Source organism: Pinus tabuliformis, chromosome 1_2, assembly GCF_031772625.1.
Source record: "Pinus tabuliformis cultivar Carrire ecotype Pingquan chromosome 1_2, CPIR1, whole genome shotgun sequence".
NCBI classification, from domain to species: Eukaryota; Viridiplantae; Streptophyta; class Pinopsida; order Pinales; family Pinaceae; genus Pinus; species Pinus tabuliformis.
Genome location: NC_142298.1, coordinates 871,695,002 through 871,839,180, shown reverse-complemented (window position 1 = coordinate 871,839,180; position 144,179 = coordinate 871,695,002). Strand labels below are relative to the sequence as shown.

The 144,179-nt window shown below is 39.8% G+C and overlaps 1 protein-coding gene, 1 long non-coding RNA gene and 2 pseudogenes across 3 annotated transcripts; 2 read left to right on the top strand and 2 right to left on the bottom strand.

The window, feature by feature from the left end:
- Positions 1-91,294: 91,294 nt before the first annotated feature.
- LOC149208717 (polcalcin Cup a 4 pseudogene) lies at positions 91,295-92,047 on the bottom strand (annotated as a pseudogene).
- Positions 92,048-110,463: 18,416 nt separating this feature from the next.
- Positions 110,464-115,960, top strand: LOC149208716 (uncharacterized). Its single transcript, XM_089398406.1, has 5 exons — positions 110,464-110,601; positions 113,819-113,860; positions 114,380-114,501; positions 114,660-114,907; positions 114,996-115,960. Exons 1-5 carry the CDS (start codon positions 110,464-110,466, stop codon positions 115,958-115,960), a joined length of 1,515 nt encoding a protein of 504 aa, XP_089254532.1.
- A 9,242-nt stretch (positions 115,961-125,202) lies between these two features.
- On the top strand, positions 125,203-126,089 carry LOC149208715 (uncharacterized). Its single transcript, XR_016252149.1, has 3 exons — positions 125,203-125,302; positions 125,390-125,476; positions 125,657-126,089. It is a non-coding gene; the product is annotated as an uncharacterized LOC149208715 (long non-coding RNA).
- A 13,560-nt stretch (positions 126,090-139,649) lies between these two features.
- On the bottom strand, positions 139,650-140,920 carry LOC149208714 (NDR1/HIN1-like protein 6 pseudogene; annotated as a pseudogene). Its single transcript, XR_016252789.1, has one exon. The product of XR_016252789.1 is annotated as an NDR1/HIN1-like protein 6 pseudogene (transcript).
- Between the last annotated feature and the right edge of the window lie 3,259 nt (positions 140,921-144,179).

Sequence of the window (144,179 nt, the reverse complement as noted above, 5' to 3'; positions counted from 1 at the left end):
CTGCAACTTGGTCAGGCCTGACTTTGATACCACCTGATCTGAAAATGGGAGAAAAACTTGATCGTCCTTTGACACTTTGAAAGTTAAACAAAATGGGTCTTTATAGGTCAAATTAGTTTCACAACCTCTTCAAAGATGATGAGTTTAGTTTTCAAATCAAATTAAATGAGAAACAAATTCATATGCAAATCAATATAATAAACATGAAGAGAAGAAACCAGCAATTAATAACAGAGTTCACCCCTCCTAGGTTATGTCTCTGGGCTCTGATCCAATGGCCAGACATGCTATATTGATTTCAGCAGTAAATGAGCACATTACAAATTGTTGACTCTAGAGTGGCTTGTTTCTCCTACAAATAATTCTCACTCAAAAATATGACTCATGATGGTCAACATAAAAAAGGATTCTCTCACAATAGATCCTTGTACTTCACCTAAAATCAAAATACAATAACATACAACTACTCGACAATGAAGTGTTGGAAAGGGCTTCTCTCATAGGAACATTGAGAAAAGACTAAAAATAACTACTCTACTGATGTAACAACTATTGTAGATGAAACTGGAAGGTTGGAAAACCTCTAACTAGGCTCTTTCCATGCTCAAATATTCCTTCATATTGTTGCAAAACTATCTCTGCCTCTAGCACTAAAGGACTTGACTATGCAAGAATTCCATAATATAGTGCTCAAATTAGAAATTTGGGGCTGCCATTGAGTCCAGGACACTAAAAAACCCCTATCTAGGCTCTTCATGAGCTCAAAAAGGTTAAAAATTGAGCAATATATGCTTCTTGGAACCAAGCTCTGTTATATGTCCTACAAATTGAAAAACCTGCTAGCTACGTGATGATTTCACCCTTTACATAGACCGTCAAGTGAAATTTTCACCTGGGACCAACATGATTCACATAGAAAAAGGTTCATTTTTTCGCCTCTTTAAATTCGTGATTAACCCCTAAGGCGCTAAAATAGGGCCACGTGGCGCCCATGTGGTCAGGGGCCAAAGCTAACCACTCCCCCCTGCTAGCTTAGCCCTCCGCTCAGTCAAGATAAGGTCAATTGGTGTCGATATGGATGGAGGTTAGGGATAACTACCCACCCTCATTGCCTTTAGCTCTGCTAGTGGTTACATGGGCTCTGATGGAACTGATAGCAAGGGCTTATCCGCCTGGCTCATCTGTCTAATCTTCTGCCTACAGTCCTATAAGTGTCGATAACTCTGGGGGCTACGACCAAGTGCCCCGCCCAACTCCCTTCCATCATGGGAATGTGGGTCGTAATATGACCAGGGCCTAGGGCTTAGTCCCCTCCCTATCTACTATGTTTGTGTCGTGGTCGATGTAGCAAAAAAAACCAGGGGTTGGAGCCAAGTGCTCCGTCCCTCCCCCAAAATGTTGAAACCATATTATTTCAAATATATTCAGTTACTTATATGGGTTAAGAGCCAGAGTCATGGCTTGGTGATAGTGGTTGTGTTGTGCTACAGGAGGTGTAGGGGTTGAACCCCGCTAAGGCAATTCGGCCCTTATACAAAAAAATTATCCAATCACGTAGGGCCATGTGGTGCCCTCTGATTGGGCCACGTGGCACCCTCTTATTGGGCCATGTGTTGAGATAGGAATGGTCCACCGTCATCTGTACCCTCTACAATTAGCTGATGATGTCAGTTGTATGGATTTCCCCATCAGCAGCCAAGTCAACCTTGTTGTTTACTTTTTAACTGTTGGTCAAAATCTTCTTAATGCCATAACTTATTCATACGACATCAAATTGACATGATTCAAACAGTAATGGAATCAAGATGATGAACACTACAATTCGACACTAGTTTCAGGATATTTTGATCACTTTAATTTTTGAGCCTATTTTTTATCTATGGATCATTCGTCTCCTTCATTAATGGGTATATGATTTAGTCCCATCTTGGTCGGAGAATGCAAAATCAGATGAAACTGATCACTTTCATTAGTTTCATCTTTAGATCTTAGGTCTTTACTTTCTTCTCTTATGTTAATAATTTGATATAAGGATTCATCGATTTGACATTCCCTGCCTAATATTCCGTGAATCGACTTGTTTGCAGTCACGACTCTCCATCGACTCATTCTGAGTTTCAGTTTTCTACAATAGATACGAGCTATGGCAAGGGGGTATGATCATGAGGTTAGATAGTTGGTGAATTATTCAATCTAATTCATTATTATTATTTAATTGGTTTTGAGTATAATTTTCATTTTCTTGAGGGTTTCTTTGTTGGTTGTCGGTATACCAGATTGAAGGTATTTCAGAATAATTCCTTGACTGAAGAAATTCTCTTATACTCGGACTTGAAAAGGATATCCTTGGATAAATTCTTATTGTTGGACCAGAATCATATATTCCATATCACCTACTTATTCTATTGGAGTTATCAATAGACCTTCATTCTTTATCGGGGCGAGTGGTGCTACGCCTCTCAACTCTTATGAGGAGTCCAGTGTATCTTTTCTCTCCCACTCCCAGATCTGCATTCTTTTCTTTGGTATTCTTGTTCTCTAATTTTTTCTCGTTGATTTTGTCTAAGATCCCTTTCTAATTTTTGTATTTCATTCAATTTCTTGTATTGTCGATCGTTATTTGGTCGGTTCTTTTCTTATTGATTTTTCTTGTTAGAAAAACTCTTTTTTTCCATTTTCATCGGCTCTAATACTTCTCCAAACTTTTTATTTTATTCTTTTATTTTTCTTTTTATTCCTCATGGTCTGCTACCCCCCATGCCAACTCGACTAGTGTCAGTTCACGAGGGAGTATCTGTTTGCCGTATTGATCTGATATTCACCCTATGAATGACATCAGTTAAAGATTTATTAAACTAAGGTATTACAGACTCATGTGTTGGTGTGTGTACTGTGTTATTGAAGCAACAAATCAATCAGATTTCCAATACATAGACAATAAAATGGAAAGACAGCAGAGAAATACACTAAGAAAACACAAAGACACAATAAATTTTAATAAGGAGTTCACCCTATGCTCCAGGGCTACGTCTCTGGTCCAGCTTTTAGTGGTGGCCTTGTTTTATTATGCCTTTGGGCAGAGAATTTACAATGCATGGACTCAATGTGAGTTCACCTAAAGCAAGTTTTGCTTGGCAAGGTGGTCCTTGGATTTCCCAAGCTACTGGAGTACACAGACTCTTCTTCCCCCTACTTGCTTTGTGACCTTTTGGTCTATAGTGGAAAGAGCCAAATACGATGCTCAGTCTGGACAGATTCCTCTATATGAAAGCCTAAATCTTCAAGCTCTGTGGTGCTCAATGCTGCTGCTGATCAGCTCGGCCCTCTATCTCCTCTACTCTGCTTTACTGTTCTCTGTGTTTAGTCCTCCTCTCAGGATTCTGGTTCCTTGCTCTGTCTCTCTTCGTCTCTTCCTCTCTTCGTCTGATTCAACTATCTCTATAGATGGCTTTAACCATTTGATCCCTATGCTTGTTCGGTTCCTCTTCCACCTCTGTCGATTCACCTTCTACAGCTGCGCTTGGAGTTCCCTGTTCGGCATCATCATGAATGCTCAGGGAGTTGCCACTTGTCCTCCTCTAAACAACGCCAGCATGCTTCATCGGTTCGTTTCTTTAGTTACGTCGTGGATGCGTTCTTCCTCCACCGTGGTGGTCAAACGAATTTCAAATCCCCTCTAAAACGCAACTTAATTCCCTGTCGATTCCACTTCTTCCATCGAGCGCGATCTCAGACATCTGATCTGGGCCCTCCAGATTCGCGCCATACGCACGTTTCACACGGTTGACTTGCTCTACCGATAGCACGCGATCAACGGTGATTTTCTCTCACCTCCGCCTACCACACCTTGATCGTTGTATGAAATCGCTCCACTTCTGTCCAAAGCCTCTTACCGTTTAAGGGCGCCCCGATCAAAACCGCAGGTTTCCAGAGCGCGGGTCCCGCCTTGTACGATTAGCGTTTTTTTTCCCTTTTCTCCCCGCGGTCCTCCAGTTCCCCCATGTGGCCGAGTGCTCGAGCTTTTCCATTTTGGCCCTATTCACTTAGCGATGCGTGATAGTCACTAATCACGCATCAAAAATCACCTCTGTTTCCCGATCTGGGGCTCCCAGTGGCTGATTCGGCCTCCCGTGCAGTCTCCATGGGCCCCGGTCAGTGCACTTTGACTGAGGTCCTCGTCGTTCCATGTTGGATGCCATTGTCACTAGTTCACAGTGTTCTTAATCACTATTCTAGAATTATTTAGAGATTTGTTCGACCTGATACAGTCATGGTTCTTTGACAGTCTTCTATGGATCCAATTCGGATCACGGCCTTCCCACTGAAAAATCTTTTGGACCACCAAAAGTTGGTTTTCAAGCATCGACTAAGTGAGGATATTGTTTCTTCACTCGTCCAATCTCAATCCACTTTGTGTTGCTTGGCTTTGAACCTTTGAGCCCAATCCTGAGGTACTCAACATCTCCCCTGCACATTGTCCTCACCTTCCTGTCTAGCACTGTGTCTTCGTGCAATTCATTAAGATACTCAGTTAGCAGGTCATCAATAGAAGGCAATTGACTTTGCTCTTCAGGGTCCTCAATCATTCAAGTTTCAAAAAATCTCAAGCAATCTACCTTTACGATTGAGTAGATGTGCATGTAAGCTGGTAAATCAAGGCCGAAATCATTTTCACCAATCTTCTCAAGTATCCTAAAGGGTTTGTACCTGATGGACTTTAGCTTTTTACCTTCACCTTGCATCCTTTCCATGCTGATATATAGCCAGACTTGGTCTCCAACTTGAAAACTATGCTCCATCCGATGCTTATCATGCCTAGCCTTGTACTTGGCCTGACTCTTTTGTACTTGTTCCTGTACTGCCTGGTGGATCTCCTGGATCTATTCAATGAACCTAGTTGCCTTGTCCACATCACTGTGTCCTTCAACCATGGTGTCTTTACCAAAGACAAAATCCAAAGGAGACCTTGGTATCAAACCAAAATAGGTCTCAAAAGGAGATCTTTGTGTAGAAGAGTGTTTGTCTCTGTTGTAAGCATGTTGCACATAACACAAGTGTTCATCCCAAAGCTTAGGATGTTTACTGCAATATCCTCTCAGTAACTGGATCACTGTCATGTTTACTACTTCTGTTTGGCCATCTGTTTGTGGATGAAAAGCTGTGCTTTTCTTCTGTTTGGTGTCCATCAGTTCCAACAGACTCGACCAAAACTTACCCACAAATCGGGTGTCTCGATCAGATATAATGGAAGTGGGCAATCCAAAATGGACCCATACATGTTCAAAGAACAATTTTGCAGTCTGTTAGTTTCAGTCTTTCCAGCCTTCCTCCAGTGATCAAATATGCTCTTACAAAGTGGTCTCAGAGTTTCCAAGTCAAATTTTGTCATTTCAAAGAGTTTTCAAGCAAAATTTGGTCACTAGGCATTCTAGGGTTTGCTTTAACTCCTTCTAAAGTTGTCCAAATGTCGATCCATGTTACTATTCAGCTGAGTCTATCATCATTCATAGGGTTGTCACTATCATGTCAATGTCTAATGAGTCATTTTACATATTGTTCATGCTTCAGTTGCGCCTAGGTAAGGTCATTTCCCTCTCCTAGGGTTTTGAAAGCTAATTTGTCTTGGATGGTCAAATCATCGGCAAAACTTGTTTCCTGATGTTCATACACCTTCCCCTATCCTTCATATACCTTATCAAATGCTTCCCATCACTGAGATCCCCCAAATTCCTCATTTTTGCACAAACCCTAGTTTCTAGCTACAACCTGGCAATTTTCTAGGTTGGGCCTGTGTTTTGCCCTTTTGGACCCCTTGCCCTCACTCAATCTCTGAGATTCCACTTTCCCCTGCTTCCTAACATCCCTCCCCACTCCCAAAAATTTCCCCAAGAATTTAGAAGCCCCCTATCCCCTTCATTTCACTCCATTTCGACAAAATTCCTTGTTTCACAAATCGGGACAAGTCGCACTCAAATGATGTTCCAGAGCAATAAAAGATGAATTTTGAAAAACTGAGAGAGGTTTTTGTCCAAAACATGCCAAGGAAGAAAAACCTCCTTCACGTTTTGCACAGGTGTCATGGTTTTAGAGAAATGTCAAAATTACAATCGCCGGATCCAAGGAGGTTGGCCAAGGCACTAAAACGACGAAAAAGGCCCGATCCCTTCCATATCTTGGCCGAGGCTTCACTGAAGGACCAAGGCACTAAATAGCCCAGAAACAGCACAAATCCCAAGAAATTTTGAGTATTTTGGGTAAATTTTGGTTTTTTCAGGCAATTACAGGTTTTCTCCAATAATGGGTCTCACCCCCCGCGCGACCCTTCATCCTGGCAACTCCATTTTGAAAAAACTCAGCATTTCCAGATTTTTCATGAGAAGTTACATATTCTCATCAATGGAATTGAGATTTTATGAAGTTTTGGGCCTCCAGAAAGTCAAAAAAGGAGCAAAAAATGACTTTCCGCCACATTTTTGAGACACAGAAAGCAGTCTTGGGAGATTGCCATTTTGGAGGGGCAAATGACCACCAATTTAGAAATTCCAGTTGGGTTGGAAAGTAGACTCATAGACCTTTCCAACAAGCCTACTCTTGCTCAATTTGGACACCTGGAAGTGCCCCAAAAGTGGTCCCAAAGGCGCACGACCCGTCAGGCAGAGGCGTGCGACCCATCAGGCAAACTTCTCCAAATTTCAGTGTACAGCTCAGAAAAACGCAGTTTGACCCTGTTTGACTTTTTGGGGTGGATTATTATCCTCTTTGATGTAATTAATGTACTTTTATGACACTTTTACTCTTATGTACCTCTTCTAGAAGATTCATTCATGAAAAAGGTGAAAATTAAATGAATGAATTGGTTTCCTAGCTTATAGAGGTAAGTTGTTTTGACTGCCTAGTTTTTAGTGCTTAGTTTAGAAGTGCTTGAAACAGCTCCTAGGATAGTGAGCTCGACCGATGGAGGCAGGGAAAGAGGTTAGATGACCTATATTATGTACTTTCTTGCTCATTTTCATGGTTGGACTCTTGAGGGAGAAGTTATCATTGTATTATTCACTGTATCTCTGCAATTTTTGGCTAAGGAAGACCAGGGTTTTGCAGTCTTTTTTGGGATTCTTGTGGTTACATGTATTGATGGTGTGTTTCTCTATGTACCTATAAGTGTGTTATGTGAATCATTTCCTTTCTTTTCCTTCTGCACATTAATCAAACGAAGTGTTAAAGTAAGAATTCATGACTGTCATGCTCTGCTTTTAAGTTTGTTTAATTTCAATGTTTTCTACTGTTTAAGGAGAATTCAAAGTTATTGTTTGCTCTCCTTAGCTCCTCACCTGTCATTCCTGACCATCCACCTCAATCAAAGGCATCAATATTGTCTCCTACCTCGCCCCAAAGAACCCCCTGCAGAAACTGTGTCCAATCCCCGCACCCAAAATTGCCATCCCCTCAATTTGCCACCAAAAACCCTAAAAACCCAAAATCAACCTTTTTGATCAGTTTACTAGCCTAAAATCAGTGTTACCCTATTGGTCATCTCATCCATTGAATATTTCACCGAGATGGACCGGAGAGAGCCCTCTCCAGCCCCGTAGGGCTAGCTACGACACTAAGTGGTTTGATGTTGCCTTGAGGTTTACCTTTCTCAGCCTGAGGTGAAATTTCAAGCGCTAACATATTGGCGACCATACTAGGGAGAACAAACTTGTTTGTGGATTGATGTGTTTGTCTCATAAGTCTTAGACGGAGCCTGAAGTGATGCCAGGTAGCCTTCGAAACGCTTTTGCTTTGCATTAGCGGAAGTAGATAAACGCTGCTTCAGTCCATCTCCGTGAGCTTGTGAATACATCACTTCAATTGCATTTCACCCCAGTACATGTATCAAGTTCAGATCTGATTGTTCATGGTGAACAACGATCAGACACTTGAAAGGCTGAAATCATTCCCCTGGCGACTTCATTCACTAAAAGATCCAGAGATCAATGCTTCATGGTGACTTCACTGCAGAGAGATCAGTAGCTTTGAGCTTTTCAAGATGGATCGGATTGCAAGAAGATATGCCCCCTTGAGCCGAGATCACATCCCTGGTTTTCCGAATAAAATTCCGAAGGTAGATTGGTCAAGGAATCTGCCTATATTTAATGATGATGGTAAGAAGGATGCTGCTTTACATCTAGTTAGATTTCATATGCATATTCGCAAGTTGAAGGTGGATTTTCCTGAAGATTGCTTGATGAAGATATTCTTGGCCACTCTGGAAGGTACAGCTCAATCATGGTATGAAAGTTTGCCGCCTGCTTGTATTTACTGTTTAAAGGATTTTCATGCTATGTTCATTGAACGATATAAGGACTCTTATCCATCATTAAATCTAGTTCAAGACTGTTGCCAGCATGCATATAGTTTTATTGAAAGCCTTGAGAAGTTTTATGAAGATGATAATTTCATGGATGTTGAGATCATGGAGGCTTTGTATGAGAATCCATTTCAGCAACATGATGAGAACCTAGTGGATACCCATCAAGATGATCAGGATATTTTGCAGCAGAATCAAGATCAGCAGGCTGAAGATGGTCATATAGTGGAAGATGATGAAAGAGAAGAGCTTGTTTCAGATCTACCCACAGAAGAAGACCATATTGCAGAATGTGATAATGTTAGGGCAACTACTTCAGAACAACATTTAGATTATGATGACCAAGAATATCTTGTGCTGAAGCCCATCAAAGAGAGCTCTATTGTTGAGATCATAGACAGAGTTTTGGATTCAGATGTTCATGAACAGCAAGGTGAGACCTTTGTGAAAGTAAGTGATGAATCTCCTTTCAATAGCTCAGTAATAAATGATAGTTTGAGTGCCCTATCATATGAAGATAATTACTATTTAAGTAGAAGAGAACAAAAGGAATTGTCTCCTTTGTCTGAAGAGGAGATAGATCAGCTTTTGAAAGGTCTTGTTACAGCCCAAGCTACAGCAGAGTTGCAGTGTACACATATTCAGGAAAGTGTTGGGAAAAATTCTTCCTCTGTTGAAGAAGATGATTGTCTTGTAGATCAGCAAACAGATAATGTTTTCCTTCACAAAGATGATAATCCGGCTGTCATATCATTTGAACATGACCCACCATATTTTCAAACTACAGAAGATCATAGCATACAGGATTACCTTTCAGATTCTTCATATGTCTCATGTTTTGAAAAGTTTTTTCAAGAGGAGATCTGCTCATCTACTTGTTCAGAATTTTTTGAGGACCAGGAACACACTCTTTCTGAAGCACATGATGAAGGCAGATCAGCTTTTAAAACAAAGGATACCTTGTTCTTTCAGCAGGAGGTGACAATGTCAAGTCTTCATGTTATCCAGGATCCAATGGCAGATTTGTTACAGTCAGCAGTGAAGGTGTTTATTGCAGTGTTCAGTGATGAAGGAGATCATGGTCAGCTATGTTTTTGGATGCTCATTTATAGGTTTGTACTGTTGACAAGAAGATCTGATAAGAAGAATCAATCAAGAAGGCATCTGCTTGATTGGTTGCATTGGCATTTTGATATATTTTGATGTATATTGTCTTGTAAGAAACACAGGTGGTTGTCATCATGATTTCAAATCTTGATGGACTGTTGCCCTTCAATAAGCTTTGTAAGTTCTTGTTTTCATTAAGTCAATCATGAGTCATTTGTGAGTCAGTTTTCAGTCATGTAGGTTTCATAATTGTGTCGGCTTGAGTCAGGTTTCAGTCAATAAGTGAGTCAAAGTCTTGTGTCGTTTGCCGAAATAATGACTCCATCGCCCAATGGTTGAATGCACTGGTCTGCTCTCCCAGAGGTCTGAGGTTCTTGGCACCTCCAAGGAGCTACCATCCCCATTGGAGCCAATGTTAGTGTCAGTCTTTCCAGCCTTCCTCCAGTGATCAAATATGCTCTTACAAAGTGGTCTCAGAGTTTCCAAGTCAAATTTTGTCATTTCAAAGAGTTTTCAAGCAAAATTTGGTCACTAGGCATTCTAGGGTTTGCTTTAACTCCTTCTAAAGCTGTCCAAATGTCGATCCATGTTACTATTCAGCTGATTCTATCATAATTCATAGGGTTGTCACTATCATGTCAATGTCTAATGAGTCATTTTACATATTGTTCATGCTTCAGTTGCGCCTAGGTAAGGTCATTTCCCTCTCCTAGGGTTTTGAAAGCTAATTTGTCTTGGACGGTCAAATCATCGTCAAAACTTGTTTCCTGATGTTCATACACCTTCCCCTATCCTTCGTATACCTTATCAAATGCTTCCCATCACTGAGATCCCCCAAATTCCTCATTTTTGCACAAACCCTAGTTTCTAGCTACAACCTGGCAATTTTCTAGGTTGGGCCTGTGTTTTTCCCTTTTGGACCCCTTCCCCTCACTCAATCTCTGATATTCCACTTTCCCCTGCTTCCTAACATCCCTCCCCACTCCCAAAAATTTCCCCAAGAATTTAGAAGCCCCCTATCCCCTTCATTTCGCTCCATTTCGACAAAATTCCTTGTTTCACACATCGGGACAAGTCGCACTAAAATGATGTTCCAGAGAAATAAAAGATGAATTTTGGAAAAATTAGAGAGGTTTTTGTCCACAACATGCCAAATAAGAAAAACCTCCTTCACTTTTTTCACAGGTGTCATGGTTTTAGAGAAATGTCAAAATTACAATCGCCGGATCCAAGGAGGTTGGCCAAGGCACTAAAATGACGGAAAAGGCCCGATCCCCTCCATATCTTGGCCAAGGCTTCACTGAAGGACCAAGGCACTAAATATCCCAGCCACAACATAGATCCCAAGAAATTTTGAGTATTTTGGGTAAATTTTGGTTTTTTCAGGCAATTACAGGTTTTCTCCATTAACGGGTCTCACCCCCCGCGCGACCCTTCATCCTGGCAACTCCATTTTGCAAAAACTCAGCATTTCCAGATTTTTCATGAGAAGTTACATATGCTCATCAATGGAATTGAGATTTTATGAAGTTTTGGGCCTCCAGAAAGTCAAAAAAGGAGCAAAAAATGACTTTCTGCCACATTTTTGAGACACAGAAAGCAGTCTTGGGAGATTGCAATTTTGGAGGGGCAAATGACCACAAAATTCAGAAATTCCAGTTGGGTTGGAAAGTAGACTCACAGACCTTTCCAACAAGCCTACGCTTGCTCAATTTGGACACCTGGAAGTGCTCCAAAAGTGGTCCCAAAGGCGCGCGACCCGTCAGGCAGAGGCGCGCGACCCGTCAGGCAAACTTCTCCAAATTTCAGTGTACAGCTCAGAAAAACGCAGTTTGACCCTGTTTGACTTTTTGGGGTGGATTATTATCCTCTTTGATGTAATTAATGTACTTTTATGACACTTTTACACTTATGTACCTCTTCTAGAAGATTCATTCATGAAAAAGGTGAAAATTAAATGAATGAATTGGTTTCCTAGCTTATAGAGGTAAGTTGTTTTGACTGCCTAGTTTTCAGTGCTTAGTTTAGAAGTGGTTGAAACAGCTCCTAGGATAGTGAGCTCGACCGATGGAGGTAGGGAAAGAGGTTAGATGACCTATATTATGTACTTTCTTGCTCATTTTCATGGTTGGACTCTTGAGGGAGAAGTTATCATTGTATTATTCACTATATCTCTGCAATTTTTGGCTAAGGAAGACCAGGGTTTTGCAGTCTTTTTTGGGATTCTTGCGGTTACATGTATTGATGGTGTGTTTCTCTATGTACCTGTAAGTGTGTTATGTGAATCATTTCCTTTCTTTTCCTTCTGCACATTAAGCAAACGAAGTGTTAAAGTAAGAATTCATGACTGTCATGCTCTGCTTTTAAGTTTGTTTAATTTCAATGTTTTCTACTGTTTAAGGAGAATTCAAAGTTATTGTTTACTCTCCTTAGCTCCTCACCTATCATTCCTGACCATCCACCTCAATCAAAGGCATCAATATTGTCTCCTACCTTGCCCCAAAGAACCCCCTGCAGAAACTGTGTCCAATCCCCGCACCCAAAATTGCCATCCCCTCAATTTGACACCAAAAACCTTAAAAACCCAAAATCAACCTTTTTGATCAGTTTACTAGCCTAAAATCAGTGTTACCCTATTGTTCATCTCATCCATTGAAGATTTCACCAAGATGGACCGGAGAGAGCACTCTCCAGCCCCGTAGGGCTAGCTACGAGGCTAAGTGGTTTGATGTTGCCTTGAGGTTTACCTTTCTCAGCCTGAGGTGAAATTTCAAGCGCTAACACAGTCTATCCAGTTGTAATCTGTTTACTATAAGGTGTCAAAATACACATTTTGCTGAACCTATCCACAACAACATATAGATAATCATGACCTTTCCTAGATTTAGGCAGTCCTCCAACAAAATCCATGGAAACACTTTCCCAAGGGTGAGAAGGAACTGTCAATGGAGTGTGCAAGCCTAGTTTTCTATTGTTGGGCTTGCTTTTAGCACACATGGCACACCCTCTTACATACCTAGAAACTGTCTCATTCATTTTCGGCCAATAGCAGAATCTTTGCAGCTGTGCAATTGTTTTACTTACCCCAAAGTGACCTGATATCAGAGAAGTGTGTGCTTCCCTAATTATCTTTACTCTTTCGGTTTGTGGAATGTAGAGTTTCCCACAATGGTATGAGAGTCGGTCCTTTATCTGATAGTCCAATTCTTCTACTCTTTTGCTCTGACTCAAAGTTGCATATACATCTTTAAAGTCCATATCCTGAGCATATTGTTCTATGTAGCTTTCATGTAGCACTGAATTATGCTTAAGTATGGTAGATGCATTTATAATGGGTCTAGATAACATGTTTGCAACCTTGTTATGTATGCCCCTTTTATATCTAATGACTAAATGAAATTGTTGTAGAAAACCCATCCATCTGTACTGTCTCTTTTCCCATTAAGTAATGTTTCCACTTTTTCACACTCTAAACTAATGCATACAATTCTTTATCATATGTAGGATAGTTAACTACTGCAGGATTAAAAGTCTCATAATGATAACATATGGGTTTACCGTGTTGTGTCAACACTGCTCCCATGGCATAGTCACTGGCATCAGTTTGGATCTCAAATGGTCTTTGTAAATATGGCAGTGCTAGTACAGGTGTTGTACTAATTTTCTCTTTCAAGGTGTCGAAGGCTTTTTGATGTTTGCCTCCCCACTGAAACACCTTGTTCAATCTTGTTAAAGCATGTAAGGGAGTTGCAATTGAGGAGAAATTAGAAATAAACTTCCTCCAATATTGTGTTGCTCCTAAGAAGCTTCTCACTTTTGTAGCAGACATGGGTTTAGGCTAGTTCAAAATGACTGCCACTTTAGAGGGATCTATTTTCAATTCACCTCCCCCTACTATATGACCCAAGTAGTTTAGAGATGTTTTGCCAAATTCACATTTTGAGAGCTTAACATAAAGTTTTTCTCTTTTCAAAACATCCGATGTCTGCTTAAAATGCTTTAAATTTTCTTCCCACATTTTACTAAAAATTAGAATGTCATCCAGATACACAATAACAAAATCATCAAGAAAAGGTCTGAGTATCTCATTCATTAATCGCATGAAAGTAGCAGGAGCATTAGTTAAGCCAAAAGGCATAACCAGCCATTCATACAATCCCTGCTTTGTCTTGAAAGCAGTCTTCCATGCATCTTGCTCTGCAACTCTGACCTGATGGTATCCACTATGAAAATCCAGCTTGGTGAAGTAAACAGCTTCCTTTAATTGATCTAAAAGATCATCTATGCGAGGAAGGGGATAACGATTTTTGATTGTTATCTTATCAAGTGCTCGGTAATCTATGCACATTCTCCGAGAGCCATCTTTCATTCTCACCAAAACGATTGGTGACCCACATGGTGATGTGCTAGGCCTGATGAAGCCCTTCTTGAGCAACTATCTCACCTGCTTCTTGATTTCAGCATTCTCTAAAGTAGACAACCTTTTATACCTGTGGCTGCTATAGTTGTTTCATCTCTCGAGTCTGACCCCAAGTCCAACAATGCTCATCATCATGCCCCTCCTTTTTACAGTGAGTGCCTGAAGCTTTAGCTTTCTATGCAGTGTTAGCCTTCCTTGCCTTCCACTTCTATTTTCTTTTCTCCTTGCTCTTGCTTACAGTAGGTTGGGATAGTCCCCCAACTTCTGGATTTCCATTCTTTCCTCTAGCTTCTAGATGAGTAGCTTGTGCAGATACCTCATCTATACTAGTGGTATTAAACATGAGGATGGTATGCCTCATGTAGTTGTGTAGACCACCAGTGTACTTCAAAAGAGTCTCTGGTGAGTCTAATGAGATACCCAATATCAATGCTCTCTTTCTGAACTCTTGAGTATACCCTTGCACACTTTGCCCTTTCAACTGCCGAAGAGTTTTCCAACTCATCATGGCTTGTTGCATGTAGGCCAATGGATAGAAATGCTTTTTGATTGCAGAAACAAAGTCACTCCAGACAGAGATGGTCTTACCATGTCTTTTCATATTATCTTGGGTTCTGCCTTCCCACCAAACCAAGGCAGTGCCTCCTAGGCATAGGCTTGCCACCTAAATCTTACTCTTGTCTGAGTTTATGTTATGTACCTTGCAATACACATCAATTTGTCTAATCCATTTGTCCAACTTTTTAGCATTTAGCTCTCCATCATATATAGGCAAATCAAATTTAACATCTAACTTAATCAAAGATGCTTTCTTATTATGCACAGGGCTATTAGGAGGTGTGAGAAAGCTTTCCTCTTTCCCCTTTCCTTTGGAATTGTCATGGAAGTGACACTCATCTTCTTCTTTATCTTGTTTAGAGCCTGATGCATCTTCCACCTTTTGCTTTCTAAAGTCTCTTTACATTTCTTCAACCATAGACTTTATAGCTAGGAAACTCTCTATGAATTGAGGGTCTGGCCCTACAAAACTTTCTTCTGACATTGTCTTTCACGAATAGACTCTCCCAATTTCAGGATTAGTTTCCACCAACTCTCCTTCTCCTAATTTGAGCTTTGATCTTGTGAGCATTCACAGCTAAAACCAACACAAGCTTTTCTAACCTTACAACAACCTGCTTTGATACCACTTGATCTGATATTCACCCTATGAATGACATCAGTTAAAGATTTATTAAACTAAGGTATTACAGACTCATATGCTGGTGTGTGTTCTGTGTTATTGAAGCAATGGATTGATCAGATTGCCAATACACAGACAATAAAATGGAAATACAGTAAGCAAACACAAAGACACAAGCAATTTTAATAAGGAGTTCACCCTATGCTCAAGGGCTACGTCTTCGGTCCAGCTTTCAGTGGTGGCCTTGTTTTATTGTGCCTTTGGGTAGAGAATTTACAATTCAGGGACTCAATGTGAGTTCACCTGAAGCAAGTTTTTCTTGGCAGGGTGGTCCTTGGATTTCCCAAGCCACTAGAGTACACAGACTCTTCTTCCCCCTACCTACTCTGTGACCTTCTGGTCTACAGTGGAAAGAGCCAAACATGATGCTCAATCTGGAGAGATTCCTCTATGGGAAGGCTTGAATCTTCAAGCTCTCTGGTGCTCGATGCTGCTGCTGATTAACTTAGCCCTCTGTCTCCTCTGCTCCACTTTACTGTTCTCTGTGTTCAGTCCTCCTCTCAGGATTCTGGTTCCTTGCTCTGTCTCTCTTCGTCTCTTCCTATCTTCGTCTCTTCCTCTCTTCATCTCTTCCTCTCTTCATCTGATTCGACTGTCTCTATACATGGATTTAGCCATTTGATCCCTATGCATGTTCGGTTCCTCTTCCGCCTTTGTCAATTCACCTTCTACAGCTGCGCTTGGAGTTCCCTGTTCGGCATCATCATGAATGCTTAGGGAGTGGCCACTTGTCCTCCTCTAAACGACACCACCTTGCTTCGTCGGTTCGTTTCTTCAGTTACGTCGTGGATGCATTCTTCCTCCACCGTGGCGGTCAAATAGATTTCAAATCCCCTCTAAAACGTGACTTAATTCCCTGTCGATTCCGCTTCTTCCATCAGGCACGATCTCAGCCGTCCGATCTGGGCCCTCCAGATCCGACGCCATACGCACATTTCGCGCGGTTGACTTGCTCGACCGATAGCGCGTGATCAATGGTGGTTTTCTCTCACCTCCGCCTGCCACGCGTCAATCGTTGTATGGAATTGCTCCACTTTCATCCAAAACCTCTTACCATTTAAGGGTGCCCCGATCAAAACCATCGGTTTCCAGAGCGCGGGTCCTGCCTTGTAAAATTAGCGCTTTTTTTCCCTTTTTCACCCATGGTCCTCTGGTTCCCCCACGCAACTGAGTGATTGGGCTTTTCCATTTTGACCCTGTTTTCCCAACGAGGCACGATAATCGCGCATCAAAAATCACCTCTGTTTCCCGATCCGGGGCTCCCAGGGGTTAATTTGGCCTCCCGCGCAGTCTCCATGGGCCTCGGTCAACGCGCTTTGATCAAGGTGCTCATTGTTCCACGTTGGATGCCATTGCTGTAGAAATTTTGAATAATTTAACACATATTCAATGGAGATTATCCTGATCATGTACTAATGCGGAAAACATACACAATACATAAGCTCCTCTACGTTGATCAAGAATATAGCAGCATCAATAACAATAAAACATCAAGAGCATTCACACATTAACACAGTATGTATCACGGGGAAAGCATCTCGCTAAAAACCCCACACTATCTGTATATTAATGATTGAGTCATGTAACATTACACAGCATAATACTTCTCACAAGTATCTCCACCTCTGTTACACACAATACAACTCAGATCTGATCTCCAAATCTCTTCCACTGCTTGCCTGCCTCCACTGCTCAATACCTGCTCAAGAACTGATGAGAATTGCTTCCCAAACTCGATTTTCACCTGCAAAATAGTCACTCACTCTTTGTGGACGTGAGCAAAGGCTAAAATGCGGGCCAAATACGTGAGCAAACTCATTGGCATACTCAATCCTTTGATTGTGCAAGATCTGGTGCACAACTATAGTCACAACTGATAGCAATCTGATTCTCTACCACCTGTCCCTGTTGAACTGAACATGCACTGACATGCAACTGAGTTAACTGATGTATTCTTTAGTTGTATTATGAGTTAATAATTAGTTTAACAACTCATCATTAGTCTATCTGCAGTTAGACTAACTACAACCAGTTTAACTAAGTTAAACTGAACACAACTCCATCAACTGTACCTCCAGTCCACTAAACTCAACTCACTTGAGTTCTAACTGAAGTCATGCATGCAACAACTCAACTGACTCATAAGAAAAACGAATTTCCTTCTGACAGCTGCATGTGCCACTTCCGTAGCTCAAACTGAAGTGCTCCAAGAGAATAATATTAAGTTTATAGTCCAAATATTATTGTGAGATAATAATATTTGACTTTTCTATTTTTGACAGCCAGTCTAAAAATAGACTTGATCACTCACACTGTGATCACTCACACTTTCATCAAAAATAGAAGTCCATCTATTTTCCCAACTTGATCAATCATCCATAAACATAGACATGATCCATATGTCTAAAAATAGACATAGTCTAAAAATAGACTTGCGCCAAAAATAGCCTGCGGGCCCACTTAGTGAAGGCGACTCTTTTCACTAAGCTCCATCATCTTGTTGCAATCTCAACACTCCCTCTCGACAAGATATGGATTATCATCAACCCCTATCCTGCCTCGGTGGTACTCGAATTTGCTCCTGGTGAGAGCCTTCGTCAGAATATCAGCATCCTGATCCTCCGTTGGAATGTACGAAAGTAACATGATCCTCCGCTGCACACAATCTCTGATATGATGGTACCTGATGTCAATATGTTTAGATCTATCATGAAATACAGGATTAGCCGAGAGTTTAATGCAACTCTGGTTATCACAGTAAATCACAGTAGGATCCAAATGAGAACCGAACAAACCAACCAGGATCTTCCTCATCCATATAGCCTCGCATGCAGCCAAACTTGCTGCCATATACTCGGCCTCCGCTGAACTGAGTGCCACGGATCTCTGCTTCCTGCTGTACCAAGAAACTGCTGTCGATCCGATACTGAAGACCCCTCCTAATGTGCTCTTTCTGTCTGTTGGGCTCCCTGCCAAATCTGCATCCGTGAAGCCACATAGCTTCACCTCATCCTCCTGTCTGTACCACAAACCATATCCCGATGTGCCTCTCAAGTAGCGCAATACATGCTTGCCCGCCTTCCAGAAGAGCTTGGTAGGCTTAACCATAGCTTGTGAAAGCTGGTTAACTGCATAGCATATATTAGGTCGTGTATTGACCAAATACATCAGCGACCCCACCAACTGTCGATAAACAGTGGCATCCACTTCTTCTCCCGAAGTGGCATCCTCCTTCCTCCAACCTCCAGGAAGAGGAGTATCAACAGGCTTGCAGCCATGCATGTTGAACTTCTCCAGTATCTCCCGAGCATACTTTCCCTGAGAAACAAACAGTCCACCACTGCGCTGCCATATTTCCAATCCTAGGAAATAGTGAAGGAGGCCCAAATCCTTCATCTCAAACTCTGTAGCAAGATCCTTCTTGCATGACAGTATCAACAGCTCATCACCCGTTAGAATCAAATCATCAACATACAGTACAATGATAAGCAACTTACCCTCCACCACAATCTGGTATAGGTTCGGATCCGCCTCGCTCTTGGAGAATCCAAGTCCTGTGAAATAGCTGTCTATCCGTGTGTACCAAGCACGTGGTGCTTGCTTCAACCCATACAGCGCTCTCTTGAGCCTGCACACATGCGACTCGCTGCTGAAGACTTCAAAGCCTTCGGGTTGCCCAATGTACACCTCCTCCTCAATGACTCCGTTGAGGAACGCAGTCTTCACATCCATCTGATGAATGTGCCATCCCATCTGCGCTGAGAGAGCAAGAATCGTCCGTATGGAAGAATACCTTGCGACAGGTGCAAAGGTCTCCTCATAATCGATCCCCTCAATCTGTGAAAAGCCTCGGGCAACAAATCTTGCCTTGTACTTCTCCACACTCCCGTCAGCTGCCTGCTTAACTTTGTAGATCCATCTCGAACCCACCACTGATTTCCCTTCCGGTCTAGGAACAATCTCCCATGCACTGTTTCTGACAATAGAATCATACTCTTCCACCATGGCGTCTACCCATGCGGGATCCTCCACAGCTTCCTCGAAAGAGGATGGCTCAGTCACAACACACTTGCTCATAAGAGCCATGTATCCAGTGTACCGATCAGGTGACTGTCTCTGCCTGCGTTGGGCTGTAGGTGGTCCTACAACTTTCTCTGCATCTTGAGCCAGTCGCTCAGCTTCTGTCAAGCGCTTTCGCCCTCTGATGGTTGGCGCTGCATGAGTGGTCTCTTCCACTCCATGAACCTCGTCCTGTGGCTGATCCACGTCCTGAAGCTCATCCTTAGGAACTAATAGCTCCTCATCTGCATGCAAGTGTAGCTCCCTCTCAAGCGAACACTTCATGGCTTTCTCCTCCTGAAATTTTATATCCCGTCGCACAACAGTTTTACCACTGTCTGGCAAATACACACGATAGTTGTGGGGCGTATCAGTGTACCCCACAAATATCCCAACCTCTGCAGTTGGCTTCAACTTCTTTCTGGCATCCTTCGTCACATGCATGTAAACGTTAGCACCAAAAATCCTCAAATGAGAAAGATCAGGCTTCTTACCAGAATAAGCCTCCTCGGGTGTACTCATGCCAAGTATCCTATGAGGACAACGGTTCTGCACATAAACTGCTGTATTGCATGCTTCCGCCCACAAGTGAAGGGGTAGGCCCTGATCATGCAACATTGCCCGTGCAGCACCCACAATCGTTCTGTTCTTCCGCTCAGCTACCCCGTTCTGCTGTGGGTTATGGGGAGCTATGAGCTCTCTACGAATCCCTTCTGCCTTGCAGAAATCCTTGAACTCGTCCGAGATGTATTCACCACCATTATCGCTCCTAAGAGCCTTCACCTTCTTCCCCGACTCCTTCTCGACCAGTGCTTTGAATTCACAGAACTTTGAATATGTCTCGCTCTTCTTCTGCATGAAGAAGATCCAGCACTTACGAGAGAAATCATCAACAAAAATCACATAATACCTGTGTTTTGCTGTCGAAGCAACTGAGAAAGGTCCACACACGTCTATGTGAATTCTCTCAAGGATCGTCGTGGCGCGACTATCCTTCTCGTGAAAGGTGGCTTTCACAAACTTCCCCAAAGTACACCCCTTGCATTGATCTAACTGCGCAAGTGTGCCTTTAGGAAGCCCTGTAGTGATCTGCTGCAGTATCTTCAAGGCTCCATGGTGAAGGTGACCCAATCTCCTGTGCCACAACTCGCCATCATCCCGGCTCACCAATCCTTCTGCCTTGCCTGCCATTGCTGCGCATCCATCTACATGCAACTGATAAAGGTTCCTCACTCGAACCCCTATCTTCCGGGTCTCACCAGTTGTCTTGCTGCGCAGGAAGGCCTTTCCCTCGCTGAAAACAACATCATACCCCTTGTCTTCTAACATCGCCACTGAGATGAGATTCTTCTTCAATCCTGGAACATGCATGACTTCCTTCAATACAAAGGGTTTACCAGACTCCCTCTCAAAGGAAATGGTACCGATACCGGTCGCACTGTATCTACCATCAACGCCCATCTCGATGTGCACTCCAAGATCTTTGTCCTCCAGATCAGAGAACAAATCTCTATCTCCTGTCATGTGAAAAGACGCACCACTGTCCAGAAACCACACTGATCCCATCACACTTGAAACCAAGCATGCGATCAATGAAAAATCAAGCTCAAACTGAGAAGCTAAAGCCTCTCCCCCTGCAGATCCAGCAGCTTGCTTGTTCTTCTTCTTCTGCGAACAATTTGTGGCATAGTGTCCATGCTGGTGACAGTGAAAACACTTCACCTTGGACATATCCTGCTTCTTGCCTTTCGCACCAGACTGAGAAGCTTTCTTGCTCTTCCCTTTCTTTGCTTTGGCAGCCAAAGCACAATTCTCTTCATCAGCTCCCTTTGACGAAGATCCGTCCCTGGTACTCCTCCTGATCTCCTCCTGCACAAGATCTGACCATAGTCTTTCCCATCCTGGCAACTTCTCCCGACCATTGACAGAGTCCTGATAGGAATGCCAACTCTTCGGAAGACCAAGGAGAGCCAAGCTCACCAAGTCCTCATCATCGACAGTAACCCCCACACTTCCCAGCTCATCTCGACACTGAGTGAACTTCGTGAGATACTTGGGAATACTGTCTCCCTTCTCGCATTTGATGTTTCTGAGTTTATCTTTGAGCGCCAGCTTCCTCTGATCGCTCTTGCTTTGGAATAATTCTGTTAATGATTTCCACATCAAATATGGAGTAGCCTTTCCATGGAGGCTGGACACAATGTGATCCTTCACGCCCTCCAACAGAATTCTTCGACATTTTGCGATCTTCTTTTGCCAAGCATCAGCTTGAGTAGCATCAGTAGGCTTTGGGATATCCGTATCTATGAATTCCTTCAGCCCGTTATCATCCAATACTGCCTCCATCATGTCCTTCCATGCAATATAGTTTGAGCTGCCCTCAAGAGCATACTCCAATCGCAATCCGTTGAAAGACATTGCTGCGTTGTCACCAAGAAAACACTGCTGCAAATTCGAATTCCACCAGCAACCAACTCAACTGCTTCCGATCAACCCTCGCTTGATATCCTGTAAAAATCTCTTCTACAAATCAAGCTGCTCCGATACCATGTAGAAACTTTTTCTACAATTATCTAGCTCCGATACCATGTAGAAATTTTGAATAATTTAACACATATTCAATGGAGATTATCCTGATCATGTACTAATGCGGAAAACATACACAATACATAAGCTCCTCTACGTTGATCAAGAATATAGCAACATCAATAACAATAAAACATCAAGAGCATTCACACATTAACACAGTATGTATCATGGGGAAAGCATCTCGCTAAAAACCCCACACTATCTGTATATTAATGATTGAGTCATGTAACATTACACAGCATAATACTTCTCACAAGTATCTCCACCTCTGTTACACACAATACAGCTCAGATCTGATCTCCAAATCTCTTCCACTGCGTGCCTGCCTCCACTGCTCAATACCTGCTCAAGAACTGATGAGAATTGCTTCCCAAACTCGATTTTCACCTACAAAATAGTCACTCACTCTTTGTGGACGTGAGCAAAGGCTAAAATGCGGGCCAAATACGTGAGCAAACTCATTGGCATACTCAATCCTTTGATTGTGCAAGATCTGGTGCACAACTATAGTCACAACTGATAGCAATCTGATTCTCTACCACCTGTCCCTGTTGAACTGAACATGCACTGACATGCAACTGAGTTAACTGATGTATTCTTTAGTTGTATTATGAGTTAATAATTAGTTTAACAACTCATCATTAGTCTATCTGCAGTTAGACTAACTACAACCAGTTTAACTAAGTTAAACTGAACACAACTCCATCAACTGTACCTCCAGTCCACTAAACTCAACTCACTTGAGTTCTAACTGAAGTCATGCATGCAACAACTCAACTGACTCATAAGAAAAACGAATTTCCTTCTAACAGCTGCATGTGCCACTTCCGTAGCTCAAACTGAAGTGCTCCAAGAGAATAATATTAAGTTTATAGTCCAAATATTATTGTGAGATAATAATATTTGACTTTTCTATTTTTGACAGCCAGTCTAAAAATAGACTTGATCACTCACACTGTGATCACTCACACTTTCATCAAAAATAGAAGTCCATCTATTTTCCCAACTTGATCAATCATCCATAAACATAGACATGATCCATATGTCTAAAAATAGACATAGTCTAAAAAAAGACTTGCGCCAAAAATAGCTTGCGGGCCCACTTAGTGAAGGCGACTCTTTTCACTAAGCTCCATCATCTTGTTGCAATCTCAACAATTGCCACTGGTTCAGGGTGTTCTTGGTCCCTGTTCTGGAATTCTTTAGAGATTTGTTCAACCTGATACAGTCATGGTTCTTTGACAGTCTTCTATGGATCCAATTCGGATCACATACTTATTTACTTATTTTCTTAGAAAATAATCTCACGCTTCTTTCGTGTCTTTACACCACGTGTCCAAAACTTACGCTACTTTGTCTGGTCCTTTTCCAATCGATACTGGCTAGAATTGATAGTGGTGGGTGATATCTGAAAATGTGCCCTACACCTTTTTTCTAGAAAGAATTTATGTAGTAGATTTGGTATCGTACAGAAGAACCTGTCGTGTAGATCATCGTAGAATCTAGTTTTTATATGTTCGATAGACATTCGGTATTCTAGAGCTTTCTCTTTGCAGTAGTCTTCCAAGATTGACTCGAGCCACTTATGTAGATTCATTTGATTATTGTTTGATAATTTCAATAGCAACTGGGCATCAATTTGATTTTGAGGTTTTTTCATGAGTAACGTTGTCAAGGTACTTTTTGATCTCTATAGGAGCTCCTTTGATAAAACGCTCATGTGCTTCTGTGAAGAAGTTGGCCTTGGATTCTGTGATTGACAAGTGATTCCTTCGTGTGTAATTTTTTAGATAGTTATTGATCTTTTCTTCCCACCATAATTATATCTCGTCTAGAGTTAACATCTATATTTCATATTATATTGGACTCGAGTTATTTCTACTGGAAACGGAACCAATGTTGTAATCTAGCGAATATCATGCATTTCTACTAGTAGATGGACTCAATTAAACATACAAAAAACATATAAAGGGACAAGACATAGTAATGGGGAGATAACCAAGTAGCATATATGTATCTTGTATTATATCAAGGATCTTGGTTATATTGTTGTATCAGCAGGTATATATAAAAGTCTAATAGATAGTTACGAGAGTCTAAATGGCAGATTAACCACATTGTCTAATATATCATTAGTTATCGTTTGTCGTATGAAAATTTGTTTACATTGAGGCTAGTCTACTAGGTCAAATAGCCTTTTCCATATTCGACTAGTCGGTTAACCTGGCTAGCTCCTTCAACAGAGCTAAATTAGTAGAAATAGTAGAAAATGATACCTCTAAAGAGGATAGAACACTTGATGGGGAAATAGGAGAGCGATCCTATGAGTGTTCTCATGTGGAAGATAAAAAGAGCATCCTTGGGAGTGATGAAAATTGGAAACTTCTCATACCCGTGGAAGATCCCATTGACACATAGATGGATTTAGATCTCTGTGGTGGCTCATCTATCACCTCTAATAGTGAAGAAAAGGATCTAGATGAAAGGATCTATTTTAGGAAGAATTTAATCTTTGCTATAAAAGAGATGAAGGAGTTATCAGAATCAAATCTCAAGCAGAAGGAGAATTTCGTAATTATGATCTTGAGAATGAAAAGTTGAGAAAAAAATATCTGATCTTAATTATCAACAAGAAGAATATAACAAACTAAATGGGATGTTAACCAATCAGCTGAGTGAGAAGGAAGATTACTATGAGAGACTACAAACAGAATTAGTCTCATTGAGACATGACTTAGAAAAGTCTAGTAAAGAGTTGTCTCAATATAAAAATCTTGAGGGGAGAAATAATGCCTTGGATGAAATTATTGCTAGTCAAAGATCCCCTCTCATCAAGGCTAATTTGGATTTCAAAGAAGAACCAAGATCTAAGAAGGCAAAGTCTGAAGGGTTATATATCCATGTAAGGGAATATGGAGGTTCCAACAACAACAAGGGAAAAGAGGTTGTTGGATAGTAATAACATCTAGGAGAGAATAAAAAGAGAGCTAGCCATCGACAAGGAAGAATGAAAGGCAGTAATTCAAATAACCATGGAAGGCATATGAAGAACCAAAAAAAGTCCTTTCTCCCCCAAGGACAATGTCTTGAAAGAAAAGGTATATTCAACTATCATAAACCTTTTCATGGTTATTTTTTTTCTTGCAATATTTATGGGCATAAAACCATGGATTGTAAATGGAATGCAAGAAAACAAAGTATGATGGGTGGAAGTGACCCAAGAAGGCATAAGTGTGTTGGTAATAATAGTAGATTTAATAAGAGTGTTATCAGATATGGAAGCCCTTTTTCTCCATTCTTGAGCCATATCAAATGCTACAACTATGGAAATTTTGGGCATGAGGCAACACACTGCAGATATAACATAACAAAGCCCACTTCTTAGAGTATGCAAACAAATGGAGAAACTCAGTCAGTAAAGATGAGAAGAAATAGTAGAGCAGAGGAATACAAGTTTCTCTTCAGCGGTCTATGTCAAAAGAACAAGCTAGAAAAAGGTAAAAGAAATGAAATGAGATACAAGAAGAATGATCCTCTTACCCTTGTGGTAGACCCCTCTGTGAGTATTCATTGCAATAAGTGCATGCTTTAGTTAAGAAAAGGGAGCAACAACCCAATTAATCCTTCTTTGAAGACAAAGAGGAAAATCAATGAAAAGAAGAAAGAGAATTCAAAGGAGAAGTATGTTTCAGACCTATGCATCCAAGATGAGAACCAAAATATGTTGAAAAGGAAATTAAAAGGTAATTCTCTTGTCATGACTCAACTATTGAAGGCCTAAAAGAAGAAGGAGGATAATCTACTCAAGGGGAGTAGATCCTCAATTTATCTTCGTTAAAAGAAGAGAATGGCCTCAAGAGAGGTCAAATAAATCATATGCAGTTGAAAAATAATAATCAAAGAGATTCATTTGAAATTTGGAGGTATGGTCGAGTCCACTTGCTTTACAAGAATAAATAATTTTATCTTCAAGTATATCAACATTGCAAGAAATAGGAAAGAGAAACTAACATGGTTGTAGGGGGAGTACACAACAATATTCTACGTTGTGAGAAGAAGATGAGTTGCAACATAAGTTTAGAATGAAGAGCCCCAAAGCTAAGACAGGTCCATAGGATCAATCCCCACATAGAAGCAAAGAAGTGGATGTAGGAGATTAGAGAGGATTGGCTCAGGGGGAGAAGCCATAAAAAGATAACTATTATGGTTGGGAGTCCCAGGATTTGGAGGAGATTATACCTCAAGATATAAGCTTAGATACTCTTGGAGATGACACAATTGAATAGAGCTTGGAAAGAGTTTTCCAACGGTATACTGAAATCAACAAATGGCCTCCTAGTTCAAAAGATAGATCTAGTCGAAGTTATGGACCCCAAAAGTCAAAATGTGCAGAGATAAAAGGGTTGGAGATGTTTTTTGGTGCATAGGCAAGTTTAGCACAGTCGCCAAACCCAGTGGCAAAATTAGTGAAGCAGCGAAAGGAGGACCAGGCTAACGTGGCCAACAGTACAACATCGGGAGCATTTTTTTATTAGCTCAGGTAGAGCCCACCCAGCAGATGTACCCTGGCAGTTTGTAAAGGGTGCACAAGTTAAAGCGCCAGGATGCAATTAGGATGGCTGACTTGGAGTGCCAATAGTTTAGCAAAGAGCTTTCTTATTAGTGCAAGTGGATCCCACCTGGTGGAGACAAGCCCGACGATATCACCCTGGCGTAACCTTTTGGCACACAAAAGGAATTATCTAGGAGATAGTCGTCGGGACATAGCAGCAGAGCACAGGCCAATGAAACTGAGTGGGAGGTCCCCACTCCAACAACTCAACCCGTTGAAGGCTAGCCTAGAGGTGCATTCCAAAGGGATATCAAAGAGGCAGTGTAAAGGACAGTCATCCCGGCATAAAAACGAAGACAATTTTATAAAGGAGAATGGAAAAAAAATAAGGCCTTGGGGACCCTTTCTCTCTCCTTTGACAAAGGACATGTGGCAACATATCGATGGTCTGAGGATGATGTCAGCATGAAATGGTGTGTGACACATGGCAGGCAGTGTTGGAATTTTTGGATACCCAAAAGGATCATTTCTGGTGGACATGTGGACCACTTACAGGTCAACAAATGGCATAGGTGACATTAGTATGACATCATCTCGCTACTTAGATCTCGGTGAAGTTTTATTTTAGTGCACAAAGTGGAAGCACCAAGTAGTGGGAGCCAAGACACGTCGACATTTACAACCAACAACCAATGAGAAGATACCAAGCGGACCCCATGGGATAACTAAGCCTGCAAGAATGAGCCTAGAGGAATATTAAGGCTTGTAAAGGTAATGTGCTAGGAGGAAAGGCATCGAGTGGACCCCAAAGGACAACTAATCCCGCAGGAATGAGCTTGGAGGAATTTTAAGGCTTACAAATGGAATGCGCTGGGAGAAAAAGCGTCAGAACAAGAATGAAAAATAGGTTGGTAGCGACAACATATCAGAGGGAAACAAGTGGGATCACCCGAAGGCACGAGCCCAAAGGTTTATTAACAAAACACAAACAAAAGCGTTAGGACACATAGCGTTGGACCTTGGTAATTTCGCATTAAAATAAGACCAAGGGAACATAGCATATAATAAATGGCATTCGGTCCGTGAATGACGTAAAGCAGCTTAGCACCTAAAGGCTTATTCAGCAGTCACAGGGAGCGGTCATATGGCAGAAAATCAAACTAATGCTAGTGCGAAAGGGGCTTAAGGCAAAAACGGTTTTTGGCGCCACTGTTTAATAAAATAAAATAGGTCGACAACCAAAATACATAGGCACTTGGATGAATGAGTCGACAACCAAAATTGTTATTTGAGTCAATGATTATTTCCAAGAGCTATGGTTTGAGACAAAGAGGACCGTGGTTTGCAATTAAGTTACTGAAACTTGACTCAAACAAGAACATGTCAACTTTGATCTTTCATGAATGCTATGAAGAATTACATGAAAGATATTATTGGGAGAAAAATATATGATTATATATCAAGTATTCCATGCATGAGGTATATGTTGAGTCTGTGATCAATTAATGAGCAGAACAAAGAGCCAAGTTTGCAATACACTCAGATCTCTATGGGCAATCAAGAAGCATGGAGAGCCTTGTTGTAGCTTATAGTTTGACTAAGAATTAATTCGCAGTTTGGAGAAATGGTCATAATCCCATTCTCAAGGTTTAATGTTGGTGCAGTGGCCAAGTTTTGGACATAAAAACAAAATGGAAATCCATGTTGAGAGTATGCTCTCGGGTAGTCTGGATGGCAACAAATACAACGTCATTCCCTTTGAAACAAAGGAAAAAAACCTAAAATTTCAATTGAGCAAGTGGGGAAATTGTAGTATAGTTGAGTAAGTCATGGAGAGCTCTAAGGAGAGTGTATGCCATTGTGAGAGGCTGAGTGCCTATGTAGATCAAAGAGGCTGAAAGCTGAGGATATGTTGTTGAGTGTGTGTCTAGTGTAGAGGGCCGAGGGAAGAGAGTTGTATGCTGCCGTAGAATTAGTATATGAGAGAGTGTTGCGTGGGCTGAATAAAGAGAAGGCTATAAAGTAGAACAGAGAGTTGGAATCAGAGAGAGTGGCTAGAAATTACCGAGTGCAGTGATTTCCTTATTGAGTGTGGGTTGGATCCTACAGATCAAGGAGTTGGTTCTTTCGTCGTAATGGATGTCTGAGTAGATCTTGGAGGTTGGTGTCTCCTGCAAGTTGGTGCTTGCATAAATCCAAGAAGTTGCAAGTTGTTTCTTGCAACAAATCCATGAATTTGGTGCTTTAGTTGGTACTCCCGGTAAGCTAATCAAATTTCTACAAAAGAAGGGAGTTGGTGTTTCCTGCTAGTGGGTGCTAGAAAACAATCTAAGGAAGTTGGTGCTTCCTATGAGTGGTGGCTCTCAAACAAACATTGATGTAATAGGGTAGGTGTTCTTATTTACCTCAAGTAACAAACAAGCTTTGGTGGTTTTTCTCTAGAAGGATTTCCACGTTAAAACTTTGTGTCTCATGTGTGTGTTGCTCATGGTGTGTGTGTTCATGCGCTGATTTTTATCGTTGTTAAATAATGTGGTGTCACTGGTCACATAAATGATTGCTTAGTTTTGAATGAGAAAATATAATTTAACATAAAAAATTAAAACTAGCCTTAATATTGATTCCACCCCTCACCCTCTCCCCTCTCAGTACTAACATTGTTTCCAACAAAATTTTCATTATATTACATTACATTATGTTACATCTCTACCATACTAAATTGAAAAACACAATACAATTAAGAAAGAAAAACTATATAAATATATATACAATAAATTGCATCAAAATTTATGATTTTTATAAAACATAATAAATAACAAACCTAATGTTTTAATGTATAAATTAATTGTAATTTTAGGCATTTTAACATATAATTAATTATAATTTTACCTAAAAGATTTCATTTCAAAACAAAGCCAAGCCAAGCCAACACAACCCTCTTACGTTTCAGATTGAGTGAGGCTCCACATTGCTCTAGAATCATCCAAAATAAATTATTACATTATTACTATAACTATTTCCAATACAACCCTCTTAGCTTTAGACAATGTGAGGTGTTCACGTTCCAAAATGATGTTACCATGGTTGATTTTAATCAACTGCCCTGATCATTTCAGGGTAAAGAGAAACCCGAGTAAAGTGCGGTGTTTAAGTGCTGACTTTTAATCAACAACCCTGATCGTTTCAGGGTAAAGAGAAACCTCGAGTAATGTGCAGTGTTTAAATTTCAAACGATAAAATTAGTTAATTAAGTAGTTTTTATGATTATTTGTTAGAAATAATATTATTTGAATGTATATATAACAATTTTTCTACTTGCATATTAGTTGAAATATTTTGAAAATTAACGCCTTACTCTTTTAAATAAATAAAAAGAACCAATAATATTTCTAAAATGGGTGTAAATTGTTGGGTCCCTATAATACTAGTGATTACCCCATTACTATTGTAGTTGTACCCCTTATTAATATTGTTGTGCCCCTATTATCCCCATATTGTTATTACTGTGCCCCATAGAATCCCTCTATTGTCATTTTTGTGGCTTTATATTATTATTGTTAGGTCGGCTGGGTTATATTATGACTCCTTAGACTCCTATATATAGAAAGGAGGCTTTGTTATTTGAACCATCCAAGAATTGTTCATTTATGTAATGTAAAGGAGGTTTCCCCTTGAAGAGACTGAATTCTAAGGCCTTGATCTATCTTTTCTATCTTTTTCTTGAGCTGGTTTCATAACATTTGGTATTGGAGCTTTGGATTCTAGGGTTTCACTGCTCCAAACAGGTCATCGTGGCATTTTCACTATAACTTTTTTTCTGCGACGTTTCAAAAGTTTAAAAAAAAACCCATTTGAGAAGACATTGCACTGAACCTCGGCTCCAAATTTCAGAGTTGTTCGCACTATATTTGCAAAGATATGATCTGAGGAAGTTGGTCTTTTTGCAGACTCCTGAATTACATTCCAAACAGGTGACCTAGGGAAAAGCGTCATAACTTTCTCTTTGGGGATCGGATTGAAATTTTGTAAGAAGGTACAAAAATAGGACGGACTGTAGTTTCTTGTATGAATTTTTCAGATCCAGAGGTCGAAACAGTGACTCGTGGCACGTCGTACAAGTTCGCTCTATTGAACTAGTCTATAATCAAGTCACTGTGGGAGATTTCGTATAACTCTTCCTTGGAGAATCTAATTTGGGTCAGACTTGTGGAATTGGAAAGAGGACATAGAGGGATACTACAGGTCAAAAATTCAGATCTAGATGATTGGAAAGGACAGAGATACATCAGAGGCAATATCGAGCTCCTACAAAGTGAAAAAAATTGTGTAGATTTTCTTAAATTTTTGCTTAAGCTTGGTTTGAAAATTTATTTTGAAGGAATTCAAAGGGCATAGTAGAGCATTATTATCAGTAACTGATGCCCCGAGGAAAGAAAATGCAAAAACCTAGTAAGGAACCTGAAAGCTCTAGCATGACTCATGAAGAAGAGGAAGAAATGCAACATGATATATCAAAATTACAAGACCAAGTGCAACAACTGTCCCTTGCACAAAAAGGAACAGAATCTAGGATGGATGGTTTAAAGAAAGGCATAGAAGCTAAGATGGATTGTTTAAAGAAAGGTGTAGAAGCTAAGATGAATGACGTGGAAGCTAAGATGGATGATTTGAAGATAGATTTGAAGACAGACATGGAAGAATTGAAGATAAATATGAATAAGTTGCTACAAGAAAGGGTCACTAATGGTGAAAGGGTAGTAAAGGAAACTCATGATGAGAACAAAAGAAATGTTAATCATGATTCCATAGACTCTAATGTTGGATCAAAGACCCACCATATTCCAAAAATTGATATGAGGAATTTTGATGGCAAGGATCCCGCAACATGGATATTACAGATGGAGAAATTTTTTTATCTCAATAATGTGCAAAACACACAAAAGGTATGTATTGCAACTTTATATTTGGAACCAAATCAGTTTGTATGGTATCAATGGCTTTTCTCTCATAAACAATTTATCACTTGGGAAATTTTTACGGAAGAATTAATAGCACATTATGAGGATACAAAAAGCAACACTTTTTTTAGCCAATTGATAAGTCTCAAACAAAAGGGTTCAATAATGGAGCACATTGAGGAGTTCCAAAAATTGAACATAAGGGTAGAAGATATTCCAGAGGAGCATAGGATTGATGTGTTCATAGGGTCTTTAAAGGATAATATCCAACATGATGTTCGCCTTTGGGAACCTTATTCATTAGAGAAGGCATTCAAGTTAGCATGAAAAATGGAAATCAAAATTATGGCAACCAGGAAGCATACCACTCACAACTATAAAGACGGAAGTGTTGTTGTCGCTAGTCTTCCACAACCTATAAGGTTGACACCACAACAATTGGAAGAAAAAAGAGAAAAAGGGCTTTGTGACAGTTGTGATAGCAAATACACTAAAGGTCATCAGTGTGCTGAGAAGAAATTATTCTACATAGATTGTGAAGAGGAAGAAGAAAAGGAGAAATATAGGTCAAAAGAAAAGGATATACTCCAGGAACAAAGCCTAGATGAAGAGGAAATGAATCCGACCATATCTTGTAATGCATTGGCGGGAATTACCACTCCTCAAACCATCAAGATAGAAGGACAAATGAGTCAGGAGCTCAATGACTTTCGATGGCGATGGAGCTGGTTAGGGTTTCGAAACCAGGAAGCAAGTCGGAACCACGCAAGGGCCACGGGTAGGTAGTTCAGGTCAGGGGTCAAAGAACAGCTGCCGGCGCGGGTTCATAGACGACTGGCAGGTGGAGGTAAAAGCTGGTGTCGGGCCAGGTCTTTTGTCGTTTCATGTTTTACCATAACACAGTCTTTTACAGTTTGATTACTCGCTTTTTTTACGTTTTTCCTCCACAAGAACCGTGAAGGTTACCACCATTGACCATCGGCTGTAGCATTTCCTGGGAACGGGTCGTAACTATGGTTAACCCCGCCGAACTAGTAGACCTGGACCCAGCATTAGAGGACATCCTGTCTATGTGGGGGAAGGATATCACCGCTCAGAATGTGGAACATTATTTTGGGGCTTTCGAACTGTCTAGGCTGGAGGAGTTAACTCAGAATGAAACACCTTTGTTCCGTTTAGTAGACAAGGATGCGGGCAGTGCGGCTCATAATACAGGCATAGCGGCCGCTTCCAAGCAGGTTGGAAACGAAATTGTGCCCAGAGGAGCAGATGAGGAAGGGTTGCCCATAGACCCAAAGGGTAAAGCAGCATCGCCGCGTTTTCCGCCTTCCAAGGGGTTTGAAGATTTATCTAATTTAGGGCTTTCTGCAGGTTATAGTCTGTCAAGGGCCTCTGGGGGTCTTCCATCGATTACTAGGGTTTCTCTGCCAAGGGAATCCCTCTTCCTAAAAGGGCCTACAGCAAACGGCTCCGGAGAACTTCCAGTTGGGGAGCGGGTAGGCTCTGATGGACTGGCAAAGGGCTTTTTATCCTCAGGGAACTTTGAAGCAGGATTGGCGAGTCAGACCCCGACGCAGCCGGAGATAGAAACTATTGGGGGCATATCGCAGGCAAATACAGAAAGAAATGATGGTCGAGGGGGTTTTGGATCTCCGGTGGAAGAGTTAAGATTCAAAGGGGCGAAGAGGAAACCGCAAAGACCCATTGGATCTCAGGAGATTGAAGGCAATTTGGTCCTTGGGATGGAGGTTTCTATCGAAGAAACCCTAGCTGTCGCAGACTGCACCTTGGTCGGCAGAGCTAGAGGTAAGAAATACTCTTCTGAATTTCTGCAAGTATGGGGTGAGTCTTGTTTCGTGACGGACAGACCTATACAGTTTGAAGCCCAAGTTTTAGGGAAGGGTTGGTTTAAGCTCAGTTTTGTTGATAAAGACTCGGCAGAATGGGTCTTTCAGCGTAATTGGCATATTGGGAACATCCCTATTCTGTTAAAGAAATGGACTCCCATGTTTGATGCATTCAAGGAGAGAACGGATGTGTTCCCTGTGTGGGTACGAGCCCCGGGCTTACCATCCTTCCTGTGGACTGAAGAAGTGTTCAAATCAATTGGTAATAGGCTGGGGGAGTATTTGGAGGCAGATATGACTTTTTTGGAAACGAAGGATAGAACGATGGCGCGTATTCTGGCTCTCCTTAACCCGAGCAGAGGCTTGGCACAAAAAATAAATCTCCAGTATAAGGATTACGTTTTTGAGCAGATATTAGACTATGAATATCTGCCGTTCAGATGCCATCGCTGCCATGAGTATGGGCACTTGGCAAAAGATTGTCCACAGCTGAGAAGAAGGCGACACTTCCGGAGGACTTCAGCGAACAGAGGAAATGTTCAAACCCCTGTTCAGATGCCCATGGAAAATGAAATTCCGGAGACGCAAGGAGCAGAGGATATGGAGACAGAGGAGACTGTTAAGGACCCTGCGGGTGAAGCTGTTCCAAATCATGAGGAAGCTCAGGAAATCGTCAATTGTCCGGCGGTTGCTGTGGAGGAACCTGACAAAGAAGTGGAGGTCGCGGAGGAGATCGTCAAGGAAGATCCGGCAAGTCAAGTTCAGCGCGAAGACGAAGAAAAGGGTATGTGCTCAGGGACCCCTATTTCTCCTCAAATCTCTCCCGAGCATGTTTCTGTTCCTTCGCATGTTACGTTTCCAAATTGTCATGTACAAGAAAATAATGCTGATGAAATTATCGAACATATTTCAAAATCCCCAAATGTAGACACTATCGCTGATGCTTTACCAGCTCTGGATATAAACTGTGAAGACCAATGGCCCCCTCTTTCACATTCAGCTTCTCGATCTTTTTGCCCTTATAACCTGAGATCTATGGGAGGGAAACATAGTGATCCGGGGACTTTAGGTGGATTGGGACAGACCTCCTCTCAGAGTTGCCCTAAAAATAAGAGAGGTAGGAAATCGGATATGTCCAAAGCAAAACTTAAAGCTAAGCTAGATGTTGCAGATGGTAAACAATACTCTATTCCGGGGGTCCTTAGAGCAGCCCACCCCCCTGAGAGTGTTATAAAATGATATTGACTTCCTGGAATTGCAGAGGTTTGGCCAGCAAACCTAAAAAACTGGCCTTGAAAGAGTGGATAAATAATTCTAATTTAGATGTTATCTTTCTGCAAGAAACTTTGGGGAGGGCCTTTGAGATTGAAGCCATGCTAAAAACTCTTCTGCCTGGGTGGATCTTTTCTGCTGTAGACTCCACTGGTCACTCGGGGGGCATTGCTATTGGTATCAAAGAAGGACGGGTAAAAGTCATAAACCAATGGGGGATGAAAAATGTTATGGGCATGGAGGTTATTTCCCCAGATTTCTCTTTTCCTATCACTTTAGTAAATATCTATGGGCCCTGTCAGGGCAGGGAATCTTTTTGGGAAGATTTGATGTCGAAATCTGTGATGAAGTCCCCATCGTTGGTTATGGGTGGTGATTTAAATTTTTCCATAGGCAGAGCTGAAGCATGGGGACCATCTGCTAGAGAAGACCCTCTTTCAGATTTCTTCCTTAACCTCATCTCGGATAATAACTTTACAGATCCTTCTCCGATCAAACTAAAGCCTTCTTGGAGAAACCGAAGAATTGGTGAAGATCGAATTGCTAAAAGACTTGACCGCTTTTTGGTAGCTGAGTCATTGTTTACCAAAATTCCCATGCTCAGACAGTGGGTTGAGGAAAGAGGAAACTCGGACCATTTCCCTGTTTTTCTAGACCTTACCCTCCCTCCTCCCAAACCACCTGCCCCTTTTAAGTTCAATCCAGCTTGGCTCCAAGACCCCTCATACTGCAATCTGTTTAATGATACATGGATTCACCCTGCTCATAATACAGATGAGGATAAATGTTTTTTGTTCATGGAGAACCTCAAAAGACTGAAGAAAGCCACAATCTCCTGGGCAAAGGAAAGAAAACTGAAACAAAATGAGGAGCTGGTTAAAATTAGGGAGGAGCTGGAGCAGATGGAAAGTATGGAGGTAGATGGATATTATTCACAGTCCTCCAAAGACAGAATCCTCCATTTGGAGAAGCAGCAAAATAAAATTCTTTTGGATAAGGAAGAAGAATGGAGGATAAAAAGTAGGGCAATATGGTTAAAATCTGGGGATGAGAACACTAGGTTTTTTCATAACTTTGCAAAAGGTAGGAAAGCTGCAAATACTATCTGGCGCCTTAAAGACGAAGAAGGGAGGGATGTTAGCTCCTTCCCAGAGCTTTCTGGGTTAGGAAAAAGACATTTTCAGAATATTTTTGCAGATTCTGGGGAGGCTACTATTGCAGAAGTTTTCCAAACGGTGCAAAGCTTTCCTAGGTTCATTGAGGTAGATGAAGCAGAAGATCTATCAATCCCGGTCTCAAAGGAGGAGGTTGAAGTAGCTATGAAGCTCATGGGCAAGGATAAGAGTCCAGGCCCAGATGGCTGGACTATAGAACTGTTTCTCCATTTTTATGATCAAATAGGAACCGAAATTACTGAAGTAGTTGAAGAGTCGAGACAGAAAGGAGAAGTCTATAGACCTTTCAACTCAACTTTTATTGCTCTTATTCCGAAGAAGGATGATCCGGAAAGTTTTGAAGACTTCAGACCAATATCTTTGTGTAATTGCATCTACAAGATTATTGCAAAGGTTATTGCCCTCAGATTAGCTCCAATCCTGTCTCAAAATATATCGATGGAACAATTTGGCTTCCTGGATGGAAGACAAATTCATGAAGCCATTGGTGTAGCCCAGGAGGTTATACATAGTATCAGATTGAAGAAAAAGAAGGGGGCTGTTCTCAAAATTGACTTATCAAAAGCATATGATCGGATCAGCTGGCTCTATTTGCGGATGTTGTTGACACAAATAGGTTTCAGCTATTCCTTTATTAGCTGGATCATGGGGTGCATCACAAATGTCAGCTTTGCAGTTCTGGTAAATGGTGCAGCTTCCTCTTTTTTCAACAGTCAGAGAGGACTCAGGCAAGGTTGCCCTTTATCCCCTCTTCTGTTTCTTCTTGTGGCAGAAGGGCTAAGTAGACTGATTCATAAAGCCAGAAGAGCGGAGAAGGTAAAGGGTATCGAGGTAGCAATCAATCTCTTCATCACCCACCTTCTTTTTGTTGATGACATTTTGATTTTCACTAATGGTTCCTCCAATGAAATAAAGGAGTTAAAATGCATTTTTGATCTTTTTCTAAAAGCCACTGGAATGCAGATAAACTCAAGAAAGTCCCAAGCATGTGTGGCAGATTTTGAAAGAAGAGAAAGGAATAGCTTGGCTAATTTATTCCCTTTCCCCATACAGCCCCTGGATTCTCCCTTCAAATACTTGGGTTTCTGGTTAAAGCCAGCAGGCTACAAAAAAGAGGACTGGAATTGGCTCATCGCTAAGATTGAAGCCAGAATATCACATTGGAGCTTCAGATGGTTATCCAGAGCTGGGAGGTTGACCCTTATTAAATCAGTTCTTCTAGCCATTCCGGTTTACTGGGCCGCCCTGACCTGGATCCCCAAAGGCGTGCTGGAGAAAATCAGGAGAATTTGCTGTAGATTTTTATGGGCAGGATCAAAGGAGTCCTCAGTGTTACCTTGGGTAGCTTGGGACAAAGTGGCCAGACCTAAAGAATGGGGAGGGTGGGGCATTAAAAGACTACCCGATTTCAGCCTCTCTTTAGCTGCAAAATCCGGTTGGAGGCTAATAACTTTGGAAAATCTATGGACAAGAGTGGTGAAAAGGAAGTACATCGACCCTATCCCTATGGAAGACTGGATCCGGAGTCAAAACAAGAAGATAAAAAATATATCAGCCATCTGGAAGGCCACGGTGGAAGCCTTCTCTGTGATCGAACAAGGATTAGCTTGGAAAGTTGGAGATGGAAGACTGGTAAGGATTGGCAGAGATCCATGGGTAGGATGCAATGAGGCTTATGCCTTATCACCAGGTCTACTCAGACACTTGGATAGTAAAGGTATTACAGCATTAAATCAGGTGGAGAAGGTCGGACAGTCTACTATTTGGGGACAGGCATGGAAGGATGATGTAGATTTGGGGATAAATGCCAGATGGAAGGCTGAGTGGGAGGGTTACATCAAAGAATTACAACGCTCAAATGTCAGGATAAAAGATGAACCTGATTGCTTGATGTGGGCACAGAGTAAATCAGGGGAATACTCTCCAAAAGATGGATACCTTTTCTTAATGGGAAAGAAAGGCTGGGGAGTTCCGGATTGGTGGGCCAAAAATATTTGGAAACTCAAAAGCCCAGCAAAGGCCAGGCTTTTTCTCTGGTGTATCTTAAAAAGGAAGGTCCCAACATGGGAAATTTTACAAGCTAGGTTCTTAGTTGGGCCTGGTAGATGCCCCCTGTGCAAGTCTGAAGAAGAATCCATTAATCATCTCTTCATAACTTGTGCTGTCTCAAGAAAGATTTGGGAGGAGGTCACTGATTTGCTCAAGATAAAAGCTCAGTGGGGGCATGATTCATTGGAGACAGCTTGGAGGAAATGGTGGCAAGACTTTCCGGAGGGAAACTTGAGAAATTTGCCTCTGATTTTTTGCTGGGGAATATGGCTTTCCAGAAATAAAAGTATTTTCCAAGATAAGGACACCCCTTCTACCGTCATTGCCATTAATATAGCCGCCATATACACTGCGTTACCGCCCCCTGAGTCTAAAAATCCTAAACCAAATCAAAAACAAATCAACATTCAGGAAGGCATTCCATGTGGCTTCTTTGATGGGGCTTCACAAAACAATAGGGCTGGAGCTGGCCTGTGTATTCATATCAATCCGGAACACTCATTAAAAGCTTCTGTTGGGTTGGGTACAGGCACTAATAACTATGCTGAATTATCTGCTCTGCGCTACCTCTTATGCTGGCTTCTTCACAGAAATATCAACACTATTCAGATTTTTGGGGATTCTCTAAATGTCATAAATTGGGTCAATGGAAAGGCATCTTGTCAAAATCAGATATTGAAGACTCTTGTTGAAGAAATTTCTTTATTAAAGGCATCTTTTAATAATTTCTCTATCTGCCACATTTACAGGGACAAGAATGAGGAAGCAGACCAGCTTTCTAAGGCTGGTTTACAACAGGATATGGGCAGCTGGACCGTAGAAGAGATCAGACAGGGGCAGTCAGTCATATCAAATATGCCTCCTTATGCACAGTCACTTTGACTTCAGCTCTTCTTCCTCTTTTTTGACAGTAGTTTTTAGCGGTTATATATAGTTCTGTATATATGTTTCTCCAGTTTTTCTTCTCAGTTTATATCAGTTATATTGCCACAGCATACAGTTTTAGACATATACTTTCCTATGGTATCTTTCCGGGTTATAAAACATATATTATTTTTGTTCTATGGGGTTGTTTTCCTTTCGTTGAAGGAGACCCCAGTTTTTGTTTCGGTTCTTCTCCATGTGTTACACTTTGCCTCCAATGGGAGGAAGTTTGTACAGGTTCCAAAACTCAAAAATCAGCAGAACAGCTCCTATATGTTGAGCAGAACAGCAAACTGTTGAGCCACCAGTGATGGCTTAAGACCAATATTGCATGTAAAACTTTTTTTAGTTCTTAATAAAAAGTTTTGATTTTTTCCCCGGAAAAAAAAAAAAAAAAAAAGATAGAAGGATAAATCAAGAAGAAAAAGGTAATAGTGTTGATTGATTCAGGAAGTACCCACAATTTTATTCATTGTAAGGTAGCAAGAGAATTGAATTGCTTCTTATATCCAGCACCAGAGTGTCAAGTGATGGTTGCAAATGGAGGAACAATAAATTGCTTGGGAAAGTGCCATAATATCAAGCTATCCATGGGAGAATATGTGTTGACTAGCCCAATGCTTTCCATTCCAATGGGAGGTGCTCATGTTGTACTAGGAGTCCAATGGCTACAATCCTTGGGTACAATAGCTTTTAATTTTCAAGAATTTTTCATGAAATTTTTTGTGGAAGGAAAGGAAGTTGAATTAAGGGGTATTGCAGGGAAACCGAGAAAGATAATCAGCTCTAACGGTATGGCAAAGCTTCTAAAAAAGGAACAAAGAGGTGTAATTGCACAATTATGTTCGCTAGATGTGTCCACAGTGGAATCATCTATTTCTCCAGATCTCCAAAAAGTCTTGGACAATCATTCCAAGGTATTTGAGACTCCCAAAGGTCTCCCACCTATTCGTGATCATGATCATGCTATTCATCTGATTCTAGGAAGTGTTCCTCCAAACATCAGGCCGTACAGATATCCCTATGCCCAAAAGAGTGAAATTGAACGTATGGTTGCAGAAATGCTAGAGGCTGGTATAATTCAACCAAGTCAAAGTTCTTTCTCTGCTCTAGTCGTATTGGTGCACAAGAAGGATGGATCATGGCGCATGTGTCCGGATTATAGGGAGCTCAACAAGCTCACTATTAAAGATAAGTTTCCCATTCCTGCCATTGATGAATTACTGGATGAATTGCATGGATCAATTTACTTCACCAAGTTGGATCTTCGTTCAGGATATCATCAAATCAGAATGAAGATTGAAGACATTCCGAAAACAGCATTTTGAACTCATGAGGGTCATTATGAATTTTTGGTCATGCCTTTTGGCCTTACCAATGCACCTTCAACATTTCAAGGTTTGATGAATTCAATTTTCAAACCATTCCTTAGAAAATTTGTGTTAGTATTTTTTGATGATATACTAATCTACAGCAAGTCTTGGAAGGATCATGTTGAACATGTTGACAAGGTGCTACAATTATTGGAGGAGAAACAATTATATGCAAAAAGATCCAAATGTTTCTTTGGAGTACAAGAGGTGGAATATCTAGGTCATATTGTATCTCATGAAGGAGTTAAGGTAGACCCTAGCAAAATTAAAGCCATTAAGGAATGGAAAATTCCCACATCCATAAAGCATCTGCGAGGATTTCTCGGGTTGACAGGGTATTATCGCAAGTTTGTTAAGAATTATGGGAGAATAGCAGCACCTCTAACAACATTATTGAAGAAAGATGCATTTTCATGGACTCCAGAAGCAACAAAGGCATTCAAACATCTTAAAGAGGCAATGTGCCAAGCACCGGTCTTAGCTACACCGGACTTCACAAAAACCTTTATTGTGGAATGTGATGCTTCAGGAAATGGAATTGGTGTTGTTTTAATGCAAGATGAAAGCCCCATTACTTTTGAAAGTCATCCAATCAAGGGAAAGTTTTTACACAAAGCTATTTATGAGAAGGAAATTTTGGCAATACTCGATGCACTTAAGAAATGGCGACCCTACCTAATGGGAAGACACTTCAAGGTAAAAATGGATCACGATAGCCTTAAATACTTTTTAGAAAAAAGATTATCGTCTAAAGAGAAACAAAAGTGGGTCACAAAGATGTTGGGTTATGACTTTGAAATCATCTAAAAAAAGGGAAGCAAAATGTGGTGGCAGATGCACTCTCAAGAAAGGATGAGGATGTGGAAGCATTGTTGTGCGCCATTTCTATTATCCAACCAGATTGGATAAATGAAGCAAGGGAGGAATGGAAGAATGACGAAGAAGTGTGGGCACTTATTCGAAAGTTACAACAAGATTCTAGTATGTCTGATACATTTAGCTGGCAAAATGATTCGTTATGGTACAAAGATCGCTTATACCTATGTAAGAATTCCCAGCTAAAACAAAAGATTCTTATGGAATTGCACACTTCTCCCTTAGGAGGGCACTCAGGATTTTTAAAAACTTACCACAAGGTTAAGAAGGAATTTTTTTGGGATGGCCTTAAATCAGATATTCAAAAGTCTGTGGCGGAATGTTTGGTTTTCCAACAAAATAAAGTTGAAACAATTAAGACACCAGGTCTATTACAACCTTTATCCATTCCAAGCCAACGTTGGGAGGAGGTTTCAATGGATTTTATCACAGGTTTACCCAAGTCTGAGGGAAAGAATGTCATCATGGTGGTAGTTGAAAAACTTACCAAGTATGCACACTTTTGTGCATTATCACATCCATTTAAAGCCAGCATAGTTTCTACTGCATTTATGGAAACAATTCAAAAGCTACATGGAAACACAAAGATTATTGTAAGTGACAGAGATCCCATTTTCACTGGAAATTTTTGGACAGAATTACTTTCTTGTCTTGGTACTCAGTTAGCTCATAGCTCATCTTATCATCCTCAATCTGATGGGCAAACTAAGATAGTAAACAAATGTTTGGAAGGATATCTTCATTGCTTTGTATCTGATAAACAGACATAATGGGTCAAATGGTTGCCTCTAGCTGAATGGTGGTATAACACTTCCTTCCATATAGCAACAAAAATGATCCCATTTATGGCACTTTATGGGTATCGTCCACCATCCATCACATCATATTTAAGAGAAAATTCTAAGGTTCAAGCAGTGGAACATCACATTGAACATCAACAACAAGTCCTCCAACTCTTAAAGGATAACCTCGTGTTGGCACAGAATAGAATGAAACAACAGGCAGATCAACATCGTAGCAAAAGAAGTTTTGATGTAGGTGATTGGGTATTCCTACGGATACAACCATATAAGCAAATGTCCATCAAGAAAGCTAAGAAGGATAATAAATTATCACCAAAGTATTATGGTCCATACAAGGTGTTGCAAAAGATTGGTACTATGGCATACAAATTGGAGCTTCCTACAGCTTCTCGATTGCACGCAGTTTTCCATGTTTCATGTTTAAAGAAGGTTATAGGCGACGAGCTCCCAGTTCAAACAATATTCCTAGAACTTGACGAGGAAGGAAAAATTATATTGGAACCAGAAGCAGTCACAGAAACAAGAACTCGACAGCTACGAAATCGATCAATTTCGGAGTTTCTTATCAAGTGGAAGAACTTATCCACTGAAGATTCCACATGGGAGGATGAGAATTTTATACAGAAGCATCCAGAACTTCTCAAGTGTTGAGGACAACACCTTTTTGAAGGAGAGGGTCATGTTGGGTCCCTATAATACTAGTGATTACCCCATTACTATTGTAGTTGTACCCCTTATTAATATTGTTGTGCCCCTATTATCCCCATATTGTTATTACTGTGCCCCATAGAATCCCTCTATTGTTATTTTTGTGGCTTTATATTATTATTGTTAGGTCGGTTGGGTTATATTGTGACTCCTTAGACTCCTATATATAGAAAGGAGGTTTTGTCATTTGAACCATCCAAGAATTGTTCATTTATGTAATGTAAAGGAGGTTGCCCCCTCGAAGAGGCTGAATTCTAAGGCGTTGATCTATCTTTTCTATCTTTTTCTTGAGCTGGTTTCATAACATAAATACTATTTTAAATAAATAAAAAGTACCAATAATATTTCTAAAATGGGTGTAAATAGAGTGAAAATGGTTTTAAAAATAGATGTAAATGGAGTGAAAACGGTTTTCATCTGGGAGTTAAGAATTATTGACAATTTTTATGATTTTTATCTAGATAATGTGTATTATATGATGTAGTAAGTATTTGGATGCTTATCATGGATTGATGTTTATCTATTTAATTTATATGGATTTATTATTTATTAGGTGGATGGTAGGGCTTTAACCTCCATAAAATATTCTAGAATATTCATATTAGTATTCACAAATCAAATGTTGAGATGTATCTTCAAAGTAGTTATGTCTATTTCACTCTTTTAATTAAATTGATTAATTAATAAGAAATGTCATTTGCACAAGTGTCATATAAAATCAAGTATGGTTTTTTTAATATATGTTATTGATAAGCCATGGAATGTGACAACCTATTTATACACTAGGAATCTCCATGGTAAAATGGTGTGAATCTCCATAGTTAAGAATCTTGTTACATGTTTTCTTAAATGTATATATGTTTAACTTATATATTAATTCATTTTATAAATAATAATAATAATAAATTTATAATTTAGTTAAGTTTTATGATTTTTTTATTTTAGTAATATGAATTGTATCACAAACTAAGTGTTTAGTGCTCCTCATGGATTGATGTTTATTAATGTTTACTAGTTATTTAATTTATATGATTGAGCTAATATATGTACGATCAAAATTTAAACGCAAAATGATAATAAATTTTATATATATATATATATATATATATATATCACCAATGAGAAGAGATCGTATTAAATTTATGTCAGGTCGCAACAAACTACTTGGGGAATCATTACATTTGCATTGGATTTAGAGGGCCCTTTACTGAGGAACTGATTACGAGAAAAACAAGACTACTATAATAAGCCTACATACATAAATTTAGCGAAATTGAGACAACAAGAGTATAAATTTGCAAAAAGCATTTGTTAAGAAGGAAAATAAAAATCTTACTCTGCGGACAGGTTGCTAGAGACATGGTTTGGAGTTGAGTTGGCTGAGTCTTGCTTTCTTGAGCATTGCCACTTAGCCTGATTTAATTAAGCTAACCTCGAATGGCATCAAGTTTGTCCTCCATGCGGGAAAGGTTGAATTTAAGAGATTGGAGCTCCTATGTGACAAAAATAAGAAAGTTATTATGCTGGTGAATTTTCCATTTCAAGTCCATATTATCCACCTACAAGGCTTCCAAGTGTCTTTTTCGTGCATTGTAAACATTTCTCCTAGATGTGGCTGAGTTGTTAGTGTTGGATGGCATAATTGGCCCTTAAGCCTCATTGTAACTTAGTTCAGAGGCATGTAGCCACCACATCTCTTCTCAAAGATAAGCTACCATCGCCTGAGCTATCTTATTTCCATTCTGTTTGTAAGCATAGTTCAATTTTTTTCTATTAATGAAATGAAGTATTTTTCTGCTGCATATTTGTGTTTATGATTATATCTGTAAGTTGTAGTGTTCTTGTTTAATTTCAGATTAGTGGTATCAGAGTGGGTCTTCTCTTTCTCTGTTTTTCTTTGCATGTCCCCAACGAGGTCAAGGTATAAGGAGTTAGGGCTCAATTTGGTTGAACCTGTTAGCTCTGCTACAAACTTAATCAGTGGAGGGTCAAAGACAGCTTGGCAGTGTTGTTGGTGCTTAAAGAAAGCTTGCAGCAGCCTTTTTCTCCCTCCTCCTTCATTTCTCTTATAATCTCTTCACTCCTGTTGTTCCTATTTCCATTCAAAATCCTTTGTAAACCTTAAATTACCTTTTACCGTGTTGTTTCTGTTTTATTCCCAAAAGCCCGCGTAAACACATGTCTATTCAGCCCGGGCGCTTAACACATGAACCTGCACCAACGTAACCCTCTGCCCTTCCTCGGTCCTTCGTCATTCTCTAATCTCCACCGTTGATCGCCCTGATCTAACAGTGTCCGTGTTTTCCACCCGCACGTTAAACATCGTGCACTTTCCTCACCATCTGACCATCCGTTGAATGATCAGACGGTAGTCGCGCCATCTGACCGTCCGTTGAATGATCGGATGGTAGTCGCGAGCCCTGCTCGCGCGTTAACCCGTGAGGGCGGCGGTTTTCATCCACCACGCGTCGTATTGTTACTGGATCGCGCATCCATATACGGAAACCACCGTCGGTCCAAAAGCGGTGTGGGGAATACCGCCCGTCCGCAAAATTGCCTGTCCCCTGACCGTTAATCTCTGTGTTCATTTCGTGCCGATTGCCGTCGGATCTGCCTGACCGCGATCCGACAACCCACATTCGCCCGTCCGCTAACTCCCAATACTCCTCATCTAACGATCTCCACCATTAATTCATGTGATCTGACAGCTGAGATTGGTTCTTCTGTTCGATCTGCTCCCGCCATACTGTGTATATCACTCTCGACTGCTCTCTGCTACCGGAGAAGGAAGGAGGCCAGCTACTTGTACCCTGCGTAATAAAGCTCCAACAACTGCAATTAACCAATAGAATGGCTGAAGGAAAAAAAGGACGATCCTCGAGCAATTCAATGACTGCAGCAGTTATTGAAATTCATTCAAATAATACTTCACCTGTTCAGGAAGGACAACAAAGTACCAGTAAATGTCAAATTGATCCATTAAAACAATCAAATTGTATCAGAGACCATATCTAATTGTAAATGTGGTTGGTGGTTAGTTATGACCCCTCCACGCATAGGTTAGCAGAGATTTTTTGTATTCAACCTCCATATATACCCACAAAGAAGATGATGAGGTTGATGAATGTTATTTTGATGTAAGGGTCAACTTCTGGAGACTGTAACTACTATGATACCTGCAGCGTCTAGTCTTCATTTTCAGCTAATACAAGCTTCTTTCGCTGTTAATTGCTCACTTTCCACTTCTTCTTTGTTCCAGGATGTGCCTGTTATGCAATTTTTATGTGATCTTGACTTTTAGCATTAGAGGGACTGTCATCCCACCTCTGTGTTAGAATCTAGTATGTATCATTAAATTTATATGCAGGTTTCTGTTATTTTAATGCCAGAGAGCTGTCATCCTATCTGTGCATTAGGAAACAGATTTACAGACCTTTTAACTGGTTGTAGCCAGCCATCATAGGGTCCTGTGCATCTGCTGCTGTGGTCAGTGTTCTCCATGATTCACCTTATCCTCAAACTGTGAGCAATTGGTGGTCTAAAGCCTTGTAGTCTGGGGGTGTTCACCCATGTCTGGGGTTAAGCATAGTAGAAGTGTTTATCTGGCTTGAATATGCATCATTCCTTCCATTCATCCACCATTTTCAAACACTTTTGTTGAGTTTGTACTGTTCCCGAGCATCTCTGATATACAACCTAGGAGAGTTTCTTGGGGTGATAACATTAATTGGCGTCGTTGCCATGGAGAGGAGATTGAAGCTCAGCTTCCCTAGGAGAATGACACAGTTCTAGATTTTGATGATAGACAAGGTCTGGGCACATTTCTAGTTGTAATCATTTATCTGGCAACTCCATTGGAGGAAGACCGACCTTTGGCGACTCCACATTGAAGTTCTGACTCAGTTTGTGAGGCATACTCGAAGAAATCCTTAGAAATCACCAACTGAACCAGTGCTTGATCCTAAGAAGATCGTCAAATCGAAGAAAGTATCGTAGAAAGGAGCATCAGGACCAGGTAAGCCTTAAAAGTTCCATGTATCTCTGCTAGTGAAAGTCACCTTCAGATATCCATAAGCTCCTTAGTCGTTCATCTCCCTTTCGGATTCCAGTTCAAAGAAAGAAGCTTTCCTGTGCTGTCCGTCATACTCCTTTGTCTCTATCATCGTTTTCATTGACCCATATCACTCAGTCTACCAGTATCCTTTCATATACCCCAGTCATGGCAAGTCAGCAAGCTCTTACAAAGATAGAAAGAATCGTTGCTGCTAGGTACATACATTTGGTCTTTCCTGTCCCTTTAAATGCCATGCTCGCAGGAGATTATCAAGAATATATGCCTAAGTTTACTGGTACAGAAGGAGTATTAGCTGAAGAGCACCTCAAGGCCTTTTATAGCTATGTTGATAATCTAGATACTAATGAAGAGGATGTTTGGATGAGGGCTTTTGTCCAAAGCCCAGATAGGGAGGCTAGAAAATGGTTCAGAAATTTATCCCCTAGGTCTATTATAGATATTGAGGCCCTAGATGATGTGTTCCTAAAACACTGGGGGGATAATAAAGATCTACTCTATTATTATACTAAGTTTGGGAACTTGCAGAGGGAAGAGGGTGAGCTATTGTCCGATTTCAACAACAGATTCAACCATATGTACAGTAGAATACCATGCGAAATAAAGCCTACCCCTACTTCTGCTATGATTACTTATGCTAATGCTTTTGATTCTCAGTTCTACCTGCTGTTAACAGAAAGGAGATGTGCTTCTCTGGCTGATATGCAAGATGCAGCTTTTGAAGTAGAATCAAACATTCTGGCTGCAGAGAAAATTGAAGGTGATGCTAAAAGGAGAAGACAGGGAGGTGAGTCCTCATCATCCTCAGAGCCTCATATCGATGAATTAGCTAGGCTGATTGAGTTTTTGGCCTTTGAAGTTTCCAAATTAAAGGCTAAGCAGTATTCTGAGGAAGCAGGAGCTCCTTGTTCCTGTTACACTAAAATTTGTCACCATGACTATTTGCAGTCAGTATGGCTCCATCAATAACCATACTGTCCTCCTTGGCAAGTCTTATACCTCTGTTCCTCATGTCAAACTCCAAAAAGAGAGAAAGCCTTTAAAAATTCAATATAACTCTGGTTCCGCACTTTCTCTTACTCTTACCTGCGGGCCCGCACCTCAACTACACAATACCTGCGTACTTGTACACTCTGTCTGTAAAGGGGTGGGTGCGTACCCCTGTAAAAGTCAAAAGGCGCAAGTTTTACTTCAAAAAACTTACTTGCGGTCGATTCTAGAGCATTCTAGAAGATGGTTTGACGTGGATTGAGCGCCTCCAGATGGTTCATGCATCCCAATGAAAGAGGAACTTATCCCATGAAGAGGGGATCTATCCCTTTGAAAGAGGGGCTTATCCCATTGATGGTGGACCTGTTTAACTTCCTCCAAAGCATTATAAATATAGGCATTGGGCCAGAAGCATGAGAGGTTGAAAGATGAACATTCCTAAGGGTAGATGCTGCTGAAATTAGGACTCCCTTATAGAGCTTGAGAGGAGAGATCACATTCCTTTCTTAGCTTCATTTGGAAGTGGGTGAGCTGATCAAAGTAGAGGAGAACTCTTTCTGGACCCTGGGAGGGACCTGCACAACACCAAGGCATTGGTTGTAAGGTTTCTTTTGTTTCCAATTAATACAATTAAGTTCATTTTTCTCAACAAGTTGTTATATATAATTTGTTTCATAAACTCCTTGGTCTTTATGATGAATATATTTTATTATATGAGTTATTCAGGTGCTATGTAATCATTTTCTTGTTTTTGTATGCAGGCTTCAAGGAGAGGAGCTCATCTGGATCGAAGAGGCTTGGCCGCTACAAACAGCATTGGACTAAAGGTAAGCCTTAAACACCTGGTTGCTTTTATTTTAAATGCATATTTAGGGAAAGATAGTGCTTGATTGTTTTGTTTGTCACTAGAAAAGCTTTAGTTTCTAGGGAGGTCGGTTTTGTCCGCAAAATTGACTCTTTCCGCATGAAAAAATGGCGACTCCACTGGGGAATCCATGGATTTGATCGATTTCTCTTTTGATTGATACTTTGATTTGAGAAACGTTGATTTCTTTCTAGTTTTTGACTGATTGACTGTGAATTTGGGTAGAATAGCTTAGGATTGAGTTAGTTTTTTTTTTTCTTATTTTTGAGAGAAGTACGCACCCTCTGAGTTAAGCACAGTGCGTACCTGTACGCACTTCTGCTTTGCACACAGAGCGGGGCTGCACCTGTGCAAACGGGCTGTCTGCGTACCCTGTCAAAAGTTTAGAAAATTTCAATTTTTGTTTTCCTTTTTTACCTATTAGATCTTGTTTATAGCTTATTTATTGCTGCCCAGATCCACTGGTTACCTGTCAGAAGTTTTCATCTAGGCTTGTTTCATTAGCATCAAGGGTTTTAGTGAAGTTCATAGAAATTCTAGCCCTAGGTTTGATTTTTGTATTGGTCTTGTAGTGACTCTGGATTTAGAAGTTGTAGAAACCTTGGATATCCCTGGTCTTTTCAGTCTTCTTAAGAGTTAGACCATTCGTAAAATCCACCTTTGTTTGAGAAACCTACTGTTGTGTTGTCTCTTTGCGGAATTTCGAGAAGGCTTGTTTGTTAAGCTGTGAATTTCATTCTTAAGAAAAAGAACAAGAGCTTTTTATTTTTGTTTTTGACTGATTTATGATTCTGCATGAATTAGTCCTTGGTTGAAATGTAACTGAGTAAAACAACCTGGAATTATATTTTGTAGGCTTTTACCTCATTGGATTTGCTTTTAGGTAAATTTCTCTTAGATTTTCATAGATCTTAAAATTGATTTTTGTTAAGTAGTTTTACATGCTTTGTTAAAATAAGAAAAATACAAAATCTCTTTTGAAGAAAGTTTGTTTTAGTAGCGTTTGAAGTCTTTGAAAAGAGAAAGGAAGTTTTCGTGAAATAATTAGTGGTCTCGTGTTGTGTGCTTTGGAAAAGATAAAGAGATTTTTTCTTTGATTTTCATTGCTAAGAAAATTGTCTTTATAAATTTTGCATTCTCCAACTCTCTTAGCTAGGGAATTCATTGAAAAGGAAAGATTGTTTTTTTTCATCCTAGGCGCATCTTTTTAGTGGTTTTGAGTTGAGTCTACACATCATAAGTTTCATTTCCACTACCTTTTGTCCTAAAGAAAAGCCATAAAAAATAACGCTTAAAGTAAAATTAACTTAGTAACTTTTTATTTACTAGGGCTCTGATACACCAACATAGATCAGGCTAGTGTCTTGGAGTAGGAGAGTAATTAACTCTCCAAGACAGTAAAAACAAACAAGTAGTTGTATTTTGTGGTAGGAAGAAATCCAATTGTTGCATTTATGCTCTGGGAAAGCTCCTCTTAAAGGAGAAGCACGAGATCGTGTCCGAACCAGTGTGGGAATCAATCCTTCCTCATTGGGAATGACGCCAGATATTCACGTATTAAAAACGGTAAACCTTGGATTAACCATTGTCGAGGAGCCTGGGGTCACTTGTTGGTAAACTTTGGATTATGTCAAGGAGCCTTCAAGGGGATTGAGCTTGCTACTCTGCCCTTGCGTGCGTATCGGATCGTAGACTGTTCCCCCAGGTGTATTTGTCTCAGTTGGTAGCCTTAGTGACCATATTCTTTAGGTTTCTTCCTAAGGTGACAGTGGTGGGAAGATCCCACTGTACCTGGAGCAGACGTCGGCTAGACACACTTGGATTTTCTGGGGGGTTCACTTCACTCGAGACGGTTAAAGTGGAGGAACTTGGTCCAGTCTATTCATTAAGCAGGTTACCGGGGTAATTGTTCCAACCGCCATTTCTGTACTAAATTCTGCAATGTTGGATTTCATCACCAACTAGTGTTTTCGGTCCAGAAAGTTACTGTTTGTGTGTGTTTGATCTCTAGATTCTTTAGGCGTGTGATTCAAATTTGTTTGGTTCTTTAGAGGCTTTAGGTGTTTTTCATTGAGATTTTACTTTGTTTGCGTGTGAAGTAGTTAAAAGTTTTTAACTGTGGCTGAATTACCGAGACAGTCCCGTAGACTTCGGGGCCAGTCTCCTGAGTTTGTAGCCGTGGCTGATTTGTTAAGAAAGTCTCGTAGACTTCGGGGCCAACCTCCTGAAGAAGTCCCGAGCCATTACGAAGGTTTGAAAGTCCTCGTAACTCCTAGTGGCAGTAAATTTGGGTCACCTAAAGAAGGAGAGTCTTCGTTGGTTGTTCATCCTGATTACCAAACTCTAGAAACAGGTTATAATCCTGAAGCTATTTCGGTTTCCGAACTTGCTGGTAGCTTTTCATCTACTAGTGATATAGGCGAAGAACCTGAGATATCTGAACCTGTTACTCCAACATCGGGGTTTGTCTCTCCAACTTCTAGTGCCCCTAATTCACCTAGGGTAGGAAGAGTAATCACCGAAAATCTTCCTTCTGGTTTGATAGCTATTGAAGAACTTGCTCCGGAAGAAGAAATAGGCATCCCTATCCCTGAAAATCAACCTGTTGTTGATCTAAGGGAGCGTGAATCAATTTTTTACAGTCCACCTAGAAGTACTACTTGGTATCTTTCTTTAACTAATTATTTGGAAAACTCAGTGTTAAGTTTTTCACCACCTCGTGCTCCTTATCAACCTAGGGGTTTTTATACTCCCGTAAATATGTCAGGTCAGTCGTCCATGTTTACTCAATCGCCTGAATCTTTTTTGTACGGCGGTCCTTCTGTTCCCTCTGGGTATCAGTCACTTTCTGGTACTTTTTCGGGAGCATCTCCTCAACCCATTGAACAAGGGTTATTCACTGGAAGCAATGGTGCAAAGCCGTTGAGCGTAGAAGACATTCTTATGATGTCAGATTCTATTCCCAATTCTCAACCTCAAGGTGGCCAGTTACCGCCTGGGGGGCAGCCTCAATTAACGCCTTGGGGGCAACCTCAAGGTACACAATTTGCATCTGGGAGGCAACCTCAAGGACAGTACGTGCCTACGGTGCATTACGTTCCTCAAGGTCAACCCCAGACTCAATATGTACCCCAAGGTCAACCCCAGTATCAATTTATACCTCAAGGTCAACCCCAGTATCAGTACATGCTTCAAGGGTATCTACCCCAAGGTCAGTACTCAAACCAAGGTTTCCAACCACCCCAAGGTCAATCTTATGTTCAAGGAACGGGAAATGTACCTTTCAATTATCAATCCTACCCTCAACCCGGTTTTGGATCTCAATATTCTCAACCTGTTATGGGTCAGTACCCCAGAATGAACATAGTGTGGGATCCATCGCAAACTCAACAGGTTGCAGCCAAATGTATAGTTGTCATCTCAAACTGGACAACCCTTAGTTTCTAGTTCACCCCAGCAACCAGTCTAGTCTAATATCCAAACTTCTGTACCTTTGGTAGTTTCTCAGTCTGGGCCTACTGCACCTCGTACTCCATCTCAAACGACTGCTACAACTGCCGCAACATCTGTTCAATCTACCCCACCTACTTCTGGAGTATCGACAGCTCCGGTTTCTATTGTTCTTGTATCTACTCCTCAGACATCTTTACCATCGTCTGGATCCACGATTCAAACTATGGTTCAGATGCCTGTAGGACAACCTGGTTTAAGTACGGTTGTCACAAGTCAACCACAATTCACTTATCAACCGTACCAGGGACAGTACCAATTCGGTCCTGCTGTCCAGCAGCCAGTTTATCAGTATCAACCGTATCCTGGGTACACTTATCAACAACCACAACAACCCCAGTACGGTCCGGTTAATCCTGGTTTTCCAGGAGGATACAATATCCCGAACGCGATTCCTATTCCTAGTTATCCTGGATATCCTCCTCCTGGGGCTGGTCTCATGACCCAGAGTTTTAGGGATCCTAATCGGCAGCTACCATTTATCGCAACTTTGGACTTACCAGACTTGTCGCGCCTAACGAACGATCCAATTAATTATCTTCCGTTTTGGCCGCCAATGCCGAATAAGTTTCCCAGTGACATTCCCAAGTTCGAAGGTAAATCTGGAGAGGACCCGTCGAACCATGTGATGACTTACCACCTCTGGTGTGCGTCTAACTCCATCACCGATGATTCGATCCGTCTTAGACTTTTCCAGCACACTTTAATTGGTCTCGCGGCCAAGTGGTACATTGAGTTACCGCGAGGCACTTTTTATAATTTTAGTCAGTTAGCTACCTCGTTTTTAACTCATTTCCAGTTTCCAGTCCGATATGACAATGGCACAGAATTATTAACTTCGCTAAAACAATCGACATCCACGTACATTTCAGATCATATTCATGAATGGAGACGTCGAAGGCGTTTAGTGAAGGTATTTATTCTGGATCAAATCTTGGCTGAGTGGTTTGTAAAATCTTTGTTGCCAAGGATCACTGAAGATGTTGCTAAAGCCGGAGTAGTTACTGAGGAGCAAGTGATTGCTCAAACACAGTACCTTGACTTAGTTTATACTCAGTCAGGTACGTTACACGAAAAGATCCCCGATCTTCCCAAGTCAAATCAAATCGCTGCAGCCCCTTCGGGATCTCATGCCATTGATGGTATGATTGGTACGGTTAACACTAAAAGTAAGAAGAAGTCTTCCAAGAATTCTTCTCCTATCATAACCTTGCCTGATTCCCCGACAGGAGATTCTTCTGCAGAGGTCTCCGCCGATGTTCACATTGTAGAATCATCTACGACTAAATCAAAATCCGGTGGAAAGAAGAAAGGAAAGAAGAATAATAAAACAGACAAAACTTCAAAAGAGAGATCCGAAAAGTTAGAAACCAATGACGAAAAATTCAAACCTCAATATCCTTGTCTTATTTGTGAAGAGGAACACTTTACAAGAGACTGTCCACATCGAGCAGAGGTTGCGAAGATTGTCAAAGGTTCCCAAACTCCTGCTGTTTTGAAGGATCCATTTCCAAATCAAGATAGCAATATGATAGGTTCTTCCTCGAGTGCCAATGAAGAACCCATATTGATGATTTCCCATGTAAGGATTGCGACTCGATCGCAAGATTATGGTAGTAAAAGTCCTATTGATGGCAAAGAAGAAGAATCTTCTCATTCTAATCCATCAACCTCAGCTCCCGGTTCCAATCCACTACAGATTGAGAAGCCTAATCCAGACTTAGTAATCAAACCGCCTGCCAAGGGTATACTTCGAAAGTCTGCTTTCAATCCACATGCGAGAGCGGCCCAGAATTATAACATTGTTGAGGACTTAGCTGTTTCACCCTCAGCAATGTCGGCTTTGGAAGTGCTGCAATCATGCCCAGCACAGCGTAAATTAGTTTTGTCGGCTATAGGAGCTGTTGATGTTCAGGACCCGAACCTAATAATCTTTGATCTAGAAAATAGTACACTGCGTTTGCCTCATCAAATGGCTTTCCAGATCCCAGTGATAGTCAAAAACAGGCCTATTCATCGGACTGTAATTGATGAGGGAGCTTCAACGTGTATTATGTCGATACAGTGTTGGAGATCGCTTGGTTCTCCTTCACTAAATCAATCCCCGACAATTCTTAGGGCCTTTGATGGCCGAGGGTTTCATCCTTTTGGCATTCTACAGGATTTGCCTATAGGGGTTGAAGGAAAAACCGTTAGTCTAGATGTGGAGGTGGTTGATGCCCCTCTAGACTACAACCTTCTCTTGGGTCGAAGTTGGTCTTACGCTATGACAGCAGTCGTTTCATCGGTCTTCCGAGTAATAAAATTCCCACATAATGGAAAGATCGTAACAATAGACCAGAGGGCTTACTTTTCATCCGACCCAGCCTCTTCAGAGAGTATTCAGCATGTCGGTAAAACGACTATTCCATATAAGGATGTTGGAGTAGGATTAGTTAAAGATGTCGGTTTACTGGGAACTTTTCCTTTTCCTCCAATCAATGCATCATCTTCATTTGCAACCATTCATATGATTACATCAGACAATATTTTTTATGATGATCCTTGGATCGTTCCTTCTGAATCTGAAATAGACTCATTTGGTAATTTTATGTCGTTGAGTCCATATGAAATTGCCTATGAAGCCGTGCAGTCTTTTACCGACCCGTGTTCAACCGAAAAAGACTTAATGAATGTGGTCTGTGAGGAATCACTTTTCACATCAACCTCGGGTTTAACTACGTTTTCTGAACTTTTTCACTCTGATGAGAAAATTCGTGAAATCCTATGTGTAGATGATTTACCATGGGAAGATCTCCATCACAGATCTTCGTTTTTACCTGAGGATGATCGTTTTGAAAATGATTTCTCATCAATCTTTACGACTGAATATGTCAAGGAACCTCAGAATCCAATGAAACATCCTGATTCAGAGTTAAATTTGGGAAACATCTCTCGAACTATTCCCATTGACATTTCGGTTAAGCCTGGAATTATTGAAAACATTCATATAGGTGCCTCGTGTACAGATGACGAAATTCAGACATACAAGGCCCTATTTCAAGAATTCCGCGACGTGTTTGCCTGGTCCTATGAGGAAATGCCAGGAATTGATCCCGCGATTGTTTTTCATGAGATCAAGACTTACCCGGACGCTAAACCCGTCCGGCAACGTTTGCGTCAAATTCACCCCAGAAAAGCTGCTGCAATTAAAGAAGAAGTTGAAAAACTGTTGAAAGCAGGTTTCATTTATCCGATCCCGTTAACGGATTGGGTATCGAATATTGTTCCGGTTAACAAAAATAGGGAAAAATAAGAACATGCATCGATTATAGGGACATTAATCGAGCTTGTCCAAAGGACAACTACCCAACTCCCTATATCGATCAAATCATTGATGATTGTGCCGGCAGCAAAATATTTTCCTTTATGGACGGTTTTTCCGGATACAATCAAATCAATATTCTACCTGCCGATCAACCAAAAACGGCTTTCAATTGTCCATGGGGGACATTTGCTTATTGTAAATTACCTTTTGGGCTCAAGAATGCCGGAGCAACTTTTCAAAGGGCGATGTCTTATGCGTTTCATGACATCAAACACATTGTGCAACAGTATCTCGATGATTTGCCCGCTCATTACATCGAGCTGATCACCTCGTCCACTTACGTGCAATCTTTATGAGGTGTAGGCATTATCGTATTCGGTTGAACCCACACAAATGTTTCTTCTGTATAGAAACGGATCGATTACTGGGATTTGTAGTTTCGAAATCCGGCATTCGCGTTGATCCCTCGAAGGTAGAAGCTATTATCAATTTGCCTCCTCCTTCGAGTCTTCGCCAACTCCAAAGTTTGCAGGGGAAAGCAAACTTTTTACGACGATTCATTCCTAACTACACCGAGGTTACAAAGGGTTTTACACGGTTGTTGAAATAGAATGCTCAATTCTCTTGGGATGAGATAGCTCAGAAATATTTTGATGCACTCAAGCACGCGTTGACCCATGCACCGTTGTTGCATCCTCCCAACTACAACCAGAATTACTTTTTGTATCTCGCCGCCTCCCATTCCACCATTGGAATGGTCTTAGTTCAGAAAGATGAATTCGGAACGGAACATGTGATATATTACCTTAGTCGAACGTTAAATCCAACTGAGTTAAAATACTCACATGTGGAGAAATTGGCATTGGCAGCCGTTCAAGCTGTCCAACGTTTTCGTCATTACATTTTACTACGTAAAACTACAGTCATTTCGAATTGCAACCCTATGATCTACATTTTGACCAAACAATTGCTAGGGGGCAAGTAATCTAAATGGATTGTTATCCTGCAGGATTTCGACTTGGAGTTTGAGAAATCTAAGTCTAAGAAATCTTTAGTTTTTGCAGAGTTAATGTGTGACTTCCCGCGTGCTGACACGGAAACTGTGGCAGAGGAGCCCATTGTGGACGAATCTTTGTTTCTAATCAGCACTTTAGATCCGTGGTATGGGGATATCATCGTCTATCTCCAGACCCAATCCTTTCGGCCGGAAGTTTCCAAGTCGGAACGTCGAAAAATTCGATTCCAGTCCCAACAATACAAAATTATTGGAGATACTCTTTATCGCCGTGGGGCAGACTCTATTTTTCGACGTTGCTTAACTCACGAAGAGGCTGAAAGGGTTCTAAATGACTGTCACTCTGGAGCCTGTGGCGGTCATATGTCTGGGTATGCCACAGCCCAAAAGATATTGCGCGCTGGCTACTTCTGGTCGTCCTTGTTTAAAGATTGTATTACTGCGATCCGAAAATGCCACAACTGTCAAGTGTTTGATCGAAAGATGCGTGCTCCACCTGCTCCTCTCCACCCGATAATTTCCATTGGTCCTTTTGCCAAATGGGGTATCGATTTTATTACATGTAACCCTCACTCGGCCGAGGGGCATGCGTATATCATCCTTGCGGTAGATTATTTTACTAAGTGGGCCAAGGCGATGCCTACATTCGAGGAAGACGGCAAGACAGCTGCAATTTTCGTATTCAATCATATAATTGCTAGGTTTGGTGTCCCACAAGCGATAATCATTGACCATGCGCACCATTTTCGAAACGTTATGATGACAGAACTTACATGCCAGCTTGGTTTGCGTCACGATAGTTCAACTCATTATCCACAAGCGAATGGTCTGGGTGAGTCCATCAACAAAGTTTTAGTTATCATGATCCGACGAATCATTGGTATTCATCGGTCGAATTGGAACAACATGTTATTTTTAGCGCTTTGGGCGTACCGAACCTTAGTGAAAACATCAACAGGGTTCACTCCTTTCCAACTAGTTTATGGTTTGGAAGCTGTGCTACCCATTGAATGCGAAATCCCGTCACTGCAAATGGCCATCGAGTTACTTCCAGCTACTTCCGAAGAGGAAAATTGTTTATTATACTTAGCTCAATTAGATGAGAATTGACGTGATGCTGCATTGGCGATCGAGACTCACGCAAAACGTATGAAAGCTCAGTATGATCGAAATGTGACCCCTCGAAATTTTTCGGAAGGAGACCTAGTGTTATTATATGATCAAGCTAATGATAAATTAGGTGCTCGAAAATTCGTTCCTATGTGGCATGGGCCCTATATTGTCAAGCGAAAGCTAGCAAAAGGGGCCTATGAGTTGGTAGACTTTGACGGGGACTCTTTAGGTAAACCCAGAAATGGTCTTTACTTGAAGAGGTATTATGCTTAAAAGAATGGGTATGGAGATTTTTAGTTAGGTTAGTTTTTCTTTCTAGCTGGTGTGTTTGTTAGTTTAGACAATGTGCTTAGCTTAGAGAGTGTTTTTCGTCATTATTCTGGCTTATCTTGGTTTTACTCTTGATATTGCAGATGTCGATGCCTCTCCAAACATACATTGGTTTCGCTGATGGTGCTTGTCGTAGTACACGGAATATCTATTCCGCAGCTTGGGTTATCTATTTGCCCTCTGACGAGTTAGTATCTATGCATGGGGTAAGCCTCGGTCAAACAACAAACAACATTGCCAAGTATAGTGCAGTGATTGAGTTATTATCTGAATCTATTTCATTTGGGATTCAGAGTTTGATAGTGAGGTTAGATTCTGAACTCGTTGTATTACAGCTTAATAGAGTGTATGCCATTAGAAATCCAGTGTTATTAAGATTATTTTTGAGAGTGCGTCTCTTGGAACGTGAGTTTGATTACATTGAATATCAGCATATTCCAAGGTCTTTAAATACATTAGCAGATGCAATTGCTTCTCGAATGTTAAATAGACATTTGCAATAATCATACATGTAAATTTAAAACCATTCCATAACATGATTTACAAGATAAGCCGGTAATAATGATATATATATATATAGGAGTGTGTCAAAAAATACATCGTCTTCGATCATAGGTTGAAAAACACCTTATGATCGGCAAAAATAATAAGTACAAAAAGCCAAAATGTCACATGTGTCTACAAAACGACCATCCAATCACTGGTGATGATCTCTATATGACACCACTGTACGGGCCACCCTACACAAGAACCTCCTAAAAGGTCCTGGGACCCCAACTACATAGCGCTGAAGCCGGTTTGGAATATCATCTATGGTAGTCTCCGGTATATCTGCTGTAAGACGCTCCAGGTGACTTTCCAACTCAGCCAAAGTCTTTGTGGCCTCGTCCTGTGGGGCCGGTGCCGCTGCAGCTGGTAGTCTCCTCTCGTAAGGCCGGAGATTGGCTGGACGTCGTGGGCCTACATCTGCATTTTGAAAATTATTACTATCAGTTTTGAGACGATATAAAACAAACAAAAATAATAGATAGTTTAAAAACTTGTGAAAAATGAAGTTACCTGTATCATCCCATTGTTCTCCCGGTGGAAGAACCATGTCCGGATCTCCACGAAAATCAACTCCAGCATAAGGAAAATCCTGTATAGGAAAGACCTGTATAGGAATTATTGAAAACATTCATATAGGTGCCTCATGTACAGGTGACGAAATTCAGACATACAAGGCCCTATTTCAAGAATTCTGCGACGTGTTTGCCTGGTCCTATGAGGAAATGCCAGGAATTGATCCCGCGATTGTTGTTCATGAGATCAAGACTTACCCGGACGCTAAACCCGTCTGGCAATGTTTGCGTCAGATTCACCCCAGAAAAGCTGCTGCAATTAAAGAAGAAGTTGAAAAACTGTTGAAAGCAGGTTTCATTTATCCGATCCCGTTAACGGATTGGGTATCGAATATTGTTCCGGTTAACAAAAAACAGGGAACAATAAGAACATGCATCGATTATAGGGACATTAATCGAGCTTGTCCAAAGTACAACTACCCAACTCCCTATATCGATCAAATCATTGATGATTGTGCCGGCAGCGAAATATTTTCCTTTATGGACGGTTTTTCTGGATATAATCAAATCAATATTCTACCTGCCGATCAACCGAAAACGGCTTTCATTTGTCCATGGGGGACATTTTCTTATTGTAAATTACCTTTTGGGCTAAAGAATGCCGGAGCAACTTTTCAAAGGGCAATGTCTCATGCATTTCATGACATCAAACACATTGTGCAACCGTATCTCGATGATTTGCCCGCTCATTACATCGAGCTGATCACCTCGTCCACTTACGTGCAATCTTCATGAAGTGTAGGCATTATCGTATTCGGTTGAACCCACACAAATGTTTCTTCTGTATAGAAACGGGTCGATTACTGGGATTTGTAGTTTCGAAATCCGGCATTCGCGTTGATCCCTCGAAGGTAGAAGCTATTATCAATTTGCCTCCTCCTTCGAGTCTTCGCCAACTCTAAAGTTTGCAGGGGAAAGCAAACTTTTTACGACGATTCATTCCTAACTACGCCGAGGTTACAAAGGGTTTTACACGGTTGTTGAAATAGAATGCTCAATTCTCTTGGGATGAGATAGCTCAGAAATCTTTTGATGCACTCAAGCACGCGTTGACCCATGCACCGTTGTTGCATCCTCCCAACTACAACCAGAATTACTTTTTGTATCTCGCCGCCTCCCATTCCACCATTGGAATGGTCTTAGTTCAGGAAGATGAATTCGGAACGAAACATGTGATATATTACCTTAGTCGAACGTTAAATCCAACTGAGTTAAAATACTCACATGTGGAGAAATTGGCATTGGCAATCGTTCAAGCTGTCCAACGTTTTCGTCATTACATTTTACTACGTAAAACTACAGTCATTTCGAATTGCAACCCTATGATCTACATTTTGACCAAACAATTGCTAGGGGGAAAGTACTCTAAATGGATTGTTATCCTGCAGGAGTTCGACTTGGAGTTTGAGAAATCTAAATCTAAGAAATCTTTATTTTTTGCAGAGTTAATGTGTGACTTCCCGCGCGCTGACACGGAAACTGTGGCAGAGGAGCCCATTGTGGACGAATCTTTGTTTCTAATCAGCACTTTAGATCCGTGGTATGGGGATATCATCGTCTATCTCCAGACCCAATCCTTTCGGCCCGAAGTTTCCAAGTCGGAACGTCGGAAAATTCGATTCCAGTCCCAACAATACAAAATTATTGGAGATACTCTTTATCGCCGTGGGGCGGACTCTATTTTTCGACGTTGCTTAACTCACGAAGAGGCTGAAAGGGTTCTAAATGACTGTCACTCTGGAGCGTGTGGTGGTCATATGTCTGGGTATGCCACAGCCCAAAAGATATTGCGCGCTGGCTACTTCTAGTCGTCCTTGTTTAAAGATTGTATTACTGCGATCCGAAAATGCCACAACTATCAAGTGTTTGATCGAAAGATGCACGCTCCACCTGCTCCTCTCCACCCGATAATTGCCATTAGTCCTTTTGCCAAATGGGGTATCGATTTTATTACATGTAACCCTCACTCGGCCGAGGGGCATGCGTATATCATCCTTGCGGTAGATTATTTTACTAAGTGGGCCAAGGCGATGCCTACATTCGAGGCAGACGGCAAGACAGCTGCAATTTTCGTGTTCAATCATATAATTTCTAGGTTTGGTGTCCCACAAGCGATAATCACTAACCATGCGCACCATTTTCGAAACGTTATGATGGCGGAACTTACAGGCCAGCTTGGTTTGCGTCACGATAGTTCAACTCATTATCCACAAGCGAATGGTCTGGTTGAGTCCATCAACAAAGTTTTAGTTATCATGATCTGACAAATCATTGGTATTCATCGGTCAAATTGGCACAACATGTTATTTTCAGCGCTTTGGGTGTACCGAACCTCAGTGAAAACATCAACAGGGTTCACTCCTTTCCAACTAGTTTATGGTTTGGAAGCTGTGCTACCCATTGAATGCGAAATCCCGTCACTGCAAATGGCCATCGAGTTACTTCCAGCTACTTCCGAAGAGGAAAATCGTTTATTATACTTAGCTCAGTTACATGAGAATTGACGTGATGCTGCATTGGCGATCGAGACTCACGCAAAACGTATGAAAGCTCAGTATGATCGAAATGTGACCCCTCGAAATTTTTCGGAAGGAGACCTAGTGTTATTATATGATCAAGCTAATGATAAATTAGGTGCTCGAAAATTCGTTCCTATGTGGCATGGGCCCTATATTGTCAAGCGAAAGCTAGCAAAAGGGGCCTATGAGTTGGTAGACTTTGACGGGGACTCTTTAGGTAAACCCAGAAATGGTCTTTACTTGAAGAGGTATTATGCTTAAAAGAATGGGTATGGAGATTTTTAGTTAGGTTAGTTTTTCTTTCTAGCTGGTGTGTTTGTTAGTTTAGACAGTGTGCTTAGCTTAGAGAGTGTTTTTCGTCATTATTCTGGCTTATCTTGGTTTTACTCTTGATATTGCAGATGTCGATGCCTCTCCAAACATACATTGGTTTCGCTGATGGTGCTTGTCGTAGTACACAGAATATCTCTTCCGCAGCTTGGGTTATCTATTCGCCCTCTGACGAGTTAGTAACTATGCATGGGGTAAGCCTCGGTCAAACAACAAACAACATTGCCGAGTATAGTGCAGTGATTGAGTTATTATCTGAATCTATTTCATTTGGGATTCGGAGTTTGATAGTGAGGTTAGATTCTGAACTCGTTGTATTACAGCTTAATAGAGTGTATGCCATTAGAAATCCAGTGTTATTAAGATTATTTTTGAGAGTGCGTCTCTTGGAACGTGAGTTTGATTACATTGAATATCAGTATATTCCAAGGCCTTTAAATACATTAGCAGATGCAATTGCTTCTTGAATGTTAAATAGACATTTGCAATAATCATACATGTAAATTTAAAACCATTCCATAACATGATTTACAAGATAAGCCGGTAATAATGATATATATATAGGAGTGTGTCAAAAAATACATCGTCTTCGATCATAGGTTGAAAAACACCTTATGATCAGCAAAAATGATAAGTACAAAAAGCCAAAATGTCACATGTGTCTACAAAACGACCATCCAATCACTGGTGATGATCTCTATATGACACCACTGTACGGGCCACCCTACACAAGAACCTCCTAAAAGGTCCTGGGACCCCGACTACATAGCGCTGAAGCCGGTTTGGAATATCATCTATGGTAGTCTCCGGTATATCTGCTGTAAGACGCTCCAGGTGACTTTCCAACTCAGCCAAAGTCTCTGTGGCCTCGTCCTGTGGGGCCGGTGCCGCTGCAGCTGGTAGTCTCCTCTCGTAAGGCCGGAGATTGGCTGGACGTCGTGGGCCTACATCTGCATTTTGAAAATTATTACTATCAGTTTTGAGACGATATAAAACAAACAAAAATAATAGATAGTTTAAAAAAATTGTGAAAAATGAAGTTACCTGTATCATCCCATTGTTCTCCCGGTGGAAGAACCATGTCCGGATCTCCACGAAAATCAACTCCGGCATAAGGAAAATCCTGTATAGCAAAGACCTGGTTTTCTAACCAATGAAAGTACTCCGGAGTAAATCGGACGACCTCCGTCCCCTCATCAGGATGACGGGCCATAACCGCAACCCATCGCATCAATTTGGGCTCTCGAGGAAGCCCAACCTCAACAATGAGCTGCTGTGGGATCAGCATCGGAACCCTCTCTAAGCCAAAACTCAACTAAAACCCCATAACCAAAGGTCTTTAGCTGTCAGTTTTTGGCTCTAGTCAGTTGGCCTTTTACATTGGCCAACACAGCATCACACCAGTTGAAAATGGTACCTCGATAGCAATCAACTGCCATCCGCATCTGGGATCCAGTGGCAATGTGTAAAGCGGCAGCCCCGCAAAGTCTGGTAACTCTAAAGGCAATCACCATAAGTTCAGGATGGGATATAGTTTTGATCTCTATCCCCTTCTCCTGAGACTGAGTGTTACACCACTCTAGTCAGAGACTAGCGATAGACTGGCCACCTGCCCTAGTCCCGAACAGAGTCAAGTGTTCGCCTCTCTTGGGCAAACCAGTGATAAAGTAGATATCTGCCGGCTCCATCTCAAGCTGGTGCCCTCCAATATAAAAACACTGGTCCTGAACGTTCCATCTTTCTACCAGCCACTCTAAAAAGCTCACTTGGGCCCTCATGCCAGGTATGGCCCAATATTTATAAAGGTCGCATGCCTTCAAAGCATCAATTGACGGTTGATGATTAATGGCGGCCAAATCAACATCTTCGTGCTCTCTCTCGCGCCAATCGAGCATGGTGAACAATCTACATACCATGAAACATCCATTAGATTCTATAAAATCAAAAAAAATTGGTCCATTTTGGAGAATTTAGGTTTTAAAAACTCGTTGCGTGGGGTACGTACCCCGCCTTTAGGAACAGAGCGTAGGTACGCAGGGTCCCTGAAAGCAGGGTGCGAACTCCTGACATTTTTCCAACTGAGAAAATGTCGGGGTCCGCGGGTCCCTAGTGTGGCGCCTGTGTACCCCGAGAGGCAGTTTTTGAAACCATAAAACCTCCCAAAAATGAAATCTGGGGCCTAAAAAAGAATTCTAAACGGATGAAATTGAAGAGGAGGATGTTGTAGATTACCTGGAAGAGACGGTGTTTGATTTCGACGGTCGGATTCTCCTCAATGTCCACGGGAAGTTTCTTGCCAAAAGCCCTGTTTCTCTCCTCAAATAGTAAAATGGTAAAAATGAATTGGTAAAAGCCCTTTTTATTGGTTTTTTGGGTAAATAAATGGTAATTTTTTTTATTTTCACCATGAAAAGGTATTTTTCAAAGTATTTTTATCTATCTTCAACAAGTATGAGTAATGTGTTGGTTTTTGTGCAGGATAAAGGATTTTCAAGGAAAATTGTCATTTTTTACAAACAAAAACATCAGAGTCATCTTTAAGCTCTTTTCTGACTTCTAAAAAGTGAAAAGATTGCCAAGTTTTCTTTTTAGCTCGTTAAAACGGAATTAAAAAGACGGTCCTCTTACAGCCCTTTTCTAACCGTAAAAACATGAAAAGATTGCCGGATTTTTGTCGTTTCAAATTCGATATTGGAAATAAAACGTGTCCTTGATTGCTTTCTACTTTTCAGATCAGAGACACTAATCATGAAAGTACTCCTAGGTCGTAAAGATCAAGCGGTTCTCTCAAGTATTATTTTATACTTTTTCGGGCTTGGGAGACACAAATTTACGAAAAAGGTCAACCCTGGAGTCTTCTTAAGTTTTTCAGACTCTCTAAAATTGAAAAACGCCGAGTTTCTCCTATACTGGACTCGTTAAAATTTCACAGTAAAGGACTTGTTCGATTACAAACAGGAACGGACCACTCCTTCTTAGGGTTCGAATCTAAACTAAGTTGGACTCATCCGAAGGATGAGCTTATAATCAAGCAAATGTTATCCTCCTCAAGCTTGTAAAAAATAAAGAGGTACTTGCCAGAAATGGTGGGGGAAAAGAGAGGAAAATGAGCCTATTTGTTATACTTTGTCTCGGAAAAACCTTATCACCACTCTTGAACACGACACTTTTCATTCACCTGGGTTGGGAAAGCCTTTGCCTAACAGTTGATCAAACCACATTGAAAGTCTTCAGCCGGTTTCCGGGTATTAACTTTGGGACAATTGTCACCAAACCATCTGTAGTGTCATTATGTGTTCAAGAGGAGTCTTGCAAATAAATCATTCATCTGCAAAATATATGTCATCCATCTTGACCATCCCTGAGTCAGTCCTTACAGCTACATTTCTTCAACTTGATCTATGATTTCGTGTTGTGGGCTTGCCTGCAATGGATCGCTTTCTATCGACTTCAGTTCATTATCTAGAAAGATGATCTAGAAATCATCAGTACCTTGGGATCTGCATGCCTCAATGGCAAGTTTCTCGCCTTTGACGACAGTTTACATCAATGACCTTCGATCAAGGGATTCTGTGACATGTTCGACATCAACACATTCATTCACATCTCATGGATTGTACTGGGTACTTTGAGAGCCATTGACATCACTGGTGGTCTCTCTCACACTTGTTAACAGTTTACATCATTGACTGGTAATCAAGTGGTTTCTACCATGTTCGACATCAACTCATTTATTCGCATGGATAGAATCGTACTATTTCGGGAAGCAGAAATGAAGACCCTGGATCTAGTTTCCGCCATCCAGGTTGCGAGGAGTTTTGTATTCATTATACAGTAGACTAATTATAAACAGATGGCTGCGTCCATACTGTGTCTACATGGGTCTATGATTATGACGTATTGCGAAATCATTCCTATATCATAGCAGTAGTTAGTTTGTTAGTTAAGTTTTTGATCTGAGTATGGGAATGCCTACCTCAGCAATGATATGATCTCATATATGTATTTTGTGTTGAATATTTGCAGGTTCCGACTGGGCTCTCCACAAGATAATCCTCGAAATGATAAAGTGCTTCACCCTTCCTAGATGATATAAAACCCTGATCTACTATAGACCTCGCACTTTAGGGGGCAATATGTTACACTAAAATTTGTCGCCATGAATATTTGCAGTCAATATGGCTCCATCAATAACCATACTGACCTCCTTGGCAAGTCTTATACCTCTGCTCCTCATGTCAAACTCCAAAAAGAGATAAAGCCTTTAAAAAATCAATATAACTTTGGTTCCGCACTTTCTCTTACTCTTACCTGCGAGCCTGCACCTCAACTACATAATACCTGCATACTTGTACGCTTTGTCTGTAAAGGGGTGGGTGCGTACCCCTGTAAAAGTCAAAAGGCGCAAGTTTTACTTCAAAAAACTTACTTGCGGTCGATTCTAGAGCATTCTAGAAGATGGTTTGATGTGGATTGAGCGCCTCCAGATGGTTCATGCATCCCAATGAAAGAGGAACTTATCCCATGAAGAGGGGAGCTATCCCTTTGAAAGAGGGGCTTATCCCATTGATGGTGGACCTGTTTAACTTCCTCCAAAGCATTATAAATACAGGCATTGGGCCAGAGGCAGGAGAGGTTGAAAGCTGAACATTCCTAAGGGTAGATGCTGCTGAAATTAGGACTCCCTTATAGAGCTTGAGAGGAGAGATCACATTCCTTTCTTAGCTTCATTTGGAACTGGGTGAGCTGATCAAAGTAGAGGAGAACTCTTGCTGGACCTTGAGAGGGACCTGCACAACACCAAGGCGTTGTTGTAAGGTTTTTTTTGTTTCCAATTAATACAATTAAGTTCATTTTTCTCAACAAGTTGTTATATATAATTTGTTTTATAAACTCCTTGGTCTTTATGATGAATATGTTTTATTATATGAGTTATTCAGGTGCTATGTAATCGTTTTCTTGTTTGTGTATGCAGGCTTCAAGGAGAGGAGCTCATCTGGATCGAAGAGGCTTGGCCACTACAAACAGCGTTGGACTAAAGGTAAGCCTTAAACACCTGGTTGCTTTTATTTTAAATGCATATTTAGGGAAAGATAGTGCTTGATTGTTTTGTTTGTCACTAGAAAAGCTTTAGTTTCTAGGGAGGTCGGTTTTGTCTGCAAAATTGACTCTTTCCGCATGAAAGTTCCTTTATTCTTTCAAAACCAAATCCATATGGAGGAACACGGGAGCGGTTGCAGATTTTGCAGAGAAACAGGCATGAAAATGAAGATCAAAGGGTGAAGACCCTTTGTCAGAATATAGTCATGGAAGAATAGCAGTTTGAAGAAGAGGAGAAGGTCCATGGTTTGGAAGCTGCCCCTTTCCTAACCAGAGCTGCATATGAAGAAGCATTATCCAAAGGTACTGCTCATCAGTTTGTTGTAGCTGCATAACAACAAGCTGATCAGCAGAGGCAGTCAGTAGCAGGCCCTGCCATCCTCCAAGAATCTGAGCCCGAAGCCAGCTCATCTTCACATGGTTGTGTAGATCTGCAAATTTTCCAACCTGCTTTTGTCCCCTGTCCAGAGATCAATAAGGGAGAAGAAAGCTCCCCGTCATCTTTTGCTTCTCTGTTTGTTCAAGAGACAATCCTTCAAAGTTGCCCCCTGAACACTGAGGCGGGCCATATCTCAAAGCCCAAGGCTGAGACTGATCATCTTAGTCTTGATATTTCGATGTCTACTCAGATGGCCCCCACACAGATTGAAAAGGCAGCCTATCATATTACAGAGGAAGCGGATGTACAGTTGTGGAACTCCTCCTTGGATGAGGATTGTTCAAAGAAAGATTCAGGAGCAGATAATGTCTCTGTGTCCTCCACACATGAACACATTGGTACACCATTCATATTAATTGTGCACGCCACAGGTGACAAAGATAAGTACACAGCAACAGTGATTATTCAGCAGGTGTACAGAAGCTCACATAAAGAATATCCAAGGAAGAGAGCATACAGAAGGGAGATGAGATTTGATACATATCTACCTATTAAGTTCAAATACCCCAAAATTTTGAGGTAGAGGATCAAATCAATCCAGTTTTGCAGCTCTATGATGAACCGACTGACAGGCAGCAATTTTGGTGGCTCAGTAGATGGGCAGTTTTTGAAGCTTTAAGTTTTCAAGCCTTATTGTTGTAATTATGTTCTTTTTAGTAGAGACTTAGTTTGACTCCATGCCCAATGGATACTAGGCACTGTTTTTAAGCTATTTTGTATGAAGGCATTGGTCTGCAGATTCTTGAGACTTCACAGGGAGGATCTCATCCCCAGAAGGAGCCAGTGTTAGCTCTGCTACAAATTTAATCAGTGGAGGGTCAAAGACAGCTTGGCTGTGTTGTTAGTGCTTAAAGAAAGCTTGCAGCAGCCTTTTTCTCCCTCCTCCTACATTTCTCTTATAATCTCTTCACTCCTATTGTCCCTATTTTCATTCAAAATCCTTTGTAAACCTTAAATTCCCTTTTACCCGCTGTTTCTATTTTATTCCCAAAAACCCGCGTAAACTCATGTTTATTCAGCCCGGGTGCTTAACACATGAACCTGCGCCAACATAACCCTCTGCCCTTCCTCGGTCCTTTGTCATTCTCTAATCTCCACCATTGATCGCCCTGATCTAATGGTGTCCGTGTTTTCTGCCCGCATGTTAAACACCGTGCGCTTTCCTCGCCATCCGACCGTCCATCGAATGATCGGACGGTAGTCACGAGCCCTGCTCGCGCGAGCTGCCCGCTCGTTAACCCACGAGGGCAGCAGTTTTCTTCCACCATGCGTCGTATTCTTACTGGAACACACATCCATATACGAAAACCGCCGTCAGTCCAAAAGCGGTGCGGGGAATACCGCCCGCCCGCGAAACCGCCTGTCCCCCAGTCGTTAATCTCCGCATTCCTTTCGCACCCGATTGTCGTCAGATTTGCCCGACCGCGATCTGATGTCCCACATTCGCCCATCCGCTAACTCCCGATACTCCTCATCTAACGATCTCCACCGTTAATTCGTGCGATCTGACAGCTGAGATTGGTTCTTCTATTCGGTCTTCTCCCGCCATACTGTCTATATCACTCCCGACTGCTCTCTGCTGCCGGAGAAGGAAGGAGGCCACCTACCTGTACCTTGCGTAATAAAGCTCCAACAACTGCAATTAACCAACAAAATGGCCGAAGGAGAAGAAGGACGATCCTCGAGCAGTTCAATGACTACAGCAGTTATTGAAATTCATTCAAATAATACTTCACTTGTTTAGGAAGTAAAACAAAGTACTAGTAAATGTCAAATTGATCCATTAAAACAATCAAATTGTATTAGAGACCATATCTAATTGTAAATGCGGTTGGTGGTCAGTTATGACCCCTCCACGGATAGGTTAGCAGAGATTTTTTTTATTCAACCTCCATATATACCCACAAAGAAGATGTAATGAGGTTGATGAATGTTATTTTGATGTAAGGGTCAACTTCTGGAGACTGTAACTACTATGATGCCTGCAGCGTCTGGTCTTCATTTTCAGCTAATACAAGCTTATTTTGTTGTTAATTGCTCACTTTCCACTTCTTCTTTGTTTTGGGTTGTGCCCGTTATGCAATTTTTATGTGCTCTTAACTTTTAGCATTAGAGGGGCTATCATCCCACCTCTGTGTTAGAATCTAGTATGTATCATTGAATTTGTATGTAGGTTTCTGTTATTTTAATGCCAGAGAGTTGTCATCCTGTTTGTGCATTAGGAAATAGATTTACATACCTTTTAACTGATTGCAGCCGACCATCACAGGGTCCTGTGCATTTTTTTGTGTGGTCAGTGTTCTCCATGATTCACCTTATCCTCAAACTGTGAGTAATTGGTGGTCTAAAGCCTTGTAGTCTGGAGGTGTTCACCCATGTCTGGGGTTAAGCATAGTAGAAGTGGTTATCTGGCTTGAATATGCATCATTCCTTCCATTCATCCACCATTTTCAAACACTTTTGTTGAGTTTGTAATGTTCCCAAGCATCTCTGATATACAACCTAGGAGAGTTTCTTGGGATGATAAAAGAACCATTACAGGATTAACCTCGCAAAACCTGACGAATTCCCATGGCGGGAGAAAATAAAGACGAGGGGGCAGGAGATCCTTTCAAAATCTTTCTCGAGGAAGCCCTCGAGTGACAGAGGAATGTGATGATGGATAAATTTGCCCATATCCTTCGACGACTACCCACAGGCAATGCATTTCATCCAGCAGCCACTCAGGAGGCGCTACTCATTTTAAGATACAAGTTAACTTCGATATTCCCATATTTGAAGGCCTGATAGATGCATATGCCATAGATAAATGGTTAAATCTATTAGAAGGATATTTTTCAATTCATGACTTTTCCAATTGAGAAAATATTACTTTTGCACTTCTCAAAGTCGCCCCACACGTCAATGACTGGTGAGAAACCTACTGTGAAAAAAAGGATGAGAGTGAACCCTCACTGCTTCCAGTCGCACCCACTTGGAATTATTTCCAAGACGCCATCAAGGAACAATATTAATTTGTCAGGAGCTATGAAGATAAATACATAAAGTGGACCACGCTACAGTAGGGAAGGGACCAAGATGTGCCAGAGTTCACAAATACTTTCCATACCGTTTGTACGAAGCTGGGTATCAAGGATACTAAGTGGCATTTGGTGCTCAAGTACCGTGGTTGTGTACATAAGTACATCCAGGACAATATGGATTTCTTGGACATCTCCTCACTTGGCATGATGTATCAGTACGCTGTAAAGATTGAGTAGAATTTTAAACAGAAGAAGTGGAACTTTGGATTCGCAAATCCAAAGCAAGGAAAAGGTGTCGCCAAACCACAGAACAAAGAACCAAGCTAAGGCGGGGCTACCTAGGACAACCCGCCTAAGCCGCAAGAAAATAAAAACACCACGAAGACAAGGAAGGACACAGGAAAATGGTGTGAGCTCCATAAGAGCTCCACTCATAATACAAGTGAGTGTTGGGCCAAGCAGTCACTGGTGGCCGAGTTGAAGGCTTCCGAATCAGATGCAAGTTCTGACTCTGAATCAAAACCCGATAAGGGAACTAACAAATGAAAGTAGATCATTGATGTAGAGCCTAGTGCCACCAAGGCCACCACAAAGATCTAGAAAATTGAGCTTGAAGATCCAGAGAAGGGAGAATGCCTCTTTCCACTCACAGATGTGGGTGAAGGGTTATTCGCTACAGTTCATTGTCAAAAGTGGGAGATAAAAGAACCTCATTTCTATTAGAAAATTGTATATTACGGAGCAATGGAACACATAAAATATTGCAGAAATATAAACACAGAAAATGCATAAAACAAGAGAGACACAGATATACGTGGTTCACCCAGTTTGGACTACGTCCATGGAAAAACAACCAGTCCTTCCTTTTATATTATCCAGCAAACTGAAGAGATACAACCTACAACAAATCCGCTGTAACACCCTCTTCGCTCCCAATCTCCTCTCTCTTCCTCATTCAGAATACAGATATATATAGATGCAATACAATTCCCTCATATATAGTGAGTGGTTTCCTTCTAGGGCAAAAAACCCTAAATTAAACATAACTTCTACCGTCAGATCATCCGCCTAATGAACAGCCCAGATTGACTAGAAAATACTAGACTTTTAAAAGGTAATTTTACATCTATTTTAGCTTCGGGGTACCGCTGCCCCTGCACCCCCCTGCGTGGAGGGGTGTACAGTCTTCATGGGGTATACATCTGGCTGAAACCTTTGAATACAAAAGATAATGAAGCTCCACACCCAACAATTTCAACAGAGGTCGTGAAGCAGTTGGGCCTAAATACTACAACACATCCATAGTCGTACACCATCGGGTGGCTTCAATAAGGACATGATCTTCACATCAGCCAACAGTGCCTCCTTCCCTACAACATCAAACCTTCACAAATGAGGTATTGTGTGACGTTTCTCCTATTGAAGTTTCTAATGTATTGTTAAGACAACCATACTTGTGGAAGTGACTTGATGTATATGAGTCTATACCTAGTTCTGTGATTATTACTTTGGCTAATACGTTGTACATGATACCGAACGTAGCTCCGCCTACTGCCATCTCTTTGATCACTACAAAGCAATGTAGTAAGATTATTTCCCAAACTAGAAAAATTGTTTTTCTTATGATTCGCCCCCAAGGCAAGAAGAAGGTTATGGCCACTACTTCTAAGTAGGGCTCCTCTGCATAGCATGAGCATATGGACAAGGTCGTGGAGGAGTACATGGATATTTTTCCCTCACCCATAGAAGTACCTCTGCGTTGTTAGGTCAAGAACTCCATTGATCTGAACCCGAGCGCGCCGCTGCCCAATGGAACGATCTATCGATGCTCTGTTCTGGAGAACGATGAGATCAAGAGGTAGATTTAGGAACTACTACAGAAAGGCCACATTAGGCCAAGCTCGTCACCCTGTGGGAGCCTGATTGTATTGGTACAGAAGAAGGATGGGACCTGGAGGCTCTATATTGACTATCGGGCATTGAACAAGATCATTGTCTGAAATAGGCACCCAATCCCACGAATTGATGAACTTTTGGACCAGCTCAAGGGGGTGGGGGATATTTCAGCAAGATTGACTTGAAGTCAGGTTATCACCAAGTGTCTATCAAACCCTCTGATGTGTGGAAGATTGCCTTCAAATCCAAGGAGGGCCTTTTCGAATAGTTAGTCATACCGTTCAAATTGACGAACGCCCTTGCAACCTTCATGAGATTCATGGACGACATCTTGAAACCCTTCACCAAGGCATTCGTGGTGGTGTATTTAGATGACATCTTGATCTTTAGCCAAATTTGGGAAGAGCACCTCCACCATATTCGACAGGTCCTTCAAACCCTTTGACAACACAAATTGTGTGCTAACTTGGAGAAATGCAACTTTGGCCTGACCCAGGTTCAATATATGGGGTACATCATTGATGAGAAAGGTGCAGATGTGGACCCATCCAAGATACAAGTCATTTGGGATTGGCTAGCCCTAACTAATCTAAGAGATCTTTGTAGCTTTTTGGGTCTTGTCAATTTCTATGATAGGTTCATGTTGGGGTTCTCTCGTATCACTTGGCCTTTAAGTCAAGTCACCAAGGGCGAAGTGAAAAAAAAATTGTTTTGGTTGGAAACCCAACAATGATCGTTCTTCGAGTTGAAGAATTTCCTCTGTTATGCACCAGTGCTCACATTACCAGACGCACAACAACCATTTGAGATTGAGACAAATGCCTCCGACTATGCTATTGGTGTGCTTCTTACTCAGCATGGGCATCCAGTGGCTTACCACAGTGAGACACTTTCAGACATAGTCCGAAAGTACCTCACTTACGACAAAGAAATGTATTCCATTGTGCACGCTTGCCGTCAATGGAAGCATTACATTCTGGGGAAGGAAACGGTCATCCACACAAACCACCAACCTCTACAGTTCATACAGACACAAGGGAAGTTGCATAACGATTGTCATCATAAATGATCAATATATCTACAATAGTTCCTTTTGAGCATTAAGTATAAGAAGGCAGCACTAATAATGTCGTTGATTCCCTTAATCGACCACCAGTCATGGCGCTAATCACTATGCTCGACTCCTGTGGGCACGAGACATCAGGGTGGTCGCATCTTTACAAGAGCAATCCAGAATTTGGCATCATATACCAAACACTCCTAGAAGGGAAGAAAGTTCCAAATTTTCACCTTCTGGATGCATTGTTATGCCACTTGTGACACATCTGTGTTCCTTCAAGTGAGCATGCCAAGATGATTAGGGAGGCACATTACAGTCAGGACGCTGGAAGTATTTTTATTTCCCGGAACTTCATCAGGATGTTGGGAAGTACATTAGATCTTGCACCACCTGCACCATTACCAAACCAACCATCAAGAAGCAAGGCCTGTATACTACTCTACCTACTCCTAGTCGACCTTGGGAATTTGTCTCCATGGATATATGTTGGGCCTTCCTTCTACTAAGCATGAAAACGATTGCATTGTCATGGTTGTCGGTAGATTCTCTAAGATGGTCATCATGGTAGCATAAAACAAGAGTATCACAGTAGATGATGAGCCCCAAAAATGGGTAGCTTATTGGGATCATTTTCCCTATTGTTCTTCATCAATCCACCATTTTTCATAGTTTATGCATGTTTTTTGAGTATATTTATGTTAGTTGAACGAATGAGAATAGTCACTTGACCAAGAAGGCTAACACGTGGTTATTGCAGATTTTTGGACAAATTTTGGACCAAGGCCAAGCATGAAGGAACAAGGGTGAGGATTCATAGGAAGGGTGTCTCCTGCACTAAATGGCCCCTTCCTCGAATTCTCCACCCTCAGCTCAGAGTTCAGCAGGCCACCGAAAAGGATTCCCAAAGGCAGCCGAGTAGTTTTGTGTAAAGTGACTGATCACTAGCAGTTCGAGCAGCCGAGCCCCTCAAGTTAAAGAGGGCTGTTGGAGACCCTCATAGTGCATAAATAGGAAGTCTTTCAGCCTTCATAGGTTACTTTTTGAACAGTTGTATTTTTCACTATAGTGTTGCTAGTTTCTCAGCTCATCTTGTAGCTTCTGTTGTACAACTTCTTTTCTGACATGGTTATTTTTTATTAATGGAAAGTAGTTTCATTCGGCACCAATTCTGAGCTTTTTCTTAGGAGCCTGTAGCTCTTGGGGTTGGGCCCAACCCAAGTTCCAAGGCCTCCTTCGTGTACTGTTATATGTTTTTAATGTCTTTGCAAAATAATTTTTGTTAAGTAGATTACAGTCTTGCTTGGTTACCTAGGTCATTTTTGATGATTAGAAAGGCTTTTCATGTTCAGATCGATTTGATAGGTTGATAACAGAGAAGATCTTCAGAAAAAGGCCATCAAGCACCCCTGATCTCACCTCTCCCTCTATGGGACCTTGAGCTAAGACCAAGGTGTCCTTGCTGCCACCAAAAACATTGTCTTTGCTTCATCATGCAATTGTTAGTGTTAGATTCTCATTTGCAGAAGTTGATACCAGTTGTGGTTACATGCTCAGGTTCATTATTGCTTAGTTTGCATAACTATTTCACATGATTTCGTTGCAAATAAACTGTTGTTCATTTTCTTCGCTGATATTCAAGTCAGATTAGGTTAAAGTAGCTAGGTCTTTGGTTTTCCGAGTCTTTGTTTGAATAGTTTGGAAAATAACTTGCAGAGCACCTGTGATACCTCTTTGCCTACCCCTACTCCATCAATACTGCCTGCTCCGTCCCCCAACTCTGATTCTTGCCTCACATTTGCCACGTTCCCTCACTTTGACCTAATTTCCATATTTTTTTGCAACATTGCTCTACCCCTCCTTGAACAAATCCAGCCATCCTTATCACTCACCCGCTTCGTTCCCCAAGTCCCAGACCTCCTTACACCCTTATCTCACCTCCATACCCACTTCTTCACCTTTTTTTCCACCATCAGCCCTTCAAACTCCCTTCAGAACATCTTGTAGAAGCCACAGAACATCCTGTAGAACCGCTGCAGACTTCTGTAGAAGCTCACGAAAGTGGTTTCTTGAGATCCGAGCACTGTGAAACTCTCTGGAAGGGTGCCAGGGACCCCTTAGGCCCTCTTCTAACCTTCCCAACCTCCTGCATGCATATACTCCATTTCCTTTCGCCAGTCAACCTCTGCACAGTCAAAAACAGTTAAAGCACATGCAAGATAATTCTGACAAATTACTCAAAAATGCAAAAAGATGTTTTCTTCATATTTCTCTTCAGAAGTAGCTTAGTCACATGCATTTTACCTTTCTAGAATTCAATGGCATCCATTTCTGTAGCTTTCATGATTTTACTTGCACCAGTAGGGTTAGTCGATACAACTAGGGTTTGCGTTCCTTTCTGGCTTTCAACTTCTTTCTGCAAGTAGATTAGCCTCTGGTTGAGTTAGTTTTCGTCCATCACAGTTAAAAGCTTCTTCTGAGAGCTCATAGAAGTTGCCTTAAGCTCCTAGCAGACTCGTGCCAGCTGATCAAGTGACAGCCTGCGGCAAAAGCTAGTACTTGTGCATATAGCACCGTCGCTTCCAAGTTTGTTATGAACTACCGGGTTGATAAAAGTAAAGAAGGGAGTCCCAGGAGTTGCAACATTATTGCTACAATACTGGAGCCCACCATTCTTTATGGCGTCATTGCCGGGGAAGCGTCAGAGTATTTGTGATCTTCTATTTTCTACTACAACCTTCTGCTAAGTAGTTTATTTCATTTCCATTTTGTAATTTCATTTCTACAAAAGTAGATTAGACCTTTCTTGCTTTCATAGATTAGCATTTCAATTCCGCAATTTCAATTCTGCAAGTGCAGATTAGCATTTCAATTACGAAATTTCAATTCGGCAAGCGTAGCCTAGCATTTCATTCCTGCAATTTCATTTTAGCGAAATAGATTAGTCATTTCCTGATTTCATTTCAATTCTGCATTTTCATTTCAGCAAGATAGCTTTTAGTTAGTCGCAATTCAATTCATTTCAATTTTGCAGGTACAAGCAGAAAAAGAAAAAACGAAAGCAAACAAAAATATTTCATTTCATGCCTCATAGGAACAGAGACAATACCGTAAAATTCCTACCCAACACCCCCACCACATCACTGAGTCACCCTTCTCTCTTTTTTGGTGGCAGTGATCCAAAAGAACCTATAGGTGAACCTCCTGAGATATACGAATATCCTATAACAGAAGAAGAGCAAGAAAACCTTCCTTTTGAGACCATGGCTGAAAACATAAATGGTAGAGAAGATGAGGAGAGAATAGAAGGTGCCTTTTCCATCCGAGAGACCAACAGGGACATGAAGATGAAAAACATAAGTCCCTCAGCCTTACCTCATTTCCATGGATTGACCACTGAAGACCCTGATACCTTCCTGTTTGAGTTTTTTGTCCTTTGTCGAACTTATGACTATGCAGAAGATGAGCAAAAGTTGAAACTCTTTCCCTTTACCCTCAAGGATGCAGCACTACGCTGGTTCATGGGGTTACCTGGAAACAGTATCACAACTTGGGCTCAGATGTAGCAAGCCTTTAACAACAAATACCGGGACTACTGTAGGTCAAAGGAAACAAAGGGAGAGATCTTCAGATGACCATGGGAAGTGATGAGTCCTTAGAAGACTACGATGAAAGATTCCAACTTAGCTATAAACGGGTCAGGTGCATGCTTGACCCTGAATCTCTGAAGCTGGTTCTACTCAGAGGAGTCCCCGAAGACCTTCTAGATACCCTCCATCTGCTAGCTAGGGGAGGCATCTACCAACTACCTTATGAGGACATAAAGACTGTGTTTAGAAACCACTCTAGGGTAGCCTAGAAACGAGGTAGGGGGAATCCACTCTCAGCTAGTACCACCTTCTCCAAGCATGAGTTTGCTAATAAGATGGAAGACCTAAAAAGTGAGATGAGACAAACCATTGCCATGCAACTAGATACTTTGCGAATCCAACAGAAGAAAGAGGAAGCTGAGAGGGCTTTGGCCATTTTTTGTCCCAGATGTACCAGGAAGCATCCTAAGAACGAGTGTCCATTGCACTCAGTGGAGGTATGGTTCATTTGTGAGGAAGACCACCCCACGAACCAGTTCCCACCTTACCTGGACCTAAAGCCATGTACCAAGGGGCTGAAGGGGCTACTGAGCCACTCTACTTCCTCAACCAAAGGAGGCCGCATGGGTCCAGACCTTACCAACAAGGGATGCAAGGAACATCCCAAACTTATTACAACCCCAACCAGTCCACTCACATGCCTTCTTGGGGGCCCCCTGCTCATCCTTCCTGGTCCACATCTCCTCCTTGGTCTTATCCATCTCAAAACCATACTCAACATGTTGCCCATTCGTTTCACTCTCATGTCTAGCCACAACCTCAGTGGAATGCACCTCAACCGGGGTGGAGGCCCCAATACAACTCTCCTCCCGCTATTTTGCCTCCACCTCCTACTCAACCACAACCATGACCTCCTGCTCCTCCAAGACAACCCCAGATGCCTGCTCAACAGAACCCGAACCCCAACAATAGATAGGCCCAGTAGGTATACACTGGAGAGACAACATGCCCTACCTATGTTATGGAGATTCAGGAGATCAACCTATGATCTGCAAAGGTCCTTCCAGATCGCCAGCCTCCTCCCCCAGAGGAAGAGGAAGAGAAACAGGAAAGTGAACCCAAAGCCATTCCACCCTTTCCTGAGAGACTAATAGTAGCCACGCAACCAAACCTAGAGGAGACTGAACTTTTGGGAGAACTTAAACAGTTGTGTGTGAAAATCCCAGTTCTTCGGGCCATAAAAGATGTACCAATATACAACAAATTGATCAGGGAGAAGTGTTTTAGGCACCCAGGTAGGCGCAAGAGAGATGCCCCGATTATCAATGTCATATGACAACTGTCCGATCTAATGTTGGGACAAGTAATCTGTCCAAAATATTTGGACCCTGGGAGTCCTGTAGTTGATGTCCACATTAATGGCACCATAATCCCCCACACCTTGATTGATCTAGGGGCTGCCATTAATGTGATGACCAGGGGCACTATGCTTAAACTTAACCTTCATGGTTCCTTAAGAAAGACCTCGATAGTACTGCAGTTGGCAAACTGCTCCACCGTGACTCCCGAAGGGATTGTGGAGGATGTCCTAGTCTCTATTGATTCTTGGGAGTACCCTGTGGACTTTTTGGTCCTTCAGCCAAAGGAAAAACTCACTGGATACCCCCTCATTTTGTGAAGGCCTTGGTTAGCTACTGTAGATTCTTACATCAGTTGTCGACCTGGAAGCATGACCATCAAGAATGGGCCTATGTCCAAATAGCTAATCCTATACCCTCCTGCCCAACCTCTGTTGCAACATGACTTACCACTCTGGTTGGAGGAGGAAGATGAGGGTGAAGTCTACTCTGAACTGTTGTGCACAGTAGAAGCCACCAGGTGAGGTCCTCTGACCGAGGATGACTTGATCGAGAATTTGATTCAAAATCCACCTCCCAGTGCACTGTCGTTAGAGGAGTTAGTGGAAGGTACCCAAGCCATCGCTTTAGTGGACCTCTGTGTGGCCGATCCGAACTCACCTAGAGTTAAAAATGTGGAATTTAGCTCTAAAAGAACCTTAAAAATCAGCTCATCCCTATCTTACTCTCAGGAGAAGGAGCTTTGTAGCTTATTGAGCCACCATTTGGATGCCTTCGCTTGGAGCTATAAGGAGATGAAAGGAGTCCACCCTTCGGTCTATACCCATCACATTTACATTAAAGAGGATTATAAACCAGTCAGGCAGCCTCAGAGGAGAATGAATCTGGCCCTTAAGGACATCGTTAAAGAAGAATTGCAAAAGTTGTTGGATGCAGGATTCATCTACCCTATCTCGGACAGCGAATGGGTTTCTCCTCTGGTGCTTGTACCCAAGAAAAATGGGAAGTGTAGAATCTGTGTAGATTATCGAGAACTTAACAAAGCCACCAAGAAGGACCATTTCCCTTTACCGTTCATAGATCAAGTGCTAGATGGGCTGGTAGGGAAGAAGTTCTTTTCTTTCCTAGATGGGTTTAGTAGGTATAATCAAATCCAAATCAGCCCGGAAGACCAAGATAAGACCACCTTCACTTGTCCTTGGGGAACCTTTGCCTACCGAATCCTTCCCTTTGGGCTATGCAACACTCCTGCCACTTTCCAGAGAGCAGTATTGAGCATATTTGTTGAGCTGGTTCACGATTCGATGGAAATCTATATGGATGACTTTTCTCTTTATGGGTCTAACTTCCAAGAATCATTGTCTAACCTGGGAAAAGTTTTAACCAAGTGTATTGAGATGAACCTGTCCCTCAGTCCTGAAAAATGTGAATTCCTGATGACTGAAGAGACCGTGTTAGGTCATACCATTTCTCAACAAGGATTACAGGTGGATCCTAAAAAAATTGCTATCATCCAAAAGGTTCCACCTTCTCAAAAGGTGAGAGATTTTCGGAGTTTTCTAGGCTTAGTAGGATATTATAGAATATTCGTTAAAGATTTCAGTAAGCTAGCCTCGCCATTGTTTGGCCTCTTAGGGAAAGATGTTGAGTTTAAATGGACTAACGACTATCAAGGGGCTCTAGATGAGTTGAAAGATAAGCTGGTGTCTGCCCCAATCTTGAGAGGTCCAAACTGGGCCCTACCTTTCCACATCCACACCGATGCCTCGAATAGAGCCATAGGGGCAGCCTTAGGACAAGTTGAGGAGAAACTACCATATGCCATATACTTTGTCAGCAAAAACCTGTCCAAGGAAGAGATGAACTATACTGTAACCGAAAAAGAGTTCCTAGCTGTAGTCCACTCCCTAAACAAGTTCAAACACTACATCACTGGCTATCAAACATTCGTACACACTGATCATGCTACGATTAGATATTTAATGAATAAGCCTGATGTAAATGCTCGTACCATTAGATGGTTACTCTTGTTGCAGCAATTTGATTTGACCATTGTGGACAAGCCAGGTAAGGAAAATGTTGTTGCTGACTTTCTGTCTAGATTGGATTTGCCTATAGGTGAAGAAGGGACAGTGGATGACCAGATGCCAGACAAACAACTATTTGCTATTTCAGTACTCTCTCCATGGTTTGCTGATATAACAAATTACTTGGTCTCAGCACAGTTCCCTCCACACCTATCCTCAAGAGAGAAGAGCAAAATTGTGAGGAAACGTGCCCCATTCACTTAGATCGGGGGCAACCTGTTTAAACTTGGCCTATATCAGATCTTGAGGCGTTGTGTTAGGGAGAAGGAAGTTTTCGACATCTTCTTGACCTGTCATGATGGGCCCTGTGGAGGTCACTTTGTAGCGAAAAGGACTGCCTTCAAAATTCTACAAGCAGGCTACTATTGGCCCACTCTTCATCAAAATGTCAGAAGATACATCAGCCAATGTGACCGATGTCAAAGGATGGGGAAACCAACTCCAAGGGATGAAATACCCCTCCAACCCGAAGTGAACTTCGAGCCATTTGAGAAGTGGGGCATGGATTTTGTGGGTCCTATCAACCCTCCTTCAAAGCAAAGGTCCTACATCATTGTGTGCACAAACTACTTGACAAAGTGGGCAGAAACCAAGGCAATCAAGGCAGCGACAGAAGGAAAAGTGGCTGAGTTTTTACGAGAAAAAATCTTCTACAAATTTGGCTACCTAAGAGAGCTGGTCACCGATCAAGGAAGTCAGTTCACCTCTAACCTGATTGAAGACCTGCTCACTCATCACAAGATCAAGCACAGAACTTCCACCCCTTATCATCTGTAGCAGCAGGAAGGATTGAACAAATCGCTTGGTTGAGGCCACCTGGGCCTACAACACCACTTGGAAAACTACAACAGGTTTCACACCTTATGAGCTGGTCTACAGGAAGAAGGCTCTTCTGTTCATAGAATTCGAGTACAACACATTGAGGGTGGCAGCTCAACTGGACCTAGATCTCAGCCATGCACAACGGGAAACATTACTGCAGCTGAATGGATTAGATGAACAAAGAATGCAGGCCCTCCTCCACTCAAAAGTAGTTCAACTCCAGAGGAAGATATGGCATGATCGGCACCTTAATGAAAAGAAATTCTAGCCAAGAGATTGGGCACTGCTGTATGACTCAAGATACAAGGATTTCAAAGGGAAACTGAGGACAAGGTGGTTATGACCATATATAGTGGAGAAATGCAATGACAATGGTTCAGTCCTTATCAGGACCATTGATGAAAAAGCCATCCCCATCCTCGTCAATGGGCATCGATTGAAAATCTACAGGAAACCCCTTTCGAGGTAGGAGTTCATTGAAACTTTGGACAAATCAGTGCTGGTAGTGGAGCAGGGCCCTGTCTCTACTCCACCCACACCTTGAGCATCAAAAACAAGAAAAATAAAGAAGTGAAATAAAAAGATCCCTGAGTGAAAACTTCTTAGAGGCGCCTAGGGTAGACAGTGAGGTGAAAATCTCATGGAGGCACCCCAGCTGTCTCTCTCTCAAAAAAAAAAGAAGGAAAAACAGGCCTAATCTCTGTGGAATAATTGCATGTTACAGGGAATATATTGCAGGTTAGGAAGGTTGCACAAAACAAGGGCAAGGGTCCACACCAAGCTATAGGACACCCTCACAGACACTTCCTCTATGACCACTCGCCTCTCCTAGGATTTGATCATATTCGAGGGCAGATTTCACCTTCTACAAGAAGTTCTGCCTATTCTACAGGCAGTTTATGTCTTCTACAGGAAACATCCTGTAGAACCTTCAGGCAAGCCAAAATCGATCTTGGAGGGGAATCTGAAGGTTGTAATCTGTTTTTTAGGCCTATAGCCACCCTTGTTTCCACCCATCACCATATGGCACCCTGTTCCATCTCTTTACACCTCCGTCACCCACCTGGTTATGTGTTCCTGCAAAGTCATACAAGAAACCCTGTTTTCCTAAGATTGACAGCAAGAATTTTTTTAGTGACGAGTCAAGTAACAAAGTCTCGCTCACCCTACCTATCTAAATTCCATCTAGACTCTTCATCAACGAATTCCTCATCCGCAATATAGCCCTGCTCGTTTACCCTGCATCCCAGGAGGAGAAGCACCTATAGGACATCCTACAGGAATCCTATAGCAGTTGATCCCTCTAGAAGACATACTCTGGAGGCAGGGACAGCCGAGATCAAAAAATGGAACAAGCAAAAGGCTCCTCTTGGACGTGAAAACATCCTCGACAGTCGAAACCCAACAAAACCTTTGCATGCAGCATTGATAACCGAAGGATCGAGTTCCAAAACCTGTGCATACAGCATCAACAGATGAAGGAATGGGTTCTAACACCCATGCACGAGGCAGCAGCAAGCGAAGCAGTGGTTCCAAGACCCGAAGTCTGCATAACGTGTCCACAGCCACGCAGGTAAGTGTCTAAACTCATTCGTCAATTGCATAAACTATATTTCAAAAACTGCATGACTGTGAAAATGGTTCGGATTGAACGGGATCAGTGGCCAGTCAACTAGCCACCCCAAGCCAATTACATAGCTTCGTGGGATCCAAATAAGCTCAATTACGTTCAAATTTTTCGTTGAGATGTGCAGCCGACACGTGTGGAGTGTCGAGTCGGGGAAAATCGTCGGGACTGGCAGTGGTGGCAGCGGTTAATGGCAGAGGGGAGGTGATGGAAGTCAGAGACATGCAGGGAAATGATGGTCATGACGTTGGATCAACGGTTCAGTCCGGCCACCTCATTCCCTCGCCACGAATTACGCCACAATTAAAATATACTCGGCTGAAGACTCTCGCCACCCGCTGTTCATTTGCACTTGCAACATCCTCAGCTGAAGTACACATTCTCAGCGTCCAAAATCTGTTAACCCGTCGTCCTCCACTGAGTTTTTTGGCCTGTTCAAAAAAATCTCCCGCGTACCGAGCTTGTTCAGAGGCGCAGTGACATCCTACAGAAGTCGGCAAGAGTTCTACAGGAAATACGGCACAGCTTTCCGGAGCAGGGAATCCTGGACTTTTCTTCGTCGAATTTGGAGTTCCGATAGAGGTAGGCTCGAAAACGCTCTTCCATGCATGGTATGTTTCGAAAAGGTGGTGAATTAAACTGTCTCAAATTGGGGAGTCTGAAAAATACGCCTGTGAGTTGGAAATAGCTGTGTGTTGCACGATATTTCTCAGTTGTTTTTGCGTCAAAATTATCCTCCATAGTTCCTGTTAAAAAAGAATATTTTCCTGTAGGAAAGATACACAACTGTGAGGGCTAGCTTGTGTATGAAGAATTTGAATTTGCATGTTTGTATGTATGTTGGGAATAAAACATTGAGCTCTGTACTATGTCTGTGGAAACCCAATTTCTTCCTTCATAAACGGACAACCGAGTTCTAGGCAGCAACAGCCTTAAAGCCATGGAATTTGTGCTAATTGATAGTTGAAATCCCTTCTCAAAGTTCAGGGCAGAAATCCATAAACAACATTCCCTTTTCTGATCAGAGCATAAAACAGGGCACTCTCACCATGCTAGGAGGCTTTATCAGGAAAGAACCTTCAGATCCCAGCAAGCTGCGTGAGCATCCAAAGGTGGTGGACCTCTTCACCCGCGCCAATTGGATGTCCTTGTCTAGTCAATTTAACGTCTTAAATTGCTCTACATAAATTATCAATCCGGGTATCGTAAACTGATGAAGTGTGGTGCACTATATGTGCTTAGTTAACCTTTTTCTTACTTCGTTGTTTTATAGATTTTATTTTGTTTTGGGGTTTTGTTTTTGTTGGTTACCTAAAGTATCTAATGCAAATGGAAATCCTATTCTAAGGTCTTTAGAATTCTTTTAAAGGTCAAGTATGGATGTAGATTTCAAGACAAATTCTATGTCCCTAATGGTAACTTCCAAATCTTAGCACTTCAAAAGATCTCAAAACATGTTATTGATGGAATTAGTACTTAAACAAAAGTGTAAATATGCAGCTACTTCAATCAAACCAAAGATGAAATATTGATCATGAAATCACTATCTCTGCTGCTTGTCTAAATACAAAAGAAATGAACTAAGCTACTGCACTCAAAGAAAATAAAAAATAAAAATTGCAAGTAAAGTAAAGTTAAAATCAAATTACATCAACTCATATTCTGACCCCTCACCATTTGTCTCGCTCTGGCTTTAGGAAGTAATCATAAACAAATTGAGAAATCTGATATCTAATTTGCAGAAAATGAAACTAATATCAAACTACCCAATCATACTTCAATCTCTCACCATTTGACTCGCTTTGGCTATAGGAGGTAACTGAAAATGACATGAGCAATTCAATAACTAATTTGTAGAAAAATAAACTAATATCAAACTACGCATTCATACTTCAAACTCTCACCATTTGACTCGCTCTGGCTATAGGAGGTAAATGAAAATGACATGAGCAATTCAATAACTAACTTGTAGAAAAATAAACTAATATCAACTACGTATTCATACTTCAATCCCTCACCATTTGACTCGCTCTGGCTATAGGAGGTAACTGGAAATGACATGAACAATTCAATAACTAACTTGCAGAAAAATAAACTAATATCAAACTTCCCATTCATACTTCAATCCCTCTCAATTTGACTCGCTCTGGCTATAAGAGGTAACTGAAAATGACATGAGTGATCTAATATCTACTTTGCAGAAAAGTAAACTTAAAATCAAATCACATCAATTCATAGTCTGATCCCTCACCATTAGTCTCGCTATGGCTTTCGGAGGTAATCATCAACAACTTGAGCAATCTGATATTTAAACTAACTAACAAAGTAAATGAATAAGACTGAAATCAAATCATAACTGAAATTGAAAAGCTAAAAAATCAAAGTCAGCAGAGAGGTAAAGCTCATGTCACTATTTGATACAAAAACATGTAAAGAAAAAAAACTAATCTACAATCAACCGGTTGAACACACTTACATGAATTAAAATTGCATGAATGGAAAATCTAATCTATCAAACTTGAAACCAATCAAATGACATAATGAAATCAAAGCAAAATTACAAAATGAAATCTACTCTACCTTACATTCTAATGTGCTCCATGACATCTACTTCACATATCCTTCCATGTTGAGAACATCAAAGCTTTATTCAAATTCTTTAAAATTACAAAGTACAACAAAGTTCTCCAAAGCTTTCAAAAGCCATCAAGGAAGAACTACAAACTCCAAGATAAAGAACTCTAAACTGAGACTTAAGAACTAACAAATGAAGGAGAGAGATCTCCTATTTATACAAAAAGATGAGAAGCCATCTCATTAATGAGAGTCCATGAATCTCTCCTTCTACCTCTAGAGTCCTAATCAAAATAGGAACTGATAAGACACATGCCTTCTTAGAGTTACAATACAATTAGGAGATGTGACACATATCCTCATGATCCCATGACTCTTTCCACTCAAATTCGAATTTGGCCTTAGAATGCCACATAAGGGTCTTCTAGAAACCTTCTTTCAACTTACACATGTCAACAATCTCAATCCATTTGTTAGGTATAAGAATATGCACATTATTTTCTAATTTTTAACCACAAATTCACTTAAAAGGCTTAGAATTAATAAATATTGAAAAAACATAAATGTGGCCCAATGATAATGAAAGTGGGATGAATGTGGTGACATAGTAGTGAAATGGAGGTGATATAATGGACATAATAGTGAAAGTGTAATGGAAATGAATAACATTTTCAAGACTCAACGTACCCCCCAATTGAAGCTATTGCATATCCTCATGCAATATATATTACATTAACTCTTTTGATCCTTGAGCTTTGGCTTAACTTTGCATGATATCATTTGATAACTTCATATTTTTGCAAAGTGTTTTACTTAAATTGTAACATGGTTGGTTCTTGTGTTACAACTATTTTTTTTTTAATTGCATTCAATTTTGATATTTCAACTTTGCATAATGATATTTTGATTATTGTTGCAAAGTATATCTTTATTGGATTTCATGATGGTTGGTTCTTATGTGACCACTGTTGGGCAATTTATTGTGCTTAAATTGCTGCATTAAATATCGACAAGGGAAACTCGTAAGCTTTTCATGATGCCAGCACTATATGTGCAGGAGTAGGTGACTAATTCTATATCTAATTAAATTACCTACGATTCAATATAATATGCAAGGGAAGAGGCTCCTAACTAAGGAGATCCTGGTTGTCCTTCCCTACAGTATCATAGAGAAATAATAAAACTAGAAACTTAAAATGCAAACGAGAGGATGAACTTTAATTGTTGTTTAGATTCAAAGAGAGAAAGACTAACTTAGTCTCTTGATTGTCCTCTCTTGTACTAATCCAGACTAGACTAAAATTCATCCATAAGCGTAAACTAAATGAAATAACTTGAAACATAACAGCAAAAAGATGAATTCCAATTACAAATCAAATAGAGAGAGAGAGCCTAACTTAGACTCTTTGTTGTCCTCTCATATGTTGATAAGATTCTAATTGAAAATTCATTCATCAAACCAATCCTCAAACATTAACATCTAAGCAATTAAATAAAATAAGATCTAATATGAAACAACAAGTTCCTTTGCTCCTTCTAGAGTGAGCTCAATTCTCCTAAGAACAAAGTGACAAGCCATTCCATATACTACATTAAGATAACTTTTATCTAAAACTACATAATGGAAAACTATTTCTATAACTACTAAATGGAAATATATGTAAAACAAAGCTTTATTCTATTCCATCATAAGTTGGATACAATGCTCTAAGAGTCCTCCTCTTGGAATGGAGGAGGTACTCCTATTTATACAATGAGAGGAGATAACAAACTCATAATGATGATCCATTAATCTCTCTTTTAGTTCCATACATTTCTCAACCATCTAGACACATAATCCTATCCTCCATGATTTCCTCCATGAGGTCCATGATCTTCTCCATGATCTGTTCCATGAGGTGTATCTTATCAAATTCGAATTTGATCTTTCAAGGCCACAAAAAGGTGTCTTGGAAGCTTCCTTGGAACCTACACATGTCACCAAAACAACCCACTTTCCATATATAAAGTAAAATATATTATTTTCTAATATTTAATCAAGAATTTCTCTCAAAAATGCTTAAAAATAAACAATGTTTGGAAAATATAAATGAGACCCATTAATGGTGAATAGTAGGGAAAATGGAGTGACAAGGTGATGAATAGTGAGCGAAATAATGGAAGCATAGGTGAAAAATGTATGGTAATGAATGCCATTTTTGGAGCCCAACATACTCCCCAACTGAAGTTCTTGCATGTCCTCATGCAAGCTACTACAATGACTTATTTGATTTTATTCTTAAATGAGCTTCCTTTTACAAGATGTTTGGTTCTTGTGTAACAAACATCTTCCAATCATGGACTTCCTTTTAACTTTGCACATCTTTGGATAACTTTTATTTGTTTGCAAAGCATTGACATATTTTAATGATTGGTTCTTGTGTTACAATCATTATTTACTTTGATCTCTTCTTAATGATTGGTTCTTGTGTTTACAATCATTATTTACTTTGTTGAGTTCAATCATATGCTCATCATTTTGTAGTAGTTTTTATTGTGGGAAGACTATGTGGGTTAAGATGTAATATGAATGAGGAAAAAGAATGAAGTGTGAAATTCCCCCCTCCCCAACTGATGGTTTTTGGCAATTTTAAATGAGAAAGGAAATAGTGAAATAGTGGAATATTTTCCAAATATCATCATTTTAGCATCTAAAAAGAATTTCAAGATTAAAGGTTAGAAGACATCATACCTTACTTACCTAAGGAAGTGGATGAATCATGCATGTTCAGCTGCCACAATTCTGCTCCGAAGCCTCTTCTTCAAGTTGTGGATGAAAGATGGATCTGTATTGTCGTATCGGCTCCTCGATCCTCTGCTACTAGATGATGAATCTGAGGAGTCTGCGGAACATGGCTGAAAGTTGTATATGTTGCTGGATCCTCTGCTGCTGGATGATGAATCCGATGAGTCTGCTAAATATGGCTGAAAATCTATAAGGCTTGGAAGGTATACAATATATAAGTGACATTTCCCTCCCAGCCTTATTGATTGACTTGTCCTCAAGTGATGACCAACTGATGAAAGGAAATTGGCTTGATCTGCTACAAAATATGGGTCTTCAAGTCTTCAACGCTCGATGGCACAAATCCTACTATGTGATTAAATGTGTCGATGTCGAACATAGCAAGAAGTTGTTGACTTAGTGGCCGTTAATGAATGCCCCTAGCCAACACAAGAGCTCCCACCATTGATTCCAATGGGAGTCAGGATGCCTAACACATCTTGGTAGGTACGAATAAATTTGTCGTAGTCGAGTCACCTACAAGATCCAACGAACAAGGGATATTAATGTACTCCCATTGTTCATTGGCAAGAGTACTTGCCATTAAGGCATGCAAGCCTCTAGGTGTTTTTTTCAATGATACATAGACTCTAGGACTTTGACTCAAGCAGAGTTTTATTGGTGGAAATGAAGGGGAATGGTAATGAGAAGGAAAATGGATGGATGTAAGGAAATGCATAATGTATGAATTAAGAACTCTTGCTGTGAAAAATGGATATGGAAGTGTCACGCCTTATGGATGTATGATTGGTGGAATTCAAACTTTTTCAGGGAGGTGGAAGGTAGTGGTTGTGGAGATGGATTTGTCTTCAGAATTTGTCATGAATTTAGTCTTTGGAAGACTAATTGTCGTCACAATGTAATCTCCTGAATGATCACTTTGTTATCCTGTAACCTGTAAAAAAACTTGGCAGAAGAAACATAAGTTTGTTCAAGAAGAATTGATCATTTCCTTCATGATTCTTACGCAAAAATTTCATACCAAATAAATCAGATTTAGGAAAAATCAAAGTGTTGAAAGTAACTCAATTCATGTTATCAATTTCAATCCATTTAAAAACAACCATGTAAAATAATACTCCCTGTCAGATAACTCATGAATGTGCTTCGCAATTCTGTTCTGTAAAGCATACAAGAATCATGTGATGAGTTTATACCATCTTGATGCTATTGAGAATTGAATCCTCCAATTGATTTTTAAAATTTATTTCCAAGTATCCTATCTTTCGAATCTGTATGAATTTTGTGAAAAAAAAAAAAAAATTAGATTTTTTTTTTATATTTTTTTATATTTTTAAATGGAAAACAACAAAATTTTATTTGTTAAAACCTAATAAAAAAAAACTATTACTAAATTAAAGTTAGCTCTTTTTTTTTTTTTTTTTTTTTTTGTTATAAGAATACAATAAAAATAAGAAAATCTTTTTTGTTTTTGTTTTTTTTTTTTTTTTTTTTTTTTTTTTAATAAAACTAAAAAAATTGTTTTGATTTTTTTATTATCAAAATATGAAATAAATCAAACACACAATTTTTTTATTTTTATTTAAACAGAAGTAAGGCTTCGCTTAGTAAAAATGGTGTTTAAAACTTCTCTTTTGCTTCGTTTATCTTTGTTGTGGATCCTAGCCTCGACATCTAGCAGATTTGTTAAATGTATTAACATGTTGTTCCGAATCAGTTACACAAAGGGGTTGCAATCTCTCTAATTGCAGTCCACTCCCTCAACCGAAACATACACAGTGATTGCCAATTGTATCATGAACTCATAGAAGCTCTTAGCTTGCTGCTAGACCAACGGTCCCGCAAGTGTGACACCAGAGACATCATCGAGCAAAAGGTAATAGTGATAATATAAGTATATCAACCGAATAAAATCACCAACGGCAGGGCTACGATAATTGGATAAGCAATCAAATAAGTGAAATTAAAAGTTAAAAGGAGAGTCGCCGGCCAGTGGGGGTTGTGGTGTGTTGAGGTGTCAACACCTGCTGATTGAAAATCCAATTTTTCTTCAAGCTGGTAAATTGGTCATATCACTTGTGTTCTCAAGGTTCTTGACAAGAATGGAATTAGCACCCTTGTGCATGTAGGCTGTAGTAGATGGTTTGTATATTGAAATTCTATAAAAAACTAACTCTATTGAAAAATAAAGAAATTTCTAAAAAAAATAAATTAACTCAAAATAAGTCAGAGAATCTGGGTTTTTATACCACTTGTGCCAGCATATTTAGCTGCATCATTGGCGGCAATGTATTCCTCCTCAGCCCAGAAATGGCGGGCAATCTCCTCGATCCATATCTCCTCTGAGTTGACGTTTTTCCGGTGCAAGGGCATCGATCCCATGGTTAGTGTCCTTTGCCTCCAAAACTACAATCAATGCAACATTGTCCTTGAGCAACCGACTAAGAGCAGCCTTTTTCTGAGCTGACGGAACCACAGCTTCTGTCAAAGACTGGGCAGCTTTATTGAATTCAACCTCATATTTCTTAACAAGTGCAAAACGATCACGACGGAAAAATGTTGCACAACCATCAATTGCATAGGCTGTGCCAGTATAAACCTATGTTGTTTTTTTCTTGTAAACAGCTGTGTACCCATGCTTTTCTAATTCAGGTGCAAAGAACTCCTCAAAATGATCGCTCTGAACCTCTTGAAGGCAAAGAATATCGGCCTGATAACCAACAATTTCACGCAACAAGTTCTGGCGACGATAAGGCCATGAGAGAGCCCAAGGAGGACAATAGTTGTACATGTCACTGGTTGCATATAGATCTGAAAGTACATTATAAGAGAGTACAGTAAATGTTCCAGAAGCTGCAGTGCGTCCTTCCAGCTCAAGATTTGCACCTTCTTCTCCCTCGCTTATCATCATTCTCTCCACACCGACTTCTTCCTTGAATTCGTTCTCGTCCGAATGCATTGTACAGGATTCCACAAAATCTGTTAACAACAATATCATATCTGTATTAATTGCATTTTGTTTTGATCTTAAATGTAGGATATTTGTTACAGAAAATCGTGGGTCAAAGCAAAGGATCTTGTTACAAAATGGATTAATCAGAAGATTTGCTGGGATTTGCGGGATTTGATGTGCGTTTGAATGATGGCGTTCTATTTTTGTCTGCCTTCTCCCACGTGGATGTATACATTTATCATTTCTCTATTTCTGATGCAGGATTGGAAATAGAGAAATTTCAACGGAGCAACCCACGTGCACATAATACGCCTCTCAGCCTCACACACATTGAAGAACCACTAGCTTCCCTTGATCATCGCGATACGCGCCCATGCCAACCAGATTTTCTGGAATTAGTTACATTATCTAGATGTTTCACAAGCAGCTGGATGAGCCTGGTTTCTCTAGTAGGGAAGGTCCGAGCAAGACAGCCAATCGATTTTATGCAGGGAATCAAAAGTTGAGATTCATTCGAAATTAATGAGCCCGTCTCCGTTCCTGTCGACGCCGGTAATCATGTTCTTGCAATCCTCCCGGGTGCTGCCATCGCCCATGTAGAGATCGTCTGCAGAAATGGAGCCGTTACGGTCGAGGTCGAAAACCTGGAAGGCGTTTTTCAGATCCTCCAAGCAGGTGGCCCTGTCGATCCCTTTGGTATTCAGATCGATGAAATCCTCTAGGGTAATGAACCCATCCGCGTCCGCCTCCTTCATCATGAGCCCCAGCTCCTGCGACCCGACACGGCCGCCCATTGAGCGCAGAATTTCTCCCAGCTCCGACAACGAGATCTTGTCGTCGTTGTTGGCGTCGAATTGCTTGAACACATCCTCCAAATCCTCCGCGTTGTGCAGAGCTCTCGCTAGCGATTCTGATACAGAGGACTCCTCCGATCTGCTCCTCAGGGATGAAGCGTTGTTGTTGTCGCTGCTGCCGGTGCTTCCTTCGCTTAGGCCTTTGTTTTTCTTGCGAGACGATCAACTGAGCAAATTTTTCCCATGCTTCTTCACACTGTATTCAACGGCATTCACAGATCAAAGTACTTTTAGCCGAAGTTGCTCACCGGGCACACGCGGTTTAATGGATCGGTGGGGCACCAGAAGCGCGTAGTGTACAAGTTTCCCAATGGCTTTTGCCGCGGCTTCCTGGCCTTCAACGGTGCCTTCCTTGATAAGCTTGAGCAAGGGGTCGATTCCGCCTTCTTCGACAATCAGTTTCTCCATGACTGCTGTCAGCTGCAACCTTCTCACTAGAACAAGTATCCTCAATAAAAAGAGCTTTTGGCCTTTTCACACCTATGTGATGGCTATCAGCACCTGAACCTTCCTTTGAAGAGAATTCCATTGGTTCATATTTGGTAGCACAATGAATTTTTTTTTTTAATATCTTAAAAAAACAAAAGAAATGGTTTTTTTTTTTTATTTTTTTTTTTAAATCTAAAATTAAAAAAACTAAATTTCATCTAAAAATTTAAAAATGCTTTTTTCACAAAATTCTTTATTTCTTTTTGCAAATTAATTCTTCAGCAAGAGTTTTTTTTATTTGAACCAAATCAATGGACTTTCTGATCTTCCTGATCGCACGAAGCGCAGGAAGAGAGCATACTTATCAATTGATTTGTGTTTATTTATGCAGGGGGGGTGTTTTTGAAAAGACAAAATTTAAAACTAACTAAACACTAAATCATCAGAAAACTCAAATTTAAACTCCTTTGTGAAGATCCTGCTGTCACCAGGGTTCACAAATTATTCTGTCTAAAGAAAAATAAATACTGAATTAAATTCTAATGCCTACTCCCTTAGCACCATTCCCCGGCAACGGCGCCAAAATGTTGGGCAATTTATTGTGCTTAAATTGCTGCATTAAATATCGACCAGGGAAACTCGTAAGCTTTTCATGATGCCAGCACTATATGTGCAGGAGTAGGTGACTAATTCTATATCTAATTAAATTACCTACGATTCAATATAATATGCAAGGGAAGAGGCTCCTAACTAAGGAGATCCTGGTTGTCCTTCCCTACAGTATCATAGAGAAATAATAAAACTAGAAACTTAAAATGCAAACGAGAGGATGAACTTTAATTGTTGTTTAGATTCAAAGAGAGAAAGACTAACTTAGTCTCTTGATTGTCCTCTCTTGTACTAATCCAGACTAGACTAAAATTCATCCATAAGCGTAAACTAAATGAAATAACTTGAAACATAAAAGCAAAAAGATGAATTCCAATTACAAATCAAATAGAGAGAGAGAGCCTAACTTAGACTCTTTGTTGTCCTCTCATATGTTGATAAGATTCTAATTGAAAATTCATTCATCAAACCAATCCTCAAACATTAACATCTAAGCAATTAAATAAAATAAGATCTAATATGAAACAACAAGTTCCTTTGCTCCTTCTAGAGTGAGCTCAATTCTCCTAAGAACAAAGTGACAAGCCATTCCATATACTACATTAAGATAACTTTTATCTAAAACTACATAATGGAAAACTATTTCTATAACTACTAAATGGAAATATATGTAAAACAAAGCTTTATTCTATTCCATCATAAGTTGGATACAATGCTCTAAGAGTCCTCCTCTTGGAATGGAGGAGGTACTCCTATTTATACAATGAGAGGAGATAACAAACTCATAATGATGATCCATTAATCTCTCTTTTAGTTCCATACATTTCTCAACCATCTAGACACATAATCCTATCCTCCATGATTTCCTCCATGAGGTCCATGATCTTCTCCATGATCTGTTCCATGAGGTGTATCTTATCAAATTCGAATTTGATCTTTCAAGGCCACAAAAAGGTGTCTTGGAAGCTTCCTTGGAACCTACACATGTCACCAAAACAACCCACTTTCCATATATAAAGTAAAATATATTATTTTCTAATATTTAATCAAGAATTTCTCTCAAAAATGCTTAAAAATAAACAATGTTTGGAAAATATAAATGAGACCCATTAATGGTGAATAGTAGGGAAAATGGAGTGACAAGGTGATGAATAGTGAGCGAAATAATGGAAGCATAGGTGAAAAATGTATGGTAATGAATGCCATTTTTGGAGCCCAACAACAACCATGATTTTGTTTGTATCCAATTTATCCTTTAAGCACTTTTTCAAAAGCCATTGTATGCTCATAATAGCAATGTAATAATTAATATATGTTGGAAGTATGTGGGCTCCTGAATATGATATGGATGTGGCAAAATATGAAGATGAATGTATTCCCCCCCCCCCCCAACTGATGGTATTGACAATTTTATGAAATGAGGAAGAGAAATGTTTTTCCAACAATTATCATTCTTGTTTTTTATGGAATTCTATGGTCAAAAGTTAGAAAATGACGTACCTTCACTTACCCTTTGGAATGGATGAGTTGTATGTGTGGTGGCTGAAAAATTCTGATCATATTCTTCTTCAAGTGGCTGAACAAGAGGAGTCATGGATAGAGAGATAAGATGATTTTTTATTGCTTCTACTAAAACTTGTTGAATCTGCTCCAAAATGCTGAAAATAATAGTCTTCACGTCTTCAAAACTCATTGGCACAATTCTTACTATGTGAAAAGATGTTCTGATGTCGAACATAGTAGGAAATTGTTGACTTAGTGACCATTAATGGATGCCACTAGTCAACACGAGAACTCTCACCATTGATGACAATGAGAGTCAAGATGCCCAGACACATCTTGCTAGGTACGAATAATTTTGCCGATGTCGAGTCACCTAGAAGATCTGACGAACAAGTGACATTAATGTATTCCCATTGTTTGTCAGCATGAGAACTTGCCATTATGGCATGCAAGCCTCAAGGTGTTTTTACAAAGAACTTAGACTCAAAGGACTATGGACTCAATAATTTGCATTGAAGCAGGGCTTATTTGCGAAATGAAAATCACAGGAAATGGAAGATGACAATGGAGAGCAGAAATGGAAATGGGAAATAAGCATATGAATGAACCTCTTGCTTTTATTTGTGGGTTATGAATGGAGAAAAAGAGATGGAAAGTGTATGTGAATGTAAATGGAAAATATGGAGTGAATGGTTTATTATGAAGTATGGATGTGATGGAGACAATAGTATCTGAAAGTTTTTTAAGTGTTTGGATCTAATTTTGCATCAACATATTTCCTCTTTGTTGCTAATCATCCTCTTATAAAACAAATTGGTCTCTTAGAGAGACACCATTCTCTTGTAATCATTTGTCCTTCCTCCTGGAACCTGCAAAAAAAACTAATACTTCTTCTGCAATGGAATGTAAGATTATTAAAAGAGAGAGATGGTCAATCTCTCTAGTTATGATATTTACACATAAAACTAAGAATTTGTATTAATGAAATAAGTTCTCAAAGGAAAAATCAAAAGAATTTATACCTGATTTGGAATTAGTGCCTCAAGTTGATGTTGCTCATTTTCAGCAATTTATTTCATTATTTACCATTTCAAACTCTAATGATGGATTTCTCATTATGTAGATCTTGTTGAGATCTTTCCAATGGTACTTAAATCATCAAAATCTGATTTTGTATGAAAAAGTTAAGCTGATTTGAACAATGAGGTTTTTCTGGCTGCAGAATTAGAGAACAGCTGCGGAATTGGACTTTAGCTGTGGAATGTGCACAGTTTCTGTAGCTAAAAATATTAAATAAAAAGTTAGCCATTCATCTTTCATCATCAGTCCAAAATTAATCAATACCTTCATAAAAGTGAGCAAATAACTTATTCATTTCATTGATTCAAAATTATTATTTTTTCTTGACATGCAGTGACTTAGTGTGGCGACTCAGTGTGGCGACTTAGTGATAACACACAACTTGACTTCCCTTTGACCGGGGTCTTTTTCATTGAATTGGATCAAATGAATAGGACACCATCCATGTACTGACATTCCCCCAGCTACCCATGTGGCTTGTTTTGCTTGATGACACCTGCAACCTAGAGTTTAACAAAACAGTTGCGGAAAGTTGAACCAGTTGCGGAAAGTTGAATCAGCTGCGGAAAGTGGCTGAAACAGTCAACCATTAGTTTTCTAATTTAAGTTATTTTCTTCACTGCCTGCATGTAGGAGCTCTATGAATGATAATGGCATATGGAGCAAAACAGTTTTAGCAATGGAAATGGAATACCATGGTACCTACTCTTGTGCTACTCATTTTTTATTATTATTATTATTTTTAAATATACCCGAAGTGTCACTTTCCTACTGCCTTCTGAATCATAAACTTTGAAGGTGAATTTAATCTTTTGGTTACTTAACAATTAGGCATGGGAAAAATTTTAGAGCACTTCGACTATCAAAAAGATGCTTATGCAAGAGTGCAAATATGCAAGAGCTAGTATGCAGAAATGATAGATTATTTTCAAGATCAAACGAAAACCAATGATTTCAAGAATATCATTATAATGCACCAGACTTTGATATGATTCAGATTAGTCCATAATTAGCATGCAAACAGTCCCAAAATCTCACTTGAAAAACAAACAAGATAATACTTATTGAGCCTTTGAGTGTATTAGGATTTATTTTCAGGACCAAACTTCGAAAATTACACTGTTGTAGCAGTTATATCAGAGTTCTGAGCAAAAAAGCTTCAACTTATAGTTTGATAAACAGCCTATAACCATAACCATAACCATTCGTCCCTTCCATAAACTTGGGCCCTTCCGGTTCTTGCCCTCAACAACAAACCCATTCTTTCCTTCTTGTTCTAACAATTTGTCTGTGTGAATGATGGAGGAAGAAAATTCATTATGTGTTAGCGGGGAATTAACACGGTTTTATGGAGAAAAATCCAGTGATGGTAAATGGAAAAACAGAGAACAAGTGGCGGGAATGGAGCGGAGTAGTGAAGTTCGATTGAAATTGCCAGATCAGTTTGGACTAGTTCACGTAATGGAGAGTCGTCTTCAATTAGGATTGTTGTCAACAGGTGGCAATAAAAAGGCAGGAGACGTGGTGGCAAAGGGTGGAAGACGTGGTAGAGTAGGTGCCGGCACATAACCAAATTAGAATTCCCCTTTCTCAGGCACGCCGAATTAACACAGTCTGTTCATTTAATTGAAATTCCGTTTTTTTACACACGGCAAGCAAAAATGGGTTCCAAAAAACCGAGGATTTCTCCCAGATCGCCACAAATTTCTTAAAACGGTTTTTGGGTTATCTAATTGACCCTGCTGGCGAAGAAACCCATGTTTTCTTTTTTTCATATTCATCTCTGTTTGGCCAAATCGTGCTTTCAAAGTTTGACGTTTTTCTATTCTGTGTTTTTTTCCTAAATTGTTGTGTTTGAATTTACAGGTTCATGAGCGTTTTGGAAAATTCTTACAGAAGCGTTATGAGCAGTCACAGTTGTGATAGCCTACCACATGGAGATTCTCTTTGATTGTATGCACTTGGAGATAGCATCTATCCGTTAGATTTACCTAAATCAACTTTATGTAAATTTGATCTGCATTTTAAAATTCCACTATTGAGCTCGACTTTAATGGGATAAACTTTATATTGTAGATTTGTTGAAGCTGAAACTGAGGATAAGCATCAATTCGTTGTAGCTGCATGTCACAATTCATTTTCTTGACTTTTCGTTTCTCAGTTTTGATCCTTAATAGCCCTACGTGGTTTTCATGGAGTAGGTTTTTTTTTTGTTGTTGTTGTTTTGTATTATTTTTTTTTTTATTTTGTTAATAAAATTATATATGTTATATTTCTAAAATTAAAAATATACATATATATTTTACTAAACAAAATAATAAAATTTATTATATTTTTCTTTAAATTGTTTTGTTAATAAAACTATATGTTATACTTTCAGATATTAAAAATATACATATATATTTCATTAAACAAAACAATGATTTTTTTATTTTTTATTGCATCAATTGAAATGATGAAGTTTATTTTGTCTCCTTTTCTTTTTCTTTTTCTTTTTCTTTTTCTTTTCTTTTTCTTTTTTTTAACATAACAATTCTTTTTCTAATCCTCCAGATCACACAAAGTGCAGGAGGAGAGCATACTCAAGAATTATTAAAAAAAATTTACATAACAATCTTTTTTCTGATCCTCCAGATCACACAAAGTGCAGGAGGAGAGCATACTCAAGAATTATTAATTTTTTTTTAGATGTAAGAAATAAGGTCTCCTAATTACACTTCCCCGGCAACGGCGCCAAAATGTCTAGTCAATTTAACATCTTAAATTGCTCTACATAAATTATCAATCCGGGTATCGTAAACTGATGAAGTGTGGTGCACCATATGTGCTTAGTTAACCTTTTTCTTACTTCGTTGTTTTATAGATTTTATTTTGTTTTGGGGTTTTGTTTTTTTTGTTTACCTAAAGTATCTAATGCAAATGGAAATCCTATTCTAAGGTCTTAAGAATACTTTTAAAGGTCAAGTATGGATGTAGATTTCAAGACAAAGTCTATGTCCCTAATGATAACTTCCAAATCTTAGCACTTCAAAAGATCTCAAAACATGTTATTGATGGAATTAGTACTTAAACAAAAGTGTAAATATGCAACTACTTCAATCAAACAAAAGATGAAATACTGATCATGAAATCACTATCTCTGCTGCTTGTCTAAATACAAAAGAAATGAACTAAGCTACTGCACTCAAAGAAAATAAAAAAAATTGCAAGTAAAGTAAAGCTAAAATCAAATTACATCAACTCATATTCTGATCCCTCACCATTTGTCTCGCTCTGGCTTTAGGAGGTAATCATAAACAAATTGAGAAATCTGATATCTAATTTGCAGAAAATGAAACTAATATCAAACTACCCATTCATACTTCAATCCCTCACCATTTGACTCGCTCTGGCTATAGGAGGTAACTGAAAATGACATGAGCAATTCAATAACTAACTTGCAGAAAAATAAACTAATATCAAACTACGCATTCATACTTCAATCCCTCACCATTTGACTCGCTCTGGCTATAGGAGGTAACTGAAAATGACATGAGCAATTCAATAACTAACTTGTAGAAAATAAACTAATATCAAACTACCCATTCATACTTCAATCCCTCACCATTTGACTCGCTCTGGCTATAGGAGGTAACTGAAAATGACATGAGTAATCTAATATCTACTTTGCAGAAAAGTAAACTTAAAATCAAATCACATCAATTCATAGTCTGATCCCTCGCCATTAGTCCTGCTATGGCTTTCGGAGGTAATCATCAACAACTTGAGCAATCTGATATTTAAACTAACTAACAAAGTAAATGAATAAGACTGAAATCAAAGCATAACTGAAATTGAAAAGCTAAAAAAAACAAAGTCAGCAAAGAGGTAAATCTCATGTCATTGTTTGATGCAAAAACATGTAAAGAAAAAAAACTAATCTACAATCAACCGGTTGAACACACTTATATGAATTAAAATTGCATGAATGGAAAATCTAATCTATCAAACTTGAAACCAATCAAATGACATAATGAAATCAAAGCAAAATTACAAAATGAAATCTACTCTACCTTACATTCTAATGTGCTCCATGACATCTACTTCACATCTCCTTCCATGTAGAGAACATCAAAGCTTTATTCAAATTCTTCAAAATTACAAAGTACAACAAAGCTCTCCAAAGCTTTCAAAAGCCATCAAGGAAGAACTACAAACTCCAAGCTAAAGAATTCTAAACTGAGACTTAAGAACTAACAAATGAAGGAGAGAGATCTCCTATTTATACAAAAATATGAGAAGTCATCTCATTAATGAGAGTCCATAAATCTTTCCCTCTACCTCTAGAGTCCTAATCAAAATAGGAACTGATAAGACACGTCTTCTTAGAGTTACAATACAATTAGGAGATGTGACACATATCCTCATGATCCCATGATTCTTTCCACTCAAATTCGAATTTGGCCTTAGAGTGCCACATAAGGGTCTTCTAGAAGTCTTCTTTCAACCTACACATGTCAACAATATCAACCCATTTGTTAGGTATAAGCATATGCACATTATTTTCTAATTTTTAACTATAAATTCACTTAAAAGGCTTAGAATTAATAAATATTGGAAAAACATAAATGTGGCCCAATGATAATGAAAGTGGGATGAATGTGGTGACATAGTAGTGAAATGGAGGTGATATAATGGACATAATAGTGAAAATGTAATGAAAATGAGTGACATTTTCAAGACTCAACAGTCCTTTAGTGACAAAATTCACGGTCATGACAATGAGATAATAGAGGAATTCTTAATGTCCCTAAAACTTGAATCAAATACACAGGCCACAGTGAATTTTAGGGGTTTGACCTTAGAAGTTACCCCTGAGCTCATCAGTCGTGTTACTGGTCTCCCATTAGGGCTCCCTTGGAGCAAAGAAGAAAGGTCATTGGGCCAGGCAGCCAAGAAATCTTTCTTCCTGCCTGAGGAACATCCTGTAGAAGACAAGAACGGGGTCCGGAGAACCAGCTTACCTCCTCTCTGGAGCGAAGTCAGTTTCCAAATCATGAAATACATTACCTGTGAAGGGAGGTTCAGCATTATCTACGGCTACCATTTTAGGTTGCTGAATGAACTAAGACATGGAATGGATTTACCCCAGAAGAGAGGTTGAGCATCCCCTATTTTCTTCTGTAGTCATTAAGTGAATGTGGCACAAAATTGAAGGAAGGGAAACCAGATCAGTTAGCCCATCATGGACTCATCAAACTTTTAGTGGAAGATGCCCTCCACACCTACACTGTCCCCCTCTCTTGGGAAATTTTCCGAAACATGACTAGAGATGACGATATTAGAATTCTGGCCGAGGAGCTCACCTCATCCAGCAGTGAAGAAGGGGAACACACTGAAGCAGGAGAGAAAACCAGTGATAAAGAAACACAAGACAAACAAGCACAAGCAGGAAAAAAAGAGAAAGAGGGAAAGGGCCAAATTGTTGAGCCTAAAATAGAGCAAGGAACAACAGCACAAACACCAAGAGAAAAGAGACTGCAGAGGAGAGCAAAGAAGGCAGAAACATCCCAATTAAAGGCTGGCACAGCCACAGCAGTCACACCAAAACAAAAAGCAAAGATAGATCCTGAAATGGCTGCAATACAGGCAGAAACAGTTGACACAGAGACTTCTACAAGAAGCATGGAAACAGAACAGCAAAGAGGGAAATCACCAGAAATATTGGCAAGAGAGGCAACAGCTGTGCTGGCCGCCTTAAAAACACCTCCAAAACAAAAAGGGAAGCGAAAAAGGCAAACTTCCATGTACTTTAAAGAAAGAAGGAGCACACGGATCAAAGTAGGCAGACCCCATCCGTAGTCAAAAGAACCAATTATCATTGAGGACACAACCCCTAAACCAAAGGAAGGGTCTCCTTCAAAGATTTCTGTCACCTATGAGCGAGGAAGCCCAAAAACTTCCACCTGGAGAGAAAGACTGAAGACAATGGACTCAAAGACAGTTCTACAGGAAGCGGAGAAATCTCTACAGGAAACTCGGGCTAAGCTAAAAGAGACCGAGAAATTGGAGGAAAAGGCAGCCAAACAACCACAGGAATAAGAAAGGACAGAAGAAATATTGGAACCAAGCCCTCAGCCCAGTTTGGTAACATACTATAACCTGTTAGAAGCTAAGAAAATAATTCCCTAGAAATTTTCAGTGCCACTATTCTTTGCACTAGAGGAAGAAAGAATTATGACTCATACTTGGATGAGGATTGCCAAGTCCAAGGGTGTGGCAGACATAAGCCCCCTAGAAGAACAACTCAGGGAGTCAAGGAAAGAATTGGCCATGGTGAAGCATGTGGAAAGCATTCAGAGGGCCAAACTACAAGAAGAGAATGAGCTGCTAAAACAGCAGCTACAGCTACAGGGAATCCATAAGGAAGATAGGCCCTCCATTCTAGGAGAACAACAACAACGGGAAAAGCCTCCAACAGACAAAGAAACCTTGGATGAATGGCAAAGAAAGGATGGGCTGCAGGCCGAGATCGAGGCACTAACAAAACAGCTACAAGAGAAGGAGTTGTAGGCAGCAGAAGAGATACAATCTCTAAGGCAACTGGTACATGAGAAGGAAGCCCAATTGGCCTGCATGGCCAGCTGGGCAATAGAGGCCGTACAGTGTAGGCAGCCTGCCAAGTCATACGCTTTGTACCTTAAAGATCAATGGTTGCAGTTCCATATTAACACCTTGGCCCAAAGGGGCACTACTCCATTTCAAAACCATCATCAATTTATGGCTTTATGTGATAGTAGCTCATCAGAGGACAAGGCTAAATTATCAAAGTTTTATTTGCACAACTTGGCCCTTCCAAATATGAATTCATGGGATCCCAACACTGTGGTACGAGATGTGCAACTTATGGCCATGGCCTCTTGGTTGAATCATGAGGAAAAAAGGGCAGCATAGGTCCGAGACATTATGAACAGGGAACTCAGTGAACCACTAATGATCAGAGCAGAGTCAGAGGATCCCTCAGCATTGATAAGCGCCCACCAGCACTTGGCCAACAACCATCAGGAGTTACCAGATTACATTGAATGACAAGCTCAAGCTATTGCCCACTTTGAGGACATGGAGAGACTGTTGGGGGATAACTGCCTTCATTCTTGCACAAGGAGGTGGAACACACTGTCCCACAGTTTGAAGATAAGAGAATACCACTCTCCAACCAGGATGATGGAGGCCTTGGCAAGGGTACCCCTCTATAAATAGTCAATGCAAAATTAGCAGGCCAATTGGATCGGCCTAAAGTTCAGTCCTCCCCTACTTTTGGGACTACTGGAAGGAGTTAAGGAAGAAGAGGAAAACAGGCAGTGGGAGGAAGTGGAAAGAAAATCAAGATTTCATGACCGGGAAGAAGACATCACCTCAGAGGCCTGGGACGTGAGAGAGGCAGTAAAAGCTATCAATGATAATGAGCTAGATTAGTTGCTCAGAGGATGAGCAACCCATTTAGCAGGGGGGTGATGATGACCCCCAAAAATGGGTAACTTATTAGGCTCATTTTGCCTATTGTTCTTCATCAATCCACCATTTTTCATAGTTTATGCATGTTTTTTGAGTATATTTATGTTAGTTGAACGAATGAGAATAGTCACTTGACCAAGAAGGCTAACACGTGGTTATTGCAGATTTTTGGACAAATTTTGGACCAAGGCCAAGCATTTACGAGCCAGATGACAGCCAAGCATGAAGGAACAAGGGTGAGGATTCGTAGGAAGGGTGTCTCTTACACTAAATGGCCCCTTCCTCGAATTCTCCACCCTCAGCTCGGAGTTCAGCAGGCCACCGAAAAGGATTCACAAAGGCAGCCGAGCAATTTTGTGTAAAGTGACTTATCACTGGCACTTCGAGCAGTCGAGCCCCTCGAGTTAAGGAGGGTTGTTGGAGACCCTCGTAGTGCATAAATAGGAAGGATTCCAGCCTTCATGGGTTACTTTTTGAACAGTTGTATTTTGCACTATAGTGCTGCTAGTTTCTCAGCTCATCTTGTAGCTTCTGCTGTACAACTTCTTTTATGACATGGTTATTTTTGAGTAATGGAAAGAATTTTCATTTGGCACCAGTTCTGAGCTTTTTCTTAGGAGCCTGCAGCTCTTGGGGTTGGGCCCAACCCAAGTGCCAAGGCCTCCTTCGTGTACTATTATATGTTCTTAATGTCTTTGCAAAAAATTTATGTTAAGTAGATTACAGTCTTGCTTGGTTACCTAAGTCATTGTTGATGATTAAAAAGGCTTTTCATGTTCAGATCGATTTGATAGGTTGATAACAGAGAAGATCTTCAAAAAAAGGCCATCAAGCACCCCTGATCTCACCTCTCCCTCTATGGGACCATGAGCTGAGACCAAGGTGTCCTTGTTGCCACCAAAAACACTATCTTTGCTTCATCATGCAATTGTTAGTGTTAGATTCTCATTTGCAGAATTTGATACCAGTTGTGGTTACATGCTCAAGTTCATTATTGCTTAGTTTTCATAGCTATTTCACATGATTTCATTGCAAATAAACTGTTGTTCACTTTCTTTGATGATATTCAGGTCAGATTAGGTTAAAGTAGCTAGGTCTTTGGTTTTCCGAGTCTTTGTTTGAATAGTTTGGAAAATAACTTGCAGAGCACCTGTGATACCTCCTTGCCTACCCCTACTCCATCAATACCGCCTGCTCCATCCCCCAACTCTGATTCTTGCCTCACATTTGCCACGTTCCCTCACTTTGACCTAATTTCCATATTTTTGTGCAACATTACTCTACCCGTCCTTGAACAAATCCAGCCATCCTTATCACTCACCCGCTTCGCTCACCAAGTCCCAGACCTCCTCACACCCTTATCTCACCTCCATACCCACTTCTTCACCTTTTTTTCCACCATCAGCCCTTCAAAACTCCCTTTCGGAACATCCTGTAGAAGCCACAAAACATCCTATAGAACCCCTGTAGACTTCTTGTAGAAGCTCACGAAAGCGGTTTCTTGAGATCCGAGCACTGTGAAACTCTCTAGAAGGGTGCCAGGGACCCCTTAGGCCCTCTTCTAACCTTCCCAACCTCCTGCAAGTGCCTACTCCATTTCCTTTCGCCAGTCAACCTCTGCACAGTAAAAAACAGTTAAAGCACATGCAAGATAATTCTGACAAATTACTCAAAAATGAAAAAAGATGTTTTCCTCATATTTCTCTTCAGAAGTAGCTTAGTCACATGCATTTTACCTTTCTAGAAGTCAATGGCATCCATTTATGTAGCTTTCATCCTTTTACTTGCACCAGTAGGGTTAGTCGGTACAACTAGGGTTTGCGTTCCTTTCTAGCTTTCAACTTCTTTCTGCAAGTAGATTAGCCTCTGGTTGAGTTAGTTTTCGTCCATCACAGTTAAAAGCTTATTCTGAGAGCTCATAGAAGTTGGCTTAATCTCCTAGCGGACTTGTGCCAGCTGATCAAGTGACAGCCTGCGGCAAGAGCTAGTACTTGTGCATATAACATCGTTGCTTCCAAGTTTGTTACGAACTACCGGGTTAATAAAAGTAAAAGAGGAAGTCCTAGGAGTTGCAGCATTATTGCTACAATACTGGAGCCCACCAGTAGAGGCCACTGCTAAGCTCTTCCTTGAGTGAGTGTGGGACCTGGGTACACTTTGGGATACCACAGTCCATTATTTCAGATCAAGACAACATATTCCTGAGCTCATTTTGGTCAAGTCTCTGGTTGATGCTGGATACAAAACCTACTAAGTCCATGGCTTTCCATCCCCAAACTGATTGTCAAACAGAGGTTGTCAATAGGATGATCATACACATTCCGCACATGTACAACTCAAGGCATCAACACATATGGGATGAAAGTCTCCCCTATGTCCAACACAGCTACAACAGAGCTCTCCACAACTCAATAGCCCATAACCCTTTTTAGGTAGGGCTCGAATTTCAGCCATTATGCCCCATTGATGTGGCCATACCATTTGCAGCCACTGAGGTAGATTCGGCTCACATGTAGTCCGAAGTTGAAAGGGCTAACAACTTCATTGAGTGCATTCAACACATCCACCAACAGGTCCATGATATATTAGGCAGAGCTAATGCTAAATAAAAGAAATTCCATGATCAACATCGAGTGTTGCACAAGTTCTAGGTGGGCGACAAAGTTTGGCTACATTTGTAGAAGGAGCGCTTTGCTGGACCCCACCGCAAGCTCTATCCGCTCCGATATGGACCTCACACCATCACTAAGGTTTCCAGCGACAATGCCTTCGAGCTCAACATCCCACGTTCCTTGGTCTGCACCTATTGTTCAATGTAGATCGCCTTCGGCCATACTTTGCACCATTATTGGACACATCTAACATTGCAGAACAACTCACACCAACAGAACTCAACCTAGACTGCATGGCACAGGCCACAACTGATCAGATCATGAACACACAGATCAAGAACACTCTGCAATAGAGGACACAACTATATCGAGTTGTAAAAGTAGGCCAACCCCTTCACTAAGGCAAATGGCTCACCAAGGACCAAGTTCAGCAAAAGTTTCCTCATCTCATGGAGGAACTCAACACAATGGGGACCATTTTTTCCTAAGGGGGGAGGACTGATCTAGGTGGATATTGGTGGCCACCAACCTATTCCACTTGGACACTCACCATTGTTTCTTTCAGTTTTTCAGTTTCCTTAATTGCAGCACAATTTACTATTTTTTGCAGTTTTTCGAGTCCTAAACTTCCGGAGTCATTTTGTTTTTTTTTCCCCTGAAAAATTCAGCGATTGTTATGGAAATCACACTATTAGTTGTAATCCTCAGATAGATCTTTCCAATGAGGTATCATATGCATCAAATAAAGATAATATGACCAAGTTACGACCCTGGGAAGTTGGCTGCCCAACTAACCCCAACAGGGCCCATAAACTCTTGGTCTTACATCTCCTCGGGTTAGGGTTTTGGTTTTTTAGGGTTTTCTATTATTTTTCAATAATAAAAAGTCCCTTGAGCCACATTGTAACTTAGTTCAGAGGAATTTAGCCACCACATCTCTTCTGATAGATAAGCTAACATCGCCTAAGCTATCTTATTTCTATTCTGTTTGTAAGCATAGTTCAGTGTTTTTATATTAATGAAATGAAGTGTTTTTCTACGCCTCTCTATGTTTATGATTATATCTGTAACTTGTAGTGTTCCTGTTTATGTTCATATCAGAATCACAATTAAGGCGATGTATTCCCAAGATTGTGAAATTCATCATAGTTCTGGGTGGTCGAGAAGAATGAGGAACATTTGTTTGTACTGGGAAGAGAGAAGCATAGGGAATTAACATATTCCCCCCAATCATGCCTCAAATGCCCATAATGTGCCATAGAACCAACTTGCTTGGGTTTTAAAACTTTAATTATTGATTTAATACGATTTCTTAGCTTATCCACATAAGGGTGGAGTTGAAGGTGTAACATATAATAAGGAGATGACATAAGGGGAATTAGGGAATAATGTGCCAGTCCTTGTGGTTGTAGATGTTCTTTTGACCAATTTCCACTAGGCGGGCTAGATTGGCTTGATAATGAGTCTCTGAGTTTTGACTTCTTGGGATATGATAGAGGGATTTTCAGAGAAAAAGGCTCAAAGCACAATTTATACTTTTAAGGAGAAGAGTATGGAGATTTTATTTAGGGTAAGAACCATTGATTAGATATTAAATAGTGATCAGAGAGACCTATCCAAGCTATATAAGTTTGATTATCATGTCCACATTCATACTCTATTTTCCTATACCTATATATGACTGTAAACTGGAAATTAAAAGTTATATGCATAAAGACTAATAAAAAATAACTGAAAGCAAGCATTCTATTCATCCTGCTCACCGGAGGTAGATGCAATCAGGGCCAAATATTTAGCACTCAATCCTGACAGCTATGTCTGCGAAAGAAAACAAGGGAAGTGTCTCTACATGTGGCCAAGATGTCCTTCTTGTTTCTACATTTGAAATTGCAGCGTCTGAAAATCTTGTTTATAATTAGGGAAATCCTGAATAGCAGTCGCCATGCTCACTGAGATTTTCTCCATAGCCTTTCCTAGGAGACTTTTCATCAGCCAATATAGATATAGGGTCTATTTAAATTGAGCCACTCGCCCTCTAGTGTGATTAGGATCCGGAACCAAGAGTCTCCAGTCGTCTATTTCGACTTCATTCGCGCTCGCTTGTCAGTTTAATTCCTCCTCCCATTCTTCTATCATCCTTTTGATCTCGTCATTAGTGTCTTCCTTGTATGTTGTGGCTACTTCATTTATCAGGTTAGCCACTGGCTTTCTGCCGTGTTGCTTTCTCGATGAGCTTGGTTCATCCTCCGCCTCATCCACCCGAGGTCTCTTGCCTCAACCCCTACCTTTTGTCGTTCTTCTCATTGCCACGCCGTCTCGATGCTTGTCTGTCAAATCTTGTAGAAATGAGGAGATTATCCTCAATGTTCTTCGCACCCTAGATTGATTATCGTGTTGAGCACCTAATATGGAAAAAAAACACCAAAATTTCCAGAACATTATATTTTGTTTTTCCATCGCCCGCAGGCTTTGCAATTCCACAAAATTTTCCACCCCTAGTTCAATTGCATAAAAATAAAATTTAAGGATCCCATACCCAGCATGTCCATTACCCACACCCTAGTACAAACTCCTTTGCCCCAGCTGACGTCCATTCATAACCATTGCCTTGCAAACGCTTCGACCTCGGCCTTGGGTATGAGGCCCCAACAACTGGCTAGCCACAAACCCTGTAGCAGGGTGACCAAGCCCACGAATGCCAAGCCCCTCACCTCGACTACCAACATTTGTATGACCAGTCCCCCAACCCAAGTGAATTAGCATTGCCTCAGCAATACCCTTACCGACACTGCAACACAAGCTCTTAGCATCTAGCCCCGCAAATCAACGAGCCAAAACTCTACTTGCCACCCGAATTCCACTCAACCATCCGAGGCTGACATGTCCAGCGCTAGATTCATGCCCAATCCCAGACCCCAGATGAGCCTGCCCCTCGACAACATGCCCACATCATTTACAACTCAGGTACTGGGTGCCTACCCTCAGAAGCCAACCCGTCAAAACCTCTGCAGCAACCACAGTGAAGACAATATAACAAATGTTGATAGTATCAGAAATGTTGACAACATCCCAGCGCTCGAACCCTTGGTTTACAAGACAGGCTAGACAAAAGGATACCCTCGGGCTGACACCCTTGTCCCCTAGCCAAATTAGCCCCATGTGAGAGAGGAAAATCCCATAGCGGATTGACACCAGGGAGGTGCCAATGAAGTTGGGGTTCTGTGACCAGACTCCCGACGCCATGCACTTCCCCCAGCTCGACTTACTCCCGCCCACTAGCCAATTTCCCACATACATATCCCAATTATCAAACTAGACATAGGGAAGCTTGATGCATGGATAGAATACCCAGTTTACATACTCAGTAGCTAGCGTTTGGAGCCGATGGAACCTTCGTCACTTCTGAAGCCACTACTCTACTCTTGCCTGCGGGACCTCTGCACCTTCTATTCCCTTACTGTTATCCTTCACAGCGATTTGAAAACTTACCAAAATGTCTCTGCCACCTTTCTTCGTGACGGTTATCTTAAACATGCCAAAGGCCACCACACCCATCGGCTTGAGCATGTCGGGGGCGATGACATCATTCCTTTGCATACTCATCAAAAAACGGTCTTAATGGATCAGTTCGACAACTCGCACCCCAAACAAAGATAAATTATACATATACTTTAACCAAACATTAAATTATTAATAAAAAATATTAAAAGACAATAATTTAAGCGGATACAAAGGTAATAGAGACAAGTTATGCGAGAGAACATTTGCTAAAATATATTTGTATTACTAAAAGAGCCAACAAAAAATCAATAAACCAAATAAATATTAAATTATTTTTATCATAAAATAAAAAATAAAAAAATTATTTTCAAACTTTTATATTATTTAATTTTTTCCTCTTAAATAAAAAAATATTAAAAAATTAAACCATTAATAATAATCAATTTATTACCTAATTTAAAAATCTATATAATTCAAATTATCTCTACAAAATCTACTTTCTATAAATACAAATAAGAATATTTTCTTTGAAAAATAAGAAGTTTTAAACAAAATCCATATAATCCAAAATATCTATATGCAAAATCTCTTTTTTATAAATACAAATTAAATACATTTTCATTGAAATTTTTGGAAGTTTCTAATCCTGGTCTCTTATACTATAAATAGATAATTAAAACTTCATCTATATGAGCTAAAATATCATATGATGATCAAATGTGAAAAAAATGATGTCTAAAATTAAACATAGCTATAAAATTATTTATAAAAAAAATATAATCTAATATGAAAAAAATGATGTCTAAAATTAAACATAGCCATAAAATTATTTATAGGAAAAATTATAATCTAATTATATTATTTACTAAAATAAACTAAGTGTTTTAGATTTCAATAAAACACAACATTTATCAATATATTCTAAAATTTAAATCCATCCATTTTAATTAATTAAAATTTATTAAATTTCATAAATATAAAAATATATAATAATATACGCAATAAATTCCATCTGAAATTATTATTCTTAATTAAAATTAATAAATCTCAAACAAATGTAATATATGTTACTTAGGAAAATAAAACTAAATGTTTTAGATCTCAGTAAAACAAAACATTCCTCAAATAAACTTCTTAAAATGTACAAGTCTAGGGATTCTAAAATTTAAATCCATCCATCATAACTACTTAAAATTTATTAAATTTCACAAATATATTAAAAATATGTATAATATATATACAATAAATTTAATCAAAATTTATTATTTTTATTAAGATTTTGTTTTCTTATACATAAATATGGAGTAGTCTACGGAGGCGGTAGAATGGTCCCTTTTCCGGCACCGGTCGGAAAATCGTCCGGCTCCGGCTACCGCAAATCTCTCCCTCTTCCACCACCATCTCTCAGCTCCACCACCACCTTTCTCCGCCACCCTCCCTGACCGCCCTGACATTCCCTGACATCCCTGACCGATCGCCTGACATCCCCGATCGGGGAGTAATTCCTGCTGCGAGTAATGAGTTGGAATTCGGAGAATTCATGCGGGGAGTAATTCCCTCCATTCGAAATTTCCACCCGCGCCCATTCAAGCTCTGATGCTCTGTGCTTCCGCCTTTGCGAACTCACCCGCGCCCATTCAAGCTCTGATGCTCTGCGCGCACCCCTCTGCGAACTCCTTCCGCACTGCGCGCACCCCTCTGCGAACTCCTTCCGCACTGCAGCTCGGAGGCCAGGTACTCTTCGCTTTGCTTTGCTATCAGTTCGCAGTGTTCATCCTTCGAAATTTCGATCCGTAGACTACTCCTTAAAACATATGAATGTGTGATCTGAATGGGCACTAATTCAAATCATCAAGGGCAAACGTAAAGTGTTGGTAAAGTTTTGAATCACGAATCTGTATGGCACTTTAGGGCGATACGAAAGCTATACATTTAGAAAAAAACCCTAAATTTAGGGCTATACGAAAGCTATACATTTATAAAAAAAACCCTAAATTCATGTTTCAGAAACTGAATCGATGCAAATTTCTATGACCTATGAATAGTAATTTACGCCTGAAAGTCAAATGGATAGCGTTCATTTTTGAAAAATTATTTTGCATTATATTATATAACAGCGAACCAGTGTCATGTGATTCCTTATCCTTATTCATCGTGAGCGAATGTAGAATGAATCTGACAGTTCCGTTTGTCAATAAATCTAATTGTTTGGTGATAGAATTGAAATCCGGTAAGTTATTTGTTGAAAATTATTGGAATATATTATTAAATTAAAAAATAAAATCTCTGAGCTGAAAAGTGAATAGTGAAGCATACAGAAGGGAAAAAAAGAATATGTCTATCTTCCTCTTGAGTGAGATTGAATAAAATTATCCCTTACACTTTATTAATTATTCCTTATTTCATTTCAAACTAATACTCTGTTCGTTGTGTATCTTAATGAGAAAGCAAGCCTTCAATGTCATTTTTGTGTTTCACAATCCCTTCCATGCCTTTAGAGTTGGTTTTTGTTTCACAGTGCTTTAATTTTACAACACACTATTAACTTTCGTGGATTATGACATCAAATAAAGGCAAAGAACATGATATTACAGACAGATAGATTGGCAAATTGCCTGTTGATTGTGACTATTTCATTCTTCCAATAGTTTTCTTTGTGTGCTAATTCATTTTTCTCATTTTCTTTTTTGAGTTTAATTTATTAGTTAATTAAATTAGTTTTTATTTAAATATAAAAAAAAAAATCAAATACCATAAATAAAAGCCTGTATTTTATAATTTTAATATTTATTATATAATTTATAGAAAATGAAATAACAGTTTTAATAAATTAACTATTAGTGAGGTTATATTATAATCATATAATTATAGGTAAAATTAATATTTAGAGAATTGAATTGATAATTGAACATGCTCACCTATAAACATATAATAGAATAATAAAATAACAGTTAAAATAATTAGATTATACATATTTTACACAATCACTTTTAACTTGGCCTCTATAAACATATAATGAAATAACAGTTAAAATAATTAAACTATACATATTTTACACCATCACTATTAACTTTGATTGGTGATCAAGATTATCAATTTGAAACACTTATAATTAAACAATCTCATGTAAGAGCTTACAGAGTAATTTCTTTACTCAATCAGATATGGAGATCGCTTTCGGACACACAATTTAAATCCTTGAAATGAATAACTCTGAAACCTTGCATTTATACAAACATGCCATTATATATTATATAACTATATTTTATTATAAAATATTTTAAATCAAATTATTACATTGAAAGAAATAAGAAGCTGCTTTTACAATCCCAATACTAGGGAGAGCTGTAATTTCCATATTTGGTATGGAATATGAAATATAGTATAAGTGAATCAAATACATTAACTATAAAAACATACTAGCCCATGACTTTAGTTTTAACTCGATATCTAAAAAAGTAAAATAAAATCCGTAATGTAAAGCCAGGGCCATGCTGATGTCTGCATTGTTGCAATTATGGGACTCACTGATATGTATATGACAACAGCTCCTCGTTAATAGATGAGGATGCTCAAGGTATCAGCAGGTGATGTAAAGGCAGATGCTTGCTCCTTCATTGTGTGTAGTGAATATATGTAGTTATGTAGAGAAAAAATATTGCCAGTACTAATTTTTTAAAGCAGACCAGCACATAAATATTCATAATTAATTGACAAAATATGTCCACCAGGCTGTGGTCTAGTCACAAGTTGGAGCACTTGCTGTAATGATGGCCCAGGTTCAAATATCAAGTTTGAAGGGCATGCCCCTGTCTGGTTTTATTTCAAGACTAGTTGGAGGAAGAAATTGACAGACCATCAACACCACATAGTCACAGTAAACATTTCAGTCAAAAAAATTGACATAATATTTTGGCATCTTCATGGGAAAATGAAGCTTATTAAACAAGGTGTCTGGCATGCAGTAATCCAAATATATTATCAAAATCTGGTTGAGTTGAGCAATGGAATCTTATGTGTACCTTTATTTTGACACACTGGGATACCCCAGTTGTTACTAAGTATATGATGTGTCTTCTCTTTATAATACTTAATAATTTCTGCGGGATGCTTCAGAGTTAGGTAAGCAGAAAACACGGTTTTGTAACTAAATCTTTGCATCTGTTCATGTTGTCAAAGGAATCTTTCCTTTAAGGAATGCCTTGTTGAAAATGAATGAGGCAAAAAGCAACATCTTAAAGGAAATGCTTGCATCCCAATTTTTTTGCATCCTTTTGTGCTATTTATTTTTGTCATCATTGAGTGATTGATATTTTAGACCTCAAAAAAAGCATAAAAGAGGTTTTATATTTATATATATGTTGAATAACTTGCTAAGATCGAAATTTTGGTTTTGATGTCCTTGCATATTGTTTGACCAGATTAGTTCAAAATGGGCAAGCGAAAGAAATGGCAATATATCATGGATCTTGAGGTGCAAGACCTCAAAGGAAAAATGACTTTCTCTAATAAAGACTTGGTTTGGACAGAAATAAATACAAAAAACAATGGTATTGATCGTGTTGCTGTAATCCCGTTACGACGAGTTGCTGACTTTATAAAAGGAGAGGAAGAAAATTCTATTGCTCCATGTAAATTCGTACGAAAAACAAAGGGTAAACCAAAAGAAAGATCTACTGCTGCATTGCAATATGATATGTGAGTATTTAAAATATATATTGTTTAGATCTTTTGAAACCACGGTTATCTTTCTTTGTATGTACTAACAATTTAAATTTTTGGTTTATCTATTATTGTTCATTTGGCCCAGAGGACAAAAGAGGAAATCTTTCAGCTAAACGAAGGACTTCATTTGTGCAGAAGAGGGGTTGCCAATGCCACTTTATTGTGAAAGTTATGCATGAAATTCCTGATAGAGCAATATTAACTTTCAATATGTATGAACATGTAGATGGGGAAGGTTGGGCTTGTCATGGTCAATGTGACACTTCAGGTGAGACCAGGGCCTTGCTTAGGCCAAGGCTTTCGAGGGACATTGTTGCATATGTAGAGAGTTGTTTCTTTTTGGGAGTGCCTATTGATGTAGTGTATAGAACCCACGTTAAGAGACATGTTGACATCGATGTGGCAACTCGAGATAGAGATTTCTTCTTATGCAGGAAAGATATTGTAAACATTTATAATAGGTTGGCGAAGGGAAATTATCAACTTCACAAAAAGGATGAAATGAGTGTAAACCTTTGGTATCAAAAGCATCGGGAAGATTTTTCTTTTACCAAAAGCCCAATGGTGTGGAGGTCCCTTTTATAATAGGGATTCAAACAAAGTGGATGTTGGAGACAATGGTCAAGCTATCGCACAATAGCTTAATAGCCATGGATTCAACATTTAACACAAACAAATATGGGGTAAGTCAGATGCCAATGATTTATTGAATATATTTATTTAAGTTGTATCAATTCAAAATGATTAATAACTTGTATTTGAATTTATGTAATGTTGAAAATGACAGTATCAGTTGTATACACTCGTGGCATTTGATGAACAACAAAGCGGGGTGCCTGTTGCATGGGTCGTGGCATCACGAAACACATCAGATGATATTGCAATATGGCTGGAGCAGCTCATGCGCAAGTGTTTCCAAACCCGTCCTGATTGGAAAGTCAATGCTTTCATGGTTGATGATGCATTGGCTGAAATCAGTGCCTTGAGGTAAATTTAACATTGTCATGATATAACCAAACTTGCATTTTTTCTAAAAATATCACACTAAAATGCATTGAATATGGCAGGAGGATCACATGTTGTGATGTGATCTTATGCGTTTGGCATGTACGGAGGGCTTGGTTGAAAAATGTCAATCGATTGGCCACTAGTTCCATAAAAGCCAAAGAGATGTTCAGTGAGTTAGGTTTCATCATGAAACACACTCTCAATTATGAAGTGGAAGATGCAATCAATCAATTTTTTATCAAGTTTGCAGATGAAGAGAAGTTCTTAGACTATTTCAACAAGAATTGGGTCACTGGAGATAAGATTCGTAAGTAAACATTTTTTTCATATTATATGTATTTTTTTCTTTTATAAAGGTGATAGAGTGAGACTGACATCGTTCTATTTGCAATTAGGTATGTGGGTGAAAGGTTGTCGGGAGTTTCCTCATGCAAATCAGGAGACCAATAATGTTGTTGAGTCATACCATTGTTACCTAAAAACAACATTTCTATCTGATAGAAGGAAAAAATGTGCCCGGAGGATGGATTGGTTATTGCATATGCTACTAACAACAGTTGAACCTTGTTATCGGTTCAAGGAAATCTTAAAAGAAGAAGGATTCCTAAACAACTACAAGAGAGAAAAGCAGCTAGAATCATCAGTGGAACGAGCAAGAAAAATTATGGATACTGATTGTTGTCCTCATGAGAACATAACACGTGCTTATTGGGTGAGAAGTCAGACAGATCGAGATAAAAAATACCTTGTCACCTGGTATCGTAAGGATTTTATAACGTGTGAATGTCCATGGTCTATCCGTGGAAACATTTGCAAGCATGCCATAAAGGTTAATTGGTTGTATTTCCAATCGGATAATTCAAATCCATTGCTTCATCAGCATGCAGAGGATAACATATGCAATGACCCACCTGAGATCAATATAGAGCCTCAAAACCATGATGAAGATGTCGATGCTACTCTTATGGCCACAAATGTTGTTGACGCAGATGCCGAGGCACTCCATTTGGCAAGGGAGGAGTTTTTTAGCTATACCCATCTCATTTTAGATAACCCTCCTACTACTTTGGCAAAGACAATCCAATTGACTGATATGCTTAAAAAAATGTTGGATGAAGCCAATAATTTGCACGTTACTAATTTTGACTTCACACCTGGATTGGAATCTCTTGATCCATCTTTGAAGAGGAAGAAGAGTTTCCTTAGCCCCACAAAGAAAAGAAGAAGCAGCAGAAAAAACAATGGTTTGGAAATTGATTTAAATGTTGATCCATCAGAATATGAACCATTTGAGTTTCGATACCTCAATAAGCGAGGACGTCATCGATCAAATAATGCCGTCTCTATGGTTCCAGGTTAGTTTCATGTGTTGAATAGAGTCATGATTTTAGATTTAAGTATTTAATCATCACTATTCTTTAACATGTTGTTGTTGGGAAAAGTATCCAATACGGAATGACCCTATCCCACTCTAAGGGTGATAGTACCTCAGCAACAATCAAAGCAAAGCTATTCAAGATTACTTCTTTATGAGATGTAAGAGAGAGGAGGAAGAGATCCACTAACCGATGTCTTCCGTTAATGCTTGATCCAATCTTCTCTCTTTGCTGCTTGCTCCCAGCTCCTTGCTCTTTCACTGGCCCAGCTACACCAAGATCCTGCAAAATGGCAAGAGAGGGAAACTACAAGAAGCATACATTCATAATTGATTCAAGGATTAGAATAAATCAAATACACAAGTATAACAATACACCATTGAGACACATGCATATAGAAGAACCTCAAATGCTTTATTAATGGAAGAAGTAAAGTTCAGGAGGTGATACAACCATAAAAGGCCCAATCCAGCATCACCTCCCAGCAGAAAGAAATCTCCTCGTCACCTCCTTCAAGCAAATCACCCAATAGTTCTATACTCAAACCAACAGCACTTCCTTACATTCACAAGATTCCAGCCTCCTTAGACCTCATGAGAGAGCTCTATATATAGGAGTTTTGGAGAAAGGATGAGTCAGCTTGAGCTTGGCATGGAGCTGACTAGTGTCCTCTCCCACTTCAGTTATTCTTCAGTTCTTGAGTCCACTTGGAGGTTCTTTCTTCCACTTGGAGATCTAGACCCTCTTACTCATCACTAGGCGAATTCCCTGATCCAAGTGTCATTTTGGAAGCTTCCTGGGCATTGACACCTTGAGGAATGACTGTGCCACTTGGCCAAACTCGCCCAGCGCAGGTAGCCTTCTTTACAGTTGACATTCAGCGCAGGTACAGAGTGGAGCGGTTGACATTCAGCGCAGATGCTCAGTGGAGCAGTTGACATGATCCAGAATTAGCTTGTTTTTGAGTGTTTTCAGGTGGAGAACTGATATTTAGTGTTGTGGTTTGCTGACCTTGTTCCTCTAGGGGTAGGAACAACATGTTTAGGGACTTTGGATCCCTCATATTATTGACATTTCATGCTTCATGCTAAGGCACAAAAATGTCTATAACAGTTGCCCCCTAAAGTATGAGGTCGTTTATCGGGTGAAATGCTTTATCAGGAGGATCCGAAGTTCATTCAATCGCCGAGAGGTGACCTGTAATAAAATACAATACAATACATTATTTTTCATTATGCTTTCATGATCTAGCTGAGGTGGGCATTCCCATGCTCAGCTTTATAAATTCATTTTGGTACATATAACAGACGATCGTCTGATGATAGACTGATAATTCTCTGCTGAAATTATCATCCTTTGAGTAGGATGATCATCTGCTGTAATGATGTACATGTCAAATGTCTTTATATTTCCTGAATATATATCGCAGCCCGGATGGATGAAACTAGATCCGAGGTCTTCAAACTCGTTCGATCTTCACTCTAAGTACAAGTCGATCCATGTGAGAATTGCGCTGAAGTCGAACATGGAAAGACATCGCTTGATTACCGGTCAATAATGTAAACCGTTAACAAGCGCGAGAGGAATCACCGATAATGATAATGACCCTCAAGGTACTGCAGTACAATTCACGCGTCATCCCCACCTTCCTCCAGCATATCACTGGCAGTCTCTTGTGAGTGCAGCACGCACCTGCCTTCATAGGAGTGTCATCAATCAAAAAGAGGCGCTTGCCTCCGAGAGTTCGCTTACTCACCCTCACCCTTGAGAAGGGGCGATGACATTGATCCGTTAGCGCATGTCTCAGCAACACAAAACGAGGGTTTCGCCCCAAAGCCAACTAAAGCCTAGCTTTTAGTCCCCAGGAGTAGGAGTTCGTCCTCTGCGAATGAGTTGGATTGCCTGCTTCACTAAAATCGAGCGAGCAAAGAGTCCCGTGCACTAACTGGAATGTGAGATATCAAGGTTCGTTCGGTCGAACACTCCATGTAGGCAAGGAAACCTGGTGGGGTAGATAGACGTACGTCCCGGGCGCAACTCGGAACTAGCAGGGCAGGCACTCTCGCGCTGGAACTATGAACTTGAAGGGCAGGGGGCTAGGTGGTGTGAATATAGGACTTGGCGTCGAACACCACGCAAAATCTTCTGGTCGAAGGTCATTAATGTATACCTGTCGCCGGAAGTGAGAAACTTGCCATTGAGGCATGCAAGCTTCAAAGTACTGAGGGGGGTGTTCCTAGATCAACTTCTTGGATAATGAGCTGAAGTCGACAAGAAGCGATTCGTCAAAGGAGGGCCTTAATGAATCCCACATCAGTGACACAGAACGGAGCTAATGATTTTAGTGGAGGTGAAAACAATCTATGAAATATGATTCAGGGTGGCGATCATGGGTGGATGAAGGATAATGTATGGTAGTGGATGGGACACGGTTGACTCTTTCTGAACAACATCTCTTGAACATATAACGACACTGATGTGATGGATCGGTAGCATTACCCCAAATGTGGATAGTTTGGCGAAGACCATGGTGATGAGACTGGTGAATGAAACAACCCAACCCGATGTGATACGGAGGAAAAGTGTCATGTTCAAGAGCGACTTGCTACCATTAAAGCTTTGAGGTTCTCCCAATTTTTCCCCAGTCATTTCTGACCAGTACCTCTTTATTTTTGTCAAGCTTGAGGAGGATAACATATGCTTGTTCTATAACCTGCCCTTCGGGCAAGCCCATCGCTATGTTTTAACGAGCCTAGCGATAGGGAAACTCGTTCTCGTCTAAAGACAAGTTTGTCGCTATTTAATCATTTTAACGAGTCTAACGACAAGGAAAACTCGGTCCTTTTCATTTTTAGAGAGTCTGAAAAGGTACAGAAAGTTAACTCCAAAATTCCTTTTTCGTCATCTAATCCCTTAAGTCCGAAAAAGTATAAAACAATACAGAAGGGATGAGTTTTCGATAACTTTAACGAGCCGAATAAAACAAGCGCTCGACCTTTTTGTGTAATAATCCCTCAGGTCCAAAAAGATTAAAATCTAGAGGAGGGATAGCTCTTCCGGTCACTTTAATGAGCTGGAAGGCCAAAACTCGGCAAACTTTTCATATTTTACGAGTCAGATGAAAAGAGCTCAAAGAAGACTCGTCTTTTGAGGAACGAGTTATAAACAGGGATAGCAGCAGATTCCAGGTACAGGTTGGAATTTTCCAATCACGGCAGTGTCACAAGGATGGCTAGGTGAAATCACTCTTCGCAGCTGTTCCTCAAAATGGGTAAACAATCATATGGAAGTGAACGATTGGCCAAATGGAATGGAGGTGGCAGGTGCAAACACGACCAAGGCTTTTTATGGCTAATAAATTTACGATCACAATGGTTATTTACCGGAATAGGTTCATTTTTTAATGAGCTTAAACTCTGGAGGAAACTCTTGCTCAATCTTATGTTTATTTTTTAACGAGCATGAACTATGTGCTAAAACTGCTCGGTCATAAGTTTGCATGCCCCCAGCATAATAACGCAAATCGAGGTGCATGCCCCCCAAGCTTCATTGCATTCAACTTGGTGGTTGGAATGAAGGTTTACCTTTGAGATTTGGAAAGGGGATTGTTTTCATTTTTTAATGAGGTTGACATAGTAAATGAACTATCCTCATGACTCCTTGTTTCATTTTTTAATGAGGTTGACATGAGATAAGAACCGTCCTCGGAGCCCACTGTATTTACAGTATTTCCATTAGGGCGATGATCCATGCTGACAAAATGTTTAGGAATCTTCCGAATCCATTAGATATAGAAGATTTCATATTGTAGGTTTCCACTGTGGCCACTTCTGCCAGATTTCTTGCAGGCGGTAGGGCAAAAGTACCCATTAAGGCAGGGTCTTTTAGGAGACCTACTCCAATATTTTGAAGCGAATGATTGCTTCCATGGATCATTGGAATGCTTCCCGTAACTTGTGAACTGTCGGGGAGGAAAGTTTGTTGGTCGACGACTGTAATCCCTCCTTGAAAGGGAAATGCAATCTTCCTGAAGTAGGTCGACATGACTGCGGCCATGGCATATATCCAGGGCCTTCCTAGTAGGATGTTGTAATCGAGGTTTCCATCGATTACTTCAACATCGACTTCTACTGTTTTGCCTCCCAGTTCAACTTGCAAGTTACTTAAAATCCCGTATGGAGTGTATGATCGTCCGTCAAATGCTTTTAAGGTCGTTGACGATTTCGACAAGGGTGGTGAGCCTAAATTTTTCCAGCAACTCATCGACATAAGACATGTAGATGCCCCCTCATCAATAATTGTTCGATGAACAGTTTTGTTGAGGGCTTTCACTTGAACAAGGAAAGCTAGTTGAGCTGGTAACTTAGGGTCATATCCTTTATGATCAAAGGCCACAAGATTGGAATCCATTGGGCCAATCCCACCTATTGCTGATAATAAAGTTTGCTCTTGGGAGGGGCAATTTTGCGGTACCTCAAGTGTCGACATAGCGGACAGCCGTGGATTCTCGTAATCTTTATTCCTTGTCAAAGCATTATTCTGCTGCTTTGAGGTAGCCAACATAAGCACTTGGGATCGGGAAGCATTTTGATTAGCAACTAGATTTTGACCTGGATTAGGAAACGGATCCGTCAATACTGCTGGGGTTTTTGAACTCTTGAAGAGTTTCTTAACTTCAGCTATATGTGGACAATCTTTCGTCCAATGATCCTCATCGCATATATGACACCCTGCCGGGGGTTTCCTTTTTCTCCCTGTCTTTTTCTTCTTGCCCCCTGGTTGCTTCAGTTGTTTGCCCTTGTCGGTCGACATGGAATTTACTTCCGAGGCAAGAAGTTCTTCATTTGCTTTTTGACTAGAAATTTTGTGCTTTCCAATCACGCCATCGCCGGCGTGAGTGTCATTGTGTGATTTAGGAGGAGGAGGAATTGAGAATTCCAGTCTAGGGGCGTCAGGTATTTTGTCGTAGAGCGTGCCAGACTGAGTATAGACCAAGTCTAGATATTGTGCACGAGCAATAACTTGCTCCTCCGTTACGACTCCCCCCTTGGCCACATCTTCCGTTATGGCAGGAAGTAACGACTTTATAAACCATTCAGCTAATAGCTGATCTGGAACGTAAGTCTTTACTATCCTGCGACGACGACGCCACTCATGTATATGATCAGATATATGTGTGGCCGTCGTCTGCTTGAAGTTGGTTAAGATTTCCGTTCCAATTTCATACCTTATCGGTAATTGAAAATGGGTTAAAAAAGTCGTGGCTAGGGAACTGAAGTTGTCGAAAGAGGCTCTAGGTAATTCAATATACCATTTTGCCGCTGGACCCGTTAACGTCCTCTGAAAGAGGTGAAGTCTTATCAAATCATCATTCAGGGTGTTCGATGAACACCATAGATGGAATGTCATCACATGATTCGACGGGTCTTCACCCGGATTTCCATTAAATTTAGGAATATCTGACGGAAGTTTGTGTGGAATCGCTGGCCACCAAGGGGCATAAGCAATTGGATCATTCGTCAGCCGGTTTAGATCTGGTAATTCTAGAGTTGCTACAAAGGGCAACTGTTGGTTCAGGTTAGGCGAAGCATATCCAGGATAAGATGGTATCGCCTGAGCAATGGGTCTTTGCAGACCAGCATAATGCTGACAACTTTGACAAGGTTGATGGGCATAACCATTATAGCATGGTTGCCCATTACTTACAAAGACTTGTTGCTCAGGTCCTTGATATGATTGCTGGAATGGCGATCGTTGAGATTGAACCAGCTCTGGTTGTTGGACCATTTGCTGTTGACCAATACTGGTTTGAGCCTGAGTCGCTCCAGATAAGGAGGCACTATCCTGAGGTAGTGATTGAGTCGTTGAGACAAGAGGTTGTTGTATTGCAACCTGAGAAACTTGGGGTTGACATACAACAGGTGGAGCTTGTACTTGCGACACATTCACTATAGCAGGTATGGTGGGAATATTCGACACAGGGTGTACTGGTTGCATTGAATATACAACACCTGGTTGTTGAGGCAGTATTGGTACCCAACCGCTGGATGTAATTCCAGTTTGACCTGAACCTTGTTGTAAACTCCCATATGGTTGTTCTCTAGGAGGGAACAATGAAAGAGCATACTGCCCTCCATATGGTGGAAATCCAGTACTTAAAGGGTAAATTGGCCTTTGAAGACACATTGGATCAATTTGTTGAGTTTCAACATAAGAAATACCAGATGATAATCCAGATGAAGAAATAGGAACTAACCATGTCGTCGTCCCTGACTGGACTCCGGCTTGTTGTTGACAATTTGCCGGGACAGATGGTATACCAGCGAACATCGTTGGAGTAGCAGCAGGAGACTCTGCTGCTGCTGTGTCGGGCGACACAGTCCTAGATGTCGACGGTTGTTCAGACATATTTAGTCTATCCAAAAGATTTCTTAGCGATTCTTCAAGAACTTACGATGCCAAAAGACTAACTGCGAAGATCAACGAGGGAATGGTGATGATTATCCCGTTTAAAATAAATTTTAACGACGCTTAGACACAACTTGCTTTTTCACTTTTAAAGAGTCGAGAAAAAGCTAAAGATGACTCTAGTCTCCTTCGATGTTTTAACGAGCCCGAAGTGACAAATGCTCGGATGGACTTTTTCAGTTATAGAGTTTGAAAAAGGCCAAAAGAAACTACTCTGGAGTTCTAGGCAGAGGGTGTGCCAAACTTTTCGCAAAACCACAGAATACGTTTTACGGTACGGGTGGTCGATCTTCGTGAATGCTGTGTTCACTGCATTGCGATCAGTAGGGCGGCTGACACGGCTTCCTATGGATAAAAGATATATGCCTATAGGGGTCTCCCAATATATACGCGATGGTACGTGGGAGCACAAGTCCGTATTAGTGCCACCGACTCTCAGGAGGAATCACCCACCTTCGTCGAGATCGACAGTCACTACGTTTAACGATGCCGGAACACGTCTCTAGCTTAGACCTCTATGTGTTTGCGTTATGTTTCAAAGCATTGTTAGGTTCATTCAATATATTTTAAGTTGATCTTTTTAAAGTTTGCCTTTCAAGGTTCACCACGAGATGTTTTGATACAAATTCCTAAATGCAGTCTAAGATGAGAAGCAAGCTTTTTCAATCTTTTCGACTTATGAAAATCTTAACTACTGAGGGAAAAGAAAGACAACATCTTTTCACACAGATCAAAGAGCACACACTAATGCACTTTTTCCCTAAATCAACATACAAACTTATCAAATGCAAAATGCAAAATGCAGGTATTTCTTTTCTCTTTCTTAATGTTTGTGCAATACAAAAAGAAAGCTGTTGTATAACTTTGAATTCAATTTCAAGTGAAAGCAAACAAGCTTGTCCAAAATCAAAAGACACCTTAAGATTTACTTGTTTCGACACTAGAAATATATAAATTCAAACCATATGACGAAAGCTCAATCAGTTATGAACAGCAAATAAACTAACTCTTAAGATCAAAACGACACTTATCACAGGTCTAGATCTAAGAGGCCACAGCTAGACTAGTTCACTTTTCGTTATGGGAAACTGCAAATGATACAAGAAATACACAAATAACAAATACAGTTTCTTTATACAACCGAGGCGGAATAGTGGCAAGGAAATTTGGTTTCAGATAGGTACATTGACTGGTAACAGGCTGCAAAAACAAGGGTGAAAACAGGGCAATAAACAGGAGGGAACCCCAGTAGCACTAGGCAAAACTGGTTCAGCGCAGGTAGTACACTGGCAGTTTGACCTTCAGCGTAGGTAGCCCCTTCGGGAACTGCGCTGAAATGCAGACTGCCTTCACAGTGCCTGCACTGAAGATTCAAACTTTCGTTTTTCTCAGTTTCCGGGTCACAGATTGCTCAAAAATTCACAGTTTTTGGCCAAATCAGAAGCTATCAGTCAAGTACACACTAAGGGATGAAAAGGAGGATGAAAAGCTATCACTAAGAGCTATTTAGAGTCCTTGTGGATCAGCTCTTCAAATCATAAACTTGCCCAGAAACTGAGCTAGAGTATATGCCCTCTACTTTGCATTTGAAAGATCCAAATGCAGTTCGATTCGGTACTCCCTGTGTTTATGAAATGAATAGCAAAAACACAAACAACCAACAAGATACGACCCCCAGCGGAGTCGCCAATTTGTTGTTGGGAAAAGTATCCAATACGGAATGACCCTATCCCACTCTAAGGGTGATAGTACCTCAGCAACAATCAAAGCAAAGCTATTCAAGATTACTTCTTTATGAGATGTAAGAGAGAGGAGGAAGAGATCCACTAACCGATGTCTTCCACTAATGCTTGATCCAATCTTCTCTCTTTGTTGCTTGCTCCCAGCTCCTTGCTCTTTCACTGGCCCAGCTACACCAAGATCCTGCAAAATGGCAAGAGAGGGAAACTACAAGAAGCATACATTCATAATTGATTCAAGGATTAGAATAAATCAAATACACAAGTATAACAATACACCATTGAGACACATGCATATAGAAGAACCTCAAATGCTTTATTAATGGAAGAAGTAAAGTTCAGGAGGTGATACAACCATAAAAGGCCCAATCCAGCATCACCTCCCAGCAGAAAGAAATCTCCTCTTCACCTCCTTCAAGCAAATCACCCAATAGTTCTATACTCAAACCAACAGCACTTCCTTACATTCACAAGATTCCAGCCTCCTTAGACCTCATGAGAGAGCTCTATATATAGGAGTTTTGGAGAAAGGATGAGTCAGCTTGAGCTTGGCATGGAGCTGACTAGTGTCCTCTCCCACTTCAGTTATTCTTCAGTTCTTGAGTCCACTTGGAGGTTCTTGCTTCCACTTGGAGATCTAGACCCTCTTACTCATCACTAGGCGAATTCCCTGATCCAAGTGTCATTTTGGAAGCTTCCTGGGCATTGACACCTTGAGGAATGACTGTGCCACTTGGCCAAACTCGCCCAGCGCAGGTAGCCTTCTTTACAGTTGACATTCAGCGCAGGTACAGAGTGGAGCATTTGACATTCAGCGCAGATGCTCAGTGGAGCAGTTGACATGATCCAGAATTAGCTTGTTTTTGAGTGTTTTCAGGTGGAGAACTGATATTTAGTGCTGTGGTTTGCTGACCTTGTTCCTCTAGGGGTAGGAACAACATGTTTAGGGACTTTGGATCCCTCAGATTATTGACATTTCATGCTTCATGCTAAGGCACAAAAATGTCTATAACACATGTGGTATGTTTATTTTTACAGCAATGCAACAATCCCCAACCATGGCGATAACCCAAGACCAAAGGGAGATGCAAGACCATCCAACCTTACTTTCCATGCCAGGTACATTTGACACTCTTTCATTGTGTGTGCACATATACCTTGATGCTCTAGAAAATTTCTTTGCGATAACGTTTGACATTTTTCTAGGTAACTATAGAATAAGTGGAGAAGCATCATCTTCAACCATGACTGATCATCTACATAAGGACTTCAACTCTAGTGGGAATCAATGAGGTATGTACAAATAATAGATAAGCTAGGTTATTATGGCGTCGTCAGGTGGCCCTTTATCATATGATAAGTATATTTATGTTTTTCCATTGTTATGTTGTTATAAAAATACCTTTTTCATAATCTGTTCTCTGAAAGTTCATGAAACTTTGTGTTTTGACATGGAATGTTGTGTTGTTTCAGAAGGCTCTAGGTACATTGAGAACATGGGTGCCTGCAAAATTTGAGGAAAGTTTGAGCCTTCATCAGTGCAATATTAAAAATATGGGTGCCTGATGAGCACCGAGGAATGTTTGAGCTCTCATCAATGCAAAAGTAAAAGTTCAATTATATGCCACTACTCTCCTGAAGTTTCATGAAATTTTGAACTTTGACATGGAATGTCAAGTTAATTCACATGGCTCTGTAATTGTTCAACAAATTCAATTGTCGGTTCTTTTTATTGCAATGTTTCTGTATTTTCTCACGTAATTGGTCTAATACTGCAGACTAAGCTGTAACAATGTTGTATACACACCACAATTTGGGAATGAATTAGTGTTTTAGACATCAATCTAAATTGTTCTTCAAATATATTCTCAAATGTTAGATCTGTTATATGATCAAAACAAATCTGATTTTATTTATGGTGTTCATATTTAAGAAAGAAGCTCTTGGGTTTATAGCATCTTGATGTGCAGTTTTCTGAACCTGTTGCTTTTGAACCAAGTCAACATGAAACTTGCATTCTTAGTTATTCTAATGCTTCAATTATGAGCTCTGTTACCAACTGCACAACCAACCACTGGGATTGAACACATGCAAGGAATCCAGGGGCATTGACTAGGTTGTAGATTTGTTGCTAGTGGACATCACCTACAGAGGCTGGTTGTAGCCATTCATGTACAGAGCATTGTCTTGGCATCTCAAAGCCAACAAATTGAACCACTAGAAACAGAACTGGATATGCTTAGAACTGTTTTGATGAGTGGGGTGCTCCATTGTCGAGAACTGGCCTTGGTTTTCATAGCACTCAAATCAGTGAAGTCTTGAAACTAGACCAGAACATAGAAAAGAGTTGTTGGCCACCATAAGCAAGTAACCAGAAGGGTAATGCATCACACAAGCACAACCAACCTCATATGCCTTCAGAAAAATAGTGAGCAGAGGTTACATCCTGTCCATACTCTATAACGTTCAATGCTTACATAAATACAAGTTTGTAGTTTTATAAAGTACACAAATAAAAAATATGTCCATACCAAGCAACACATTTGTCTCCTTTACATAAGAAATCATGGTGTTGTCCATGCTTTTGATGCCTTCCTCATTCATTTGTGTTGTAGATGATCCCTCCTCTTGTCAATTAATGAGCTAAACCACTAACTTGACACTGCTTCATTGTGCACTATGAAATTTTTATCTAACCTATTCAGAAAATGAGGAACTGATGTGATTCATCTTAATGCAAAAACTTATAAGATTCGACAAACCCCTGTTCAGCATTGAAATTGATGATAGCATTACAGCGATATCAAAGTCCTTCAATATTCTGAGAGTGGTCAAATTACAGTCCACTCAGTAAGCTTATTTAGCACTTACATAAGCATTAATCCAATATATCTACAGAGATTTGATGATTATACAAGTTGGCATACTTGCTTAAGGGTGATGTACCCTAAATGAAGTAAGAAAATTCTATCCGACTGTAAAATTTGTGTGAATTCTGCAAGTGATTGGCAAGGTGGTTGGAAATGACTGAGAAGCAGTGCCCAGGATTTACCATGCCAATTTGTTTCTTTTCCTATTAACCTTGTAACCCAAACTGCTCATGAGTTTATCCAAACACTTGATTTTTAGCATGCATATTGTATTGAAGAACATGTTATATATGATGGTCACTTCATACTAGTTCTGTCTCAGCCATTGCAGGGAATATTGGCCCTACCTGCTGTCGAGGAACAACCCACAATCCAATCATTGGATCAACTCCCAAAGATGATTACATTACCAAAGACCCTTTGATTCCATTTGTTTATGAGTTGGAGACTTCAGAAGTTCAAAGGAAATGTATGATGCCCTAGTGGGATTGTATGCAGTCAACAACATTGGTTAGAAGATGACCTTGAGGAATCAACTTCGTGATATGTAGTTGTCTAGATCATATACTGTGGCTTCCTACTTTATGTGGATCTGTTAATTTTAATTTTTAGGGCATTTGTTGCATATAGACAATTTTAGATTTTTCATCATAGTAAATTCATTCCATCATTATCAGCAATGTACATAGTAGTAATGCAATTTAACAGTAAGGAACAATAGAAGAAAAGTAGAGACAATAAGGACACCAGTATTTAAGTCGGAGACCAGGGCAAAACCCCACAAGGGGGAAAACCCAAACTCAATTCTTCGTATCATTAGAATAATATCAAGAGTCAGTAGAAAGAGATACAATGAGATGTAATACATCAAACAACTGAGGGCCAACAACATATGCTTGCCCAACAAGCCTAGTCATAGTCAATATGCTTGCTCAACAAGCCCTTTCAATGCCATTGTCATTATCATTCTGATGTAAGTCGGTCCAATTGTCATTGCTGTCATGGCCCTGGAAAGAGTTACTATACTGTCAGCTGAATTTGACATTGTCCAATCTGAGTCATCACAAAGTAGGGTTATTGTCAACATCCCAAGTATACTGTAGTCATTGCACCATGATGAGAAGCATGATCAAGATTACTGTTTGGTCATATGATATTCAATAACCCAAATATATATGTAAAGAAAATTGAGATAAAATAGATAACAGTCAGGATGACAATTATGTCTTATTCTGAGCACTAGGTGTCATCAATATGCATATACTGTATGCAAACATAACTTCAGCTGCTAATATTATGCGAAGCAGTTCCACAATCTTTTACACTGTAATGTATATAAGCCCTTTATCAAGTCATATTGTAACTTGCATAAGGGCTCGGTTCAGATACATATATACAACCTTAGCCTCGATTCAGGCATGTCCTGTAGCTCAAACAAAGTCTCGGCTTGTAGTCTTGCTTCTTCAGAAAACATGCTTTGTTGTAACCATAATGGTACTCTGAATTGTGATCCCACAGAGCACTGAACTTGATCATCCTTTGCACTAGCCTTAACAAGATCCAAACTAGAATATACATTGAACTGGGTCAAGTGCCAAGATCATGATTGAACTAAATATGATTAGAGCTGAGTTTTCCACTACACCCAGTTGGAGATCGAACTAGTCTTCATGTATCCAAACAATAGCTTCATTATAATCTTCCTCAACAGAGGTCTGAATTATGATGAGATAATAATCTCCTCTGAACTGTGCCAAGAAAGTCTTCAAAACAATCTCAGAGAAATCTGAATTGTGTTAAGGGTGTCTTCCTTACTGTAGAAAGGTAGATCTCTGAATTCTGGCTTCATAGAATCACCACCAAGCCATAGAAAACATAGGTGTATATTTATAGTGATTTATGTCAAGGGACATGTCCCTTCGGAGGAGGGAGCCAACATTAGGCCGACCTATTAAATTCAAATTCCAATTTTCATTTAATTCATTTTCCCTCCAATAGGTTGATCAAGCCAACTTGACATTAATTTAATTTTCTTTTGTCCAATACTAATTCTTTGATCCATTTTGTTCCATTATAGAAGCTTGATCAAATGGGCTGGGGAATCTTTCTCTAGCTGCCCAACTTTAACGGGATCTCTCAGTTAAGAGATCAACTTAAAGCCATTGGAGGAAATATTGACGAATCAGAACTTGTGACTGTGACTCTTAATGAGTTTCTAGATCTTGGGATTCATTTGTATCAAGCATTTGTGGCAGATTGGAAATTCCAAAGTTTGATCAACTATTTGACTGCCTGTACTCAAGAGGAGTCTAGGCTAATATGAAAAGGGAAATTTCAGAAACTTCAAGATGATGAGTCCCAAGCACTTGCAACTCATACAAAGAATGGTAGAGGAAGAAGAAATTTGGAAAATTTCAGAAAAGGAATATAGGTAGAAGAGTTGCTCCTGTTCTATGAGCTAAACCACTAACTTGACACTGCTTCATTGTGCACTATGACATTTTTATCTAACCTATTCGGAAAATGAGGAACTGATGTGATTCATCTTAATGCAAAAGCTTATAAGATTCGACAAACCCCTGTTCAGCATTGAAATTGATGATAGCATTACAGCGATATCAAAGTCCTTCAATATTCTGAGAGTGGTCAAATTACAGTCCACTCAGTAAGCTTATTTAGCACTTACATAAGCATTAATCCAATATATCTACAGAGATTTGATGATTATACAAGTTGGCATACTTGCTTAAGGGTGATGTACCCTAAATGAAGTAAGAAAATTCTATCCGACTGTAAAATTTGTGTGAATTCTGCAAGTGATTGGCAAGGTGGTTGGAAATGACTGAGAAGCAGTGCCCAGGATTTACCATGCCAAGTTGTTTCTTTTCCTATTAACCTTGTAACCCAAACTGCTCATGAGTTTATCCATACACTTGATTTTTAGCATGCATATTGTATTGAATAACATGTTATATATGATGGTCACTTCATACTAGTTCTGTCTCAGCCATTGCAGGGAATATTGGCCCTACCTGTTGTCGAGGAACAACCCACAATCCAATCATTGGATCAACTCCCAAAGATGATTACATTACCAGTAGAGGATGGAAATGTATTGCAGCCATTGCAAGGAATATTGGCCCTACCTGCTGTCGAGGGAGAACCCAGTATCAAATCATTGGATGAACTCCCAGAGATGATTACATTACCAGTAGAGGATGGAACTGTATTACAGATTAACAAAGCTATGTATGCAGAAATTTATCACAAGAAATCTATGCCTTGTGAAGTGCTGTAGCTAGGAAATTGATATTTTTGACATATTTGTTTATATACCCATGGTAGCCTACATGTTTTATAGTAGAGATTGCTATCCAATGGTACTTTTACATATTCACTGCAATGGTCATCATTTGACATTTAAAACTCCATATGTATATGCGTATATATATAATGGATGCTTGGTTTTTTCAATTATGTTTACAGTTTCAAGTGATGTAAAGAGGCCAATAATCACTGAATCAAATAATATTATTTAAAATATAAACCTGAGGGAAAAGTGCACACTTGTGAGTCGAGACCTTAGTCAGCCCAGGGACCCCAAATTTGGCCTTATGTGTTCTCAAGTATTTGCTTTAAAAATATTAAAATTAAAATATTCTACAAATTAAGTCTTGAAACTAGACCAGAACATAGAAAACAGTTGCTGGCCACCATAAGCAAGTAACCAGAAGGGTAATTCATCACACAAGCACAACAAACCTCTAAGCAATCAACTAGATACTCATTACAGTGAAAAATAAATCAGTATGTTGATGTAAGGTTTAGTTTCATTAAGTTATTGATTCAAATCTTATGAAAAGAAGTAGAGCCTTAAGTATGTAAATTATTTATTTGTGGAGATGTTAATTGGGGTATCTCTAGCTGTTGGATGGAATGACCACTGTCTTTCTAACTCAGGATTTATTTTCCCTACCCAAGTTCAAATCTGAGCTAGTGACATCATAATGAACTATAATATCTTGCTAAATATTCTTGTATTAGCTTCTAGCTTTGACATAACTTGATCGTGCAACTTCACTCTAATCTTTCCAGTGGTAGCCTACATGTTTTATATTTGCCATAATGGTTTCCTTTCTTATGGTGTGTTTCCTCCGAGTAACAAGGATCAATCCATTAACACACTCTTCCTATGAAATTCTCTTATCATATTCTTATTTTTTCTTATATATTCAATGGATCTTCATATTGTCGAAGATAATTGCAGATCAAATTTCTGAAGACCGTGTTAAAAATTTAAATACAGTGTGTTTCTAGACTTAAATTGCATATAAACACATCATAATTCTTAAAATTAAGCATTGTATGTTCTGATGAAATGAATAGTCAGTGCAAAATAATCGAGTTGGAAGACTTTGGAAATCTTGTTTTCTATCACAATAAGGAGTAATACTAATTGGGGTATCTCTAGCTGTTGGATGGAATGACCACTGTCTTTCTAACTCAGGATTTATTTTCCCTACCCAAGTTCAAATCTGAGCTAGTGACATCATAATGAACTATAATATCTTGCTAAATATTCTTGTATTAGCTTCTAGCTTTGACATAACTTGATCCTGCAACTTCACTCTAATCTTTCCAGTGAAAAAAACTGATCTTCCCCCCTCATTCAAGCAAATTGGAAGTAAATCCCTTTTATGCAATTGGCTTAGTAAATCCCTAATTCACTTCTAGAAAAGTGCGCCCAAGGTGCTTTCAGAAGTTTCCTAGAATAGAGAGCCTCACTCCTAGACTAATGCACACTAGTCTAAAACTGGTTACCTCATCTACCATGCACTTTTCCTATAAATTGATAACAACAATTAAAGGATAGAAACAGTGCCTAAAACAAGGATGTCTATATTTTCACTATAAGAGATGAGACAAATTGAAGAGGGAGCATGCATAAACCTCATTGACATACCATTCAAGATTTCCCACCCCAAGTAGACAACTATCTATTATCTATTGGATGAGGAGGACACATACGTAAAGAAACCTTTCATCACTGATCAACAACCAACTAACAAATCACATAGCATATCAATATCTCTCCAGAAACAAAGATCTGAGAAGGTGTTTGGGAGGATTAGACAACATCATAATTTATTGATGATAATCAGAAAATCATGAACCAGTTACTTTTGTCAAAATACAGTTGTCCATGTACATGGAATATATTACATTTGTCCATAAATTTGTCTCCCATACAAAAAACTGTAATGATTGCATGTTGGGGAAAAATAAAATATTAATAGGTTCTTCTTTAGTGAAAGAACCATGCTATGATAGACCCCAGAAAAATGATAACAACAACCCATTCACACAATGGGGATTTATATTGATGGTGATCAATGATTTCTATTGCAGTGGATGGTGATCCTATGTCATATTTGGCATCTACATATGTTCTTAAAAATGCTCTGGACATTATATCAGTGGACATCTTTTCAATATCTGCAGAGTGATTGATGGTAAAATGTTGAAATTGACAACTCCAATTTATTGCTTCCTTATGAAGAGGTTTTAAATTGTCCTTCCGAACCCGATAGATGCCTTTCATCTGATTACATATCAACTCCGAGTTGGTGAAGACTTCAATATCATTGACATCATGTTGTTTTGCCTCTTTTAACCCTTCAACAAGGGCAATGTAATATGCCTCATTGTTTGTCGTCATTCCAGGCACTTCTCTCTTTCCATGAAATAAATGATTTGTTGCCATATTGTAAAGGACGAATTTAATAACTGCTCGACCTGGATTTGGAAAGCAAGACACTTCAATGCATAAATGCCACTTTTGCACCATTTTTTACACTTCAAAAACCTGAAAAACAAATAACAATAAATTCATGTTAAACAAGTAGACAATTATCCATTTCCTAATACTCAACATGTTTTTCAATCATATATAATTAAAAAAAGCAGATAATTTGTGTTCATTTACACTGCATCACTTTTAATACTGGCAACTATTCAGCAAAAAACACATTTAGCAATCACCACTCTATATAGATGAAATGCTCATTATAGGACCCAAATACATCTATGAGTTTTAAAATAAATGATACTCAAGGAAGTGAATATTGTATGCAGTTCCCTTATTTTTGGATGTGTGAATAGGAATAATTCTAATCATAGACTAATTCACATCATTCTTTGGTGTGTCTGTTGATAGTAAGAACAGATTCCCTCATTTTGGGATGTGTGAATAGATTAATTCAGATCACAGTGAACATATTGCTTCATTATTCTCAAACATTTCTGTATATTAGTCCCCTCACAAAGGTACCATTACACTAAGGTTGGAGAATTATAGTGTATTATGGTGTGTCATAAATACCATCCTGTACAGCATCATCATTTTCCAACATTCTTATTTTTGAACCCTTGAGGCTTCTTATAAAATTGTTTTGCCCATTACCCTGTTTCAATGGTTGGAAGCTTTATTGATTCAGTTTCTTTGTGCCCAGTATTTGATAGCAGAGAGTTTCAATTTCTATGTGTTTCTATGAATTTCATGGAGAAGGATTGTTAGACCAGATTAGTTAGGTTGAGTGGCCTGTATAGAGGTGATCGTAGAGAAGTTGCACTCAGAATTGCATTGAACACAAAAACTAAAACTCAAAGCCCTGATTGGCATACTGAACAGCAAAGGTACATCTTGTTATTCCATTGCACACTAACTGTTGTGCAAGCTACACTGAAGACAGAGATCATATTTTCACCTAACGATTGAAAGTGCACTAACATGCCTGCAAGTTTCAAAAGATTTGGAAGGAATTACTATTTCGCTGATGCTGCAGATGCTACCTCATCCTCTCTATGGCATCAGGGATAGAAAAACGCTGACAGTCCAAGTCTGCAAGGGGATAAGGGCTCTAAGGTGGAATTCCTATATTTAGAGACTACAACAGAGTTCCATCAGGTTAAGAGATAAAGAGGATACGTTAATCTGGTCCAAAACAGTGTTCAGGGTGATACACGGATGTTGGAACACTTGGGACAAAAATCTATGTTTCCTATGGGAGGTCTGGGTGGGTATTTATGATGGTGGAAATGTATTAAATTTCCATGGAAGAATCATCTTTTCATGTGACTAGCCCTTGTGAATAAGAACCTGACTTGGGGGGTCTTGAAAAAACGAACTTGGCATGGCCCTAATAGACGCACTCTGAGTAAAACTGAAGATGAAAGTTGAGTCTGAAACCATCAGCCATTTGCTTATTCACTGTCCCTTCTCAAGAGAAGTACAGGCCGATTCTTTGACTCTGAACAGAGGTCTAGGTCACTGGCAAGGGAAGGACTGAATTCATGATAACTGGTATGGGCACTGTGGCACTCGCCATTATAAGGAGACAAAAATTTCTTATGGCATAATGATGACCTGGTTGTATATAGGAGTATTAATGCAGCAGAGCAAATTTAGGATCAACAAATATAGTCTACTTGTCTGTTTTTGAGTTGAGTAATATATATAACAGCATATTGCTAATGTTTGACAAAGCAACATACCAAGTTGGTGAGATTGGAACTAGGTTCCACACATGCACATGCATTGGCCCACAAGTAAACTAACCAGAAAGAAGAGTGACCCCTTCAACATGTACAAGGCAAACCTACACATGCACATGGAAACCAGTAAAAAGAAAAAAAGCAGTCCACTAAACATGCATAAGACATATGTAGTAATTTGGACATATGTAGTCCACTATAAATGTGAAGAGGAACCCAAGAGTTGCCATGTCCACAACTCTGCAGCTGAGAGGGAGAGGGATTATCAGAGTGAATGCTCAACGGAGACCCCAAGACTGCAAGTTGGAATACAATATAAACACCCAACAGCACATAAGTTTCAGTGGTGTTCTTCAATTTCCTGCGGCTCATCTTTTTAATTGATGGGCTGCAGAATGGCATCTTCATTTGCTCCATCATCAATTTCCCTATTTGAATACCACTCAAACATATGAATGAACTCATGTGCCTGCTGAGGGTAATTATAAGGGAAGGCAACATGGAAAAGTGGTGGGCTATTTCCATGAGGCTCTGCAACAGCTACCAAGAAAAAGATGTGAACGTTCCCTCTACAGGGGAGGCAGGGGAGCCAGAGAGACAAACTTGATTTTAGAGGTAGCGTTGTTGTGGCCAAAAAAATTCTTTATAAGTGGATCCCACCTATTAGGTCTTTAGTGGATAACCAAATATAATAAATAATGTTAAAGAGAGTTTTAACTATTGTCAACAATATGGAAAAGTGCTCATTAGTTGAGGATAAGACGGTGTTGGAACGATGGGAAAAATGGCCCTGCAGTCTCTTGTAAATACAACCCCTTGTGTTGGCCCTTAGTTGCTGTTGTAAAGCCTTGATGTGTAGGGTGGGCAGTGTCATGTGGGCCCAATACATCTAATCTTTAGTTTCCTACTAATATCAGTTTCCTCTGTAATAGGGCTGCTTGTATCTTCACAGCGATCTTCTTATGGCTGCAACATTTGGAATTTAAATTTCTCTCACGGAATCCCATTGTTTCTTGTTATCCATACAAGTTCGTTAGCCTTTTGTTTGCTCGTAGATAAATAGGAGAAATTTTTATTAAATAATATCTTGGTTGACTGTTCCTGCGTGGATCAAAGTATTTCTGTTATAAGTACTTTCTATTTTGGTGTTTATTAGTCTCTATTCAACCCAATGCCAATCAATCTCTTTTCCTGTTGATACAGTTGCAAAGGTTTACTTAATGCATCATTACATTTTTACGGAAAGAGGTAGCTATTGTGATTAACAGCGTTTGGAATCGAGCTATAATTTGTAAGCTTCTTTTGTTGCAGATTGTCTATGATATTACAGATATGGATAGTTTCGATCATGTCAAACACTGGTTCACTGAGATTGAAAGATATACGAGTGATAATGTAAACAAGATCCTCGTTGGAAACAAATGTGATTTGGCGGAGAAGAGAGCGGTGGAGCAACAAATGGCTAAGGTATATAGTAAATTGTATTATTGCACTCTCACAATCATGGAAATGCATCTAGATCTGTCTGCAAGTTTTTAGCTGGTGAATGGAACTGGATCTCTTTGTGCAAGACATGTACCATTTACCTCGCACTTTACTTTCCCACTTTTGACATAAATCTTTATTTATAATATATCTCAAACAGAGTATTAGTTTGAAATGAAATAAGGAATAATTAATAAAGTGTAAGGGATAATTTTATTCAATCTCACTCAAGAGGAAGATAGACATATTCTTTTTTTCCCTTCTGTATGCTTCACTATTCACTTTTCAGCTCAGAGATTTTATTTTTTAATTTAATAATATATTCCAATAATTTTCAACAAATAACTTACCGGATTTCAATTCTATCACCAAACAATTAGATTTATTGACAAACGGAACTGTCAGATTCATTCTACATTCGCTCACGATGAATAAGGATAAGGAATCACATGACACTGGTTCGCTGTTATATAATATAATGCAAAATAATTTTTCAAAAATGAACGCTATCCATTTGACTTTCCGGCGTAAATTACTATTCATAGGTCATAGAAATTTGCATCGATTCAGTTTCTGAAACATGAATTTAGGGTTTTTTTATAAATGTATAGCTTTCGTATAGCCCTAAATTTAGGGTTTTTTTCTAAATGTATAGCTTTCGTATCGCCCTAAAGTGCCATACAGATTCGTGATTCAAAACTTTACCAACAATTTACGTTTGCCCTTACTTGATGATTTGAATTAGTGCCCATTCAGATCACACATTCATATGTTTTAAGGAGTAGTCTACGGATCGAAATTTCGAAGGATGAACACTGCGAACTGATAGCAAAGCAAAGCGAAGAGTACCTTGCCTCCGAGCTGCAGTGCGGAAGGAGTTCGTAGAGGGGTGCGCGCAGAGCATCAGAGCTTGAATGGGCGCGGGTGGAAATTTCGAATGGAGGGAATTACTCCCCGCATGAATTCTCCGAATTCCAGCTCATTACTCGCCGCAGGAATTACTCCCCGATCGGTCAGGGATGTCAGGCGATCGGTCAGGGATGTCAGGGAATGTCAGGGCGATCAAGTGCCCATTCAGATCACACATTCATATGTTTTAAGGAGTAGTCTACGGATCGAAATTTCGAAGGATGAACACTGCGAACTGATAGCAAAGCAAAGCGAAGAGTACCTGGCCTCCGAGCTGCAGTGCGGAAGGAGTTCGCAGAGGGGTGCGCGCAGAGCATCAGAGCTTGAATGGGCGCGGGTGAGTTCGCAGAGGCGGAAGCGCAGAGCATCAGAGCTTGAATGGGCGCGGGTGGAAATTTCGAATGGAGGGAATTACTCCCCGCATGAATTCTCCGAATTCCAGCTCATTACTCGCCGCAGGAATTACTCCCCGATCGGTCAGGGATGTCAGGCGATCGGTCAGGGATGTCAGGGAATGTCAGGGCGGTCAGGGAGGGTGGCGGAGAAAGGTGGTGGTGGAGCTGAGAGATGGTGGTGGAAGAGGGAGAGATTTCCGGTAGCCGGAGCCGGACGATTTTCCGGCCGGTGCCGGAAAAGGGGCCATTCTACAGCCTCCGTTTCATTTCAAAACAAAACCAAACCAACACAACGCTCTTCCGTTTCACATTGCGTGAGGCTCCACTTCGCTACAGAATGATCCAAAAGAAATTATCACATTATTACTATAGTTATTTCCTTTTACGTTTCACGAGGCTCCTCTTTCCAAAAGAAATTATCACATTATCGCGTAGTCTAACGAGGCAGAGGAGTTGCTCGGAAAGTTAGGGAAATTTTGGTTATATTTAGAGAAAATTTGGCAAGTATTTTTGTAAATCAAATTATAGTTGTTAAACTTCAAAATTTTAGGTGTCTTAGACGTTTTTAATGGTGTTGAATCATTTCTACCATCAAAAACATGATTCAAACACTATCTCTCCAAAAAAAATTAAATTTTTTTGCCCGGATTCAGACCACTTTTGACCGTACAAACAATTCATCCACCTCGTTAGACAACTCCTCACATTATTACTACAGCTATTTTCTTTTACGTTTCACGAGGCTCCACTTTGCTCCAGAATGATCCAAGAGAAATGATTACATTATTACTATAACTATTTCCTAGTAAAGCCTAGCTTTAGACCATGTGAGGTGTTGACATTCGAAAATGATGTTACCATGGTCGATTTTAATCAACTGCCCTCATCATTTGTGGGTAAAGAGAAACCATGTGCGGTGTTTAAGTTTTAAATGCGTACTTTTAATCAACCGCCCAACCGCTTCAGGGTAAAGAGAAACCTCGAGGAATGTGCAGTGGTCAAGTTTTAAATGATAAAAGTTGTTGATTAAGTAATATTTAGGTTGATTTGTTACAAATAATTTTATTTGAATATATACACCATTAATTTTGCTAGTCGCATATTAATTGAAATATTTTGAAAATTAAATATACAATGTAAATAAATTATTTGTAAAATACACCATTAATTTTGCTACTCGCATATTAATTGAAATGTTTTGAAAATTAAATATATAATGTAAATAAATTATTTGTAAAATAGGAGTAAAGCAAATAAACTGAGTTGTTTTTAGTGTAATTTTTTGTATTCTTTAGTGGTGTTAGTGAAAAAATTTGAGGTGAAATATTGATTTGTGTTATTTATACTGGGTTTTTGAATATATATATGGATTCAACATCCAAAAAACCCTTTGCACATTTAGATTGTGCGGAGTTACCCATCAAACTTGTGATTTCAATAAATTCCTACAGGATTTTAGAGAAATTAGACTGAAAAACTTCCAAAAAATCTCCTAAAAACAATTCATAAATAGATAGCTGCAAAATTAGTATAAAATCTCACTAAAAACAATTCCCAAATAAATACAACTCCCAAAAAAATGGTAATAAAAATCCAAAAACTATCCAGAAGAATGTACTATAGTTAAAACTCATTGGGGCTACCTACTTGAAAACTCCAAAATTAATGAAGATTCAAAAACTATCCAGGAGAGTGTACTATAGTGAAAACTCATTGGGCTATCTACTCGAAAACTCCTTGGGCTACCTACTCCGTGAGCGGTATACTAAACCCTTTCGTGACTGTAACGCTTTTTTAAGTTTGAGCTGTTCCAAAATTTTTTATGAAATTCCAAATTCGTTATTTCATTCAGAATATGCGATAAGGAGGTTGTTCAAATTGTAATCGAAAATACCAAATTTTTGAGATTGCAACCTTTTTTACTGGATTTAAAGAATTTTTCAGATTGCAACTTTTTTACTGGATTTAAAGCCAAAGATAGGTTGTTGAACTTTCTACTATCAATTTCAAATTGTAATAAAAAATACTAAATTTTCCAGATTGCAAATTTTTTACTCGATTTAAACTCTTCTTTGGCTGTAAGGAGAACAAATATTAAAAAAAAGTCGGTGATTCTTTTCAGTTATCAAAACAATTATTACAGATTGTGTTACATCATCTTTTGGTTCACCTCATCATAAAAATAAAGAAAGAACAATAAATAAATAGTAAAAACTAATCATATTCTATTAATAGACCAGAACAATAAATAAATAGCAAAAATTAATCATATTCTATTAATAGACCAATGCCCACCAGCAGAGCTGCCAGGATGTGGTATATGGGGTATGAACAAAAAGAACTGTATATCCAAAAATCTAGCTGCACTAACAGCATTAATATGATCAAATCAGAAAACATTGTAACCGTATCCTCCCTCGCCCCCTAACTATGAATTCAATATATTCAAAGCCAGGTATTAAAACCCAAACCCGCCATGAACGGATCTGGAATCGCAACCCTCACAGCTTCACGCTCACTTTAGAATTCTCAGAGATAACTTTGGCTTTGGTATCAAGCCTGTCAACTACCAGATCCCATCGCACGTGGACCTTAATCTTCATCGACTTCAATTTCCCCAATTTTATCTTCACGGGCACTTCAGCCCTCAAATTCAAGGGAACCCTAGCCTTCTGCTTCTGCTTTCTGAGCGTGGAGACCAGGGCATTGCTAAGCCGAGCGCCGGTGCCGCTGAGCGCCACATCCAACAAAGTGGTGTTCTTGTGTCCCTGGTAGAATACTGGCAAGGCGCCTTTGCAGAGCTCGGTGCCCGAGTACCAAACGGTGAGATGGCTGTTGTCAAGATAATATATACCAATCTTCTTGTTCGGATTCCGGGCCATTACATTCACAGCGAACTGGCAATTTGTGGTGAGGTCGGCGTTGATGCTGAAGTTAGTGATTTTGATGCTGTTGACAGAGTATTTGGGGATCCTGGGCTGGAAGACCAAATACAGAACGCCACAGGCAATGGCGATGGCTACCACGAGCGCCAATAGAAAGCAAATCGTGCAGCAGAAGCAGCGGCAACAGGAGTTCCGGCGGCGCTTGGAAGGTTGAAAGTCTTGTCTGGGAATCTGTCGTCTTGGTATGACTTGGTCTTTTGGGAACTGAACACTCATCCGCCCTCCAGGAGGAGGCCTAACCCCCTCTTTCTCAGACGCGAGATTGGTCTTGGGCACCAATGGAGAGTTCGGCTGCTCATTTTCATTATCGCCGCCATTTTTCTCCACGTCTTGCATCCTTGGGTGCACTCGCTGGTTATCTGTCATCTTCCCAAACCGCTCAGAGCAACCAGTATAACTAATAGCGGCCGACTAAACCCTAATGTGGGAAAGTTGAGCTGTAATGGAGTCGATAAAACACAAGTATTTCCTCAGCTTCCTCTCTCAGAACCAAATGCCAATAATGAAATCTAGAGCAGTGGAGCCTTGGCAAAATAGGAATGGATTTGCCGCGTGGTGACAGCAAATCCACGGTATCGAAGAAAGTGGGAAGAAATCGAACGGCTAGACGCGTGCTTGTCTGCCAGGCGTAAGGGAAGATGTGAAATCCCGTGACTATTTCTTCATTGGAATCCGTTCACAACCCTTTCACACCTGCGCTGAACTTCATTAAACGGTTGCTGCTGTCATCCACTCGTTATCGTCCACGTATTTTATTGAAAGACATAAATGTTCCAATGTCTCATTAAATTTCTTATATTTCTAGTAGCGAAGTGACACGCTATGAAACAAATATGTTTTTAAAAAATTATTAAATAAGCCAAGTGTCATCGTCTTAGCAACAGCTACTAAGGTTGTGCTGGAGTGCACCCAAGAGGGATGTATTTAGTGGAATACAGCGTAAACGACTAGAAGGGGATGGGGAGGGGCAAAGAGAAATCGTGTGTACACGTCTCTTCCACCGCCTTCTCAACCTTTGTATGTTCTCTGTTTATAGGTTCCATGTATGTGACTATAAAATCACAAGATTTATACGAAAGTGGATGTTATTTATTTATTTTGTAATCGAAGGGTTCCTATTATTTATATTTATTTTTAATATTGTTATTGTGTTAAGTTGGGCATAGAATAGAATAGATGCGCAGTGTTAATATTTAATAAATTTAACTTAATGTTAATGTTTATTCCCATTAAAATAAAATAAAATTTAAAAGTTTTAATAAAATAAAATTACATAAAATCAAAATTTAATAAACACAATAAAATTAAAACTAAAAAAATTAATGATTACATTTATTAATAAAACAATTTACTAATGAATAATTATATAAAATAATAAAACATAAAATAATAATTTAAAAATAAAATGAATAAAAAAATAAAGTAGTTTATTTATAGGCAAAATAGGAATTTGGTAAAACACTTTCAAGAAAGAATGTGATTTTTGTTGTTGTTTAAAATATATTTTTGAATCCATAAATAGATTCAACGCCTCGAAAACTCTTGGGGCACTCAAAATTTTTAAAAATCTCTAGTGAATTTTTGTTACAATTAATAATAAAAAAAATGTTGTGAAAAATGTCATTAGTCTATAAGTTAGACCAAGCCCAAAAAAAATATTTAACTAAAATAAAATAGTCAATTTACCTTTATGAAACATTTTGACTCACGCTTTTCATAACCCATGGTTTTTTCCCATGGTAAAATTCAGATGAATTTTCCACACGTAAAAATAACCAATTGTCAATTTGTTGTGTCAAATTTGAATCTCTTTGTGTGATAGCTATATATAGACACAAAAAATACTCAAAGTGATTAAGGAATTAGTACCTTGAGTTGTCAATCTTACATGTGCTTATTATTAGTAAAGGTAACGCTTACCACATAAAACATCAAAGTTTTCCCAAAAAAAAATAGGGAATCACATTTTAATGATTTTGATTCATGTATTTATAATTCAAAGTCATGCTTTATTTTTATATAATTATCTTTATTTAAACCAGCATAGATCCATCTTAACCCTCAATCTATCAAGTGAAGAGAGAAGAGAGGGATCAAATCTTTCAAGGCACAAACTTTTCTTCAAGTTTTGCAAAAAGAAGAAGTTTTGCAAAAAAAAGAGGTTTGCACCTATTCAATCTCTCTCTGAGCTTGATAGATTCTGGGTTAATATGGATCTATGTTGTTTATTCATAAGTGTTATGGTAGTGGTGATGGTTTTGTTAAAAATGTTTGTAATGATTTGGGAGAGGTTTTATAGGAGTCATGATGTTTCTGTTAAAAAGGTTTGTATTGATTTGTGAGAGGTTTTTTTTTCTTTTTCACAATGAGGGTGATCCTAAGTCAGGGTCAACCCTCCCTAGTGTTCGATGGAAGAAAGATATCACCCCCAAGGGATCAAATCTTTTGAGGTGCAAATCTTTCTTCAAGTTTTGCTAAAAAAAAGAGGTTTTCACCTCAAGAGATTTGATCCTCTTGGTGCTTGATAGATCTGGGGTTAAGATGGATCTATGTTGGTTATTCATAAGTGTTATGGTACTGGTTATTTGGGTTAAGATGGATCTATAATGATTATTCATAAGTGTTATGGTAATGGTGATGTTTTTATTAAAAGGGTTTGTATTAATTTGTGAGAGGTGTTATGGGATTGGTGATGTTTTTGTTAAAAAGGTTTGTATTGATTTGTGAGAGGTTTTTTTTTCTTTTTCAAAATGAGGGTGAGCTTACGTTGGGGCCAACCCTCCCTAATGTTGGATGGAAGAATGATATCACCAAGGGCTAGCCTCAATTTTGGACGGAAGAACGATATCACCAAGATTATGCAAAGTTCAGTTGAGCTTGGACGCCCCTTGGGATAGTTTAATTCCCCCAAAGGTAGCTCCCATCCTCAACCCCACCCCATGGGATTTGAGCCAGTGACCCAGTGCTAACTAAACCCCACACAAACCAATTGGTATACACCTCATGAGTTGATTTGTAAGAGGCTATTTGCGAGATGTAAATATACATTTCAGAGGGTCTTTGGTACCTCTTTTGACTGGACATTTGTAAGCAACATGTTGCCCCTCCCGAGCATATCTATGGAAGTTGTGTTGAATATGTTCACATAAAAAAATGCAAGTATTGAAGATGGAGTTGTTCTACTTGGTGAGTTGTGAGTTGTTTGAGTTTAATGAGTATATTAGTGATGAATTTCTGCTAAATTACTATTGAAATTAAATGAATTTATGTAAAAAAAATCATATACTTTAATCCATTTGCTAAATTCATTGAGACTTCATGTCCTTAAACCAAATGTTTTGGGAGCCTTTGAGGTGTAGATAAGTTGGTAAATGAGTGTACTATTAAGGCACTCCCTGTGACATCGTTGGTTCAAACCCCGAGTTAGCCATGTGTGTTGCACAATGGGTTAGGTTGATATGAATGCAAGTTATATTGATAGTAGTTGAAATTGACCTTATGTCATGTGGGTACGAGTCTGACCCAATCACCAATTCCACTAGTTCACGCACACAAAAAAAAGATTGGGTAATCAAAAATAACCTAAGTGGTATAAAGACATGGTTTTCATTTTTAAAAAAATTGACAAAAATATTGAACTCCAAAGGTGTAATAGAAGAAGTTATTTATAAGAAACTTCATATAGCTCAAGTTTCACTTTATTGTCCTTCATGAATTTATGTATTATCTTTAAAAAAAAAAAAAATTGGTTGTGTTCACATTTATTAAATAGAAAATGGGTCCTTTATGAGATTATTTGTAGTTGTTTAACAAAATTAATTAATTGCAATGAGATTTG

Excerpts from the sequence above, each read along its gene's own strand:
- LOC149208716 (XM_089398406.1), top strand. The coding sequence starts at position 110,464 with ATGCTCTGTGCTTCCGCCTTTGCGAACTCACCCGCGCCCATTCAAGCT. Across the intron at positions 113,861-114,379 it reads TGGTCAATGTGACACTTCAG|TATCAGTTGTATACACTCGT; the intron begins GTGAGACCAGGG and ends TGAAAATGACAG. Across the intron at positions 114,908-114,995 it reads GGTCACTGGAGATAAGATTC|GTATGTGGGTGAAAGGTTGT; the intron begins GTAAGTAAACAT and ends ATTTGCAATTAG.